This window comes from Pipistrellus hanaki (genome assembly GCF_964339955.1).
Source record: "Pipistrellus hanaki genome assembly, chromosome: 3".
Lineage (NCBI taxonomy): Eukaryota > Metazoa > Chordata > Mammalia > Chiroptera > Vespertilionidae > Pipistrellus > Pipistrellus hanaki.
The window spans coordinates 154,254,842-154,399,020 of NC_140505.1; the positions used below are offsets into that span (position 1 = coordinate 154,254,842).

The 144,179-nt window shown below is 40.7% G+C and overlaps 2 protein-coding genes across 7 annotated transcripts; both read left to right on the plus strand.

The window, feature by feature from the left end:
- The first annotated feature begins 12,604 nt into the window (after nucleotides 1-12,604).
- On the plus strand, nucleotides 12,605-55,148 carry CAPRIN2 (caprin family member 2). 5 transcript variants are annotated; one of them, XM_084877842.1, is made up of 19 exons: nucleotides 12,605-12,854; nucleotides 13,995-14,257; nucleotides 16,832-16,894; nucleotides 19,463-19,549; nucleotides 24,457-24,695; nucleotides 26,732-26,814; nucleotides 29,059-29,220; nucleotides 30,460-30,503; nucleotides 31,451-32,128; nucleotides 34,696-34,818; nucleotides 36,252-36,333; nucleotides 37,652-37,707; nucleotides 40,221-40,325; nucleotides 41,603-41,749; nucleotides 45,328-45,496; nucleotides 49,645-49,827; nucleotides 50,553-50,653; nucleotides 52,702-52,765; nucleotides 54,203-55,148. In XM_084877842.1, the coding sequence occupies exons 2-19, from the start codon at nucleotides 14,009-14,011 to the stop codon at nucleotides 54,787-54,789; spliced, it is 3,222 nt and encodes a 1,073-aa protein (XP_084733968.1). In that variant the 5' UTR covers nucleotides 12,605-12,854; nucleotides 13,995-14,008; the 3' UTR covers nucleotides 54,790-55,148. The 5 variants fall into 5 exon arrangements, with proteins under 5 accessions (XP_084733968.1, XP_084733970.1, XP_084733969.1 ...); XM_084877844.1 differs by having other exon boundaries at nucleotides 49,705-49,827; XM_084877843.1 differs by having other exon boundaries at nucleotides 12,606-12,854; nucleotides 49,648-49,827.
- A 5,034-nt stretch (nucleotides 55,149-60,182) lies between these two features.
- Nucleotides 60,183-118,667, plus strand: IPO8 (importin 8). Of its 2 annotated transcripts, XM_084877845.1 has the most exons (25): nucleotides 60,183-60,404; nucleotides 68,017-68,098; nucleotides 71,055-71,211; nucleotides 73,627-73,785; nucleotides 74,341-74,497; nucleotides 76,700-76,789; nucleotides 78,193-78,287; nucleotides 78,893-78,977; nucleotides 82,007-82,141; nucleotides 83,735-83,834; nucleotides 85,494-85,570; nucleotides 85,849-85,965; nucleotides 86,700-86,789; nucleotides 88,342-88,507; nucleotides 89,709-89,869; nucleotides 90,786-90,911; nucleotides 94,477-94,543; nucleotides 96,581-96,706; nucleotides 97,779-97,876; nucleotides 100,763-100,858; nucleotides 103,242-103,462; nucleotides 108,713-108,918; nucleotides 112,742-112,945; nucleotides 115,026-115,142; nucleotides 116,477-118,667. In XM_084877845.1, the coding sequence occupies exons 1-25, from the start codon at nucleotides 60,321-60,323 to the stop codon at nucleotides 116,572-116,574; spliced, it is 3,114 nt and encodes a 1,037-aa protein (XP_084733971.1). In that variant the 5' UTR covers nucleotides 60,183-60,320; the 3' UTR covers nucleotides 116,575-118,667. The 2 variants fall into 2 exon arrangements, with proteins under 2 accessions (XP_084733971.1, XP_084733972.1); XM_084877846.1 differs by lacking the exons at nucleotides 60,183-60,404; nucleotides 71,055-71,211.
- The last annotated feature ends 25,512 nt before the right edge of the window (nucleotides 118,668-144,179 follow it).

Below are 144,179 nucleotides of genomic sequence, written 5' to 3' on the forward strand. Positions count from 1 at the left end.
AAAAGAGAGGGAAAGACAGAGAGAAACATTGATGTGAGAGAAACACATCAATTGGTTGGCCTGGCCCAGGGAGGAGCCTGCAACCAAGATACATGCCCTTGACCAGAAGTGAACCCGGGACCCTTTGGCCTGCAAGCTGACACTCTACCCACTGAGCCAAACCAACTAGGGTAAAATTGCCCAATTTAAACCAACATTATCTAATCTCCATTTTATAGTTGGAGATAATTGAAGGGACAACCCTGCTTTTTACTTAATAAAAGACTTAAAAGCAATGGGAAAGTAATTGTGCTGCTTTCTGCTGAATATTTCAACTATTTCCAAGAAAAAATGTGTTTTAAAAACCAGCCGATGGTGAATATCAAGAAAGAACGAGCTATCTAGGAAAATTAATCTATTACAATTTTAATTTCAATATGAGCCACCAATTTTGTTCTACTGTGTCAATGCAAGAAAGATTCAAACCTGTAGAGAATTTCTGTGAGTTGATTTAAGCCAATGCTCCAGAGAATGGCAGTTTTGCACCTTATTTTGTACATTATAATAAAAAGAGAAGATGTAAGTGGGTTACAGGAAATCCATTGGTAATAGATTGATAGATTAGGGAGGTGAGAGAAAGCAAAGATGGGGATTGCATAGATAGAAAGCAAAATGATAGATGTTAGGGTTGCCTAAGGAGGAACACATGAGGCCAAAAGGAATGATAGATACATTTATTAGGTCATCTGGATACCAAAATGGCACCAGCACCCAGGGATGGAGAGTCGGGGATTTTAAAGGACTCTACGTGGGGTTTTTCTGGGTGGAGAGTTCTCTGGGCAGGTCTGGAAGGGAAAGATAATGGTCTCAGCAAGTGGAATGTGGTTTTAGCAAGTGGAATGTGGTCTAAGCAAAAGGGAATGCTGGTTGTGAAGTGGTCTAAAGGTGACTTCCCAGGGGAGGGGATGCTGATGCAATTATTTGATCAGATTTAACAATAGACATATACATCTTCCACATAGGTGGGTGGCAGGATAGTTAACAGTGAACAATGAGAGGGTTTGTGGTCTCTGCTCTGTTGTGGTGCCTGTGTTTTGAGGAGTCTGGAAAAAGAAAATTACTTTGACATTCCAACGGTATGTTATTCTAGATGCAAAAGGATAATAGACAGGCTTACGTGAGGTGAAAACTGACCTTTGTCAGGGAAGCTTCTAGCCTAGTACGTGACTACTCACCACAAACTGCTTTTCGTTAAAAAGTTTTTATTGCAGACAATTTTTTTCTGGTTATTTCAGGTCTCCGAGTTTGTAAAACAGCCTTGCAGGCCTGCCCTTATCAGGCTTAGAATGCGGTCTTTTTTTCATCCACAACGGTTAGGATTTCTGATTAAAAAACAGACACACAACTATTTCCAAGGGATAAATCTGAGAGAATCTCACAATAGCTCCATTTGGCCATTAAAAAAAAGTCATCATAATTGCAGCCATGGACATATTCTGGTGATTTACATGGCTAAATCTAAGAAATTTGTCGATTAGAATTGTAAAAACTTGCTTAACGAAAGTGCTCATTTTTATGTGGCTAAGAGTCCAACACAGATATTTTCCAAAGATTACCATCATCGCCAGTCAAGTAAAATCAGCATTCTAAAGGATTCCCTTAGCTGGGAACATTGCTCTCTGGGCCTCAGTCAGTCTACCGGTTAAGGCCTATGAAACACTGACTAGTTTTCAGCACGTTTGTGGGTGATGTGGGGCTGTGGACGGCGTACCTGCTGAACACCAAGATCTCGGGGAGTTTTATAAAATAAACCAACAAATTCCTTTGGTTCCTTTTCTGAAGATTCTTTTTGGTAGGTTCTGGCACAAGGCTCCCAGGAATCTGTTTTTGTTTTTTTTAAATATATTTTTATTGATTTTGTACAGAGAGGAAGGGAGAGAGATAGAAAGCTAGAAACATCGATGAGAGAGAGTCATCGATCAGCTGCCTCTTGCACACCCCCCACCGGGGATATGCCCACAACCAAGGTACATGCCCCGGACCGGAATCGAACCCGGGTCCCCTTAGTCTCCAAGCCGACGCTCTATCCATTGAGCCAAACCGATCTCGGCCTGTTTTTGTTTTTTAAAATATAATTTTATTGACTTCAGAGAGGAAGGGAGAGGGAGAGAGAGATAGAAACATCAATGATGAAAGATAATCATTGATCAGCTGCCTCCTGCACGCCCCACACTGGGGATCAAGCCTGCAACCTATGCATACCATATGCCCTGACCAGTAATTGAACCTTGACCTCCTGGTTCATAGGTCAATGCTCAACCTCTGAGCTATGCCAGCGGGTTTGTTTTACTTTTTAATGGTAAAAACCCCAACACAAACTTTGTTCAGCACATTCTGTTTTTTTCTTCATTAGTGTTATTAAAATGAACATTAACTGTTATATCTTAGAACAGACAATATCATGGACTATTGAAGTCTGAAGACTTGTTTGTCCATTAAATAATCTGGGATGTCTAGAATTTTTTTCTTGTATTTATTTACTTTTGTCTTTCTTCTTATCCTCTAACATATTCAAGCATCTTTTAAAAAATATTCTTACCTTGCTTTTAATTTTTTGTTTTAATTTGGGAAGGCTGGGAACACTGAAAACAAGTTTGTTAAAATATGTTCATAACAAATACAACAAATTTACAAATTTTATTTTTTACTGACAATCTCAATGTTAGTAAGGTTGTATTAAAGTGAACACTTCCTGCCGAAACTGGTTTGGCTCAGTGGATAGAGCCTCGGCGTGAGGACTGAAAGGTCCCAGGTTCGATTCTGGTCAAGGGCATGTACCTTGATTGTGGGCACATTCCATTGGGGGGTGTGCAGGAGGCAGCTGATCAATGTTCCTCTCTCATCAATGTTTCTAACTCTCTATCCCTCTCCCTTTCTCTCTGTAAAAAGTCAATAAAATATGTTAAAAAAAATAATGTGAACACTTCCTGATGTTGCTTATGCAAGTGTTAATGTAATTCTTTGATAAAGCAATTTGACAATACATTCTTAAAACACTCATATTCTTTTTTTTTTAATATATTTTATTGATTTTGTACAGAGAGAGATAGAGAGCTAGAAACATCGATGAGAGAGAGTCATCGATCAGCTGCCTCCTTCACCCCCCCCACTGGGGATATGCCCGCAACCAAGGTACATGCCCTTGACCAGAATCGAACCCCGGGTCCCTTCAGTCCCCAAGCTGACGCTCTATCCACTGAGCCAAACCAGTCTCGGCAAAACACTCATATTCTTTAGTGTAACATTTTTATTTCTAGACTAATATAAGGAAATAATTTATTACACAAATTATCTATAATAAAGTTTGTTTTATCATTTATATTAGCAGAAAATGAAAAATTATCTAAGTATTTAATAATACAGGACATTTTATTTTATTTATTTATTTATTTATTTATTTATTTTTTAAGGAACATTTTTTATTTATTTTTCAATTACAATATTATTCTAGCTTCAGATGCACAGTATAGTGGTTAGACATTTCTATAACTTACAAAGTTATCACCCTGATAAGGCTAGTACCCACCTGACACTATACATTGTTATTATAATACTAGAGGCCCAGTGCACGAAATTCGTGCATGGGGGAGAGGAGTGGGTGTCACTCAGCCCAGCCTGCACCCTCTCCAATCTGGGACCCCTCAAGGGATGTCTGACTGCCCATTTAGGCCTGATCCCATGGGCAGTTGGACATCCCTCTCACAATCCAGGACTACTGTCTCCCAACTGCTTGCCTGCCTGCTTTCATAATTGCCCCTAACTGCTTCTGCCTGCCAGCCTGATCACCCCGTAATCACTCCCCTGCCAGCCTTATTGATGCCTAACTGCTCCCCTGCCAGCCTATTTGCCTCTAACTGCCCTCCCCTGCAGGCCTGGTGGCCTCTAACTGCCCTCACTATAGGCCTGGTCACCCCTAACTGCCCCTCCCTTGCAGACCTGGTCCCTCCCAACTGCTCTTCCCTGCTGACCAGCTTGTGGTGGCCATCTTGTGTCCACCTGGAGGCAGGATCTTTGACCACATGGGGGCAGCCATCTTTTGTGTTGGAGAGATGGTCAATCTGCATATTACTCTTTTAATAGATAGGATAGAGGCCTAGTGCATGGGTCGGGGCCAGATCATTTGCCCTAAAGGGTGTCCCAGAATACAGGACATTTTAGGTAATTATAGAAACTTATCAATGAAATTATAGCCATTAAAACTGATAGCTACAGCCTAGCCAGTGTGGTTTAGTGGCTATGTACCAAGACGTCACTGGTTCAATTCCCAGTCAGGGCACATACAAGAATCAACCAATGAATGCACAGCTAAGCGAAATAAAGAGTAGGTGTTTCTCTCTTAAAAAAATCAATTGAAAAATTGAAAACACACACTGAAAGATACAAAGATGTTGAAATAATTTTACTACACATGCATAAAACATAACATTAAATGAAGATGGCAATACCTCTATCCATAGCAGAGGTTACAAATCCTATATAATAAAGTATAGTATGCAAATTGTTCCCTTGACCAGAAGTTCTTCCGGGAGTTCCACAAGTGAGTGGGGCCAGCTGGGGAAGGGAGGGAGGCCCTGACTGGCTGTCGCCAGCAGCTAGGGATCCTACCAGTGCACAAATTTCGTGTACTGGGCCTCAAGTAATACAATAATAAGTTAAGTATTCTATATAAGTTAACTAATTTAAACCTCACAAAACCCCAATAAAGTACTATTGTCATCTCCTTTGAATAGGTGAGGAAACTGTTACTAAGTAACACAAATAATTGTCAGAGCTGGTATTCAAATCTAAGCAAAGTGGATCTAAGAGCCTATGCTTCTAACCACCGGGGCTGTGAATAGGGACATCTCAGTTTATGCTGCTGTACCAACATAATGATTCATGGTGCCCCATCTCATTCTCAAGAGGTACAACTTAGATGAGAAACCATATGGTTACACTACTTTAGGTGCACAATGTCATGCTAAAAAAAATTAGAAAAGAAAAAGAAATTCTCAGTGGGTCAGACATTGAGGATTTTCTGAGACTGAACACATGTGGAATCTGATGGGAGAGGGAACTAGTAACCCAGAACATGACTGATGAAAGGAAGTGTGTGATCATAAAGAATCAGTAACCCAGGGGGCCTCATGCCTGGAGGGGGCCCAGGGGAAACGGCGTAGGGAGGACTGGGTGACGATGACAGGAACAGACTGCAGTTGTAATAGATTGCAAAAATGGTCACAACACTTCTCCACTAAGAAGAGGTAGTATCTCTTCCCATCCCCCTTGAATCTGGGCTGGTCTTAGGAGTTTCTGTGCTAAAAAGGACGTGATTGAAGTGATGCCAGGTGAGCTCTGAGCAGGCCTGGGCTAGCCTGGTGGAAGATGAGAGACGTTTGGAGAAGGATGGAGGCGCCCTAACCCACAGCCAGCTGCTACCTACAGACATGCAAGTGAGGCCACTGGGGACCAGCCAACCCCTGCAGACCAGCTGACAGCACATCCAGGAGCTGCCTGCCAACGCATGAGGAGGGCCATAGAGGAACTGCCCCCGAGCCCGAACTGCTGATCCACAGATTGTAAGCTAGATAACGGGTGTTATTTTAAGCCCCTGAGCTTTGGGGTTGTCTGCGATGCTGCAAAAGCTAATGAACACACCAGGAAACCCCTGCAAATGATTCCAACTTCCTCTCCTCAAAGGTTTCAGCAGAGTTGCTTTGGGGGTGTCTGTGCCAGACAGCAATGCTGGAAACGGAGGGGCAGTGGCTGGATCTAAAGTCACCTGGCGGAAAAAAGGCCGCTGAGCCCAGAAAATCGGTCCTGATGTATCTTACCCAGTGAGATGTGCAGGGTCTATTCTTCTGTAAGACAATTCATACATATTGAGATATGCAAAATGAGATAAGGACAAAGTAAACGTTGCCAAAAATCTAAGAGAAATGGTTCTTTATCTGGAAATTATTCTTTTTTTGTTATTTCATGTTGCTGTCAAAGAAAACCCCCCCATCAGGCCTATTCCTGTGTAACTCAAGTACTAGAATTACAACCGTGTTACCACAGCCATAACTTTTGTCCCAGGAGAGGTCATTAAAAGAATTAGAAACCTTTTCCCTTTTGAATCAGAAACTTGCTCATGCCAGGAGTTTGGCTGTGAATTGCATCCAAACCCCTGTTTCATTGCTAAGATTAGTAAATGAGATCCAAACTGCATACACATTTGCAAAAGTAACTGCTCTCCCAGAAGGCAAGATGTAGCATTGCTTTATGAATTTATTCTTTATCGAGGTGAAATTCACATATAACAGAATTAATCCCTGTAAAGTCTACAAGTCAGTGGCATTTCGTGTATTCACATGTTGTAAAACTACCACTTCTGTCTAGCTTCACTGCTTTTTTATCACCTCAGGAAAACACTCATCATTAATTATTCACCCACCCCCTCCTCTCATCCCCTGATAACCACTTCCTGTGCTTTTTGCCTCTGTGAGTGTGCTTATTCTGGATATAGCATAAAAAAAAAAAAAAAAAAAGGAATCCTTCACTCTGGCAGACCTATTGTGTCTGCTTTTTTCTTAGCATAATGTTTGCAAATTTCATCCCAGGTGTAGCATGCATCAGTACTCCCTGATTTAATATGACTACATTATATTCCATTGTATGTGTGTGCCACAGTATGTTTCAGCACATTTCCATCGATGAGCATTTGGATGGTATCCACCTGCAACAAACTCAGTACCATATAGGGTGATATTGTGTAACATTTGTTAGAATCAGTTTGGCTACTGAAAATGTGATCTCTGCTGAGGGAGAATTCTCCCTTCCTTCTTTAATCTAGGACAGTGGTCGGCAAACTCATTAGTCAACAGAGCCAAATATGAACAGTACAATTGAAATTTCTTTTGAGAGCCAATTTTTTTAAACTTAAATTTCTTCTAATGCCACTTCTTCAACATAGACTTGTCCAGGCTGTGATATTTTGTGGAAGAGCCACACTCAAGGGGCCAAAGACCTGCATGTGGCTCGCGAGCCTCAGTTTGCCAACCACGGATCTAGGGTAAAGAAAACATGGTTTTGTCCAATCTCTTCTCACACCTCTTCCATCCCCATTCCCCCTCTTACACCTATAGGTGAAGACAGTGGTGGGGGTAAGGGCGTGGGGTGGGGTGGGGTATCAGATGGAGGGGAGCTATGGGGGGGAAAAAGAGGAACACCTGTAATAATCTGAACAATATTTATTATATAAAAATAAAAAAATTAAAATAAAAAAACATGGTTGAAAATACAGTGTAGTAAAACAAACAAAAACCCCAAAACCTAGTCACTGTATTTTTGTGTTTTATTAATAAATATTTTTATTCATTCCAGAGAGGAAGGGAGAGGGAGAGAGAATTAGAAACATCAAGGATGAGAGAGAATCATTGATTGGCTGCCTCCTGCATGCCCCCCACTGGGGACTGAGCCTGCAACCTGGGCATGACCCCCTGACCAGAATCGAACCCAGGACCATTCAGTCCTTGGACCGACGCTCTATCCACTGAGCCAAACCAGCCAGGGCTAAAACCTAGTCATTGCTTAGGTTACACACTGTTAACCACGCAGAACCAAAAGTGGCAGGGAACATGCTTCTGCGAGCGGATACTCACATCCCTCATCTCTCAGGTACCCATAAATGTGGGCCGATGAGTGAATGCTGTATGACCCTGCTTTGCACCTTGGCACAAGGCTCCCGCGGGCAAACAGCCCAGGCCCTTTTATTTCAGGCGCAGTTGCTCTGGCACCTCCCCCATCTGCCCACTGGGTCTCCCCCAGGCACCAGACAGGTGGTAGTTGCTGAGCTCTGTCAAAGGAAGAGACCAGCACGCAATACTTGTACAAACAGCTGAGTTTAATACTTAGCCGGAGCATAGTCTCCCCCAGGAGAGCGAGGAGCTGGTTCATTAGGGCTTGGGAAGTGCGGGGCTGAGGGGGGCGGTTGGTGGACGCTCAGAGGCAGTAGTGGGTTGAGGTCAGCTGTGGAAACCGGGTTGTTTAGAAGGATGTGCATTGGCTGGCTGTTTTCCCCGCTGACTTTCAGAAGCGTGTTCCCTTGGGCAAGCTGTCATTGATCCATCAAACCAGTTTAGAACCGGTTCGGGTGGTTCCTTGTTGCCATAACTACAGAACATTTCATCTTTTCTGAGGCGTGTGGGAACCTTTTAATTCACCTTTCTTTTCCTAGGGGCGTGGGAAAATCATAATGTATGATTTGTGGAGGACAGGCATGCAGGCTTGCGCTCAGAGGCAGCTCAGCAGCGAGGCCGAAGCCCAGGCTTCTCACTCCATCCGGCAGGCTGGATACTTGCATTGAGCTCGGCTTTTTCTTGAGTCTCCACCCAGAGTCTTATTCGGGGATTAAACATGAAGCTCCGAGGAAGAAGAGAACAGGAGGGCAGACAACAGTAAGGAGTACGAGAGCGTGGAGAAGATGTCAATCAAAGTTTGGAAGCCAAGTAGCAGATGGGCAGTTGCTAAGGGACGGAGCAGACCGGGGAAAGCTGAAACCGTGCTGCTCGCTGAGGGAAGCCAAGAAGTGAAGCCTGCGTTGGAGCCCTGGGAGCTCTCAGGAATCGCTAAAGGCGTACCGCACCGGAAAGATGGGTTGAAATCCTGTAAGTGAAGAAGTTGGGCCCTGTATCGCTTTCAGCAAGAACCCACTCCAGAGGAACACGGGAGGGTGTTGAGTTGAGGAACTCCGAGGTCCGGCGCGGGGAGAAGGCAGGGAGCTCTGCAGAAAGTGGGGGATTAGTGGAAGTCGATATCTCGCCAAGTGAGATCCTGAGGCGCTTTCCCTCACGGGGCTCCCAGAATGCTGGCAACCGGGTTGCCACCCACCAAGGCAAAGAACCCGAGGCAGATCTCTCCGGGGGGGAGGGGGGGGGGACGGGAGGGCGGGGCAGGGGCAAGGACCATCCCAGGAAAACAGACCTGGAGATGTGGGAGGCGCCACCCAGGGAATGCATGGCTGGGCCTTGCCCAATCATTCTGCCATCAAGTCTACACACAGGGCTTCTTGCTAGGTTTTAGTGCCTCACTTTGCCAAACCGGTCCCGGCTAGTGCCTCACTCTTAAATGTAAATGAATAAGCAAGATTTGCCAGACATTTGGGGAAAGTCCTTGGCATAGAAAGAAGATAGATAGAAGGCTTTGAAGGAAACTGAGACAGAGGAATCAGAAAAATGAAGACCTGTAACTCTTGGCCTCAAAGTGATAAAAAGCTGTTGCATTTACAAAGAAAGAATGAGATGTTTTTTTAAAGCCATGTTTACAAAAAAAACAAAACAAAACAACAACCCAAAAAACAACAATCTGCCAAAGCCTGTTTGGCTCGGTGGATAGAGTGTCGGCCTACGGACTGAGGGGTCCCAGGTTCGATTCCGGTCAAGGGCATGTACCTTGGTTGCGGGCACATCCCCAGTACTGGGTGTGCAGGAGGCAGCTGATCTATGTTTCTAGCTCTCTACCCCTCTCCCTTCTTCTTCTCTGTAAAAAATCAATAAAAATATTAAAAAAACAAAACAAAACAAACAAAAAAGAACAAAACCATTAGGGATCATATAATAGCTATATGACTATAGGAATATTATTTAACCCCTGTGACTCTTAATTTATTTTCCTATAAAGTGGGGATAACAATAGTAACTAATACATAGTTGTCACCAGCATTAAGTAATTTAGTACATGAAATAAGTACATAGTTAGTGCTACTGTTTCACTTGCTATTTTATTGTATTTTATAGCAGGGCAGATGTCACCTTGTTATTGAGTTTTGGTAGGTCAATAAGTTTATTTGAATAATTGCTACTTTTATTTTTTATTTTTCTGATTTCAGAAAGGAAGGGAGAGGGAAAGGGGGGGAGAGAGAGAGAGAGAGAGGAGAGGAGAGGAGAGAGAGACATCAATGATGAGAGTTCCATTGATCTTCTGCCTCCTGCACACCCCACACTGGGGATTAAGCTCATGGCCCTAGCATATGCCCTGACCAGGGATTGAACCATGACCTCCTGGTTCATAGGTTGATGCTTAACTCCTGAGCCACACTGGCTGGGCAATAATTGCTACTTTTAAATTTATCAGATTCTTAGGAAGAAAATTTGGTCTACATAAGCAACATGAAAAAACATGTTATCTAACTCAAAAGTACTTTTAAAATTAAATGAGTAGTAATTATTTTTAAGAAAAAAGAGGATATTGTCAACTTTTTAAAAAAAGGTGTGTGTGTGTGTGTGTGTGTGTGTGTTTAATTCAGTGCAAAGCAACATGCCTGGCCCATCTCAACTCCTTCACTGCCTGTGGGGGGAAGGGAAGGGAGGGCGAGATGCGTCAGTTCCTCAACCTTCTCCTTATCTGAGATGACCAAGTTATAAAAGTATCTGCTGCAGTCAGCTTTAAACTTCACAATATTCTTATTTTTCTTAATGTCAACAGACTTGGCATCCTTTCGCTTGGCTATGAGCAGAAAGTCCTTGATTTCCTCAGTTTTGCGGGATGGCTACGAGGGGGAAGGAGAGCAACATGATCTACTGAGACACAATCTCCTACAAATGTTATGCTATGCTTAAACAGACTGCACCTTATTGAGCTTGAAATTTAATTATTTTCTGATTTTGCATTTTTTTTTTTTTTAAATACGCTTTTATTGATTTTTTAGAGAGAGAGGAAGGGAGAGAGAAGAGATAGAAATGTCAATGAGAGAGAAACATTGTTTGGCTGCCTCCTGCACGCCCACTAGTGGGGATCTAGCCCATAACCAGAGTATATGCCCTGATCAGAACATCCATCCATCATTTGGGGCTCCTCTTGGTTCAAGGGTGGATGCTCAATCACTGAGCCACACAGGCTGGTCTTTCGTGATTCCTTTTCTGAATCCATGTTTGGAAATAAATCTGTATAGATTTATTCAGAATTATTCTATGTAGTGGAATTATTAGGGTCTATGGTTAGATCTATATGAACCAAGATATAGTTTTTCTGGGTCAATGAGAAGGCAAACATTTCAGATTAATATGACTGAAATACATTCTTTAGAGTATGTCAACTCATTAGTCAACAGAGCCAAATATCAACAGTACAACGATTGAAATTTCTTTTGAGAGCCAAATTTTTTAAACTTAAATTATATAGGTAGGTACATTGTTATTAACTTAATTAGGGTACCCCTAAGCTGGCCTTTGCTAAAAACGTCCTCAGTCTGATTGAGGTACACCTAAGGGGCCAAAGAGCCACAGGTAGCTCGGCCACTGCTTTAGAGTCATTAAATCAGGCTACAATAGGTATAGCCTGTGCTGTGACTTTGTGCTTACTCATTGATGAGAAAGTTGTCCTTCACATTTAAAATTGTTTTTAAGCTATGCCCACTGTTTTGATTTTCCTGCCCTCCTTCTCATTATCTGCACTTCTTTCTCTGATTATAAACAATGAAACAAATCAACAATCTAATATTTGCCTGGCCCTCAAGGACACATACGGGATTCAGAGATTCAAAGCAAAAGTGCAACATTAAGGTACATTATATCACTAGGGGCTGAACAGAACATAGATAATAACTGGAAAAATACCGTATCAAGAAATGGTAAAAGTCATGATGATTTTTGTGTGGGCTCGGCCAGCACTTTTGAAACTTAGACCTTTGTTTCCTTGATTATAGTTCTGAGTTTTCTCTGTTCTCCTCTTGTTAGTCTAAATCATTTTTATCAGCCTCAGGGACAGAACCAAAACAATTCTCTTTGGTGTAATAGCTGGACACATATTGGGGCCCAAGTATTGCTGGGAGGTGCTTCCTCCCTCTCTTATTCATTAGGTATGAAAAACACCATCCCTTCCTTCAGAAACACTGATGTATTTCCACACTTTCTCTTAATTTTATGCAACCTTAACAAGATTTTTATCAGTGTGTTTTTTTCTCTTTTTTTCTGAGTGCCAATTCCTCTGTTTCAAAGAAGCAAATAAAACAGCCTCCCACTCCGTGTTTATGGCAACATTGGGGCCTTCTGATCTTCGAGGCAGATTCTTTTCTTGGGACACGTGGCTTTCCCCCACCCTACTGTCAAGGATGGACTGATGAGAGCCGGGAGCCGGGGTTGGAGTGGGGTCAGAGGCGGGGGCAAAGGCACCCTTGCGTTTCAAGAGTGCCCACCTACACCGCCAGAGGCTCCAGCTCGGTTTAACTGGCAGTTCCTCCAAGGGCCTGCGGCCTGAGCGATCGAGTGATCGAAATCACCTGTTCAAGGTCCGCACATGCAGTGATTCCTACTTGCAATCAGCGGGGCCCCACAGGACCCTGAGGGGTCTCTGGCGGGCCGGCTCTCGGCTGCCTGCCGGCTCTACCTCGCGCCCCGAAACCTGCGCAAACGCGGGGAGACCGCGCCCTCTCGCGGTCGCGGCCCCACCGGGGCTGGACCTGGAACCACCGCCTCCCACTCCCTCCCCCTCCCCCCCCGCCCCCCCAGGCTGCGGCTGCGGCCGCGGCGGAGGCGCCGGAGGAGGAGGAGGAGGAGGAGGAGGAGGAGGAGGAGGAGGAGGAGGAGAGGAGGAGGCCCGGAGCGCACGGGCTGCGCGGGCGTGTGGGGGGAGGAGGGGGACGCGCCTACATAAGCCCCGCGCGGCCCGGCGCGCCGGCCCGGGAGGAGCGCGGAGTCGGGAGCGCCCGGCGCCGCACACGCCGCGGCTGCCCGGGAGCCGAGGGGAGGGAGCCGGTGGGAGACGCCGGGCGGGTGGCGCCGGGCCACGTACAGAGCGCTCCTGGCTCCCGCCCGTCTGCGAAGCCGGCCCGGGCTGCGGCACCGCAGCGGCCTGCGGAGGTGAAGCCGGGCTGCGGCGGCCCGAGGGGGCGCTGGCCGGGCGGGTGGGCAGGGCTGGGCGCTCCGGCCGGGGAGGTCCGGGCGGCTCGGCTTCCCCGGTGGGGGGTGGGGGGACCCTCTCGGCGGTGGTCCTGGGCTTTTCTCCGGGCGCTCCCCTTGTGGGGCGCCTGCAGCAGTGGCCCGGGCTGGCGCCGGGCGTCCCGAGAGCTGCGGGGAGGGCGGGGGTCGGTGTCCCCGGGGCGCCCGGTGGCGGCGGCGGAGGCGCGTCTCACGCGGGCCCCGCGGGGGTTTGGGGTGGCGCTGACATGCCCGCGGCTGGTGATGCCCTCAGTTCGGGGATGCTGCTGGGCGTGGGGGTGGAGAGACACCTCCGATGCGCGGGATGAGGCGTGTGCGAAGGCCACGGACCGGGCCGTGGCAGGCTCCCCAGGATGACCCCGGAAAGCGGGGATTGGTGTAGTGATGGGTTAGTTTCAACAAAACAGAAAACCAACTTAGGGCACTCGTAGCCCGAGAGTCAGGACCTCCTACAGATGTGCGGCGGCGGCGGACTTGCCTTGCTGGCCCCAGAGCAAGCAAAGGGGAGTTAGCCTGGTTCCAGAAGCCACTTTTCAGTGAGGGAGTGAGAGCTCTAAAGAAATTGTGTGTTCTGTTTTATTGTTTTAATTTAATTTATTTTGTTTTATTGTGTGTGTGTGTGTGTGTGTGTGTGTGTGTGTGTTTTCTTTTTTAACGTTGTCAGTGATTGGGCTCCAGGCTGGTGGTGAGGATAAGGTGAGCAGGGAAAAGCCTAGCTGCTTTGTGCCATTGGAAAGTCTTCAGCATGCAGACTGCTGTCATGAGAAGAGGAGCTCTGCTTGAGCAGCAGTTCTTCCTCGTGTGTGGAGAACTGAGTTTCTGGAAACGTCCCCCATGCTGTCGATTTTGCTGGTAAAAAGGTGCCAGTCCTTGGCGCTGATTGCCTTCCGCGCAGGGAGAGGAGGCACGGCCTCGGAAGCAGCTCTGGGCATTGAGCGCGCTTCTGCGGAGGAGAATTTGGAGGGGGCGGGTCTAGATGTCTCCGGGAAAAGGAAGGTCCGTATGTACCCCTCTAGTCCTGATTTACGGCGATACTTAACTTTTCCCCCTTCCCTCCTCCAGGACCAGCTGTTTCAATGGTGCAGTTCTCTTCCTCGCCTTTTGGTTACCAGTCACCTTCGGGCCACTCGGAGGAGGGAAGGGAGGAGACTATGAAGTCAGCCAAGCCCCAAAGAAACCACAGCCTTGGGGACAGCCAGCGCGCTCTGAGCCCCTTGCAGTCTCCTCTCCGGTCCGTGGCCTCTCCTTCTCAAGCCTATGAGACCTACATTGATAATGGACTCATATGCCTTAAACACAAAATTAGAAACATCGAGAAAAAGAAGGTAATTTTTTTTTAAATCTTTCTTTCTTCCCCCTAACCAGGCATATGCACCATTTCAGGTAAGGGTTAAGGAACTGACATTTTGGCTTTTTAATCGGGGCTCATAGATTCCTTCCCAGAGGTTTAACCTTGGGATGTAGCTGGCTGAAAACATACAAGCAGACTAAATAATGGATATATTAAACATGTTCTATTTGATTTGTCAGCATGACTGAATACAAATATTCTTCATGGTAAAATTATGCATGCTACTGTTGAAATATTGGAAGAGCTAGCTACTTTAAGTCAGATTAACTCCTTGAGTAGTAATGTTTCTTTTCAGAGATTGCCTTATTATTAATGTTATTTTTTTTTTTTAGCTCGTTTCCTATCTGACTTTCTGCGGCAGTGGATAGTGCAGTATAGATGCTGCAGTCATTGGAAGCTTTAACGATGGTGGAGCCAGAAAATGTTTCAGCACTTATGTTTGTGTTGCTAGGTGATCCTTTAAGATTGGTAGGTGAGCCGAAACTGGTTTGGCTCAGTGGATAGAGCGTCGGCCCACGGACTGAAGGGTCCCAGGTTCGATTCTGGTCAAGGGCATGTGCCTTCATTGCGGGCACATCCCCAGTGGGGGGTGTGCAGAAGGCAGCTGATCGATGTTTCTCTCTCATCGATGTTTCTAACTCTCTCTCCCTCTTCTTTCCTCTCTGTAAAAAATCAATAAAATATATTTAAAAAAAAAGATTGTTAGGTGAAAGCATTGTAGAGAGCCTTGCAAACCGGCTCTGAGGTTATACTCAGCCTCACGTTACAATAGATGCTGATGTAAAGATCTCCACATCATTCCTCATTTCCTGAGTCATGTAGCCTGTGGAACAGTTGCTTTGTTGTGTCATGATTCTCTTTGCTCGTGATGATAAGGTGAGTCATTCGCTCTTTGACCTTGGCATCAATATTTTTATGCCAAGACCTACTTACACCTTAGGAGAGTTATTTGTAATGGAGGAGTGAGAAGAGACTTTTTTTTCTTTTAAAAAGAGTCTGACTCTGTTTCTTTTCCTTCTAAAAATGTTTTTTATTTTAAAAAAATATATACTCAGGAACATAGTGAAGAAGGGCCAGTTATGAGTAGCTTCTCTGTAGCCTCTGGCTCTTGCCAGTTGTCTTTTGAATGCATCGAGTTGATCCCCCAGTGTGATAAGGTGAGCATGCCTGTGTCAGCACAAGCACAAATTCCCTGCCACTGTTGGAAACTAGTCAAGGCAGGACCTACTCAAAGCAGGATCTACTGATGGAGATGCGTTAGTTCTTCTCCCAGGTGGAGGAACTGTGTGTGTAGGTAACTTATCCTCTCTGGCTTCATGATACCACCTCTTTGAATACCTATCTGACAGTACCAAAGCTTTTGTTTCAAGCTTCTGAGAAAACATTTTAAAGCTATCAAGCCAAATGGGAGGAGTCTAAATGTTGCCTTTCGAATACCATCATGGGCCATGTAATTTTTATGGGGACAATGAATGCAATTTATTTGTTGTGTGTTTACTGAAATATCATTTAATATAAAATAGCTTCAGTTTGAGGCTAACAAAATGCTTAAAAAGATATATTTTACATTTCTATACTTCCATTAGGAACTTTCTTATCCGACAAATGACACAAAACTCAACAGGTGACTAACGGTTTAAGCATGAGGTTCGAGCAGGGTTTCTCAGCCTCAGCACTGTTGACTTTAAAAAAAAATATTTTTTTATTGATTTCAGAGGGGAAGGGGAGGGAGAGAGAGATAGAAACATCAATTATGAGAGAGAATTATTCATCTGCTGCCTACTGTACACCCCACACTGGGGATTGAGCCCACAACCTGGGCATGTGCCCCTGACTGGAATCGAACCTGGAACCCTTCAGTTCTCAGGCCAATGCTCCATCCATCGAGCCAAACAAGCTAGGGCCAGCACTGCTGACTTTTGAGGTTGGGTAATTCTTTGTTGTGTGGGGCTGTCCTGTGCATTGTAGGATGTTTAGCAACATCTCTGGCGTCTACCCACAAAAATGCCAGTAGCATGCTCCACCTTTCTGCCATTCCCCAAGTTGTGATAACCAAAAGTATGGCATTCAAGGTGGTCTTCCTGGCCACATTGACTCTTCTTCACTGGCTTGAATTTTTGTGATGTAGTAGATTATGGCTTTGCTTAGGCACGAATTTGAATCGTGTGAGCTCTGACAATGATGTGCTCATATACTATGTCTAGACATTGCCAGATATGCCTGGGGGACATATTGTCCCTGATTGAGCGCCACTTGGTTAAGGGCATGTGATTGACTAGTTAAGTCTCTGTAGTCTAAATATGTAGAGAGGCTATTAAGAGAAAAACCTTTATTAACTTTTGTAATACCAGACAAATGTTCATTTGTGTGTGATATTTTTTCCCCTAACTAGAACTCATGTTCTCAATTGCTGCGTGCTTTGTAGTAAAATGATACTTTTGCAGATTGATGGATTACTTTAGTAACTGTTTTCATAAAAAACAAAGTCTATTTATTTTCTTGAGAATTTTATATCAGACTATAAAAGATGTAAGTTTCTCTTTTGTAGCTCAAATTGGAAGATTACAAGGATCGCCTGAAAAATGGAGAGCAACTTAATCCAGACCAATTGGTAAGCGATTTTATGATACTTTGGCCAGACTTGCTGGTTTCTTTTTCTAAATAAAACTGTAGATAGACTTCATGAGACTAAACATTTGATAGGCCAGAAAAAAATCAGTGAAATCTGGCTTTTTTTTTTTTTTTTTAAACCTAACTATATATATTCGATTATTTATAACTTTTTAAAATGTTGTTTAACTTGTCCATGGTATACCTGGTAATCTCAAGATTTATTAATTTAGAGGAGGAGACTTTTTGCAATATGGAAATTAAAAAACCCCGACAAAAAATGTTTCATTGATGTTTACCATTTTGACTTGATCACATCTCCTGGCTAAGAAGGGAAAAATTAATCTAAAAGTTATTTGATCTAGCTTGTACATCTATTGTCTTTTACCTTCTTAATGAAGGTTTTTGGTTGTGTGTCATAGATACTGGCATTCAAGGTGGTCTTCCTGGCCACATTGACTCTTCTTCACTGGCTTGAATTTTTGTGATGTAGTAGATTATGGCTTTGCTTAGGCACGAATTTGAATCGTGTGAGCTCTGACAATGATGTGCTCATATACTATAGCTGGTGAGAGGACTTAGCTGGACATCCAGCATCTCAACATGGGTTTGTTTAAGTAGTCATAGAATGATTCATAATGTTTAGAGTGATAAACTTTTTCTTTGTGTAAATGTCCGTAAAGAACGTGTTCTGATAAGGTAGGATTGTTGATTTTGGGGAAATGTTGGGGGTAAGGGCGGTGGTTCTCAGGATAGCTCTCTAAACAATATCAAGGACAAGGCTATATTTCAGAGCTCCAGCCAGACAAACTTGAATTGCAATAATTCTTACCATCTTTATAACCACTTATTGTTCTATAATACTAACTTTGACTTCTCTCTTGAGAAATATGCTGCCAACTGCCAATTTTATATTTGCCAATAGATTAGTTTTGTGAACTTGAGATTTCTTTGTCCAGTTGCCTATTTGTCATCGGATTTTACTCTGCCCGCCAAACCCATATCCCTTTTATCTTAGCTATGTCAGTTAATGGCTTGATGAACTAGAAGGATGGAGTTGCCAGAAAACCCTGGAGAATTTATCATCTTTCTCTTTATATTTTACATCTAGCTTATTAACAAGTCTGATTAGTTCTTCAAAATAAATTTAGGAACTGACCAGTTTTCATAAATCTTGCTTCTGTTATCCTGGTCCAAACCACACCATCTTCTATCTGCATCACTGTAATAGCTTCCTCACAGGTTTTTCTGTCCTGCCCTCTCTCTTCAAATCTCTTCTCAATATCGTAGCTTCAGTAATCCCGTTCACATGCAGGTCAAAGAGTCATTCCTCTGCTCAAGGTGCCCTTTGGTTCCCATCAGGATGGCAGCGTGTCCTTGCTGTGACCTACAAAGTCCTATAAAATAGGCTCCCTGCTTCCTTTTACATCTGTGGCATTTCCCTTCCCTCTCTCCCTTGTTACCTTCAACCCAGTTACACTGGCCTTCGTGCTGTTCCTCAAACATCGCAGGCACACATCTGCCTCAGGGTTTTTGCATGTGTTGTTCCTTCTGCCTGGGATACCTCCCCCTTCTCCCCCAGATGTCTAACTATTGGGGGTAAGAATGGGGAGCTCAGTTCCCACCCTCCTTCCATTTTTGGTTGGAAGGTCATCCAGTAAGCCTGTCTTGACAACACGTTACCTCTGTTTTCCCATTCACATTCCTTAGCTACTTTCTTAAATTTTCTTCATAGAAGCACTTCTCTGACAAGCTGTAAAGTTTTTTTTGTCCTTCCCTTACAGTATAATTTCCATTGGAAATTTTGTCTGTTCACTGCTGTTTTCCTAGTACTTAGGATAGTGTGTAGTATATAGTAGGCATGGAGGCATGTGGATTATTACATACTAGAGACCAGATGCACAAAAATTCATGCAGGAGTAAGCCTTCCTTCCCCCGGCTGCTGGCACCAGCTTCTCTCTGGCACCTGGGACCTGGGCTTCCATCCTCCAGCCACTGGCAGGTACCCGGGACCTGGGCTGGCTTCCCTGGGGCCCTGGCTTGGTCAGGAAGGACATCTGGAAGATGTCCAGCCTAATTATCATCTTTACTTATCTGTAAAATCTTTTAAAAAATTGTCTTTTAGTTTTAAGTATTTCTGTAACAATCTTACTTAATTTTGCTTGTCATAGGTAATTGTTTACAAGTCTCTTCTACCATAATATACATTCCTTGAAGTTGCTTATTTATCTGTATGATCCTAGTTTTGCTGCTTGTGTAGTATATTTGAGAAGTAAAATGTATATTGACAGGAAGCCTGTTGGCTCAGTGCTCTTAAAACCCCAAGGTCTCTCTGACTTTATAGATATCATCAACATTATTATTATGGCTCAGATTTCTAGTATAAAATTTGAATTTTTAAATTTAACTTTATATACCTTCTAAATACTCTTTCTACTTTTTCAATTAGATATAGTAAATGTCTAGTCCATAAAGTCTTAAATCTCCTCTTACGTTTTTAAGGAACACTTATTTTGACATTTGTACTCAGAAGTTCACAGAATTGGTGTTTTCTTCTCCTATTTGGTAGGAAGCAGTTGAGAAATATGAAGAAGTGCTGCATAACTTAGAATTTGCCAAGGAGCTTCAGAAAACCTTCTCAGGACTGAGCCAAGATGTGAGTATGTTTTACTTAAAACCAGTTCCACCACTAATCTGGAAGAAAATGTCAGGGTCTGCTGATGGTACTTTGTTATCATCCATCTCATTCCTACTGATACCTTATTGTGGATGTGGGTTGAGCATAGCTACTTCAGAAGTCATAGTTTTCAGATTTCTGGAGCTTCCATAGAACACAAATGATGTCTGAATGTGAGACACTGTGGATAAAGTATTAGTTATCTAATTAATGTGTATTGTTTCACTGTGAAACCATAGCAGTCACCGAGAAGGGAATAAAAACGATTTTTATGGGCACATTTATTAAATACTAGAGGCCCGGTGCATGAAATCCATGCACTCAGGGGTGGGGTGTCCTCAGCCTGGCCTGTGCCCTCTTGCATTCTGGGAGCCCTCAGGGGATGTCCGACTGACTGGTTAGGCCCGCTCCAAGCCAGCAGTCAGACATCCCTAGCACTGCCGCTGAGGCGGGAGAGGCTCTCACACCACCACTGTACTCAGCAGCCATGAGCCTGACTTCTGGTTGAGCAGCACTCTCCCTGTGGGAGCACACTGACAACCAGGGGGCAGTTCCAGCATTGAGTATCTGCCCCTTGGTGGTCAGTGTGCATCATAGCAACTGGTTGTTCAGCTATTTGGTTGATTTGCATATTAGCTTTTTATTATATAGGATATTTTAGAATATAGGCCTATACATTTATACATGATAGACGTCTAAGGTCAGCATTACTTAATGTATTAGGAAACTTGGATTGTTAGACTTTTCTGGAGACCATGGCAGTTATTACCAGGAAGATTGACGATTCATGTTAGAGTTAATCTGGTCTCACCTGTTAGGTTCTCTATTTTGATGATTCAAACTTTTATCTCTGGCAAATTGAATCATTAATTAATGTGAAATCTTAAGCATTAATTAACAGAGTATTCTTCACTGTTTTAGAATCTTAGTTAGAAGGCCCTTGTAAGATCATGTTCTAACAATTGAAATCTTTTTTGTAAATTCATTTCTGTATTGGGAGCATACCTCATAAGATAGTCTCTTCTACTTTTTGGTTATTTTGTTCTTGTTTGGTGAACTGAAATTCTCTTCTCCATTTCTCTGGCATCAACCACCAGCATACCCTGTGCCTCCAGAAAAAAATCCCACCAAAAACCCAAGGCATACTTTCTAGGCTGAAGACATCTACCATCTTAATCCTTGTAAAATAGTCCGGAGTTCTCTCTTCTGGATGTCTGCCTTCATTAAATCTCAGAGTTAGTGTCTAAGTCTAAAATAGCCTAGTGTAGAGCCACTAACTTCTGTTTTCTGGATATTTCTGTTAATGTAAGTCTAAGATGATATTAGCTCTTTTTGTCAACCAAAACATATTTTAACTCATTGCTATTCATGAGTCACTTCATTTTAGTACTTACTATTAATTCCACAGTTATTAAATATTTATAGTCTATTTTAGAGACAGTACTTTTAAGTCAATTTGTTTTCTTATGTGATCGATTCTATCAGCCTTCTGTTTGGATGGTTGGAAGTGTACTTTTAATACTTAAAAATTCTCCATTGACACTCTTTACTCAGAGTTACTCTATCAAATTTTAATTTTCCATACAGGAGTTTATTTTTTCAATATGTGGTTTTTTGGTTTTAGATATAAATCTTTTTTTTTAAATACTTTCCATGTGCCAGAAACCTACAAAAATCCACTTGTTTTTATAGCAACCCAGAAAGTAGATATAAGTTGTCTCCATTTTTCAGATAAGGAATCTGAGAATCAGAACCAAAGGAACTTCTTCCAAGTCATATCACCAGGAAGTGGTAGAATAAAAGTAGAGCTCTAATACTTTTCATTCTTAAAAACTGTGTTCTTGCCGAAACCGGTTTGGCTCAGTGGTAGAGCATGGGTCTGTGGACTGAAAGGTCCCTGGTTCGATTCCGGTCAAGGGCATGTACGTTGGTTGCAGACACATCTCCGGTGGGGGGTGTGCAGGAGGCGGCTGGTCGATGTTTCTCTCTCATCAACGTTTCTGGCTCTCTATCTCTCTCCCTTACTCTCTGTAAAAAATCAATAAAATATATTAAACACACACACACACACACACACACAAAAAAAAAAAAACAAAAACAAAAAAAACAAAACTATGTTCTTCCTTTTACTTTTATAGATATGGTACCTGTATACTCGTTTTTCCATTGCTATGGTGACTCTAGAGCTATCTTCCAAACCGCCAGATTTTGTTATGTGTGAGATTATTTTTCTTTGTTGAGGTGCTAAAAAGTATTTGGGAGTGTGCCTTAATGAATCACGATGCTAGAAGTATCTGTTAGTACCTTCCAGCCCAATAATTATTGGGCTCTTCTTTTACTAAAGTTTTTTTTAATTTTTTTTTTTTTTGGTCAAATCTCTTCTGTGATAGCCAGTTTTGCAGCTTGTGTTACGTTTTCTTCTTTCCCTTTAGCCCAGCCACACCTCTTTTAGTTTGCATGATAGGAGCTCTGTCCCTTGCTAGGTATTTTGCATCATGGTTCAGAAAATACAATAAATTTGATTATTCAGGACTGTTGGTTGATAGCCGTTTATACTTCTTATTTCCAACCAGTCCTCTATTGGAAGAAGAGAAGATGATGTAACATGACTTCTTAGCTTCTATATAAAGAGGGAGAAAGAGGCTGTTATCAGGGATGTTTGTGACAGGAGCATATGATTATAATCTAGGAGACAACATGCTTTCTTACTTGATACTTGATTGACTCAGCAAATCTATGAAGTCTGTCATGTGTCCAGCTCTGTCCTGGGCACTAGTGATATATTGGTGAACAGTGGACATATATTCTCTGTCATCATGGAGTTGAAGCCCAAGAGAGAGAGGGGGGATGTCAAATAAATAAAAAGATAACCATTTGATATAATGGATACTTGGATAGAGGAAGTTCAGGGTAGCATGAACCCATAAGAACACCTAATCGAACCCTGAGAGATGGCTAACTAGAGAGCTGAGGTTATCTTGTGATACTATCTTGAAGATGCCCTTGGCATCAGTTGCCTCTCCCTACATCATCATGAGACTGTGTCATTTTGAGACTTGGATAATTCAACTTGCATCTGCATATTTTTTCCTCCTCTCAAGCGGAAACGGAAACTACTGTAGTTGTTTGGTTAATTAGTACTGCAGTGAGTCCAAATTAAAGTCTCGGAAAAGATTTTCTGAGCCTTCGCCATCCTGAAGAAAATACCCTTATCCATTAATCCCAACCAGCCTGTGCCTCATTCTCACACTTTTATCTTCATTCCTTGTCTCCTGTCCCTGAGAGTAGCACAAGTCAAGTTTACTAAGTTTCTTTCATAACCTCTAGAAAGTTAGTTAAGAATGCCATCATGAATATTTTTGTTGAGTTTTTTCCTCAGTCTTTTTCTGTTAGGATGTATGAACATACACATCTCTATTGTAGAGTTTTAAATACTGATGCTATATCAAAATAATTTAAACCACCTATAGGAGTAAGTTTTTAGACTTTGTTGTTGTTCTCTTGATCTTTATATCTTGGAAAATACCCAACATGAAGTAAACATTACAACCAGAAAAATAACTATGGGGAGAAAAGAATGTTTAAGTTTCTTAGTGGAAATAGATAGTACTTTTTATTGTTTGTTGTGTTATTTTTTATTTTATTTTATTTTTTAATATATATTTAATTGATTTTACACAGAGAGGAATTGAGAGGGATAGAGAGTTAGAAACGTCAATGAGAGAGAAACATCGACCAGCTGCCTCCTGCACACCCCCCACCGGAGATGTGCCTGCAACCAACGTACATGCCCTTGACCGGAATCGAACCCGGGACCTTTCAGTCCGCAGGCCGACGCTCTATCCACTGAGCCAAACCGGTTTCGGCAGTGTTATTATTTTTTTTAATGAGAAGCCATGTATTATGTCAGACCTTAAGGTGTTGCAGTTCTGAGCTTTAGAGTAGACAATTTTCCATATGTGTTTTGTCAGCTAAATATTGGAAAATACAGGCTCCATCAAGACTGGCACACAATTCTGAAAATATCTCTTTACTTTTAAAACAAGCCTGTTGGCTGTGGCTGTGGCTGTTTCCCCCCCATTACATTAGTTAGGCATTTTATTTCTGTTTGGCTTTCCATTCCTCGTGCTGTAGCCAGTTGGTTGTCTTTAGTTGGTTTAAAACTATTATAGTTTAAATATTCTTCTCCTGGAACATGAGATTAAAAAAATAACCTAAAACAGAATGAAGCATTTTCTTAAAATATTTGGTCTAAGAAGGCTTGGTAATACCAAATATGGAAAAGTAAAACCTTGGATTGATGCGGATATCTGCGGTGGGTGCTTGCTTCTCATTATGGTGATATTGGAGGTACTAGATAGAGCCTGGAGCTGGAGGCGGACAATCTGAGCTCCCTGGGCTCTGGTTACCTGAAACAAACCAGTTTCTTACTCTGGGACTTCTTCTGCTGAAGGAGGAAGCAGGGTTAAATGAATGTATCAAATTTGTAATTTGTAATATACATAAATAATTCAATAATAAACTCTGTGTTTGGATACTCACAACTATAAACTTACTTTTGCCACTCTGTATGTGAGTTTTATCTTCTAATCTCAAGTCTCTGGGATTAGTCAATTTTATTTATTTTTTATTTTTAAAAATATATATTTTATTGATTTTTTTACAGAGAGGAAGGGAGAGAGATAGAGAGCTAGAAACATCGATGAGAGAGAAACATCGACCAGCTGCCTCTTGCACACCCCCTACCGGGGATGTGCCCACAACCAATGTACATGCCCTTGACCGGAATCGAACCTGGGACCTTTCAGTCTGCAGACCGACGATCTACCGCTGAGCCAACCGGCTTTGGCAGATTTGTCAATTTTAATTAGCCTTTGTTTTAACAGCTCCTTAAAGCTCAGAAGAAGGCCCAGCGAAGGGAGCACATGCTAAAACTTGAGGCTGAGAAGAAAAAACTCTGCACCGTCCTCCAGGTTCAGTATGTATTACAGAACTTGACACAGGAACATGTACAGAAGGACTTGAAGGAGGGCTTGAATGGTGCAGTGTATTTGCCTTTAAAAGAACTTGACTACCTCATTAAATTTTCGAAACTGACCTGCCCTGAAAGAAATGAAAGTCTGAGGTAAGCCAATGAAAATATTTTTCTGAAACAGAACACACAACACTTTAGCCTAACTTTTGTAAATATAAAAAAATAAATATATGTATGTAGTAATTAGGAAAACATTAATTTGATTCAACACGGGAAATGTTGGCCTGCCTAGACTCTGACAGGGTTGATAGGAGGAAAGTGAATATTAATGACCTCATAACCTACTTCTTTATTGTAACATGGATTTTAAAAAGTAATGACTGATCACCAAGTTTTAACCTTGTGTAAGTGTTAACCATAATACTAGTTATGCATATTCTTTAAAAAAATATATATATATTATTGATTTTTTATAGAGAGGAAGAGAGAGGGATAGAGAGTTAGAAACATTGATGAGAAACATCGATCAGCTGCCTCCTGCACACCCCCTACTGGGGATGACCAGAATCAAACCTGGGACCCTTCAATCCACAGACTGACGCTCTATCCACTGAGCCAAACTGGTCAGGGCAGTTCTGCATACTATTCTTAAAAAAAATTTTTTTAATGTAATTATCTCAGGCTGTTGTATTACCTGAGATTCTTTGCCTTTTGACTGCTTTACTTAAAGTGGAGGTAAATAAAATTTATCTTGACTAGTATCATTAACATTTTAAAGGGAGGTTATTTGGTGTTTTTGTGCTGCAAATAAATACTGAGAAACAAACCTGATAATTAAAAATATCAAACCAGCAAATGGAGGCTGCTCAGTCTCCACCCTTCCTACCCATGTCCCTACCCCCTCACAGTTATCCATTTTCTATTCTTGCTTTGAAGGAATAAATTAGCTAATGAACAGCTCTCTAAGCCTTTCTTTGTTAGATATAGGCTATTCCAATGTTGTGTCTGTTAGCCATGCTAGCTAGACACAACATTGGAATAGTCTGTATCTAAGAGTTAAATTTCAACTGCTATTGGAAATCAAACATTGTATCAGGAAACCTAATAAAACTCAATTACCTATAGACAGCTATATATATATATATATATATATATATATATATATATATATATATTTATTCCTATTCTGATAATCTATTCTATCATCATTCTCTGTTTGTTGTCTTCTTTCTCTTACTTCACTTTGGTGTGTTCAGGGAATGTAGCTTACTTTAATATGTGAAATGCAAGTGATTATAATTTGAAAAATAAGCTGCTCTCTTTAAAGTTAAATACAGCTCTTAATATTTTCATTTCAAAGTTCTTTTATGTAGAACATAGGCTTGATAATGAATGCTATGGCATTGACAATTTTAAGCTCTTTTTGGATTATTTCTTAATAGCTGTTTTTGGTAAAAATTCTTGTTTTGAGGAAAAATACTTACAGTAGAAAACCATAAATGGGCAGTTAGTCATCTTTTGTAAAGTTTCCATTTTCCAAAGAATAAAAAGATAAAATGCACATTGAATGTCTTGACTGTTTATGGGTTAATTGTATAACTTGCACTGCTCCATATATATATACACACACACACACACACACACACACACACACACACACATACTAGAATGCCAGTGCATGACATTCATGCACTTTTTTTTTTTTTTGGGGGGGGGGGGGGAGGTGTCCCTCAGCCCGGCCTGTGTCCTCTCACAGTTCAGGAGCCTTGGGGGATGTCCGCCTGCCAGCTTAGGCCTGCTCCTCGTGTGGAGTGGGCCTAAGCTGGCAGGTGGACATCCAATGAAGGGTCCTTAGTGCTGCCGTGGAGGTTGGAGAGGCTCCCGCTACTGCAGCTGTGCTCACCAGCTGTAAGCCCGGCTTCTGGCCGAGCAGCACTCCCCCTGTGGGAGCGCACTGACCATTTAAAGGCAGCTCCTGCATTGAGCGTCTGCCCCCTGGTGGTCAGTGCATGTCATAGTGAACAGTCATTCTGTAGTTTGGTTGATTTGCATATTAGCCTTTTATTATTTAGGATATATATATATATGTATGTATGTATATATGTATGTATGTATGTATGTATGTATGTATGTATGTGTATGTATTTCTAAAGCCACTTTGTTCTGCTGCTGCTTTTCCTTATCAGTGTTGAAGACCAGATGGAGAAGTCATCCTTGTACTTTTGGGACCTTTTGGAAGGTAGTGAGAAAGCAGTGGTAGGAACGACATGTGAGTTTTCTTTACTCTGGACTTTTACAGTCAATACCAAACTTTATGTCTATATGTTTAGAATGATATTGACGGCTGAAACTGCGTCAGTCCCTCAGAACTTACTTGTCTGCAATACTATTTATTTTCATGGGGAGAATGATCTCTTTGTTTAGTTCTGCTAAAAGCAGCTGTTGTATAATTGCACTCATTAAAACGAAACCTAGGGGGAGTTTTCAAGTGGAAAGTCGCTGTGATTTGGGAACAAGAGCTAGCTAGGGTCTAGTGCGAGCTTTAACACTAGCCTGACCCTTTTGGAGTTCGGTTCTCTATTCTGAATAGTTGTGCCTGTTCTATTTAAGAATTTTAAATCTACACATTATCAATATTAAGACTTATCTACCAGATTTGCCTAAGATATATATGAATGGTTTGGCTACATAGTCTACTGATGTATTGTTGTCTATTGATCTGGAAATGAGCTGGAGAGAAAGAGTTCTTTTGGCTTCTTAAGTAGATGTTGGCCCAATGCCCAAATACAAATGGCCAGACATGAAATCCTAGCTTAGAATAATGAAAATTCATTTGAAGCCAGCAAACGTTTTTGTTAATAGTGGTTGCTTCCTTTTTAAAAATACTCTTAAGTATGTATAACTGTCACAAACTTTCTAAGTCCTTTCAAGTTTCGATCATAGAAATTTATTTCTTGGTTAGAATGAAAAATGATACAAATACTTTGGAAAATCATTCGGCAGTTTTAAAAAATAAAATTAAGTGTACACTTACTATATAACAAAGCAGTTATATTTTTAATACCCAAGAGAACGGAAAACATGCTCACATAAGTATTTGTACATGAATGTTCATACCGGCTTTATTCATGATAGCTCCAAACTAAACATGGCCCAGATGTACATCAGTTGATAATTGATAAACAAAATGTGGCATATCCATACAGTGGAATCCATTCAGCAATAAAAAATGGAATGAAGTATTCATATATGCAACAGCATGGGTGAATCTAAAAATAATTATGTTGAGTAAAATAAGCCAGACAAAAAAATAAGCACATATTATATGATTCCATTTATATGAAATTCTAGAAAAGACATAACTAGAACGAGAGCAGGTCAGTGGTTCCAGGGAGAGGGGAAAGGGGGTTGATTAAAAGAGGGATATGAAGGAACTTTTTGAGTTGATAAAAATGTTCTGTATCATTGTTCTGGTGGAAATGCCAGAAATAACGTGACTTTCTGTGCACTTCAAGTGGATGAATTTTTTTGTTTGTAAATTATAGCTCATAGTTGATTTTGTTTTAAAGAAAGACAAAAATCTGTCATAGTACTCCTATGAAAGGAGTAATAGACTCAAATCAAGTATGAGAACTCAGCTTAATTTGGTAATTAGGGTTTTAATGGATATTAAAAATGAAGTAACTTTAACATCATTATAAGATTTTTTAATTTAAAAAATATATTTTATGGATTTTTTACAGAGAGGAAGAGAGAGGGATAGAGAGTTAGAAACATCGATGAGAAAGAAACATCAATCAGCTGCCTCTTGCACACCCCCTATTGGGGATGTGCCCACAACCAAGGTACATACCCTTGACTGGAATCGAACCTGGGACCTTTCAGTCCGCAGGCCGACGCTCTATCCATTAAGCAAGACGGGTTTTGACAAGATTTTTCTTGATCATCATAGGATGATGTGCTAGGAGTGACATAAAGCACAACTCGAGTAAAGTCTTAATCATGGAATTTAGAAGTTTAAAAATCTTTTAGAGATTGTCCAACATAGGGTTTTCTAATGGTTATGATTGAGGAGCTTTTACTTCTGTAAAGCCTTCATGACTTGGGGAAGATAGAGTAATTGCTAGTTATGATATCTTGGAAGCAGATGGGAGATATGACTTTTCCTTAAGCTCCGGGAATAATGTATATATTTTTGTAACATTTTTGAGATTTTGATAAGGATCTCTGATTTTTAGTCATTTCTCGCATAGTGGAAATGGAGACCCAGAGAAACTTAAGTAACTTGCTAAATTTTGGGATTCTGATTGTTAAAATTTATATTGATTCAGCCTGACATAAAGATGGGCTGCATATTTATTTTTCATGGTACTGACTAGTTCTCTGAATCCCCTCTAATGTAAAATGCTGTAGTGACATTATAGGATAAAATTATGTTAGGATTTTTATTCCAAATAATTTCCCTTGACCTTTTAGGTTATATGATAACTAAATCTTCATCACTTTTTCTTAGACAAACATGTGAAAGATCTACTGTCTAAATTGCTGAATTCAGGCTATTTTGAAAGTATCCCAGTTTCAAAAAATGCTCAGGAAAAAGAAGTATCACTGGAGGAAGAAATAAAATCAGAGAAGAGAAAACAGTTATTGAAGACTGAATCTGTCAGAGAGTCAGGTTTGTTGTGCTTTCTGAAATTTTGTATAGTGACTGCATCCTTAATGCCCAAATATGAGACAAATCACTGTGAAATGATTGCCATGTTTTAATTTGTTAGTGTGTAATGCATGAAAATCTTTACTTGTAGCAGGATTAACCTCACTTTAGGAAATATCACTAGGCTTTATTACCATGATTTGCCTTCTATTAAGAGTGAACCTTACTAGAAATGTTAAGTTACACTTTGTTATAAGAGCATGCACTGTTAAGATGAGACTCGATGGAGTTTGAACCGCTTTGTTAAACTAGTAGTAGGATAATTTCATTTGAAATTGATTAAAATGTAAATTATAGTACTATCCAATACTGGAGTAGATAAGAGTGTTAATAACCTAAAGTTAACATACTGTTTAAGGAAAAAAGTGCCCAAGTAAATATAATAATTCCAATCAAAGAAATATGCTTTTCAAAATTCCCACTTTACTTGGAAAAGAAATACTTTGAGCAAATGGCACTTTTGCTTTTGTTTGTTTAAGCTGGATTTATTTAAGAAATATCACTTCTGCCTGGCTGGCATGACTCAGAGGTTGAGCATCACCCTATGAACCTGAAGGTCCCGGTTTGATTCCTGGTCAGGGCACATGCTGGTGTTGTGGGCTCTATCCCCAGCGAGGGGCATGCAGGAGGCGATCACTCAGTGATTCTCTCTCATCATTATTGTTTCTCTCTTTCTCTTCCTCTCTAAAATCAATTAAAAATATATATAAGAAATATCACTTCTAAGGAGGTAGTTGAGGCAGGGTTCTGAAAGCCACTTCCTCTTAGTTTCTAATGCAAAATCCAGTGCTTAGTATCTTCACTCCCTCACCCTCCTCCCGATCTTAAACTAGCTTGTAGGAGGGCTTTATATTTCAAGCTGAGATGATTCATTATTACCCTATGGATCCCGGAACTGTAATTCCAGCTTGACATAAGCTGCGTTTGTGGATAAGAGGAGATAGTCTTATTTTCCATCAGAAATCCATTTTTAACTGTAACTTGACTTTAGAAAAGGACTTTCCATGAGGTGAGCTATTAGCTTCAGCTAGCCTTGGACCACAAGCTTTTGACTAACAAACAATAGAGTTACTCCTGATATAAATATACTTAATTTTACTATCTTTTTTTTATAACTCCTCTGAAATATGGTGCTAGAATGAACTAGTTGTAATCTGGCTGAAAACATGTAGTTTACTTATATTTCTTTCATCTTTCCAGAGTCTCCTATGGAATTTACACAGCCAGAGATACAACCACAAGAGGTAAGGTACTAAAAGGTAATTTGCTGATTTTGGTTTTTGAGCTTTTGTGTATGTTGTGATTGGAAATTCCTGGCCTGGAGGTGTACTACTTAAGCTTGAATCCTGGCTCTGCAGTTTACCATTCTAGTGACTTTGGGCAAGATATCTATGTCTGTTATCCTTATGCATAAGGTGCAGAATGATAGAAATGCCTGCCTCATGTGGTTATTGTGAGGATTACAGGAGTCAGTTTAACTTCTCCATTACTTAGAATTTGGCCTGCCACACAATAACTGCTTGTGTTAGCTGTTATTACTGTTGGCCCTTGTGTTAGAATTTAAAAATGGGTAGAATTTTGCGCTCTCCAAAATTTACTCAGGTTAGTAATAGAAGAGGGTATTTGTTCTTTTCGAAGTGACATTGAAATTCATAGGAACTAGAAAGAATGGAAGAGGCAACATCACAGTATTGATGGATACATAATGAAAATAAAGGAAAGTCTGGTAATTTAAGAAACATAAGGCTTAAGGTTAAACAATATAACTTTGTTTAGTTGGACTGTCCTCTGCCTTTATGTTTAAGGGTGTCAGGTGGGTAGTCAGAAATATAAACTTTGATGTTTCCAAAGTAGCAATATATATATTTGACTCACCTAAGACTGCCCAGAACTGCACACCGTGGTGCCACATTTACTTGATTCGGGCTCTTTTATCAAGGTTATTCTGACTCGGCCAGTCAAATATAGATTGTTTCTTTTCACATAGCAAAGTTTGTATTCCTGTTAATTGAGAGGAGAAAGGAATGGACAAAAAAGTAGGACAGTCTTTTCAAGTAGAATAAGAATAGAAATTTCCCATAAGGAGAGTGGTTCAGACCAATGGACATAGGGATTCTAAGGGAGTTCACTATTCCCCGCAAGGTCTTCTATACATTTAGTGACTCAGCACATTTTCCCCCCTCTGGTCTAGTTTCTTAACAGACGCTACAAAGCAGAAGTAGATTATTCAAGCAAGCAGCATGAAGAGCAATCTTGGGAAGCAGATTATGCTAGAAAACCAAATCTCCCCAAATGTTGGGATAAGCTTACTGAACCAGCTGGTGAGGAGAAGAAACAGGAATCCTTCCCATCCTGGGAGCCCTCTGTTAAGCAGCAGGAGCTGGCAAAGCCTGTGGTTTACTCCGGACAGAGGAAGCAAGAGATGGCCAAGCCCAGGCCCACTCTGCAGGAAGAACAGAAGAAGCAGGATGTCTCTAAACCCAAGCTAACCCCTAGCCAGTGGAAGCAAGAAACTCCCAAACCTAAAGCAGGAAACGTTCAAGAGGAACAAAAGAAGCAGGAGACACCAAAGCCCTGGCCAGTTCAACTGCAGAAAGAACAGGATCCAAAGAAGCAAACTGCGAAGTCCTGGACACCTTCCCTGCAGAGTGAACAGGACCTCAGCAAGTCATGGACCACACCCATGTGTGAAGAACAGGACGCAAGTCAGGCAGAGGCTCCCAAACCTTGGGAAAACAATGTGGAGCATCCAAAACACCCTCTAACACCACAACCACAGATTTCTCCCAAGTCCTGGGGGGCAGCTGCAGGAAGCCTCATGCCAAATGACCAGCTCCTGCCCGGGAAGTTTAATGCAGAACCCAAAGATGTGAGTTGATCTCTATCAGACCGTGGCTGGCAATGTAGACATAAATAAGGAGCTGTGGTAATGATAACTTTAGCTTTCTTAAAAAAAAAAAATCAACAAAACCCATGTTAAATTAATGTATACAGTATTTCACTTAACTCTTTAATGTGTAATTTATTGTTTTCCCTTGAAAATTGGAAGTAGACCTAGTCAGTCTGTTGAGCCTAACCTGAGATGAAATTTTCCCAATGAGGAAATACTGTTTTAATGCCAAAAGTGTAATGACGTGATATGACGTCAAAATAGTGGGTAGTTGAGACAAGAACAAGTGAGAGATGTAAATGCATGTCCGAGGTGGGAGATTTGTTACCTTTGACCTGGTCCATGGGTGACTTTTTCTGACAGAACTTATATTTTTCTGTGTTCTCTTGCTTCTCTTTCACTCATTTGTAGTCACTCAGATTAGCCTGTACTCTTTGAAGAAGGTCTATGGTGGTTGGAGATATCCTCTAGTTGGAGAAAGGAAAATAAGTCTTATGATGTATAATCCTTTCATACAGTGTTAGTGTTAAAATTATAATTATTAAATTATAATTTATTTTCCACTATTTAAATGCAAAATGGCCTCACCTTGTTTGCTAAGCAGTGTGAATGTTTTATCCTTCCAGTATTCTCCTCTTTAGTAGTGTGCCTTACACTTCGTGCCATTTTAGCCAAAAGTTTTCGGATAAGTCTTTGGTCCTCCAACGGCGTGAAAACCATTTTGCTTGGGGAAATCGAAGCATCGCATTTTATAAATAAATTATCCCTACCTCCATCCTACCTGTGAAGGGAATTTTAGAGTTTACTTGTCTCCTTTTGCTCTCCTCTCTTCCTCTTTCTTCAGGTGCTAATATTAATTTTCATGTTTTTCTGACCCTGCAGAAGATTGATAGTGTTATTTCACTAACCAGATATCACACATAGTAATTGTAATATGTCATTTTGAGAAACTTATATTTAAAAACCCAGTGTTTTTTTTTTTTTTTTTTTTTTTTTTTCCCCAGCCAGTGTGATTCAGTGGTTGAGCATCAACCTATGAACCAGGAGGTCCAGGTTTTATTCCTGGTCAAAGACACATGCCCTGGTTGCAAAGCTCCATCCCCACTGTGTGGTGTGCAGGAGGCAGCCAATCAATGTTCCTCTCTCATCATTTATGTTTCTGCCTCTCCCTCTCCTTTCCTCTCTGAAATCAATAAAAATATATTAAAATAAACCCCAGTTTTATGCCTCAATGTTGATTTAAAATACCCAACTTAAAATTCCACTGGATATAGCAGTGCTGAGCCTTTACCATACCAGAATATTGATGCCATGACATTTGCAGAATAATTTGAAATCAGAGGTGTTTAGTTATAAAGGTCAGAACTGATTTAATTTGCTTTTATGGCACAGCATTATACTAAAGTTGCAAGGTCTCTCAGTGGCTGTGTATAATTCAATATTTGTCTCTGTATCTGTCTTACAAGCTCAGCTGTCTAGAACATGAATAAGTACAGTCAAGGGCAAAATAATATTCAAAGGCAAAAGACTAAATAACATAAAATTAAACACTAACGCTCATACTTTTTTTCCTAAAGGAGCTTTTCATTCATTCACTTAGGATCTATTAACTCTTATTTTATGGGATACTTTGATCAGTTGAGCTGTGTGACTACCGAATACATTAAAAGTTGGAGAAGAGGTGCTGGAAGGGAGAGGCATGCTGACAGCTGTAAGAAATAACTATAAAGAGGTTTAATTCAGGGTGTGCAGCAATCTGAATCAATTTAGCATGAGGGTTAACCACCTTATAAACACCATTAGCCCCTCAAAATATACTTACTCTTTAACAAAACATGATAGTGTATTCCCTCAATTCCACGGTATATGTATATAATTTTACATATTCGTGTTTCTGAAATCAGATACATCTTTAAAATGGGGTGTATATTTCATATAGTAGTAGTAATTTTTTCCAGAAAAAAATCATTGGTGTGCCTTAGAGCTAGTGGTACGTTGGCATAGAAGACATACAATAACTGAAGTCTACAGTGAAATAACTTCCTATCAAGCCCTGCTATTTTGGATCTTCTATTTTAATTTTTATATTTTTATTGATTTCAGAGAGGAAGGGAGAGGGAGAGAGAAAGAGAAACATCAGTAATGAGAGAGAATCATTGATTGACTACCTCCTGCACGCCCCACACTGGGGATAGAACTAGAAACCCAGGCATGTGACTTGACCGGAATCAAATTGTGCCCTCCTAGCACACAGGTTGATGCTCAACCACTGAGCCACCTCAGCCAGGCCTTGGGCCTTTCTCTTTAAGAAGAGGATGTTTTAGAAAGATTTCCATTAAAGTTATTCTGAAGGGGGTGGTATTTAAAGTTTGATTAAATTATTTAGAAAATGCATTTAGGTGGAAATTCTTTACCTGAGATAAATATGATAAATGAGCATTGCTATGTGTTTTGATTTCATTTAGATGTAATGACAGGCCAAGATTCCTAAATTAGGTTATCGAAGTTGAATTTTACTCCTAATACTTTATGGGTTTGTCTTGTAGGTGCCTAAGCCCATGCATCAGCCTGTAGGTTCTTCCTCTCCTCTTCCAAAGGATCCACTATTGAGGAAAGAAAAACTGCAGGATCTGATGACCCAAATTCAAGGAACCTGTAACTTTATGCAAGTATGAGTCATTATTGAATGAATCTTAAATTATATTCATGGGGCAATTTACTTCTGACCCGCAGCATTATAACCAAGTTGTTAAGAGCATAGATTCTGGTGTTCGGGAATGAATATGAATCCTGGCTCTGCCACTTCCTAGCTCTGAGAGTTTAGGCAAGTTACTGCCTCAGTTTCCTTTAAAAATAAGGATAGCCCTAGCTGGTTTGGCTCAATGGATAGAGTTACAGCCTGCAGACTGAAAGGTCCTAGGTTCAATTCCGGCCAAGGGCACATGCCTGGGTTGCGGGCTTGATCCCCAGTGTGGGGCATGTAAGAGGCAGCCAATCAATGATTCTCTCATATTGTTGATGTTTCTATTTCTCTCTCCCTCTCCCTCTCTGAAATCAATAAAGTATATTAAAAATAAATAAGAATAAGGATAATAGTTTCCATTTCTGTTTCTTGTTACAAAATGAATTAAACATGTAAAAAGCCTACGGTGCTTTTTACAACTATAGATCACCAGTAGTTTCCACTGAGATTGTGAGAAACCTACTTTATGCTTGGTATTCTGACAAGAGCCCTTGTGTAGAGAAAATCATGAGACATTCATTGCCTTTAAAGAGTTTAGATCCCAGAAGTATAAGGTTGTGAACATGTGTTAAGCCAATAGTTAAATGTTAAATTGTGTCCTACAGATGCTTGCAGAATTTCAGAATAGTGTGATGTTACTGAGGGATGAAGTAGACAAATAAGATAGTCTTGTGTAGTAATAGGATCTTGCACTTGAAATTAGGTCTGTGTTTAAATCCCATTTCTACCAGTTTACCAGCTGTAGAATCAATGGCAAGTTATTTTGCTTCCGCCCCTCTACTTATTTGTACAATGGGGGAATTGCTTATCCTTCATAGTATCTAAAGGTAAATTAAAGAACTAAAATGATCACTACAGGTGTGTAGCTTAAGTATTCACAAGGTTGGAAACATTTCCTGGAGAACCAAGATAGGCAGATGGCAGGAGAGAATGGCTTCTCATCATGAAAGCATTTAATGCCATGAGCTAGTTCAGTGGTTGAGACAAAATAATCAGACCCTCTCATTGTTTGGGTATAATAAAAAATGAGGGTTCAGTCGCTACTAGGATTAATGCTTTTGTTTAAGAACTCAAGTCAGGAGTTTTTTTTGTTTGTTTTTTGTTTGTTCTTTTTTCCCCCATGGCAGGCCTTAGAATTACTATTGTAGTTTTAAAACTTGACACAGTTTTGAAGTTTGACAATTACTTTAGTTTTTCATTTCAACTCTTAATTTCTGCTTCTGGAAAGTCTTTTGAGATAGTTATTAGCTAGATTCCTATGCCTAATAAGCTATGGACAACATCATGAATCATTTAATGGCAATAGCTCTTAAATGAATAACCTTTGTTTCTATTCATTATTTAAAAACTTGGCTTTAGGAATCTGTTCTGGATTGTGACAAACCTTCAAGTGCAATTCCACCCTCACAGCCGCCTTCAGTTACGCCAGGCAGCCCAGCAGGTATGTGATCATTCTTGAGACTTGGAATAAGGAGCTGTAGGTCTAGCATTTATTTCTTTTACCAGCAATTTTATTCTAGATATCTTAAGGGTTAATCTCTGTCCATGTGTTAATTTATTCTAAGTATCCATATATTATCAGTTATATATGGGTAAATTCCCATAAGGATATTTGCATTTTAGAGAAAGTCTCCAGATGGGTGAATGGAAATGCACAGTAGCTGTTTTTGCAGGTTTGTTTTTTCTGTCTTGGAGTGAATTCTCACTAGAACTTGCTTGACTCCTTTCAACTGCATATATCGATATCTAGCATCGAGGCTCTTGGGTCCTGACTGTGAGTGAAGTTGCCTCAGTGATAATCGGTATACTGAGTAACGTAGTAATTAATGATGGAGCCTAAATTTGAATCTGGCCTGATGCTTCCAACTTGAGGCCTTTTGCTCTACACTAGTTTATTTCAGGGGAAGGGTGATGTAATCAAAGACATAGGCCAGCTGTAGTAAGATTAGACAGCAATTCCTGGCTGAAGTAAGGAAAAACTAGAGTAATTAACAAAACTGATGGACATTAACAAGGAAAAACCAAACTGAAGCCAGGTAAGTGAAAAGTATATTAATATGCATGGACAAAGAGGAAAGAAACAACAACCCTCAGGAGACATATGACCCAGCTAAGATTTACTTTGAAACTTGAAACTTACATGAACAAATTAATTACTATTCATGATAGCTCAGATTTTACCTTTTCAGATTACTACTTCCTGTTATTTTTATTTATTTTTATAAACATTCTTTTTGAAAAATATGTTCATTTCGGAGAGGAAGAGAAGGAGAGAGAGATGGAAACATCAGTGATGAGAGAGAATCCTGCATGCCCCACACTGGGGAGCAAGCCTGCAACCCGAGCATGTGCACTGACCCACAGGGAATCGAACCGTGACCTCCTGGTTCACAGGTCGACACTCAAACACTGAGCCATACTGGCTGGGCTTACTCTTTATTTTAAAAGTTGTATTTCTGTTCTTTTGGAGGCCTTGATATGCGCTGCTTTTGCCCATTTAACCTTGAAATATTATGTATCATAGATAGAAGTAGTATCCTCCTCCTCTACATTTTCTCTTTGTATCCTCCTCTACATTTTCTCTGACTCTTAGTAGTGCTCTAATAGAACACCCATGATGGACTTGAGACCTAGTCTCTTCAGCTACTGTTTTGTTTTTTATTTTTTTGTGTGAAATATAAACTTTAGTTTCCACCCAGTTGATATGCATAAACTTTTCTGCTCCCTCAGTGGTTTACTGTTGATTTCACTCTCTGCAGCAACTCCAGAACAAAGTCTGACCGGTCAAAATGGTTTTCTTCAAGAGCCATTACAGGTAACTTCTCCAAATTAATCTTTCATTTACTCTTCTTTGCTATTCAGGGGGAAAAAAAACCTTTTACTTTGGCAAGAATGAGCAGACTTAGTGATTCTAATATACATGTCTAGTTTTTAGATTAAGTACAACCAGTCGGTCCTCAAAAGATTCCCTAATGACCATGGGAAGACATCTATATGTATTTATAAAAAAGAAAAATATGCTAATTAACCTGGACGCCATAACGGGTCAACCAGACAGGAGGAGGTTGCCTGTGCAGCACCTGCGCCGGGGAAGGGCCTGATCGGCAGTGGCTATGGCTGCTCCAAGGGCTGGAGAGGGAGGCAGGGCCAGACCAGAGACTCGAGGGTGGGTGGTGCTGCGCAATTTTGAATCACGCACTGGGCTCCTAGTAAATTTTAATGGAGAAAGCTAGTTGACTTAGTAAGGAAGGAGCACACCTGAAGAGTCCAGAGGTACCTTGTCTGGGAAGTTTCCTTTGCTACTGAGCTACCTAAGTAACTTAATATAACAGCATAGTAAAGGGTCAAAAAATTTAAAAATTCTTAGTTAGCCATTGCTCCTTCCCCCAAATAGTTAATATTCTGAGAAACTAATTTTAACAGAACACACTTAGAGATATTAAGGGACCAGGTCATTGAGGTCTATAAATGCCACATTGCATTTCCATTAATGGTAAGCTCAAGTTTTCTGGTCATTATCTAAAAATATTTTCTTTGGATCCCTCTAAAAGCCTCATTGGCAATTTTCTTGATAGTAGCTACTTCGACAGTATGTTAAATATTTTTACCAGGTGGGTGAATAATTGTCTTTCTTCTCAAAAACTTCTGAGAAAATAATGTCATTTGCTTACAGTGTTACAGTGGTTTATATTTATTTTAATACGGTATGGCTCAGTTTTCAAAATGTGTTTGTTGGGCAAGGTCTCTCACCCCCGTCACTGCTGTAACTAACGAGCTCCATTTTTTCTCTCCAGCTGTTAAAGTTCAATTGACAATTTAATTACTTTTTTTTGGGAAAGCAGCTTGCCTGGTGTAATGGTTCTGGTCTGTAACATTATGTTTACTCATCAATACTTAAAACAACCTTCAGCTGGTATACTTAAAGATCAATAATTTGGAATTAAGAATTGCCATCATTTCTAAATAAATACTACCGGTAATACAAAAATGTTTCCTTATCTTTTTTGTTAAATGAACCTTTTAACTAAAATTCAAGTTTTTTAAATCTTACTATTCAATGGCCTAAGTTGCCTTCACTTAGCATCAGTGAATCTTTCTGTGGCTGGAGCCTCGTTATGTCTCCACTGTAGTCAGTCCCACTTACTCAGGGCAGTTTCTAGGAGAGGGCCAGAAGAGCGGCCCCGTTTTAGAAACTCTTCAGTCTCATAATAGTTCAGATCCAAATTGTACCTATTTATTTCGTTATATAAAATGTAAAGGGTATAAAAAATTTTTCTCCCCTGTAAGGCCTTTTGTAAACTTGGCCCCCATCTCCTTCCCAAGAAGTGTTATATCATGATGACTCCTTCTAGAAGACCACTGAACCATTACTGGTTTGATATTGGTTACCGTTAATTAGTTTCCAATTCACCCATTTTATTGCTTGGGCTTCTAAGAACTGTATCAATGCATTTAGATAAACGGAGTGGATTCACAGATACTTAAGACCTTGTGGGTCTCTCTCTGGTATATCTAATACCTGTTGTACCATAGAATTCCTAGCCACTCTATTAGTTTTTTATTGGTTACAGTTGTCACAGCCTTAGTTCCTACTATGCTTTTTTCCCCCTAATTTTTATTTTATAAGTATTATTAGCTTTAATTTTTTGTTAGAATTTTGATGCCATTGTGATTTATACACAGTTTATCCTTTCTATTTATATTCCTACCTACCTCTTTAAGACCCTGAGAGTACTCAGATTAAAAACATAGTTACTATGATCCCTGGCAGAGCTATGCCTAGAGTGTTAAATGCGCCCTGCACTCATCTTCCAGTGAGTTGCTATTGAGTGCCAGAGTGAAAATCTAGCCCCAAGTTTCCAGGGCCAAGAATCTTGATAAGTGAAGATGGGATTAGATGTGTCCTTTGGTGACCAGGTCTGGAAAAGGCAATGCAGCTGACTGCTTGGGTTTGAATCTCAGCTCTGCCACTTAATTTTGTGTGATCTTGGGTAAATGACTTAATCTTTTCTTTGCCTCTGCTTGATTGTCAATAAAATGAGGATAGTAGTGTTCAAAGTCCTCACACTATCCAAGAAGTGGGAAAAGTACTTATTCATATTGAAATTTTAATCAAGGATTCATGTTAAAAGTCTTGGGTGACCTCTAAAAGAATAGTAAACAAACAAAACCAAAAGCCTACTGTTGGATTAAATGTCAGAGAGTGTGAAGTATTTAGCATTAATGAGCTCTCAATAACAATAACGTATTAGAAAGCCCAAGGCCCAAGAAATATAATGTGAACAAAAAATGTGCCTTTTATAAAGTTTTATGTCTTCCTGTGCCCAGGCTGCTGTTTCTCCAGTTACCAGTAGCTCAAGTGCTTGCTTGGTTACTACCGATCAGGCTTCTTCGGGATCTGAAACAGAGTTTATGCCTTCAGAGACCCCTGAGGTAATGAGAGATAATGGTCTTGATTTCTTTTCTGTCTTGGAGAATAGCAGAACCAGCTTATTTTGTGAATTACACACATGACCCATTGAACAATGTAACATTTATACTGTACTACCGTACTGCTTTCTGTAGATGTTGTGGTCCTGAAACGTACACAGGTAATTTTATTGTGGCTTTGCTGTAAAGTAGGCTTACTAGAGTCTTGCTTTATCAGTTGCAATAAATTTGTCCAAATTGCTACTGTTAAAAAAGATGAAAAGTTTTAGGTCGGATTAGGTCGTTTCCTCGCCATATTTATATTGAATAAATTCTGAGAAGAAAAATCTTTTTATTTATATAACTATGAACACTCAATAACTTTATAGTGATGCTATTAGCATTTATTCATTTGGAATGGTTTACATTCTCTTTTTGCCTAATTTTGTCAAAAGTATTTTATAATATTTGTGCTTTCAATTCTAAAGTAAATTTTTTTTTTTTTTTTTTTTGCTAATAGTTTCAGTAAGTCCTTAAAATAGATATAGCAAGATAGGATGATTTTGTGGTTTTTTTTGGTATTAATATATCAACTCTTAGATTTCATTGTGTATGTGTGTTTTTTTTTTTCCTATTTATAAGAATATATATTTTTTACAGAATATAAGAAAATATAGATGAACTTTAGTTTTTATGATACTGACTTGGTCTAAATTGAAATTACTTGCTTCCTCGTTTTAAGAAGAGAAAGTATTTGTTACCAAGCGAGTCATAGCTCTCTTCTTCAGAACCTCATTGGGATTGAATTTTGCTAATTTTTTAAGCCTTACCTTAGATAAGAATTATTTTAAATTAGTTCAAGCTTGATTCTGTTAGGCAGCTGACTCAGAAGTCCACTAATAAGATTTTTAAACAGGAAAATGTTAACACTAACTCAGGAAGTAACCCAAGGTTTTCTAAAGCCTAATTCTACTGTATGAATTTGATATCATTTAACTTAATGGAAAATACCATTTCAGGGTTTGAAAAGGACTAGATACTCCTGAAATGCTCAGCCCTCATCTGTTAGACTGATTATTGGTGAGACTCTTTCGCTTCGTCAGCAAGCTGGGTAAAGCAGACGCTAGTGTGCACCCTCAGCAGATGAGGTTTGAAATTGTAAGCAGAAGCTATTCTTTTGCATTCCTGTGTCCAGTTGTCATCCTGTAGAACTTGCTGACTTACGCTCGTCTGGGTTTAGGGGATGTGAACTGCTTGCTATAGGGTAGGTGACTGGCTGATGCTGCATTTCTCCTCCCCAGGCAGCAGATTCCCCAAGCAAACAGCCATCTTCACTGGCTTCGCCAAACCCTCCCAGGTCAAAGGGCCCTGACCAGGGCTTCCTGTCACCTCCAGCAAGTAGTGGTTCAGTAACCATTGGCACAGCGCCCTTCCAAGCCATGCAGACAGTGAGTATGAACCGTGAACGATGACTGTAATTCATTATTCCTGTGAAAAAGCCATTGTTTCTCTTACATCTGTTATTGGTTACCACGTGAATAAATCTGCCATTGGGTTACTTTTATTCGGGCTGGTAGAATTCACATTTGTCTGGTGGGAACATTGTTTGTGCTGGTAGAGGAAAACCTCGAGAACTTTGATGCGTGTTTTATCGGAGCATTGCCCCGTGTGAAAATTAGTAGCAGGCAAAGCTGAGGACCCCTCGAAAACAAATGAACGGTGTGAGTGAGAAACATAATTTTGTATGAACATCTGAATAATACTAACCATTTCTTTTTTAAAAATATATTTTTATTTTTATTTAAAATGTTTTTATTGATTTCAGAGGGAGGAAGGGAGAGGGAGAGAGAGACAGAAACATCAATGATGAGAAAGAAACATTGATTGGCTGTCTCTTGCATGCCTTTTCCTAGGGATGGAACCCACACCCTGGTCATTGCCCTGACCGGGAATTGAACCATGACTTCCTGTTCATGGATGGATGCTCAACCACTGAGCTACACTGGCCAGGCCTATACTACCCATTTTTAATATCACACTAGTGATATTCCATTGCATCAAAACAAGACACAGAGAACACATACCTGGTTGTTCTCTCATTGTTGAAACTTTCATTTGATTTAATTTTGATCCCATGTGTAAGTTTTTAGAGAATTATTCAGATATGTGTGGTATTTTGGATCACAAATTGTATTCTAAAAATTTTTATAGTACTATTACAACTAGGTTTCTATGTTCTTTAAACACAGAGGAGTATAAAACAGTTTTAGAAAAAAAAAACAAAACCCCGCAAAAACACACACACAAAAAGTCTTAGGCAATAAGAACCTACCCTGATAATGCTTAATGTTCCATTCCAGGTACTTTGAGTGACAGTGGTGAGAGACCTGAATTCACTGCTCTTATTACTTCCTGTATGGCCATCCAGAACAGCTTAGTTTCTTTGCTTTCCCTCTTTCCCTGTCAGCCCATCTTGCATAGAATTGCCACATTGGTTTTACAAACTTTTTCCTATTCCTAATTAAAAGCAAACAGTGGTCCATTACAGAATGAAGTGGAAAGTCCTTTGTCCGACACTCAGTAACTTCCGAAGTCTGGTATAATCTGTCAGATAGTCCCTGTGCTTGCCTTGTACATTCTTGCCACAATACCTTTTTGTTCATGCCAATCTGTTTTCTCCACCTGTTTGAATTCTATCTGGTACAAATTGGTATTTATTTGTTCATTCATTCACTCACTCATTCATTAAAAAACAGGTATTTTATGGAGCCAGTTTCTGGGGTTATAACAATGAAAAAGAGACAGGTTTTTGTGGTCAAGAATCTTAACATTTTGTTTTGTTGTTTTTTTTAAGAAGGTGGGCACTGGAGAGAAAAAAAATATAAAATGCATCAGGTGCTATGTGTTGTGAGGAAAAATGGAGCAGGATAAGGAGGCTAGAAAGTAATAGAAGTGCTATTTTAAAGACAGTGATCAGAGTCTGGATAGGTCATGGCTTGCCACATGATAGAAATTCAGTACATGGCTTTTTTTTTTTTTTCATTCATCTTTCTAGTTTTTAAAAATGTATATTTTATTGATTTTTTTTACAGAGAGGAAGGGAGAGAGATAGTTAGAAACATCGATGAGAGAGAAACATCAATCAGCTGCCTCCTGCACACTCCTTACTGGGGATGTGCCCACAACCAAGGTACATGCCCTTGACTGGAATCAAACCTGGGACCTTTCAGTCCGCAGGCTGTCACTCTATCCACTGAGCCAAACCAATTTCAGCCATCTTTATAGTTTTTTTTTTTTTTTTTTTTTTTTTTTTTTTTTTTAATATGTATTTTATTGATTTTACCCAGAGAGGAATTGAGAGGGAGAGAGAGTTAGAAACGTCGATGAGAGAGAAACATCGACCAGCTGCCTCTTGCACACCCTCCACTGGGGATGTGCCTGCAACCAAGGTACATGCCCTTGACCAGAATCGAACCTGGGACCTTTCAGTCCGCAGGCCGACGCTCAACCACTGAGCCAAACCGGTCCCGGCCATCTTTATAGTTTTTGAAAGAGTAGCACTTTCCCCTATATAGCTTTCATTCTCAGTGAGTATTACATAGTAGCAGGAAGATTAACTTTTGTACTTGGGTTTAAATTCTGTCAGCCATCAAATAGAAGTTTTTGTTTTTACTGTGGTAAAATATGCATGACATAAAATTTACTGTTTTAACCATTTTTAAGTATATACTTTAATGGCAGTAAGTACATCCATCATATTGTACAACCATCATCACTGTCTAATTCTAGAATTTTTTCATTATCCAAACAGACTCAGTAATGCTTTATTTCTCCCTCTTCCAAGCCCCTGGTCACCTCTAGTCTACTTTCTATCTCTATGAATTTACATATTGTAGGCACCTCATATAAATGGAATCCAAATATTTGTCCTTTGTATCTTGCTTGTTTCACTTAGCATAATGTTTTCAAGGTTCATCCATGTTATAGCATGGATCAGAATTTCATTCATTTTTATGGCTAAATAATATTCCACTGTTTCTATATACCACATTTAGTTTACCAGTTCATCTGTTGATGGACACTCGGGTTGTTCCCACCTTTTGGCTAACCTTCCTATATAATAAAAGCCTAATATGCTAAGTGTCCAGTTGTCTTGTTGTCCATTCAACCAATCAAAGCATAATATGCTAATGATATGCTAAGGCCACTCAAAGGCTTGCTATGGCATGCACTGACCACCAGGGGGCAGACACTCCAACCAGTAGGTTAGTTTGCTGCTGGGGTCCAGCTGATCGGGACTGGAGGCCGAACACACCCTGGAGCCCTCCTGAGTTCCCTCCCCAGCTAGCCAACCTCCCATGTCACTCCCTGGCCCCGATCATGCACCAGTGGGGTCCTTCAGCCTGGCCTGTGTCCTCTTGCAATCTGGGACCCCTTGGGGATATCAGAGAGCTGGTTTCAGCCCCATCCTGCAGGCCAGGCTGAGGGATCCCACTGGTGCATGAATTCGTGCCCTGGGCCTCTAGTTATAAATAGCGGTACTATGAACATTGGTGTACGAATATCTACTTGAACCTCTGCTTTCCATTCTTTTGGGTATATGTCTAGAAGTAGAATTATTGGATGACATGATAATTCTATGTTTAGCTTTTTGAAGGACCACCATACTGCTTTCTACAGTGGCTGCCCCATTTTACATTCCTATTAGCAACACACAAGGATTTTAAACTTGACCACAACCTTGCTAACACTTGGATTTTCTATTTTTTAAAAGCAATAGCCATCCTAATGGGTATAATGAAGTAGTATCTCAGTGTAATTTTGATTTCTATTTCCCTAATAACTAATGATGTTGAGCATTTTTTAATGTGCTTATTGGTCATGACTCTTCTTTAGAGAAATGTTTATTCAAGCCCTTTGCCATTAATTAGAAGCTTTTGAATGTTGCTGCATTTTGCTGGATGCCACCCTAAATTATTTTTAATGAAACTTCACAAATGACTCAGCCTACCCCTTGTCTTTTAAGGTATTTAATGTTAACGCACCTCTGCCTCCACGGAAAGAACAAGAAATTAAAGAACCCCCCTATTCACCTGGCTACAATCAAAGTTTTACTACGGCAAGTACACAGACACCATTCCAGTGCCAACTGCCAGCCATCCACATGGAACAAACTGTTCTTTCTCAAGAGACTGGTAAGACCTTGGTGCATGGGTATTTGAAGACTTTGATGACAGCTAACTGGAAAGCAGCTCTGTAGTGATACTTTAGTGGTTCTTTCCTGAGTAGTAAGCATTATCTCTTTACATGTTCAAGTGTTGACAAATATTTGATGCTTTTTCCTCTGTTCACCATTTTAACTTTTGTAGAAGTGGAAATTAGATAGTTGACTTAGTTGAATATAGAGGCTCATATTTTTATTTATTTATTTTTTATTATTTTTTTTTAATAAGTTTTTATTTTTCATATTATTACAAATGTTCCTTCCCCCCCCCCCCCACCATTGCTCTCCTCCACCAGGTTCCCACCCCACCCTCTGCCCTTTCCCCTCTCCCCATTGTCCTCATCCATAGGTGCACAGTTTATGTTCAGTCTCTTCCCACGCCCCCCTCTCCCCTTTTCCCCAAGAATCTTCAGTTCACTCCCCTTCCATACCTCTGATTCTATTATATTCAACAGTTAATATTGTTCATCAGATTTTTTTAATTTCCTTGGTTTTTAGATTCACTTGTTGATAATTACGTATTTGTTGTTCATAATTTTTATCTTTGTTTACTTTCTCTTCTGAAAGAACCCCCTTCAGCAATTCATATAATTCTGGTTTGGTGGTGATGAACTCCTTTAGCTTTTTTTTATTAGTGAAGCTCTTTATCTGGCCTTCGATTCTGAGTGATAGCTTTGCTGGGTAGCTTATTTTTGGCTGTAGGTTCTTGCTATTCATCACCTTGAATATTTCTTGCCATTCCCTTCTGGCCTGCATGGTTTCTGTTGAGAAATCAGCTGACAATCGTATAGGTGCTCCTTTATAAGTTACTACCTTCTTTGCTCTTGCTTCTTTTAATATTCTCTCTTTATCTTTTGCTCTTGGAATTTTAATAATGATGTGTCTCGGTGTGGTCCTCTTTGGATTCCTTTTGTTTGGAGTTCTGTGCGCTTCCTGGACTTGTAAGTCAAATTCTTTCACCAGGTGGGGGAAGTTTTCTGTCACTATTTCTTTCAGTATGTTTTCGATATCTTGCTCTCTCTCTTCTTCTGGAACCCCCATAATTCTGATGTTGGTTCGCTTGAAGTTGTCCCAGAGGTTTCTTACATTATCTTCAATTTTCTGGATTCTCTTGCCTTCTAGCTTCTGTGGAGGAGTGTCTTCTGGCTCTTTATGTTCCAAATCTTTGACTTGATTCTTGCGATCTTCCCTTCTGTTTTTAGGACTCTGTAGAATATTTTTTATTTCAGACAATGTATTCTTTATTTCTTGTTGATCCCTTATCATTTCTTGTTGACTCCTTATTAATTCTAGTTGATCTCTTTTCATATCCTCATAGGCCTTATCCATCTTTTCTAGGAAATTCTTGAAAAACCTTATAAGCGTAGATTTGAACTCTATATCCAGACGCTCTTTGTCCTCCATTTCTTTCGTTTGTGATCTATTTTGTTGTCGCATTTCGCAGTTACAGACGGGACGGGGTTTCAGGGTGGAGCCTGCAGCTTTGGCTTCCGTCAGCCCCGCCCTATGCGGGTCCTTCAGTGCTCGCTGCCGGCGCCTCTGAGAGAAAGGTGCCCTCGATTTTCGCCTGCTGCCGAACAGTCTATGCTCTCCCACAATGAGCCCGGTATTGGGGTTCAGTTCAGTTGGAAGTGGAGTTGGAGGTGGCGTTCACAGCAGTCTGGAGCCCCAGTCTCCTTCCCGCCAGGGCAGTCCTACGGCACAGCCGGCCGGCCCTTCTCTGCGCGCTGTGTGCGCGCCTCCGGGACCTCCTTTCTCTGCTACCCCGGGGTTCCGACTTACAGCCCAGCTCCCTCTGGCTGAGCCTGAGTCCCCGGGGTCTGGCCCAGAACGGAGGTTCAGAGCAGTCAGGGGCCCAGCACAGTCGGAGTTTTATCTCCTTTCTGCTAGGGAACGCCCGCCAGGCACTCGGCCTCCCTCCTCTCCGGCTCCGTCCTCTCCGCGCGCGCCGCGTGTCTCCGTACCTTAGGCTTTTACAGCTCCTCCGTGCTTACTTCTGGTTTTCTCCTTGCTTCTTGTTGTAGGATTTCCAGTCAGTCGACTTTCCTGTAGTTCTGGGTAATGTCCATTTTATATTTTAGTTGTATTTTATTAAAATTGTTGTGTGCGGCTGCGGCTAGTTGCCTACCCGAGCAGCCATCTTGGATTCTCCGAGGCTCATATTTTTAAATCTGATTGCTTTGATTGCCGTAGACAGTGGTTGAGGTAGATAGGGCATTATCCAGTTTGATGAAGGGTTTGAAGCCATTCTATTAACTCTTTTAGCCCAGACAGATGGCTATTTGGCCCTTTCTCTCTCCTTTTGTCTTATAATAAAAGCATTGGTTAATCTGACAATATGACTTAGGATGCTTATTCTACTGTTTGCTTAGAGATGAGAGATAATTTTGATCTTTCATGCTATTGTAAATCATATAAGCAACTTTGTAGTTATTTCCTATTTTAAGAAGTACTTATAAATTTTTAGTGTTGGTATTTCAGACCCCTACTGAGTCTTCTAAAACTTAAACCTGAGCAGATGAACTGTGTTTTTTTTGGACCTGGTCACAGAAGTAATAAGTGTAAACCCTTGGACTAGCCACAAATGACCTCATTCTGTTCTCACCTGTACTGTGAAAACACAGGGCAGGTAATTTACTGAGAGGATATTTTTGTCATATGCCTTCTCAGTTACAATGGTGATGAACATTCAGTATCTTTTACTCCCTGATCTGGAATAGTTAGCTTCCCCCCCCCCCCCCCCCCTTTAATGGTGGTAAAATAGATATATAACATAACATTTATCATTTTAACCATTTTTATGTATTGAGTTCTGTGGCATTAAGTACATTCATATTGTTTTGCAGCCATTACCATCCTTCATATCTAGAACTTTCTGAAACTCTGTACTCATTTAACACTAACTCATCATTCCCCTTTCCTTCCAAATGCTGGTAACCACCATTCTACTCTGTTGTATGAATTTGACTATTCTGGGTACTTACCTTATATAAGTGCTATCACAGTACTTTTCTATTTTGCGATTGGCCTGTTTCACTCAGCATAATTCAAGGTTCTTCCAATGTTGTAGCATGTGTCAGAATTTCCTTCCTTTCTAAGGCTGAATACTGTTCTATTTAAATACTGGCGCCCTGGTGCACAGATTCACGCACATTGAAAGGAAATTAATTAGAAGGTGGCCGGAGGGGCGGGACGGGGCTAGATGGGCCAGACATGCCCTGGAGCCAACCTCCCACAGTCTCTCCCTGGTCCCTCCCATTCAGCTGCACCTGGGGCTGTGCTGCAGCACGAAGGGCTTCTATAGAGTGAGCAGGGTCCCTCTGGCAAGTGGGGTCCCTTGGCCTGGCCTGCGAGGATCAGGCCAAAACTGGCTGACATCCTCGTAGGGGTCCCTGATTGTGAGAGGGCGGTCCTTGGGTAATGTACCCGGACTACAGCTCCCTCCTTTCTGGTTCCAGGGTGTGTCTCCCAAGAACCACCACTGCCAAGTCACTGCAGCTCAGCTGCACGTCATAGCTACTGATTGGAGTGTCTGCCCCCTGATGGTCATTGCACATCACAGCTACCTGTGGTTGCTTAGCTTTATATATACATATATATATATATAAATATATATAAATATATTTTATATATTTGGTTGCTTAGCTTTATATATACATATATATAAATATATATATAAATATATATAAATATATAAAATATATAAATAAATATAAATATAAATATATATAAATATAAATATATATATAAATATAAATAAATAAATATATATATATGGTGGGGCAAAAGTAGGTTTACAGTTGTGAGTACATGAAACACAGAGTTTATTCTTGTATTATTATTTATTATATTTTCCATATGAGCAACTGTACACCTGCCTTTGCCTCATCCTGTATATATAGAGAGATTTTACTCATACATAGCCACTGCATTATTTATTTATCTATTTATTCATTTTTATTTTTTTGGAGGGGGCACCCGGATTCACCTGCATATTTTTTTTTTTTTAAAAAGGGAGAACATTGTATTAAAGGTCTTGATATATGGTGACTTTTTAGTATAAAGAATATTGATCCTTATTACAGTTTAACTCTTGGACTTTAAAACTGTTTCTTTAAGCAGCAAGTTATCCTGATGGAACTATTCAAGTAAGCAATGGTAGCCTTGCCTTTTACCCAGCACAGACGAATGTGTTCCCCAGGCCCTCCCAACCGTTCGTCACCAGCCGGGGATCTGTCAGAGGATGCACTCGCGGTGGGAGATTACTAACCAATACGTATCGCTCCCCAGGAGGTTTTAAAGGTATACTCTGGATAACATTGAATTATGCTGAATTATTTTGTCTTATGTTTTTACTTGACTCAAACTATTTTTTACTTTACCTGTTTCTTTTTGTAGTTGTTATTTATAATGTGGTGCTAGTAAATCAGTTCCTATTTCTGCAAAATACGGTATTTTACATCCCTAGTCTCTATAACAGAGAACTTTTTGTATGAAAGGCAGATTCATCCTGTTATCTACAGGTTGAGCATCTTTTTCCTCCCCAGGAATGAATTTTGATTTTTATACTTGAAAATTTTTTCTTTTGTTAATTGATTTGATTTTTCTAGTGATTTGTGTATCAGAGTATGCCACAGATAAAACATAAACTTTGGGACTGTAAAAGTGATATTCTTTTTAGTTGTAAATGTAGTTCCAAGTATTCCAGTCATGCTTGGTATTAGCAAAGTACTCTACACAGAAGCTTTAACTACCTACTTATCTTACCACTATCCTCCCCCCCCCCCCCCCCCCCCCCCCCCCCCGCATTCTAGCAATAATAAATGTCTGCAGTTGGCTCATTAGAAGTCAGCAATGTTTTATAAATGTGTGTCTTATTGTGGAGAGCAGTATTAATAGAGCTTGCTTAACGAAGGCATAAATTGAATGTTGGCATTATAGGATCAGCTTTACTTTTAAAATGATATACAATTAAAAGTTTAATGTAAGTTTTGCTCATAATTTTATGCAAGTTGTTTATTTACTAGGTTTTGATACTTATAGAGGACCTCCTTCAGTTTCCAATGGAAATTATAGCCAGCTACAATTCCAAGCTAGAGAGTATCCTGGAACACCTTATTCCCAAAGGGTAAGAATAGTTGTCATAGTTGAATAGTAGTACAGTTGTTGATGCTAAGCTGGTGATTAAATTATAGTGCAGTCATATATGTGTGTGTATATATATATATTTGTATAAGGCACACTTAGTTTTAACTTGTAAGTTCTGTGAAGAGTTAAGTTGGAAGCTTTCCTAATAACCCATAAATGTCAACTTAGAATGTTTGAAGGATTGTATTAATCGTGTTGTTTATATTAACTCATTTACTCTTCCACCCTATAAGAGAAACGGGGATTCAGAAACAAGTTAAATAACTCATCTAAGGTCACTCAGCAAGTAAACAGTAGAACTAAGATTAGAATGCAAATTTCTTAGCTCTGAAGCCCATGATTTTAACTTTACTACATGGTCTTAAATTTAACTTTTCTAGATATCAAATATAGCAAAGTCTTAAAAAAAATTGATTTCCGAGAGGAAGGGAGAGAGAGAAAGATAGAGAGAGATAGAAGTATCAATGATGAGAGAGAATCATTGATTGACTGGGATTGAGCCCGCAACCTGGGCATGTGTCCTGACTGGGAATCGAACCATGATCTCTTAGTTCATAGGATGCTCAACCACAGAGCCAAACTGGGTAGGGCATAAGTATTCTTTTTATGGTTGTATGGAGGCAGACTTTTATCATACTTGGGAGGTAGTTTGAAATGTTGCCTCTTGAACATTTTTTTTCTTGAAGATAATAGATTACATTTCCAGGGACTAATACATTTATACACTATAATTCGTATTAATCGCCTGTCAAGACAAAACAAAGCCCTAACATATCTTGTAAATACCTTTACAGTTTGGTTTATAAATAGAGCAAGATTTAAATAGTCTGTGTTATTTCTTTCTCTTCTTCTTCTTCTTCTTCTTCTTCTTCTTCTTCTTCTTCTTCTTTTTCTTCTTCTTCTTCTTTTGAGATGAGAGACAGAGGATCGTGCCATATATTTTTTTAAATAAAGGTTTTTTAGAGAGGAAGGGAGAGAGAGAGAAAAAACATTGATGTGAGAACAAAGCATCAATTGGATACCCCTGCATTGCTCCCAGCTGGGGATGGAGCCTGCCACCTGGGCATGTGCCCTGACCAGGACTTCAACCAGTAACCTTTTGGTGTACAGGACAATGCCCAACCAACTGAGCCACACCAGCCAGGGCAGACCATGCCATATTTTTAAAATTTTCCCACCTTGTACCTTTTAAATAGCATTCTCTAGATGCTTTATAGTTTTTGCAAGTATTAACCTATCTACACTGAATGGCCAGATTATTATGATCTCTGAATGCATAATAATATGGCCACTCAGTGTATATCCTGTATAATAAAAGGCTAATATGCAAATTGTTTCCTCGACCAGGAGTTCGACCAGCAGGCAGGCTGGCCAACTGCCCATGTCCCCTCCCCCTGGCCATGCTGGCTGGACCCCACTCATGCAAGTATTCATGCACTGGGCCTCTAATACTCTTTCTCTCTCTCTTTCTCTCTTTCTCTCTCTCTCTCTCTCTCTCTCTCTCTCTCTCTCTCTCTCTCTCTCTCTCTCTCTCTCTCTCTCGGCCAGATTATTATGCGTTCAGAGATCATAATAATCTGGCCACTCACTGTAGGTCCTGACTGGGTAGCTCAGTTGGTTAGCATGTTATTCCAATATGCCAAGGTTGTGGGTTCGATCTCTGATCAGGGCACATATAAGAATCAACCAATGAATGCATAAATAAGAGAAACAATAAATCGATGCTTCTCTCTTTCTCCTCCCTCCTCCCCTCAAATAAATATATATTTTTTAAAAGTAATAACTTATCCAATTGATCAGGTTCATTAACAGATGAAGTAAGTATTTCTTCCGTGGCCATTTTTATTTATTTATTTATTTATTTATTTATTTATTTATTTATTTATGTGAGTTTAGAGACATCTGAGCCTCTTCGGTTGCTGGAGAAGGCCAGATAAAGGGCTCAGAGGACTTTAATCTTAGAGAATGACCAGCCAGTCATCCTGGGTAATAACTAATCATTGTCTTACATTTTTGATGCCATTTTAGGAAAATTTCCAGCAGTGTTACAAGCGCGGAGGGCCATCTGGTGGTCCTCGGGCAAATTCAAGAGGTAAGGATGATGATGAACTGAGTAGTTTATTTGCCCTAACTACCTCATCATCCGTCACGTTCTCCCCAAATACACTGTTCTCAGCATTTATCTCGTCGTTTTCAGTTCGCTTATGTCGTGGTACTGGAGACCTGAGAGAGATATTAGACTATTAAGAAAGGCTGTGGAAATCAGTTTTCAATTTAATTAAAAGTGTAAGCGTGTGTGTGTTTCAGTTTTCTTGAGACCAGAGCATAATTTAACCTTAGATATACAGGGTGGAGCAAAAGCAGGTTTACAGTTGTGAGTATGCGAAACACAGATTTTTTTCTGGTATTTTATCGTATCATTTTCCATACAAACAACTGTAAACTTGACTTCTGCCCCATCCTGTGTATTCACACTGCCGACTTCAAATTGTTTCATGGAATGATTCAGGAAGATGGTTCTTGAAATAATGGGCACTTGCACATACTCTAGTTCCACTGCATTGATAGATAGGAGATAAGCAACTTAAAATTAAGACACACAATTAAGACTTGAAACAAAAGCGGAAATTTGTGATACTTTAAAAAAATGTGGACAGTATTATTTAAAGATTCAGTGTAACTGAGAAAATCAAGAGTTACTAAAGATTAACTGGCTTTGTCACAGGAAAACAGTTTTGTTTTTTTTTAAAAGAAAGTAGCCAGTATTTGCATTGCTTTTGCCTTTCACGTGAGCAGTGTTTGTACAGAGCTTAAAACATTTCACAATACCACATTAACTTGCAAATAAAGAACAAGCATTCATCATGGTACCATACCAAACTATCCTCGAATGGCTAGTGGTTCTAAAAGTTGGTTCTCTTCTGCAACCTCAGTTTTCTTGAATGTTTCTACCTCAGAAACTTTGAGTAGGTTTATCCCTGAGGAATTTAGAACAGTGAGAATTGTGAAAGATAAAGAAGCAAAGAGAATGTTCAAACCTAGGTTTTAAACTTTGCTAATAGTCTTTTTAAAAATATATATATATTTTATTCAATTTTTACAGAGAGGAAGAGAGAGGGATAGAGAGTTAGAAACATCGATGAGAGAGAATCATCGATCAGCTGCCTCTTGCACACCCCCTATTGGGGATGTGCCGGCAACCAAGGTACATGCCCTTGACTGGAATCGAACCTGGGACCCTTCAGTTCGCAGGCCAAACCGGTTTCAGGAGCTGCTAATAATCTTAACTAGGTAAATTATCCAAGCTTTTGGGAGCCTTATTATTTTTTTAAAAATCTCAGTGGTATAAAAGCCTCGTACAGGAAAAACCTTGAAAAGCATACTGTAGCTATCCTTCATTGCTCTTGTGTTTTTGGAGTTTACTATAAAATGTGTCCATCTCTGTGTTTCAGTAGCTGACTAATGTTAACCATTGCGTTCAAGCTAAACTGCTTCCTTATGAGAAAACTCACTGTCACTCATCCAACAGCAGGGTGGAGCGATTCCTCTCAGATGAGCAGCCCAGAGAGAGACAGCGAGACCTTTCACAGCGGCGACTCCGGACAAGGGGACTCGCGCAGCCTGACGCCCGTGGAGGTGCCCGTGCCCATGTCCATGCCCGCGCCCAGCCCCGCGGCCACCATCCTGCCGGTGCACGTCTACCCGCTGCCGCAGCAGATGCGCGTGGCCTTCTCCGCGGCCAGGACCTCCAACCTCGCCCCGGGGACCTTAGACCAGCCGATCGTGTTCGATCTCCTTCTGAACAACCTGGGGGAGACGTTCGATCTCCAGCTGGGCAGGTTCACCTGCCCGGTGAACGGCACGTACGTGTTCATCTTCCACATGCTGAAGCTGGCCGTGAACGTGCCCCTGTACGTGAACCTCATGAAGAACGAGGAGGTCCTGGTGTCCGCCTACGCCAACGACGGCGCCCCGGACCACGAGACCGCCAGCAACCACGCCATTCTCCAGCTCTTCCAGGGAGACCAGATATGGCTGCGTTTGCACCGGGGAGCCATTTATGGAAGTAGCTGGAAATACTCTACGTTTTCCGGCTACCTTCTCTATCAAGATTGAGAAAGTCCTTGCACAGTTGACAACGAAAGAAGGGTGTTCTGTATTAGTGGGGATAAAAGGAGAGGTAGTCCTTGACCTTGTGGCTAATGGGTGTAGGGAAATGTTTTCATTCCTAGAGGATGGGGGAGGCCCTTGTTTTTGTTTTCCTCCCCAAAGTGGAAACTTTCAAGCTGAATGACAATTAGCACTCATCTGGCACTTTATAAATTGTGATGTAGCCTTGCTAGACAAAGCTGTGAATGTATCTTGTTTGCACTTAACCCTTAACTGTATTAAAGTTCAGCTTACTAAACGGACTGCCTCAAGTTCAGGCAAGTTATAATGCCTTGTTGTGCCTCAATAAAAAAAAGTTACATGCACCCTCGGTGTTCTTATTTGATTAAACATTTGGTTGAGAGGTAAAATGTTTAATTTTTAGTATTTATCATTGGTAACTCTTGAATGAGGTTATTTATGAGCTCATAAATATTTATTTCTAGTCTGCAGATGCGGAATGAAGAGTCTTGAAAGGACTCAAACCCTTCAGGCAGCATTCAATTTTCAAGATTTATTAAGGAAAAGAAAAGGGGGAGATGCTGGAAGCTACCCATTGTCTTCACTATCAGAAAAGTGTAAACAAGGAGCCTGGAATGCTGGTGAACCTTGAGCTCTGTTAAGGGCCAAAGCTATACACCAATTATTGAGTCAAGACAATGGTGGCTCAAGCAATTTCTTGATCAAATAATCTCAAAATAAATCTTTACTAATATTTACTGACCTTTAAGATAGTCTGCTACCAGAATTGCCTGCCTAACTAAGGGCAATATGTGTATCTAAAATTGAATAAAAGGTAGACAGGGCCTGGGCACCAGTGAAGTCCTTCACCTAGAGTTGGACTCTCTGCCTGGCCCCCCATGATTTCCAAATTCATATTTCTTGTCTAGTCTTGTCATTTGCCCATGGCCCCTTTCCAGGTCCTAAACCCTAAAGCACACGGAATGTGGCTTTTCACAGCAGACACTTTGACCAGTAGGTTAGCTTGCTGATAGGGTCTGGCCAATCAGGACTTAGAGAGACAGGCCAGACATGCCATGGAGCCCTCCTGCAGTCCCTCCCTGGTTGGCCAACCTCCCACATCTCTCCACCACCCTGACTCTGCACCAGTGGGGTCCCTCAGCCTGGCCTGCACCCTCTTGCAATCCAGGACCCCTTGGGGGATGTCAGAGAGCGCGTTTCAGCCCAATCCCATAGGGAGAGCACCGCTAAGCCAGGAGCCAGGCTCACGGCTGGCAAGTATAGCAGTGGTGGCAGGACCCTCTCCTGTCTCCATGGCAGCACTAAGGATGTCTGACTTCCAGCTTAGGCCTGCTCTGCCCAAAGGCTCCTGGACTGTGAGAGGGTGCAGGCTGGGCTGAGGGGCCCCCCCGAGTGCCCGAATTTTGTGCACTGGGCCTTTGTGCACAGTCTATATATATATAGACTTTTGTGCATTGTCTCTATATATATAAGCCTAAGTGACCATTCGACCATTTGACCAGTAGCTATGATGCACACTGACCACCAGGGGGAAGATGCTCCAACTGGTAGGTTAGCTTATGGCTGGGATCTGAGTCTGTCATAAAGTATAGATCCTGAAGTTGAGATAGGATGACTCCCTTTCTAATGGGAAATGTGGAAAGCCCGAGGAAACGAGACAACATATGGAAAGGGACAAAACACACTAATTGGAAAGTAGGTATTTCTTTTTTAGTTCTAGTTAATGCTCCTATTTTTAGCTTCTATCCTGCCCACAACCACTACATTTTAGTCCCTTGGTGAAGGAAGTTACTGTTCAGAAACTTCCCAACCCTCTATTATTTTAGCTTTCCTAGCACTGGTTTGTTTGTTTCCTTTAAAATCCTTTAATTGCGAGGTCCATCTCATTCTATTCATAAATTTTAATCAGAGTTTTTGGTTACATGTGACGTCTTAAAGGAGAAAACTGTTGACTTCCACTAACAAAACACTAAAGATCTTACACCCATAAGATACCTGTCTACACTCTTGCGTATATTTCAGGTGCTATGATGTAGAACTCTGCCAATATAGATGCTTTCTGAGTAGAAGTATTTAATCACAAACCTTTTGGCATTCGCTTACAGTTGAGCATGATCTAAAGGACATACTGTTGAACTAAAGGGAGGGATTTTTGTGCATTTGCTCCCATTTTCCCTTTACCATGTGGACTAGATTCAGGCCTCAGGACAGAGACCAGCTGCTGCCCACAGATGGGGAGGCCAGCTGTGCTGTTCCATCGAGATAACTAAAATGTTAACTCTCAAAAAAGGCCACTGTGGCAGTGCTTGCAGTAAAAAATCACGTTCTGTCATGTGGAGCTGTAATCATGCCAGTTTTTCTCACTGTGCGCTGTATTTCTCGGGTAATGGCATCCACTTCTGTGGTGTCACCTAACCTGTGTGCACAAGTGACTCACGGTTTTCTAACTCCAGCCCTTTCTCCCTTCTCCCTCTGCCAGAGCTTCCTGCCTTCTCACCAAGCTCTTTTGTGAGGGCCAGATGTGGCTGTCCAGTGGTCACTGGAAATCGATAATTGTATGAACCACAAATAATTCTAGTTCAACATTTCCACAGATAAATTCATTGTTCCCTCAAATAATACTATTTCCATTTTCTTTGGCTAATGATTTCCATGGGCCATCAAAGCTTGAAACTTTAGCACCCATCTTGACTTCCCTTTGTTACTTTGTATACCTAGTCAGTCACAAATTACTATTTACTCAACCTGTGAAAGGTTTGATGTCTGTCTTTATTCCCACTGTAGATATCCTGTGTTAGACTCCTTATTTCTCTCACATGCTTGCACTTATTCATCCAACCAGTACTTATTGATTGCTTATTATGCGCCAGGCATAGTGTGAGACTATCTCACTATGCCACTTCCATCAAAGCCGTGTAAGGTTTCTTTTAACTAGAATACATTGATTATATTGTACCATGAACAATGTGCTTATCCCATTTAATCTTCAGAACCGGTCTTGGAAGCAGATGAGGAAACAGGCACAGAGAGGTAAGGCATATGCAAACCATGGTAATACAAGACAACATAGATGGCTAAAATTCTATCTTACAGTAAACAAGGTGAGGATATCATACATATAGACATCCTTTCATGTTATGCAAAGAAATAAGAGAAAAGGGAATTCGAAATCAATGGGCCAAAAATAAGCTAAACATAAGTTATAGTTTAGGGAAAACTACTTTAAAACACTTGCAAGGAAATCTGAGAGCAGAATCAGATGCTTTTTTCCTGTTGTCTTGGACAATAATTTGACAGCATTGTTTTTTAGTAAGTTCACTGAGTCTAAAGCCTATGATGTTTTCATGGGAGCGTCAACTCTCTTTAAAAAAAAAAATTTTTTTTTTTAATGATTTCAGAAGGAAGGGGGAGAGAGAGAGAAACATCAGTGATGAGAGAGAATCATTGACTGGCTACCTCCTGCATGTCCCATACTGGGGATTGAGCTTGCAACCCGGGCATGTGCCCTTGGTTGTGACCCCCTGGTTTATAGGTTGATGCCCAACCCCATGACGGCCAGGCAACTCTCTTTTAAATTATATAGTTTGGTAGTTAAAATTTTTATTTTGAGATAATAGTACATTCTCATCTATATATATGTAACAGAGAAATGTGCTAATTAACAGGGATGCCGTAGGGGTTGACCAGACAGGAGGAAGTTGTGCGTGCAGTGTTGGGGGCGGGGCATGTGCTGGGGGAGGGCCTGATCAGAAGCGGCCACAGTCGCTTCAGGGCTGGAGAGGGAGGCAGGGCCGGACCAGTGAGGGAGGGTGGGCAGCGCTGTGTGATTTTGAATTGCGCGCTGGGCTCCTAGTGTAGTTATAAGAAATAATACAGATGGATCCTGTGTACCCTTTATTCCATTTGCTCTAGTGGTAACATCTGAGAAAACCGGCTAGGACTAGAGGTCAAGGAGTTTTAGATTAATTAACATGAGGTCCAAGAGAGTGGGCTAAAGAAATAGTGTGGAGGTGAAAGGCACTGTTTTCTAAACTCCTGGAGTGCCAAGCAGTATGTATGTTTATATCTTGAAATTGATGAAAAATCATCAAGGAGGGGACATGACATTATTAACCTGTTTGAGACATGACTCTGGCCCTGGCTGGCGAGGCTCAGTTGGTTGGGCATTATCCTGTCCATGGAAAGGTTGCTGGTACGATTTCCAGTCAGGGCACATGCCCAGGTTGTGGTTCAATTGCTGGTAGGAGGCAGCCTATCCATATTTAGCTCTCACATCGTTGTTTCTCTCTCTCCCTTCTTCTCTATCTAAAAATCAATACAATGTTAAAAAAAAAAAAAAAGTAACATGACTCTGACAGCAGTGTGGAGAATGGACTAAAGAGGGGCATAACTGAAAGCAATCAGAGACACACTTCCTGGGCACTTTTGTGTCCACTACATATATTCTAGCCTAATTGAACCCAGTTAATTGAACCAATCTCTCTCAATTATCTGCTCCTGGAAAGACCATATCCCTGATGCATTTTGTCCACTATAAATACATAATCAGAGTTCTCCTTTCTGGTTAACCTCAGGAAAAACTATCTCCTTACTATTTGTATGAAATTGTGGGACCAGAGATGGCCATACTGCTTGGAACAGTATGACCCTTCAGTGCCTTTCTCTACTTTTCTGAGGAGGTCTGGACATTTCCCAGAAACTCAGGAGGCATGCAGTTCATCTCTCTGATCTCTGTATTTCCCACAGTTAATATATTTTTATCTGTTTACATTTGTCTCTTTTATCAGATGGCAAATTCCCTCAGCCGTAACCTGCATCAAATTCATGTTGTTACCATGTGTGACCTGAACATTTCAATCCTCTGGCTCAACCACCTGTTGAACAGACAGACGTTCAGGGACTGAAGGAATGGAGGCTCCCACAGATGGAGGGGACCCTGTCCTCCTGCGGGCTGATCACAGGGTCCCTGGAAACAGACTCCGTGGTGATGATGCCCGAACAGCTCTCTTGGACGAGCCCAAAGTGCCCGTCCAGCTATAGATAAGCTTGATTTGGAAGTCGCTGTAAAGAGACACCTCGCCAACTGGGAGGGAGAGGAGGGCGGGGCTTCCCCGGCGCAGCGGGCGGGGCGGCGGGGAGAGCCGAGTCCCTTCGGGCGGCGGCCGAGAGGCGGAGCCGCATCGCCGCACGCCGGCCGCCAGGGGGCGCCGCCCTTCGCCTCGCCGGGAGGAGGCCGCCGTAAAGCGCGCGCGGCTTCCTCTCCTCCCGCCTCCCGCGGGCTGTCGCAAAAGGGTGAATGGAGAGCGAGTTGCGGGGGGTAGGCAGGGAGGACCGGGGGCGCGGAGTCGGAGTGGCGCAGCAAGTGGCTGCAGGTGGCGGCGGGGGCGGGGGCCGGGGGGTGAGGTAGGGCCGGGGTCACGCGGGAGGCAGCCGAGGGGGGTCCGCAGGGGGACGAAAGTTGCAGTCCGGCCTACGGGCCCGGGGGCCGCGGAACCCCCGCCTGTCCCCCGGGGGAGATGGACCTCAACCGGATCATCCAGGCGCTGAAGGGCACCATCGACCCGAAGCTGCGGATCGCGGCGGAGAACGAGCTCAACCAGGTGAGGCCGGGCCCGCGGCGCCCCGGCGCCCACCCCCGCCCCCGCCGCGGGGAGCGGGCGGCGCCCCGGGACCTCCGGGCGGCCCGCACCTGTTGGCGGCCGCTGCCTCCTCCCCGCGCGGCGTGGGGGCGCCGGGGCCGCGGGAGGAGCCCGGGCACCTTAGCGGGCGGCTCCCGGTGGGACTGAAGCCGCGGGGACGCGGGTGGGAGGATTCACTTGCGGTTCGGCTCGGAGTCCAGCTCTTCTGCACCCTCGGCCCTCCCGGTGCTGCCGGGGAGCCCCGCCCGGCGCCGCTTCCGCGGGGCTGGCCGGTCCGCGGAGTTTGGGGGCGCCGGTCGGCAGAGTTTGGGGGCGCCGGGGGCCGCCGCGGGGAGGGCGCCCTGGGCGGCGGAGGCAGGACCTCGGGGCACCGCCTTCCACAGGGCAAGCGCGAGAGATGCGTGCGCGGAGGGCTGTCTTTTTAAAAAGGTGTGGGACTTTTCTTTTTACCCTTCCCATCCTCTAGTCTCACTCACCAGCCTTGAGCTCGTTCCAGCGTCACCACCGACGTTTCGGAATGTTACTGAACCCCAATTCTGGCGCCTGTTTCCCTCCGCACCTGCAGAGGGGGACCCCAGAGCTCCCGGGAAAGGCACGAGTTCAGGGCTGCCCCCAGGAGGCAATGCCAGCCGCTGGTCCCTTCGGTGCCTGAGCTACAATCCGTGAGCTACAATCACCCTAAAAAAGGGGGGTTCTCCGAGTGTCTGGGAGGTCCCAGCACCTGGGAACTTGCTGGAAATAATGCCAGTGACCGGGGTGCACTCCGCACTCAGCAGGGACCGGGGAGCAGGTTTTGTGTGAGTTCGCCGGCCAGGGGACCCGCGCTTCCCAAAGCGGGACAAGGCTTGGCCGGAGCACTCGTTTCGGTAGGAGATCGTGAGGGTTTTCCCCTGGTCGGAGGGGACGGGAAAGTGCTGGCGTGCCTGGTGGATCTTTGAGGTGGATTGCTTTCGTGGGAAATCTGGGCGGAGTTTGGAGTGAGTGTGAGTCCCGGATTCCCGGGAGATCAAAGGGAGGGTGATGGATAACACCGGCTGGCTCCGGAGGGAAGGTGGCGTTGAACTGAAGCCCAAAGGGAATGGATTAAAAAAAATAAAATAAAAATACAAGGACTACCACCTAGAATAGGAGAAAGTTAAAGCCAGCACCTGCCCCAGGCTGTAGGGACAGTACTCCGTGTTGATTGGTTAGAATAAAATAGCAATCCAGGGGCTGGTTAGGGGGCGCAGAGCTAGAGCTGGAAGGGGCTCTGCGGGCAGGAGCAGGAGAGTCTGCCTGTTTGTGACCCCCTCCCCCGCCCAGGGGGCAGGGTGTTACCGGGAGAATGCCCTCAGGGAGCCCCTCTTTGATGTCACCATAGCGCCCCTGCTTCTGTTAGCGTGCTCTCGCTTTGTTTCTGATTCATTCGTGCAGGGGTCTTGACAGACGTGGAAAAGGCAAGTGGGAGATCCTGTGGAACTAGTAGTGATATTTAGATTATTTTTTCCCCCCATGGTGTTTCAATCCAAATGCACTCCATCCTTGCCCTGTCCCGTATTCACCCAAGTCATCACAGGCCGCAATTTCCTCTGTAACCTCTAAAAGTTGCTAATGCCGTGCTGCTCTTTAGCATTTCTATGTCATATGGTGCTTTGGGTTGTGACATCCTCTAAGTGTTTTTTTTTTGAATGGTTTGTAAGTAGAAGACTAAGTTATGGCATATAACCTTACTAGACGCCCAGTGCATTGCATGAAATTTGTGCACGTGTGTGTGTGTGTGTGTGTGTGTGTGTGTGTGTGTGTGGGGACGGGGTGTCCCTCAGCCCAACCTGCACCCTCTTGCTATCGGGACCCCCCAAGGGATGTCCGACTGCTGGCTCCTAATCCCTGGCCAGCCTCATCACCCCTAACCCCTCTGATTAGGAAATGGTGGCAGCGTCTACAAAGTGCTGATTGATTGTCAATTGCCATGTAGAAGAGGAAAGCAGCTTTAAAACGTAATAGTATTCCAAAGGATAAATTCTTATTTGGAGCTATGTTTTCTGTGGCCAACACAGTATTTGTGGTACCAGTGACTGGTCCCTTGATTAGCTATCTATGGTATTGTTTGTATGGGCAGATGTATTTTTATTTTTATCTCAAGATATTGAGAATTCTTCCTGTACATATTCCTCTCCATCTCTAGACCCAGAAGTCCCTTGGAATGGGTAGATATGTTGCTTCAGTAACTCATTCAGAAAATTGTCTTCCTTTAGTAAATAATTCTCACCATGGTCTCAACAAGGAAATAAAAATGTGTGATTTTTTTTTGTAATTTTATATTTTTAATTTTTTTTAAATAAATCTTTATTGTTCATATTATTACAAATGTTCCTCTTTCCCTCCCCCCCCTCCATTGCTCCCCTCCACCAGGTTCCCACCCCACCCTCTGCCCTTTCCCCACCCCTCATTGTCCTCATCCATAGGTGCACAGATTATGTTCAGTCTCTTCCCACAACCCTCTCTCCCCTTTTCCCCCAAGAATCGTCAGATCATTCCCCTTCCATACCTCTGATTCTATTATATTCAACAGTTAATATTGTTCATCAGATTTAAAAAAATTTTTTTGTTTTGTTTTTAGATTCACTTGTTGATAGTTACGTGTTTGTTGTTCATAGTTTTTATCTTTATTTACTTTCTCTTCCAAAAGAACCCCCTTCAGCAATTCATATAATTCTGGTTTGGTGGTGATGAACTCCTTTAGCTTTTTTTTTTTTATTGGTGAAGCTCTTTATCTGGCCTTCGATTCTGAGTGATAGCTTTGCTGGGTAGATTATTTTTGGCTGTAGGTTCTTACTATTCATCACCTTGAATATTTCTTGCCATTCCCGTCTGGCCTGCATGGTTTCTGTTGAGAAATCAGCTGACAATTGTATAGGTGCTCCTTTATAGGTAACTACCTGCTTTGCTCTTGCTGCTTTTAATATTCTCTCTTTGTCTTTTGCTCTTGGAATTTTAATTATGATTTGTCTTGGTGTGGTCTTCTTTGGATTCCTTTTGTTTGGAGTTCTGTGCGCTTCCTGGACTTGTAAGTCAAATTCTTTCACCAGGTGGGGGAAGTTTTCTGTCACTATTTCTTTCAGTATGTTTTCGATATCTTGCTCTCTCTCATCTTCTGGGACCCCCATAATTCTGATGTTGGTTCGCTTGAAGGAAGTTGTCCCAGAGGTTTCTTAGATTATCTTCAACTTTCTGGATTCTCTTGCCTTCTTGCTTCTGTGGAGGAGTGTCTTCTGGCTCTTTATGTTCCAAATCTTTGACTTGATTCTTTCAATCCTCCATTCTGTTTTTAGGACTCTGTATATTATTTTTTATTTCAGACAATGTATTCTTTATTTCTTGTTGATCCCTTATTATTTCTTGTTGATCCCTTTTCATATCCTCATAGGTCTCATTTATTTTATCGGCCTTTTCTAGGAGATTCTTGAACAACCTTATAAGTGTGGTTTTGAACTCTATATCCAGACGCTTTTTGTCCTCCATTTCTTTTGTTTGTGATTTATTTCCTTGTCTCTGCATTTTCGCAGCTTCCCTGAGTTGGTAGCCTTAAAAGTCTCTGTGTTCTGCCCACCCGGATGCTGCGGAGTTTCAGGGTGGAGCCTACAGCCTTGGCTTCCGTCAGCCCCGCCCTATGCGGCTCCTGAGTCTCTCAGGGTCCTTCAGTACTCGCTGCAAGCACCTCTGAGGGTGAGGTGCCCTCGAGTTTCACCTGCTACCAAATAGTCTAGTCTCTCCCCCAATGAGCCTGGAACTGGGGTTCAGTTCAGTTGGAAGTGGGGTTCATAGCAGTCTGGAGCTTTTGTTTCCTTCCCGCAGGGGCAATATAGCATCAGAGTCAACAGTCCGTCCTTTGCTCGCAATGTACGCGACTCCGGGGGCTCTGCCTTTCGCCGCACCCCTGGGATTCCGCCTCACAGTCCAGGCTCCCCCTGTTTGAGCCTGGATCACCAGGGTCTGGCCTAGAACTGGGGTTCAGCACTGTTGGGTCTGGGGTTCAGCACAGTCGGAGCTTTTATCTCCTTCCTGCTAGGGAACGCTAGCCAGTCACTCAGCCGCCCCTCCTCTCCGGCTCCGTCCTCTCCACACACGCAACGTGTCTCCGTACCTTAGGCTTTTACAGCTCCTCCGCGCTTCCTTCTGGTTTTCTCCTTGCTTCTCGTTGTAGAATTTCCAGTCAGTCGGCTTTCCTGTAGTTCTGGGTAATGTCCATTTTATATTTTAGTTGTATTTTATTGATATTGTTGTGTGCGGCTGCAGTTAGGTGTTTACCTGTGCAGCCATCTTGGATCCTCAAGATGTGTGATATTATTGGCAAGCTTTTATTCCCTGCTTTTCTTGAATCTGTGGAATCCTTTTTATTGCCCTTTGAGGAGTTTGCTTGTCTATGAGTAACATTTATTGAGCTATATTGCAAATACTACCCTGTTTTCCTGAAAATAAGACAGTGTCTTATATTAATTTTTGCTCCCAAAGATGCGCTAGGTCTTATTTTCAGGGGATGTCTTATTTTTCCATGAAGAAGAATATGGTACACATTTATTGTTAAATGAAAATAAAGGAAATTTATTACCTGTATATGGTACGGTAGTACGGTAGTTGTCAACACAAACCAGACAAACTGTGAATCCTACAGTATCAAGAATTTACTCATTTATTCAATAACAATCATGTCATCATCTTCTGGAACATCATCATAACAATCCAATTCCTGAATTTCCTGGTGAATTTCTTGTGATTCCATTTCTTTCAGATTCAGTGGACCAAATCTCTTATGTTTAGCCTAGGGGGGCTTATTTTCAGGGGGGATGCCTTATATTTCACTCAGAAGGAAACCTGTAAGTAGGTCTTATTTTCGGGGAAACACGGTAGTACAAGACCGCGCCCTCAGAGAGTTGCGTTCTAGTGGAGAATACTGACAAGCAATATAATTTCAGGTCATAAGTGCTGTAGAGTGTAAAGCCCCAGAGTGTGTTGGGATGTGTAAAGAGGGTGGTCATTCTCTGAAGAAGACAATGAGCAGAGACCTAGATGTTAGGCGTGAACCAGGTGAACTGGGAGGGGAACAGAGAGGAAAAGGCAAGTTCAGTAGAAGCCTTCAACTTGTCATGCTGGAGGACTAGGATGGTTAATGTAGTTATGCTTTGCCATCATGCTTTGTTGGTGGCAGAGAGGCAGATGGGAAAGCATCAGGACTCTGCTTTGAATGAATTCTCATAAAATGCAGAGTTTAGCTAAGCGAATAAACTCTTTATTTTCAGAAAACTCCACAAAGTAAATATCCTCAAGAAGTCATTGAGAAATGCCTTCCCCTCACCCCCTTAGAAATGGGAAGCCCAGGTGGAAAAAGAAATTGGATAAATATTTTGTGAGGAAAGTAGTATGAGAATACATTGAATGTTTTAGCTGGCAAATTAACATAGATTGAATCAGGCAGAAAGGAAAAGATAAAAAGTTGCAGAAGTTCTTTGAAATGCAAACCGTTACAAAAAGAGGAGTTCTAGAATGTGTAAAATGGCAACAGTGTTGAAATAAAAGTAGTTTCCACAATAACTACTTTCAAATAAGTAGCATTAATCTAAGTATAAAGATTATTTTGTACTTATGTGTAATAAGATTTAAAAAATAAATACTACACTACATAGATTAGAATTAAACTATATAGATATTTGATTCACTATTAGATCTTCCAGTATTCAGAAGTTACAAACAGGAGTTATTTTATAATGTAAATGTAGAGGTGTAAACGATTGGGCTACATTTGTGTAAATTTTGGTTCCTATAAACTGCTGTTAAAAGAAATCTGTTTTCTTTAACAATACTTTAAAATTCTGGCAGCTTTAATTATGGATAAAACAGAATATACTTCATATACAATAGATTTTAAATTCTGAGGTTTATAAGGGTGAAAGGAAGAATAATCTTAAGATAATTCAAAATTTTACTGAAGGATTAGAAAGCATTATGCTCTTTTATGGAAAGGATTAATATTTTAAAGATGTCAGTTTTTTCTCTCTTTTTAGTCAAAAATTTATCTTAATAAATGCTATTTATAATAATAAAAGCGAAATATGCTAATTAGGCCAGATAGCTGAATGACCTTCCAGATGTCACTCTGGATGTCCTTCTGGATGAAGCCTCAGCAGCGGGGGCTGAGGTAGAGGAGGTTAGGGGCGATCAGGCAGGCTGGTGAGTGATTTGGGGCGATCAGGCAGGCAGGGAGGTGAGCAGTTAGGAACCAGCAGTTCTGGATTGTGAGAGGGATGTCTGACTGCCGGTTTAGGTCTGACCCCTCCTCCCCAATCCCCCCTTCTTCCCCGGGTCAGGCCTCAACCAGCAGTCAGACATCCCCTGAGGGGTCCCAGATTGCGAGAGGGTGGAGACCGGGCTGAGGGACTCCCCCGTGCATGAATTTCATACACTGGGCCTCTAGTTGTAAAGAAAGGGATAGGGGAAAAAACTGAGGGGTGTGCCATGGTAGATCCAGGCTCCTGGGAGAAGATAAACTGGACAGACTCTGCATTGTATGTCTGGCTTTAGCCTTCCTGAGAATTTAGGAGTCTTTTCTGGGGTTGTCAGTTGGCAAGGCCAGGCTGAAGCTCTGGGAATATGGCAGGGCTGTAATATGGTCGAGGCACCAGCCATCCAGGGGGAATATGGTCAGAAGGGATGGGCTTGCTCTTGATTTTTGTGTGCTTCTGGAGTCACCCTGACCACACTCAGGAGACAGTCAAGTTAGAACATGTCTGTGGGTGAAATGACCCAGGCGGCAGGCACTTGCTTCACGAGCACAGGCTCGCTTGGGCATTGATGACAGCTCCGTGCGGCGAGGCTCCTCCCTCTTGCCATCTGGACTGTGTCCTCTCCAGGGTTCACACACAGCTATTTAATGTGATCTTCTCCTTTTCCTGTGCTGGATCTCCTGTCTTTTTTAGCACATGCTTTTCCCCCCCTGTTTTCGGTTTGCCAAAAATACCGTAAACTAAATTAAAGCACCAATAAGCTGGGAAGAAACACTTGAAATGCATTGGTCCCCCCAAGAAGGTTGAGATTGTAAATCCATGAATAGCTCATAGAACTTATTAAGACTAAAACAAATATTCCACTTACAAAAGGATAAAGGGAATAAGGAACTTGTAGAAAAACAAACAGGCAACACACAGGAACAATTCAATGTAGAGGAAATGTAATTTAAAACAGGGATAAGGTTTTAGTTTTTGCAGGCATGATAATCCCTGCATTGGGCAGACAGACACACTCATTTACCGTTGTTTCTATGGTAAATGGTAAATTGCCGCTCCCGTTCTGGAAAGTATTCTGACCATATATTTGAAAAACAATAACAACAACAAACAAATAAGAATGTTCAGATTCTTTTATTCATCAGTTTATTCTAAGTTAATTTTTTTTTTTGACTTGAGAAGTATTTTAGTAATTTTCATTTTGGAGAATTTCATTCACTTTAAAAGTTTTATTTACAGTAGTGTATTTAGTAACAGTTAATAGTTATTCATTTATATTGCCTTATTTTATAAAATATTTTATTTTGTAATTTCAGTCCTACAAGATTATCAATTTTGCCCCCAGTTTACTTCGGATTATCGTCTCTGACCATGTGGAATTCCCAGTGCGTCAGGCAGGTGAGTTGCTTTTTTTTTTTTTTTTAATCTTTATAAATTTATGGTGAAAGTAACAGTAGAGTTTTATTTTAATTTTAAACATATTTGATTTTTTGAAAAAAACAAAAAACAAAAACAGGAAACGCACAAGAAGTGTTTCTAATGGCTTAGAAAAATCACTTTCCTTTAACCCGGAACTTTAGGTGTAGAGATTGAGTTCTTAAATCTCTTAGCTTTTCCTTCCTTTCTCTTCTGTTAGTCCTTTGCCTTGCCTCTGTAATATTGCCATTTCCCCCATTATCTTTCTCAATTTTAAGAGCATCATCTCCCTGATTTTTTTTTATGATTCCTGGAGGGATTGCCTTTGGGCCCCAGATTAATATCATGAATTTATCTATGTGAATTTATATACTCCATTTGTGTATTAGATCATGGAGTTGTAAAATATTGCACAGATGTTCCTAACCACAGATTAGGGAGCAGGACTTTTGTTTTAAACATGAAACTTACTTTAAGTCTCTGGGACCTATGGTAGATTGGGGGTGGGAGGTGGGAGAGGGTATAGGGGGAATAAATGGTGATGGGAAAAAATGAAATAAAATAAAGATTAAAAAAGATAAGCTGGCCGTTAGAGCCCAAATTGTTCAGCCTAAAAAAAGGAGAAAGCCTTGGAAAATCCTGAATCCTGAAAAGATTGTAACGTTAAGATAAAGGTGGTAAAATAATAATAGCTAATTAAAAAATAAATAGTTAAAAATGCTTTTAAAAATTATTGAAGTGACATATACTCATTATAAATTATTTGGGCATTATAGAAGAACTAGAGGCCCGTTGCATGAAAATTCATGCACTGAAGCGGGTGTGTGTGTGTGTGTGTGTGTGTGTCCCTTCAGTCCAGCCTGCTCCCTCTCACATTCTGATAGCCCTTGGATGGGAGGTGACCTGGCGATCAGGGGAAGGCGACACCCCATCACACTTCTGCTGCTGCCACTGCTGGCAGCGCAAGCCTCAGCTGGCCCTGGTTACCTGAACCTCAGGCAGCCCTGGGAGGCTGGGCAGTCGCCATCCGAGGCTTGCCTGAGCCTTGGGTCAGCTCTGAGCAGCTGGGGGGCTGGGAGCGGGTCTGGCCCCACTGTGCGCCTGCTGTCCCTCCCCCCCCTTCACCCCCTGTCTAGGCTGAAAGGACTGGGGGATTCCGGTGGAGCTGAGGGTACTGGGCGCCGCCATCTTGTGGCTATGGGTGCCCCCATATTTGTGATGGTGTGACAGTCAATTTGCACATTCCCTCTTTATTAGATAGGACACCAAGAAGAAAGTAAAAAAAGCTGCTTGACATTCATTATTTATAAAAGAGCATCATTAACACATGTGCATGTGTTTGGGTACAGCAATTGATGTTTTATAGAAATGGGGTTATACTCTACAAGCTGATAAAAGTATTTAATTTTACTTGAAATAATAATGAAAAAGTAAATAACCATTCAGCTTTGGGAAAATATAACAATATGTATGACTTCCTGAAAGATCCCTTTGTAGATTAGAAAAATCTATAAAAAACATTTGTATTGCAATTTTTACTTTAATAAGGTTTGTAAGACTTCTATATAAGGTTTTTGAAAGTATTACTCTCAGTTTTATTTCATTTTTGTTTTATAAAACAGGCTGTTCTGAAACCACATTTTGCTATTTTAAATAACCTAAGTATTTAAAGGGCCGTTCTGAAATTCCTATGAAAGCTTTGTGGAAGTAATATTTTTAAAGATTTTAAAGCAGTTTATTAAACTAATATGTCTTCATTATAGAAACACAGAGTTTATACATTAGATTGCTCTTAATCTCATCCCCAAAGGTAGCTGCCATCAATTTAGGGGTATGCTCTCCAAATCTATTTCCTCCCCATAGATATATTGGCTTTATTATTATTATTATTATTATTATTATTATTATTATTATTATTATTTTGTTAATCCTCATCCGAGGATATTTTTCCATTGATTTTTAGAGAGAGTAGAAGGGAGGAGGAGTAGAGAGAGAGAGAAACATCGATGTGAGAAAGACACATTGATTGGTTGCCTCTGGTACAGCCCCAGCCAGGACCGTCGATCCGACCTGTAACCGAGGTATGTACATGCATGCCCTTGACAGAAATTAAAACCTAGGACCCTTCATCCCAAGACTAATGCTCTATCCACTGAGCCAAACTGGCTAGGGCTATGCTGGCTTTAAAAAGTAACAAAGATCTGTTTATATTGCATATGCAATTTTATAATTTCCTTTTTTAAATTTAACCATGTATGCTTAGGGGATTGTTCCATGTCAGTGCATATGCATATACTTTATTTTTTTATGATAATTGTTCAGTATTTCTTTGTACAGAGCTATCATGCTTTATTTAAACAATTTGATGTTAATAGACATTTCTTTTATTGACCCTTATTGTTGTTGTTAAAGAGGCAATGCTCAAATGAGCATCCTTGGACATATATCTCTGGATACTTGTGGGAATATTTTCATAGAAAAAATGACAAAAAACGGATCTGCTAGGTCAATAGATTTTAATGATGTTAACATTTAGAATTTTGAATCTTATCACCAAGTTGCTTCTGCTACATTTTCTATCAACAGTGTATTAGAATGCCAGGTTCCCCATTAAAATGATCACAAAACCATTTTAATCCCGATAGAACTGGACTTGAAAATAAGAAGCAACCTTCAGACAACAAAGATACACATATGGTAAAATCATGGACTTACTTATAATTCAGTCATTAAATAGTATTAATTTTATAACTAGAAAATATTTTTTTATTTTGGGCACCATACAAGATGGCCTATGTAAAGAACACATTGCAAGATTTTTCATTTTTCATTGGCTATCATGTTTAACTTTGAAGGGGTTAAGCCTTTCATGCTCTGACAAGCTGAATAAAGTTATCTTTTTGGTACTGCTATATTGGCATTTTTCCCCCTAATTTAGCTGCCATTTACTTGAAGAACATGGTGACACAGTACTGGCCGGACCGAGAACCTCCCCCAGGAGAAGCAATATTTCCATTCAACATTCATGAAAATGATCGCCAGCAAATACGTGATAACATTGTGGAAGGAATAATTCGGTCTCCAGATTTAGTGAGGTACCTTAGACTGTATCTACATGGTTAGTAGTAGGAAGCACAAAATATATGTCTTGAGGGGGGAGATTGTGTTTAATCATTAGCCTCAAGTAGTTGTTATTTATTTATTTATTTATTTATTTTTAATATATTTTATTGATTTTTTACAGAGAGGAAGAGAGAGGGACAGAGAGTTAGAAACATCGATGAGAGAGAATCATCGATCAGCTGCCTCCTGCACACCTCCTACTGGGGATGTGCCCACAACCAAGGTTACATGCCCTTGACCGGAATCGAACCCAGGACCTTTCAGTCCGCAGGTTGACGCTCTATCCACTGAGCCAAACCAGTTTTGGCTGTTGTTGTTTTTAAAAAATATATATTTTATTGATTTTTTACAGAGAGGAAGGGAGAGGGATAGAGAGTTAGAAACATGGATGAGAGAAAAACATTGATCAGGAGCCTCATGCACACCCCCTACTGGGGATGTGCCCACAACCAAGGTACATGCCCTTGACTGGAATTGAACCCAGGATCCTTTAGTCTGTATGCCGATGCTCTATCCACTGAGCCAAGCCGGTTAGGGCACAAGTTTTTTTTTTTTTAAAGGTAAATTAATGAAGATGGGCACTTAGAGAATACTGTTTTGCTGATTTGTCTTTGCTTTTGTAATCCTCTGCAATAGTTTGGGAAAGATTCAGCTGCTTTAAATTGCCACAAAAAAAAAAGAGTTAAGGCAAAAATCACACTTAACTGAAATTGTTATATAAATCCCTGATATCGAAATAACTATGTTCTTAGTTATGATCTCTTGACTTTTTTCTGTCTGCTTTTCTTTTTCCCGACACAGAGAAATTGACTTCTGGGAGTTTTAACCTACCACTTTTCTTAACACTCGGCCTCTCTTTTCATTCATTTTTATGAACTGAGTACCTTTTCCGTGGAGGAGACAGGATAGCTAGAGTACGTACAAGGAGAAGAATTGCCTGTGGTTTTTCACATTCGGCTTAGGTGCTGTAGAGCAACGCTGTCCGGGAGAACGTACTGCTGTGATGGGAATCTCCTGTACCTGCGCTGTCCAGTGTTTAGCTGTGTGGCAATACACGGTATTGAGCCCTTGAAATGGGGCACATGTAGCTGAGGAGCTGAATTTTTAATTTAACTTGGATGAGTTCGGAGTGTGCACATGTAGCTAATGGCTGCCCCTGTCTGTTGGACAGCACCGCTGTAGGGTCATAAGGATTTTGCAGTCTTAAAATAGGAGAAACAAAACCTAATTACTGAGCTAGTAATTAGATTTCTTTTGAAAACGGGGGAGGGAGATAGATGGAACTGAGGTAGGGGAATGAAATTGTTTAATGTCAAGAGATTCGATCTAACTGTTCTCCTTGTGTCTAATGTCCATTATGACAGAAGCAGGAGAAAGGGAACAAAGTGTGAGGAGGAAACAGTGAGGAAGAAGAAACATTATACTGCTCTTTGTACAGGTACTTGGTTGAGAGGAGAAAGTAGATGTGCTGGTGAAAGAAAACCACCATTATTCTCATTAGCGGTCCAAGTACCAAGTTAGGCAATGGCTTCCCTATGGTGTAATCATGGATCTATTTCTTGTCAACATCTTGACGTTTTCAGATAGCTCTGAGTCTTGCGATGCTTCTACCTAGTAATGTATGAAAGGATGGCTGCTCATAGCCATCCTGTGCTTGGTTGCAGTGAGAAGAGGGTTGGGAGGGCCAGCCTGCAGATGACATCTTTAAGAAGGAAACGGTTCAGTTTTCTTGCATGCAGATTTGACGTATTGGTTGTTTGGGAGCAGCTGCTGATGGCACAAGGGGAGACCTTTATAACGAGACAGTTCTTTGTGGTTTTGCTTCTGTTATGTCCTAAAGCCTTGACTGTAATCACTTTGAAGAAATATTTCTAAGGTTTATTTTAGAGAGTTTTGCAAAGAAAAATTTTCAAATAGATTTGCAATGTATATAAGTAAAAGGCATTATTTTGTTTGTTTCAGTGAATCCACGTTGTTATTGGCTGTTTAACTCAACACACAGGTTTATTTTTTTTCCGCCGTGGAATCCTAAGTTAGCCAGGCTCACTTTCTGACCTTTTGCAAATGACCATGTAAGGACATATTGATAGTTTCAAGGAGAAAGATCACCCCCCGCCACCCCTCCCCTGTATTTAGGTTTAGACTGTTTGAAAGGCTTTTAAAATTTTTTTTTAGGAAATGACTTATTCTCTTTATTTTCAGGAAGTTGAGCTACTGAGGAGGTTTGTCTTTCTAATACTGTTCTTTGTCCTCCCTCCCAGATACATAACTATATCATGTAGATAAATAGGACTTAAAAGTGATTTTATGTAAATTATTAGGGCTCTTTGAAACCTGATGTTTATTAACTACTTAGATTTTGGACTTTCTCCCCCCCCACCTTATAGAGTCCAGTTAACAATGTGTCTCCGTGCCATCATTAAATGCGATTTCCCTGGTCACTGGCCAGCGGTAGTCGACAAGATAGACTATTATTTGCAGTCACAGAGCAGCGGAAGCTGGCTTGGCAGTTTATTATGTCTGTATCAACTGGTGAAGACATATGAGTAAGTTGATTTCCATTGGCTAAAAATACCAGCCTGTGGTATTTAGAAAGAATTAAATTGCACAAACGGGTTGCTCTGGGTGTTCTGGGGAATCAGGTTAATTCAGCAAATGGTGGATAAGCACAGTCAGACATGTTTATTTACTGCAGTTACTTAAAGAACCTTCAATCTGTGAATGTACATTGCTAATCTTTGAGGCAGTGATACGATATGATAATGCAGTGCTTTTCAAAAATTATTTTAATTTAATTAAAAACTAATTTAATTTAAGTAGTAGAACAGTTTATTTAAGAAAGTCACAAAATAGACTTAAACTAGTGTATTTATTTATAGTAAGATATTTGGTATGCTGCCTGTAAGAGAGATGTGTTCTTTTGAAGTTCTTCCAAGTTTTTTCTAACAATTCAAATAGATTATGTAAGCCAGTGGTTGGAATGTTTTTATTTGACTAGCTTTATATAGTTTTAAAAATATGTATATGTTTGTTCATTATTTATGGTTCTTTTGCAGGGGGTGGGCAATTACTTTTCTCTCTTTTTGTCTTTGCTCATGTAGATATAAGAAAGCAGAGGAAAGAGAGCCTCTTATAGCAGCAATGCAAATATTTCTGCCCCGTATTCAACATCAAATCATGCAGCTCCTTCCTGATTCCTCACATTATTCTGTGTTACTACAGAAACAGATATTGAAAATCTTTTATGCACTTGTTCAGGTAAGTGTTTATTGCAAAAGACAAATTGGGGGCCTTGCTTTTCTGCCTCACACATGGTAGATGCTGAATAAATGTCAGTTAAAGTTAACATTTCTTATGTATTCTCACATGTATTTCTTTAAAAAAATCCTTATCGGGGAACAGGGTCACAGAAATTAACTTGACTGTCCAAAGTTATCTGAGTGGAAGAGCTGAGAGTCAGTGTTCGTATGGCTTGTACTCCAATGTCTGAAGTGCTGCGTATGGGAGAACCAGGGGAGTTAACTGCCCTAGAACCTGATTACTTGACTAATCTGTCCATAGCATCTACCTACAAATTAGTTACGATTGTAGGATAAGAGGAAGGAAAAGAAGATATTTCCTTTTTATTGGGAAATCATACTGATGGTAATTTGTTTGCATTTAAACATTTGCACTGTTTCAGAATATTTCACTTCAATAAAGATTTATATTTTTAGCCTTTTAACCTTTTTTCTTTTAAAAATATATTTTTATTTGATTTTTTTAAAGAGAAGAAGGGAGAGGGATAGAAAGTTAGAAACTTTGATCAGCTCCTCATGCACACCCCCAACTGGGGATGTATCCACAACCAATGTACATGCCCTTGAATGGAATCGAACCTGGGACCCTTCAGTCCAGAGGCAGACACTCTATCACACTGACCCAAACCGGTCAGGACCTTTTAACCTTTTAATAGAGACAGTTTGAGGCAGCTTTTGTTTTCAGCTCAGCCTGTTTTGGGAGAGAGGGAAGGGAGAAGGAGGCAAATCAGAGGAGAGATAAGAAACTGGGATACTGGTATTCTCCACCCTCTTTTTTTCTTTTTTTAAAGTAACAGGGAAGGAAGATGTACGGTGCCTTTGCCTTTTTATTAAAGCACTGTTCAGAAACTTTCCTCAGGGGAATCACTTTACTCTGAGGTAGGGGTGTCGAACTCAATCAGAGAAGGGGCCAAAATCTAAAATCCAGCCTAAATCGCAGGCCGAATGGTTTACTGAACAGTCATAAACTGACAATGTCATAAACTGACAGCGGAGTGCAGTGATGACAGCGCGGTGTGGGCCACATTGCAAGGCCTGGCGGGCTGGATTTGGCCCGTGGGCCTTGTGTTTGACACATGTGCAGTCTGAGGCAAACATTCAGTGAGAATTTTGCCATTAGATATAGTAACATCCCATTTGTTCCCCTTTTCACTGGGAGAAGTATAGCCAGAAACCAGAAAGTAAGACAAAAGCTTATGAAATAATTGTCCCCAAACCAGTCCGGCAGAGGAGGGAAGTTGGGGTGACTGGGGCTGCAGGGAAGGGCAGTTGGGGGGGGATGTAGGCCTGCAGGGGAGGGCAGTTAGGGGCAAACAGGCTGGCAGGGGAGTGGTTAGGGGGTGATCAGGCTGGCAGGCAGAAGTGGTTAGGGGCAATCAGGAGGGCAAGCAGGTGAGCAGTTGGGAGCCAGCAGTCCTGGATTTTGAGAGGAATATCCAATCTGGGCCTACATGGGCAATTGGACATCCTTCAAGGGGTCCCAAATTGGAGAGGATGCAGGCTGGGCTGAGGGACACCCCCTGACTCTGTGCACGAATTTCATGCACTGGGCCTCTAGTGTAAATATATTTATATATATATATATATATATATATATATATATATATATATATATGGCTAAGTTGACTCATGCATGCATGATACATACAAAGCTCTCACTCGTGCAAATTTCACGTGTTTGTTTCAATCTATCATTGGTTGATCGTGAATTTGGTTGACACTTCTATTATAGAGAAAGGGCGAATAGTGATATTAACATATTTCTTCTAATTAATTTCCTTTCAGTGTGCATGAATCTGTGCACTGGGTCACTAGTATCTCAATAAAGTTGGGAAAAAAGTGAGTGGTTGAAGTGAAAAGTTTGACAAAGGGGTAAGTGGTAAAAATTACTTACCTGGAAAAATTACTTACTCACACTGAATAAATGAGACCTTACTGTATTAAATATTTTTTTTCATTTAAAAAAGTAGCTCAGAGGAAATAATTCATAGCTTATATACTTCTAGATTTTAAATTTAAATTTTAGTTTGAACCATATGAAATTACTGTTTTCATGGTCAAATGTTAGCCATTTCATGTATTTCAACCTTCCAATGTAGCTGAGATTGCTGACTTGTGGAGGGAGGAATGACTGCTGATGGTGATGTTCTTTTGTTTTCAGTATGCATTGCCTCTTCAACTGGTGAATAACCAAAACATGACAACGTGGATGGAGATCTTTCGAGCTATTATTGATAGGACAGTTCCCCCTGTAAGAAAGAGCTTCTGTTCCTAAGAAAAACTGTGAAAACATGGGTTTGGGATATTTGTGGTAGACTGATTTATGATCTTAGCCTATCTGGGGAAAAAATTACTACTGTAGTAAAAATAATAATAAAACATACTCATTTTGGGATTGTTCAGGTAAGTAAAACTAATAAAATAACTACCTTTTATCCTACTAAAATCCTAAAAAACACTTTTGAGAACTAGTATTTATTCCTCTAGCCTTTTTTTCCTCTTTGTGTCTATTACAACAATATTTTATTTATAAAAATGGTATATGTAGACACTGATTTGAAATTTTTTTTCACGTAAAATCTTTTATAAATATTTTTTATGATACAAATGTTTTTAAATTGTCATTTTTGTTGAATGCTTCATTTGCTAGGCATTTAGATTGTTTTAGTTTTTTAGCTATAAGGATGTAGTTAAAATTTTTATACACATACATGATTATTTTCTTTGGCTAGACTCCTGGAAGGTTTAAGACTTTGACAGATCTTGGAAAGTACTCTCCAGAAACATTGCCCTGGCTTACACTTCAATAAGCAGTGGCTGAGAATATTTTACACAAAAGTCTAAGTTGCCAGTTTGATGGTATCTCATTTTTATCTGCAGTAACTGTGATGCTATAGTTTACTTATCAAATTAACTGAGATAACTAATCCAGTTCAATTAAAAAATATAAAATATTTTAACATTTTTTAAAAAAAATATATTTTTATTGATTTTGTACAGAGAGGAAGGGAGAGAGATAGAGAGTTAGAAACATCGATGAGAGAGTCATCGATCAGCTGCCTCTTGCACACCCCCTACCGGGGATATGCCCACAACCAAGGTACATGCCCTTGACTGGAATCGAACCCGGGACCTTTCAGTCCTCAAGCTGACGCTCTATCCATTGAGCCAAACCGGTTTCGGCAAAATATTTTAACATTTAAGTTTGTCTTTAAATGCGCAGTACTTTTCTCTTATTCATATTTTGGGACAAATAATATTTAAGTTTAAGTTATATACATAAATGCACAGAACTTATTGAACAGTGCAGTGAATTATGGCAAACATACACTTGTGTTACTGTCACCCAGATCCAGATGACATGGTAGGACCTTTCTGTCATCCCAGAGTTTCCTCAAGTGACAGGGTATTTTTGTGTTTGTTTTCTACTTATTTGGACCTTTTGAAGATGGGAGACAAATGTGAACAACCTCATTGGTTAGTTGAAATTTGCTTCGCTTATTTAATTTTTACCTTGCCATCTCTAAGTTGCATTGTATGACAATCCAAATTGACAATTAATATGACTTGGTCCATAGCAAGACTTATTCTGCCTGTTAATTCACACGAACTTTGTTATGCAGAAATGTAATCTGGGTGTTTTTGTCCTTTTAGGAGACTATGCAAATTGATGAGGATGATCGACCAGAACTAGTCTGGTGGAAGTGTAAGAAGTGGGCGCTGCATATTGTAGCTCGTCTATTTGAACGGTAATTCTCTGTATTAGATACTGATCTTAGGTCAGCATCTCAGTATTGGATATAATAAAGTCGGATAGGTCTCCTGATGGCCCACAGTATATGGTTATTTGTCTTCAGTGCCATAGAGGGCAAAAAGTCACCCTCTGTGTTAATTGTGATCACTGACTTTGAGATCATAATGAGGTGCTCAGTCTTCTCTGAATCTTTGTTTTTCTGCAAAAAGAATGGAAAATGACATTGTTTAGCTTATTGGAAATATCCAGGAATTGTACAAGAATGTGCTTAGTAATTCAGCTCTGTAGGGAAGTTAGACAAATTTAATTATAGAAGAATTTATTGGAAAACATGTTAGATATCATTTTATTTGAAATAGTAAACACTTAGGGGATCATCATTAATTAAATAGGTAGAAGTTTCTGTCTGAAATTTTAAGTATGACCCAGAGTCATAGTATAGCTTATCATGATTTCCTTTTGGGACTTGTGAAAAGAAGGGAAAGTTCATTTTCTGCTCCAATAGAATGCATCTTTCAACAAGGGACTGTATTTAAACTAGTGAACGTGCTGGTTTAAAAAATTCACAGTATTTAAACATTTTTCTCTTTCTATTTTAAGATATGGAAGCCCAGGAAATGTCACAAAAGAATACTTTGAATTTTCTGAATTCTTTTTGAAAACCTATGCAGTGGGAATTCAGCAGGTAATAAACTTACGTTTTTAAAATAGAAGTGGTTAAGGCATTTCTATCTATTTAAATGTAGGTTACAGATATATTAACATGTTACATATGCTAGGGGATGAAATGGAAGCTCTGGGAGCTTAATGCACTGCAGTGAGCTTTAGAACCACGTGGCCTCGGCAGCTGCTACAAGAAGTGCCCTTCTAGACAGCGAGAGGCTGGACTCAAACCTTTTCAGTTTTTTGTTGATCGTGCTGTGGCAGTCACCAGTATTTGATTGGATTCTTCTGTTGACTTTCTGACTTCCTGTGAGTTTCCTGCCCTCTATTTCTTTGAGCCTCACTTCTTTGTTCCAAGCTTTTATATTGTAAGAGTTCATGGAATACAAATTGATCTATTTTAAGAGAAGCTGAGCTCAGAAGTTAAGAATTTCAGCTGAGAACTTGTACATTTTTTATGGAAGTTTGGGAAGCATTTCTATGCACTGAGAGTTGGGCATAATCTAGCTTGATATTAATATTAAAAAACTACGAAGGACAAGTGGACATGAAGATTGTTTGATCTGTATTGCCATTTGAATCATATTTTTGTTTTTATGTCAACAAATAAAATGTAATAACTATTGAGCACTGTCTGTCAGGACAATATTGAGGAAGAAAATATTAATCAGACATAGACATAGCAAAAGGCTCTTATGATGAGGTAGTGGATGTTTCTAGGTTTTTGTAAATTTATGCATATTAGTTTTCTTTATTGTAAATGATATAAAGTTAATGCTTCAAACCTGTCATCTGAGACGGAATATTTCCTTTGATAGATGATCATTTTGTCTAATATCATTTTATGGATTACCATTTCTAAAAAGTACCTTGCAACAGTTCAGGAAAGCTATGGCTGCAGTTTTTTCACAAAATATTTTGTTGGCCCTTAGGGAAAACTAGTGAATAATGAACAAAATGATCAGTTCAGCAATTCACTATGGATACTAGCATAATCAGGTCTTCTACTGTTTTCACTGTTGTTAAACTTACTAAGCTTCCTAAAGTTGAAGTGTGTTCAGTAAAGTTTTTCAGTTTCACATAAATGTGTGTGTTTGTGTGTGCACATGCGTGTATGCGCACATACATTTAAATTTCATACCGCTGTAGCCATGTCATAAACTATTTATACTTTAGCTATTCAGGGTATATATTCCCAGTATTTAAAAATAGTTTTCTTATAAAAAACTGTTCTCTTCTTTATTCTTATGTGTCATCTGCACTTGGTCTGAGCCACAGCTGTATCTGGAAGAACCAGTTCAGTAGCATCCATTTTTAGCCTGCATTGCTGAACACTGCAGAGATGACGGCAGAATTCTGACACTTTTATCAGCCTGGGTTTTGCACAGCTTGAACTGAATTTATAAGTTCTGTACTTGTTTTGAAAGAACCCTTTTTATTTATTCACCAGTGCATTTGATAAGCTTTCTATAGGGCAGAACTCTGGAGACCAGGTATTAGAAGCCTTGGACTTTGCTTTGTTACCTCTGACTGAGAATCCTCGGGATAGTCATGGCTGCTTTGGGCATGGTTCCTTCCAAATAAAAAATCTCTTTTTAATCAATCTTTAAAAAAATAACTTCTCAGTTTTGTGTTATGTTTATAAAGACTTTCTGTTGTCTGAGATTCTAAAAGAAATTAAAAAAAATTTTTATTGACTTTTTACAGAGAGGAAGAGAGAGGGATAGAGAGTTAGAAACATCGATGAGAAAGAATCATTGATCAGCTGCCTCTTGCACACCCCCACTGGGGATGTGTCCACAACCAAGATACAAGCCCTTGACTGGAATCAATCCGGGACCTTTCAGTCTGCAAGCTGATGCTCTATCCACTGAGCCAATTCTTCCATATTCTAAGAATTTTATGCTTTCTTTTTTTGTTCGTTTAAATATTTCCCCATCTAGAATTTATTTTGGTATAAAGTTTAGTTAGAGAATCAACTTCATTTTTTTAATTTTTATTTATTTATTTTTATTGATATTTTACAGAGAGGAGGAAGGGAGAGAGATAGAGAGCTAGAAACGTCGATGAGAGAGAAACATCGACCAGCTGCCTCTTGCACACCCCCTACCAGGGATGTGCCTGCAACCAATGTACATGCCCTTGACTGGAATCGAACCTGGAACCCTTCAGTCTGCAGGCCAATACTCTACCACTGAGCCAAACCGGTTTCAGCTCAACTTCATTTAAAAAAAAAAATAAAAAAAAAAAATATATATATATATATATATATATATATATATATATATATATATATATATATATATATAATTTATTTTTTACAGAGAGGAAGGGAGAGAGATAGAGATCTAGAAACATCAATGAGAGAGAGACTTCGACCAGCTGCCTTCTGCACATCCCCTACCGGGTAGTGGCGGCAACCAAGGTACATGCCCTTGACCGGAATTGAACCTGGGACCTTTTATTCCTCAGGCCAACGCTCTATCCACTGAGCCAAACCGGTTTTGGCAATCAACTTCATTTTTGTTCAGAGGGTTAGTAATATAGTTGTCCCAATACTATTTATTTGAGTCTATGGCCATACCACCCTGAACATACCTGATGTCTTCTATTTTTTTGATAACTTACTGTTTCTGTCCTGGTTTGAAATGCACCTTTATCAAATGTTAAAATCTGTTTGTGCTGTCTTTTGCTGTCTGGTTGTTTTCAGTGTTCATTTAGCCAAGTCTGTTGTTGTATTTTAACAGAAGTCTTAATGTATTTGAATAACTAGTATGTGGAATAGCGTGAAGACTTACTCTGAGTTGTTCCATAGGTTAGAAGTAGGACACATGGCTGGCAATTACAGTGAGACACTGTTCCATATAACATGACCCTGTCTAATAATTAAATACTGCCCCGGAGCTTTCTCACAAAATATTGATTCCCCTCAACATCTGTTAGTTTTTATCTTTATGCATTCTGGGTTTTAGGTCCTGCCTAAAATGCCCCTTCCCTTAACCTTAAAATTATACACGTTTTCCTATGTATTCTCTTCCTGTTTTCCTACAGGTACTACTAAAAATTTTAGACCAGTATAGGCAGAAAGAGTACGTCGCTCCGCGGGTTCTTCAGCAAGCGTTCAACTACCTCAACCAGGGGGTGGTTCACTCCGTCACGTGGAAGCAGATGAAGCCACACATACAGGTGAGCGTCAGGGAGCAGTTCTCTAAAAGTATTCTCTGGTTACATCCGGTTTTCTAGATAAAGTAAGTGTTACTAATTCCATATTGTATGCTGAGTATATTTTTATTTCCATTAGTAATTACAAACGAGTGCAGTCATATCTGATATGAAGGGCTTGGAAATTTGAGAACTGACAAGAGTGTAAACGTCCAAGTTTTATGAGTTGGAGGACTTGGATTCAGTTGACCTTGCTTAATTGTTTACTTAAAGATAGAGTTCCATATTGTTATTTAATCAAAGGACAAATGAGAATGAAAAATTGCAGGCCATTAATAAATTCTTATTTGCATGCAGACAATTTTGGGTATTTCAACATTGTCAGGAACTGAATTTTTTCCCCTCTTAAAACTGTAAATTCTTGAATTCTAATCTCTAAGATGGTATCTAAAAAGAAAAAGAAATTCCTTTTCTTTGCTTTTGGTATCCAGGTTAGAATTCATTTAGTGTTATCTTATTATAGGTGTTAACACAATATTTTTTTGCATTGTTTTCTATGGACATCTTAATAATATTTGCTTAAGCTCCTTATCAATAATTTCTTTGCAATTAATAGATAATAGTTTCATTTTATTTTCTGTGTTTCTGTAAAGTAAGGATTAATTGCGATAGTATTTTTTCTACTGGATGCCTTTGATCTTAATTTTACATGACTGTAATGTAGGAATATGAAATGGATCGTTAGGCTGAATTTTTTTCTCTTAGAAATATTTAATTTATTTAAGAAATGGCTCTGTGTTTTTTTTTTTTTTAATCCTCACCTGAGGACATGCTTGTTAATTTTAGAGGAAGAGGAAGGGAGAGAGAGAGACAGACAGAGACAGGGAGAGACATTGATCTGAGAGGGAAACATTGATCGGTTGCCTTCCTTCCCATGTGCCCTGACCCGGGGTCAAACCCTGCACCTTTGTTGTATGGAATCATCTGATCCACACTGGCCAGGGTGAGATGGTTCTGTTTTTACATATTTAATTGCTGGAGCACAAAAGAGCTTAGTAGAGCATTAGCAGCAGTGCACATACAGATGTGGTTTTTTCTTTTCCCCCTGAAACCTGCATTTGTAGAGTAGGAAATTAGGTTTTTGTAAATGGAAGAAGAAAAGAAACTTTTGATATTGTTGACATGTTGACATTTAGAACCAAAATGAAAATGTAAAAATGCGCACAAAAAGAAATATAATAGTAAATATAACCTTTTCTTGATACTTATTTCTTCTTAAAGAGTCAAAATATGCTTACTACTGATATGTTAGTAAAACTTTATTATCCTTTCTATTGCTTCAAAGAGTAGCATTTACATTCATTTTTCTCTGTATCTTTAATCAATTGTTGTTTAAAAACAAACTTATGTTTAACCCACTCCCTCCTTCCCTCCCTCATCCCCTCAACTTCAGCCCTTGCTTTCCTGCTCCCACCTTAGCTGCTGCAAGCTTAATAGGAAGATTAATAGAACAGCTTTGAAAACTAACATCATAAAAGCAGTCAGTAAATCCATTATTAGTGTTCCCCAAATTAGAATAGCTATACCTAGTTGCTGTTTTGTTTTTTCCTTTGTTAGAATATCTCTGAAGATGTGATTTTTTCTGTGATGTGTTATAAAGATGAGGATGAAGAACTGTGGCAAGAAGATCCCTATGAGTACATAAGGATGAAATTTGGTAATTGAGATTTTTTTTTTCTTGTTAGTTCCTGGATACATAAAGTAATATACCTAAACTGGTATTTTAAGGAGATTTTATGACTTTGTTAAATTCCAAAAGTTCTGCTTTGCACGATAATCTTTGAACTCCTGAGAGTTTGATGATTGGTTCTTCGAGTAGAGGGGCTGGGGACTGAGAAATAAAAGAAAGAGACAAGACACAGAGATAGAAGGAAAAAGCTGGGACTGGGTGGACCACTGCCCTCTTCTGATGGAGAGACAGTGACCCAGAACTGAGGCAGTATGTTTGTTTTATACCCCCAAATATCAGGAAGTTTCACCAAAAGTCAAGGCAAAGGAGATTATTGGCATTCTTGAGTAGGCCTGAGCATTCCTAGTGCTAGACTGGATTTACATATCAAAACCCACTTCCCTACACCTGGGCAAAGGTAAGTCAGTGCTGATAACACATCTATCTTTTTGGTAAGATGTGTAATCAAGACCGGCTTTGCCTGTCATCTTGGGTTAAGGAAGAACGCTCCTGTGCCTTCTCAGGCGCTCTCTACAGCAGCCCTGCTCCTGCCGTTGCCACACGCTAATGGCACTGGCCCCACTTGCACCTGCTGATTGTGTGGAGCAGTAGGGGCCTGTACAAGTAGTGGGTGTGAGCAGCAGCTGCTGCCCCAATTGCCCCTTAGGAGCACGGGGAGGTGGAGAAGCCCTGGGGGGTGATTGGGGGCCTGCAGCCACCTCTTGCATTTGCTGACGGGTGTAGAGCGATTGGGTGTGAATGGGGCCATTGTAGGCAGTGGGTATGAGAGGCAGCTGGCCCCGATCTCCCTTCAGGAGCAGGGGGAAGTGGAGAAGCCCTGAGGGGCAATCAGGGCTGGTAGCCACCACTTACACTTGCTGACAGTGCCAAGTGATTGGGGCCAGCGCTGGGCGCCGGCAGTGGGTATGAGCAGTGGCTCCAGTGCCAGCAGCAGGTGTGAGTGCCAGGTGGGGCCTCAGTATGTGGAAGCAAAGAATTTCCAGTAACCGCCATAGGCCCTGATGACAGTGACCTGTGCCCCACCTTGGTTTGGTGCCCCTATTTACCTGCTCCACCATTCCGTCACAGCTAATGCCTGCCATGTTCCACGTGTGCCCCCTGGTGGTCAGCACATGCCATAGTGACCAGTTGTTTGGTTGTTTGGTTATTCTGCCATTTGGTCTATTTGCATATTAGGATTTTATATATATATAGATGATTGTTTAAAAAGATGGACCCTGTAGAGTTTGATATATACTTTTGTGCATGAAAACATTTGATGATATATCCTTAGAGCACATGTGTCAAACACAAGGCCCGCGGGCCAAATCCAGCCCGCCAGGCCTTGCAATGTGGCCCGCACCACGCTGTCATCACTGCACTCTGCTGTCAGTTTATGACATTGTCAGTGTATGACTGTTCAGTAAACCATTCGGCCCGCGATTTAGGCTGGATTTTAGATTTTGGCCCCTTCTCTGATTGAGTTCGACACCCCTACCTTAGAGAAAACATTGACAATATATCTTCTAGCTTTTTTTATTGTGTAAACCATTGTCCCCTTGATTTGGAATAGTGATTAACCAGATTTAAAATCTGTAGTAAGTAATTGTATTTTTACTAAAATGATTTAATCTTTTAAAATCTTAGACATTTTTGAAGATTATGCTTCTCCTACCACAGCAGCCCAGACTCTCTTATATACTGCTGCAAAGAAAAGAAAAGAGGTACATGGTTATTCTTTTTAAATCCTGTGTTGATTTGGTACTCTAATGTAACCCTAGTATTTGAAAAATTGTCTTATTAGTTATAATCTGTCACTTTAAGAATATTTTATTATCCTAGTAAGGGCAAAGGTTTATTTTGTTTTCTTAATTATAAATACTTTATGAAACAGTAAAATGGCTTAATTTTGAAAATTAGTACTTTGTACCTAGTATATAAATAATACTATAGTTACAAAGAAAGCTAATGTAGAATGAAATTGATTCTTCTATTTCTTTAGGTCTTGCCAAAAATGATGGCTTTCTGTTATCAAATCCTAACAGACCCGAACTTTGACCCAAGGAAGAAAGATGGAGCTCTGCATGTGATTGGTTCCCTAGCTGATATTTTATTGAAGGTCAAGTTACTTATAATTTAATTTACTTGAAACTGTGAAGCACTGGTAAATGTGAGAATATGAAAGTTATGGATAATTTGAAATTGGTGCCTGCTTCTGCATAGTTGAGTTGACTGTAAATATTCTTTTTGTCACCTGTTTCTTGAGTTAAAAAGAACTTCTGACTTTGTTCTTACAAAAATCAATCGGTATCAAATTATATTTAGGTACTGTTTTTGTATCTTTTTAAAAATTATATATTTTTATTTATTTCAAAAAGGAAGAGAAAGGGAGAGGGAGAGAGAAATATCAATGATGAGAGAGAATCATTGTTTGGCTGCCTCCTGCACATCCCCCACTGGAGATTGAGCCTGCAATGTGGTCATGTGCCCAGATCAGAAATTGAATTGTGACCTCCTAGTTAAATGGTTGACACTCAAGAAGAAGGGAGGGAGAGAGAGAGAAACATTGGTTGGCTCTCTCCTGCATACCCCCTCACCTGGGATCAAGCCCAAAATATGATCAAACCAGTGACCTCTTGGCGCATGGATTGATGCTCAACCAACTGAGCCACACAGCCCAAATGCTGTTTTTGTCTTGTTTTAAAACATGCAATATAACAGTGAAATAGTTTTACAAAATTGGAAATAGAAGTATGGTAAGTGTAAGTCATAATAAACATACTTTATTAGGATGTAATTTTTACATACGCAAAAAAATTGATAATTTGAAATTTAATTTCTATATCCTAACAGAAGAGTTTATTCAAGGACCAAATGGAGTTGTTGCTGCAGAATCATGTATTTCCATTATTATTGTCTAATCTGGGATATCTTCGAGCTAGAGTAAGTTTTCCATATTTCTATTATATAAAAATCTTCATGAATTTCGAAGAACTTAATGTTTTTGGATAAATTGACACATATTGAGGCAAACTGACTAAAGAACAAACTAGTAGATAGGGATTTATGGTTTTTAATTCCACCTGTTTCATTTTTTATCCTACTCTCACTTCCTGAATATTCAAAACATGTAATGAGAGTGATGATGTTACTGCAATGGTACAATGGAAATTCAGAAACTGATTAATTTTCAGTATCCAAACAAAGCATGAAATTTTAGTTAAGCTAAAAACTTGATTATGATTTCTAGTATGTTAGGTAGATATACTTTAGTAGAGTGAAGAAATTAATAACCCATGTAAACTTATTTGTGTTCTAAGTGTGTATTACTTCTAGAATCAATATATTTTATGGAGAAAGAAATAAAAATAGAACTTTTATTTAAGAGCCTAGTATTTATAACTACATCAACACACAAACAAATTTCTTGCTCAGCACAACACATGTTAATAGTACCTTATGCATTTCAAAGCATTATATAAACAGAAGATAACCATTACTAGAGAAATATTTGGACAAATGTAGATTAGAGATGTTAAGGCCACACAAATATTTTTATAGGTAGGCTTCTATCTTTATAGAGGATGTTTAAATTGTAATTCTCTTGATAAAAGTCTTTAGTAATTCAACTGTTGATTGTGTTTTATGCACATAGAGAATTTAAGAAAATAATAATTCTGTGGTCTAATAGTTTAAAATTCAGTAATCTATATAAGGTTTAAATTCTTTGTACCTTATGTGAATGAAAACAGGAAATTTGCTGTAGTGTAAGGGAAAATAATATTTCATTTGTTTGCTGTAAAGGTTAGCAAATAAATGTCAAACATTGATTTGTAGTAGCTTTTACATGTAAACAATAAATTAGTTATGAATCATAATACTTATTAGAAGCATAAACAGGACTTTTTTTTTTTTTTCCAGGGCAAGTTCTCTGAATTCAATACATTACTAGTATTTATAACTACGTCAACACACAAACAAATTTCTTGCTCAGCACAACACATGTTAATAGTACCTTATGCATTTCAAAGCATTATATAAACAGAAGATAACCATCACTGGAGAATTACTAAAGACTTTTATCAGGACAATTACAATTTAAACATCCTCTCAAAAGATAGGTTCAGAATAGGTTCACAAACTTGAAGGCAATTCAAGCATAGGGGCTAGGATTTATATATGAAAAAGGGTGGACATTTTTTTCCTCAGAGACACTTAAATTTGGCTCTGTTTTCTTTTACCTGTGAAAAATGTTATTGCATATAAGTAATTTAGAAGTAATCAAACTGCCTTTTTAAAAAATAAAAATAAAAATAAAAATAAAACAACAGAGAAATCCAGAAATTAGCAACTAAGGCTTATATGCTATCCTTTAAAAAACAAATAATAATTGGCAGAATTAATGACATTTTAATTATTAAGAAGTTATGCATGACATTATTACAGAATGCCATAATTCTAATCGTTCCCTATTTACTTTCTCCATGTAACATAGTCTTGTTGGGTACTTCATGCATTTAGTTCTTTGAAGTTTCATAATGAGCTCAATCTAAGAAATGCACTTGAACTAGCAAAGAAGAGCTTGATTGAAGATAAGGAGATGCCTGTCAAAGTTGAAGCTGCCCTTGCTCTTCAGTCATTAATTTCTAACCAGACACAAGGTAAAGCCAAAAACACCTTTTAGAATATTTGTTTGTTTGTTTATTTTTGGATGTGGCCTTCTCAAATAGTTTAATTCATATTCTTTCCTACTAAGAATAATTCTTTAAGTCTTAGAGGTTTAGATTTCTGAACTTTTGTCCCTCACAGTTTTATAGAATTTTACTTTTGACCTTTTTTTGGGAATTCCTTTTGACTGTGGTTTCCAGAAAATTTTTAGATCAGGGAACAAGATGATAATTATTGGGCATTAGGTGGACTGGGAATTAAGAGAACTGGTGTCTAATTTTGATTGTGCTACTAGTCTATATATATAAAAGCCTAATATGCAAATTGTCCCTTCAAGAGTTCTACTGGGAGACTGGGAGTTTGATTGCTCATTATGACATGCAATCAAACTAACCACCAGGGGGTGGCATGGAATGCAGGAAGGCCCCGGCTGGCAGCTGGCAGCCAGAAGGAAGGCAGCTGGAAGGCCCCGATTGGCTCTGATCTCCTGCCAGGATTAGGGAACCTATCCATGCATGAATTTCGTGCACTGGGTCTCTAGTTTGCATATAAAGCTGGGCAAGGCACATGACTCATCACGACTTGGATATCTAACACATTTAAATTCAGGGGGTTGGAGTAGATGGTTTAAAGATTTCTTTCAACTCTAGGATCTTGTGGTTCTGCTACTTCTGAAAGTAGCAAGTAGTATTTCTAGTGAGTGATAACTCAGATATCTCATTTGTTTTTTTAGAAGAATATTCTGTCCAAAGTTCAAATAAACCTTTGAAAGTAAACATGCAACTAGTTTACCTCTAGTCAACAGTATTTTAATAGGGGTCTGAATATTGCATAAGAATATGGGAGAGGAGGGTGAGCAGAGATGGGGTGGGGGCAGGGGATGGGCACCATCAGTAGTGTACATAGTTTTATACACATCATTTTTTATACTTGTATTCTGATATCATATCCATGTGGTATAGTCATGGCGGACTGTTGGCATTTTTGTCAGGACATTTCTCCTGTGCAGGACTGATTCTCTCTATATTACTTTGGGGAATATTGATATATTGATGAAGATTGTTTTGGTACTGCTTTGTGCAGAGCAAGTATCTATATAGAACCTATTACCCTGTGTCACTTACCTTTGTTGATTTCTTTTATCATTTGTGAATGGCTGATTTTTCAGTGATTGTGTTTATTTTATTGCATTAGCAAAGGAATATATGAAGCCACACGTGAGACCTATTATGCAGGAGCTGTTGCACATTGTTAGAGAGACAGAGAATGATGATGTGACGAATGTTATCCAGAAGATGATATGTGAATACAGTCAAGAAATAGCCTCCATTGCTGTCGATATGACCCAACATTTGGTAAGACTGGGAGGGCAGTTTGGTATAAAAGCCTTAAATAATCTAAATAAATTAAACTCCAAAATTTATATGTAATTGTAATCCTATATAATAAAAGGCTAATATGCAAATTGACCAAATGGCAGAACAACTGTTTGCTATGACCCACACATACTACCAAGGGGCGGATGCTCAATGCAGGAGCTACCCCCCGGTGGTCAGTGCGAGTGTCAGGGGGAGTGTTGCTCAGCCAGAAGCCAGGCTCACGGCTGGCGAGTGCAGAGGCAGTGGCGGGAACCTCTCCTGCCTCTGAGGCAGTCGGACATCCGCTGAGGGCTACTGGACTGCAAGAGAGTGCAGGCTGGGCTGAGGGACCCCCCAGAGTGCACGAATTTTTGTGTACTGGGCATCTAGTGCTAATATAAAAATGTTTGCTCTTCTAATTTTGACAGTTAACTTCTTTCTTTTTTCTTCACTTTTAGGCAATTTCTTGTGTTACTTCTTTGATGAATTTTTCTCTGCTCTTTTTTGTATTCTGTAGTTCTGATGTGGAATATTGGACCAAGACTGAGTTTCTGATTTCCTTACCTCTCTCTCCTGTCTTCCATATCTGCTCTTTTCATTTCATTTTCTAGATGATTCCTTAACTTTGTCTTCTAAACCTTCTATAGAATTTTTAATTTGAGTATTTAAATTTCCCCAAATTTTGGATTTATTTGTTTAATGACAACCAGAGTTAAGTATTAGCTATTTGATTGTAATAGCTAATGTATATATTTCACTCTAGTGACCAGATAAGGAAAAAATGACTAATTTTAAAACATAGCAACAAAATGTGTAATGTTGCTGACATTTACATGTGTGATGCTGCTCTTTTGCTAACAAATAGTGAGGGGTGGGTATAACTACTAATTGTTGAATATGTTTATTTTTATAGGCAGAGATATTTGGTAAAGTTCTTCAAAGTGATGAATATGAAGAAGTTGAAGACAAAACAGTAATGGCTATGGGAATTTTACATACCATTGATACTATCTTGACAGTTGTTGAAGATCATAAAGAGGTGGAATTTCTTTGTGTTTTATTTGGTCATTATAGTAACTTTAACTGAAATTTTTATGATCAATGGGCACAATTTTAAAGTTATGACTTTTAAATTGCTATATAGTTATGTTGCTAGATTTTATAAATTATCCTCGAATTTTAAAAACGGATATTAAAATAATTGATGGGAAATATTACATGTGGTTATGAAGTGTACTAGTATACTATATCCCTTATTTCTGAACTGAATGAACTAAGTTCAGTACATCACATCTGCCAGGCTAGGTTTTTAGGGAATACTAAATTGGGAGCTCTGCCTTCCCAATCTATAGTCTAGTCTTCTCAATGGAGAGTGATAGCCGTCAGTCAGAGTGGCAAATATTAAGTAATGGAACAAAATTCTGAGTAACAAATATTGTGAGGATGGAAGAGAAGAAGAGTTTAAAACCTCATTTTCCCTGAACTGAATTCCAGAATAATATTGGGATAAGAACTGTGTAGACAGTCATCAAGTGCTTTCACACCCATTAGATCAGTGATGGGGAACACAGCCTGTGGGCCATATAAGGCCCCTGAAGTCATTTGTTCTGGCCCTACCAAAGCATTAGAGGTGAGCTCATTAAATGTTTGACCGAATATGGCAGGCTAAATTTTAACTTGATCATTTTGTTTGGCCTGCAATTGATGTTATAAATATGCTAATGGCCCTTGGCAGTAAAAAGGTGCTTTGCTCCTGCATTAGCTGATATAATGTTACCCACGTCACTATCAGTTAGATGGAGCATGTAATGGTAGTGCCATTTTGCAGAAGTAGAAAAAAGTGACTTGTTCATGGTCACCAGGTTTTGGATTTGCAGTCAAATCATCCTGATGATATGTCAGTTTATATCCACCTAAAACCAGATGCTCTCCTCCCCAACTGTTATATAACCTTTCCTTAATTCAAATTAGATTGTGTTTTCTGTGAGCTCAAGTTGACTTATTTGGCAATGATGGCAACTTTTGTTTTATACAGTGAGGATTTTGGAAAGGAGATGGTGCCAGTTCTTTAAATAGCATCATTAAACCCTGTGGCTTCGTGTTTACCACATATCAATACACGATTCCCAGATTCTTAAAAATGGTTTGATCTTCTTTTCCTGGGCAGGCCTTCTTTCACCTAAAAGGCTCAATGCGAATTTTAATTTACATATTCATTATTGTAGTTTGTATCCTTTTGAAACTATATGGAACTTTTAGAAACCATGAGGTGTTCCAAATTAAGTCACAGCAAGTATTCTTGAAGATAATTCTTTTACCTCAAAGACCTGAGAAATAGTCAGGTATTGCGTGTATTTTTTAAAATTCTTCTTTTTAATCCTCACCTGAGGATATGCTTTTACTGGTGTTTTTTTTTTAGAGAGGGAGGAAGGGAGAGGGAGAGACAGAGAAACATCTAAGTGAGAGTGAAACATCAGTTGATTGTAACCTGGGTATGTGCCCTTTTCAGGAATCTAACCTGCCACCTTTTGGTGTACAGGATGATGCCCAACCAACTGAGCCACACCAGCCAGGGCAGGTATTGCATGTTTCAAAAATTCTTGGGGCACACCAGTTTGCCTCTTGTGGCATGCACACTGGTTGAAAATCAATGTCATCCATAATTCGGGACAAAACAAGAACCAGAATCTTGTTTCCTGATTGCCTGTCCTATGACTTTAAATTTTAGCTTGTTAAAACATTTTTGAAAACATTATTTTTGAAAGAGAAAATCACATGCAAATGAATATGTGTACAAATACCTCCTGTGTGAAGAGTTCAAGTGAAAGTCTAAAACATCTTAAGCATATGCAGTTTTTCTTAGTTTAAATATACTGACAAATTTTTAGATGGAAAAATTTGAATCATTTGAATTTTAAGACTGCAGTTTAAGTTGAATATAAAGAATAATTTCGAAAGTTGGAATAGGGTACTTAGATGAAAAAATGTAACCCATAATGGATTTTAATTTTTTCTTATTTAAAAAATATTTAGTACAGCTGAAACCGGGTTGGCTCAGTGGCTAGAGCATCGGCCTGTGGACTGAAAGGTCCCGGGTTTGATTCTGGTCAAAAACATGTACCTTGGTTTCGGGCACATCCCCGATTGGGGGTGTGCAAGAGGCAGCTGATCAATGACTCTCTCTCATTGATGTTTCTAATTCTCGATCCCTCTCTCTTCCTCTCTGTAAAAAAATCAATAAAATATATTTTTTAAAAAATATTTAGTACAAATATGTTGAAAATTCAAAACGTATGAACAGGAGGATGAGAACTCATCTCCCCAGACATCTCATCCTCCTCTCAAGGAGGTAGCTCCTTTACCAGGTTTTCTGTATCTTTCCAGAGACTTTCCTAGACTATATCCAGGCAGAAAGTGAGTATGTGTATTTTTCTTTAATGAAAATGATAGCATGTATTTTCATCTGCCATTTTTTACTTAATATTTCTTGATGGGTCTTCCATATTAGTCAATAAGTTTACATATTTTTAATAGTTGCGTGATATCTCTTTGTATGCAATACCAAATTTACTTAGCCAGTCCTTGTTGATGGATATAATTTAACTATCTCTTGGTAAGTGGACATTTGGTTGATACTAATCACAAATGTTGCTGCAATGGAAAACCTTTTACATGTCATTTTGCAGATCCCAAATTTCTTTAATTCAAAATGCTGGATCAAAAAATACACATATGAGTAAATTTGAAGGATATTGCTAAGGTGTCCTTCATGCTCCCTACTTTTTGATCATCACCAGTGTAAAGTCCCTACTTAAAAAAAAAAAAAAATGTATTTTATTGATTTTTTTACAGAGAGGAAGAGAGAGGGATAGAGAGTTAGAAACATTGATGAGAGAGAATCATTGATCAGCTGCCTCTTGCACACCCCCTACTGGGAATGTGCTCGCAACCAATGTATAATATATGCCCTTGACCAAAATTGAACCTGGGACCTTTTACTCCACAGGCCAATGCTCTATCCACTGAGCCAAACCAGTTTTGGCAAGTCCATACTTTTTGATCAACATCAGTCTGATAGGTGAAAAGTATTAATCTTGTGCTTAGAATTTTTACTCTCATTACGTATTAGAGTAAACTTTTTATAAGGTCAAGGTCATTTATATCTCTTTTGTTGTAATCTTTGCCTTTCTTTCTGTTACTATAATTTCATGTGAGGGGAATTATATCTTTGAAAATATTTCCTTTAATTTTTCTTCTATCTTTGATTTCTTATTGCTCTATGCAGATATTTTTAATTTTTGATGCCAAATGACTCCATATATTTATTTATAATTTCTGGGTTTTGAGTCATTTTCCTTCTTTAGGATTACACACAATTCTTTTGATATCTTCTAGTATTTTTCATGTCTGAGGTATTAACATTGAAATCTGATTTATTAGGACTTTATTTTGGTATAAAATATTAGATAAGGAATTTATTTAATTCATAATTTTAATATGGCTGTAATTCTCATTTCTATTATTGGTTTACTTTTCATAATTTTTTGGTATTCTTGCATGTTTAATTTTTCACACACAGTTTAACTGTTTAAACTTTTCTTTAGGTTACTCAGCAATTAGAGAATATCTGTCTACGGATCATTGATCTTGTTTTACAGAAACATATAATTGGTAAGTTTGAAGGTTGAGTAAGAATGTAAATTGAAAATGAAAAAAATTGATGAACTTTCAGTGTATTGTTAGTCTTTTAGATTCAAGAAGATGGACAATTTTGAGAAAGAAAAGATGGCATTCTCTTCAGTTTTTGGATATACTTTCTAATATCTGTATTTTCATTTAGGAAGAAACTTTAATGCATCCAGTTAAGAACTTTTGGTCTTAAAATTTTTAAGTTTGACATTTCTAGAAAGAAAGAACTGGGATGAGCTGGGGTTACTTTAGTCTGGGATTGAAAAATGTGAAGTGATGGGCATGCCTTATCAGAAGTGTGAGTTAATTGTTCTGCTCTCTATTATGGTGCTTCTGAATAGAATCAGTAATGCTGGCTATTATAAACCAAAGGGAATTTGTAAAGGAGGGAGGCTACTTTTCCATGGTATCCAAGCAATTTGAAGATGCTAGACCCCAAGGCATCAGGGAGGTACAATCTGTACAGTACACAGATAGGAATATACAAGAAAAGCATGTTACTGCTTAAGAGCAGTTGTCCCCAAACTTTTTATTACTTAGTAAAAATTAGTGAGAATTGCGCATGCACTTCTAATATATATGAATATATTTACACACATAAAAATGGAAATGCGGAAGGTTAAGATTAAAAGTGTTCTAGTACATTCTTCCATCTGGTGGATCATCTTGCACACTGCCTAGGGCATTAGTTGGCAAACTGTGGCTTGCGAGCCACATGCGGCTCTTTGGCCCCTTGAGTGTTCTAACGCCACTTTTCAGAATAAACTCGCCCAGGCCGAAAACCGACTTCTGCGCATGGGCCACGAAGTTTCAATTCGCACTGTACGTGCGCGCCTGTATGTGGTATTTTGTGGAATTGCCACACTTAAGGGGCCAAAGAGCCGCATGTGGCTCGCCAGCCGTGGTTTGCTGACCACTGGCCTAGGGCATATCCTCCTTATTTTTGAAGTCATTGCTGTAAAGCAGTCAAGCAGTAGTTCTTTTTTCTTTTCTTTTCTTTTTTTTTTTTTTTTTAAATCCTCACCTGAGGATATTTTTTTTCCATTGATTGTTTTTAGAGAAAGTGGGAAGGAGAGGAAGACAGAGAGAAACACCATTGTGAGAGAGACACACAGATTGGTTGCCTCCTGTATGCCCATGACCAGAGCTGGGAGCCTGCAACCAGGGTACAAGTCATTGACGGGAATTGAACCCTTCAGTTCACAGGCCGGTGCTCTATCCACTGAGCCAAACTGGCTTGGCTAGAGCCGTAGTTGTTAAACTTTGGTATGCGTAAGAACCACTAAGGAGCTAGTTAACGTGAAGATTCCTGGATTGTATCCCAGAGGTTCTGATTCTTAGTTTGATGCAGCGCCCAGGAATCTGCATTTTCATTGATTATTCCAAGTGATTCTCATGCAGGTGAAATAGTAATTAGAGGTGTTTTTTGTTAATAGGATCTCTGGATACAAGTGCCTTTCTTTGCTTTCTTATTAGAGCAAATGCAAAACAGGTAACATAATCTAGTAGCCAGAAAAGATTAGTCACTGGTAAATGCAGGAAATTAGGTGACTAATTTTAAAACAAAAGGAATTCTTAAAGTGTTATACTAATAAACACAATGATTTATGTGACATGAGTAGAGTCTAATTTAACATCTTATTGCCCCCAAGGTCAACTTTTATAGCAAAGTATGAATTTGTATAAAGATTAGCTGAATAAGGGTATTACTATAGACCCCCCTTATCCCTCGGGTATATGTTCTAAGACCCTCATGGGCACCTGAAACTGTGGATAATCCAAACCCTATATATATATATATAATCTGATTTTTTTTTCTATACATGCACACCTATGATAAAGTTTAGTTTATAAATTGGGTGCAGTAAGAGATTAACAACAACAGTAATAAAACAGGACAATTATAATAATATACTGTAATAAAAGCTGTGTGAACGGCTTTATTAAATGAAATATGGGTTATAAAACACCAGCACTGTGAAACTATGCCTCCTAACTAGACTATTTTTTTCTTTCCAGAATTCTATGAAGAGATTCTTTCCCTGGCATACAGTTTAACCTGCCGTGGCATTTCCCCTCAAATGTGGCAGCTTCTAGCTATATTGTATGAGGTTTTTCAGCAGGATTGTTTTGAATATTTCACAGGTATGGTTTTGACCATGTAACATTTTTGCTTTTCTGTGTCTAGATTAGGGGTGTCGAACTCAATTAGAGAAGGGGCCAAAATCTAAAATCCAGCCTAAATCGCGGGCCGAATGGTTTACTGAACAGTCATAAACTGACAATGTCATAAACTGACAGCGGAGTGCAGTGATGACAGCGCGGTGCGGGCCACATTGCAAGGCCTGGCGGGCTGGATTTGGCCCGCGGGCCTTGTGTTTGACACATGTGGTCTAGATAGTATTTCCTTTAATACTTGAAAGAAAGACATAGGTGATTTCAATATCAATCAGAAAATAATTATTCTTATTTCCCTGTCAAGGTTGGGGCTATTGTAGCAGTGATTTCCAGCTTCAGGAATATAGGCCATGGGGGGGGGGGGGGGGCTGTGTATCCATGTATCTTAAATTAGTTTGTGATCAGAGAATATTTTCTGTACATTAATTCAATTAATAGTTTCTGAATGCTGACTATATTCTAAGCACTATTCTAAGCTCAGTAATACTGCAGTGAACAAAATAGCCTTTGCTTTTTAAAAACATGTATTTGAGAGAGGGAGACAGAGAAACATCCATGTGAGAGGGAAACATGGATTGGCTGACTCCTGCATGCCCTGTGTCTGGGTTTGAGCCAGCAGCCCGGGCATGTGCCCGCACCAGGAATCACACCGGCAGCCTTTCAGTGGGTGGGAGGACATCCAGCAAACTCAGCCACACTGAGCAGGCACCCTTGCTTTTTTGATGTTTTCATTCTAGTATGGGGAGAAGGGAAGGCATGGAAATGCACAGTCAAGGAAGAAAGTCAGATGGTGATGAGTGCTGTGGAGAATAATAATAATATTTAGAACAACCACTACATCAAATGAGCAATTTAATCTTTCTGGTCCACATTTTACTCATCTATAAATAGGGTAGATTTATCACTTTTGTTTCTAGCCTTTTGTAGTAGCAAGGAAGGATAGTAATGTGTTTGTCCAACAGAAATGTGGTTTCAGGGGGAATAATTTATTTCTCCTTCTATTAGTCAAGTCTTACTGGGATTTTGAATTTTTTTCCAGACATGATGCCACTCCTGCATAATTATGTGACAATTGATACAAATACTTTACTGTCAAACCCAAAGCACTTAGAGATACTTTTCACCATGTGTAGAAAGGTAAGCGGTGTAGTGTTGACTCTTTCAATTTGTTTCTTATACATTTAGTTCTTTTGTATTGCCTTCATCGACATATATTTGTCATTTTGTTTTTTTAAATGGAGGTTGGAATTGTAATTTGAAAATTTCATATTGTCTGTTGTGCTGAAGAATGTTTGCCACTTTCCTAGCTGTGTGCTTTATAATGTTCAGAGGTAAATGATTTTCTTTGTGTTTTGATTTTTCTCTCAAAATTACAAACTTACTACCCGATTAAATAAACATGCTAGGAAAATAACCACCCAGTTTGTTCTCAGTGATTTTTCTTTTAATTGAATGTATATATTGGAAGTCACTAGATGTAGGATGTAAGACAAAAGATTAAAATTGTTGGAAAAACAGCATCATTTAGGTCAGTCCAGGATAATTTATAAGCTACATAATAGTAACTGTTATATTTGTGCACTAACATGATTGTCTACTGTGTTATCTTTGGCCTTCTATTAGTTTTTACTGGAATCATTAATGGCTAAATAATGTTTTCCGTCCATAGTAGAATATATGTATATGCATAAATATAAAACTGTATTGCATATAGTTGGCAGAGTTTATAAAGCTCAAATAGCCAGACCTAAAAGTTTGGCCTTGAAGTGGGAAGTAAAATACTGTGTACAATCTATTTTCCTCACTTGGACAGGATGTGTTTTGGGATCTGCTAAGAGTGCTTAACCAATAATCAGTATCTGATTTAGGTCTCATTGAGCTAAAAAGAGCCTGGGAGATATGGGGAAGTCACTAAGTTTCATTGCATATAAACTGAAGGAATAGAATCATAATTTTTAAAGATGCCTTTCGTCTATAGTTCAGTTGTTGAATCCTAATCACTTGGCATTCTTCAATTTTTCTTAAGTTACAGAAACAACTACTAGTGAAGAAAAGAGGAAGAGAAAGCAACAAGTAGAAAACATTAACAGTTCTACATGTTCCATTAGTAATATAGCAGGTAGAATAAAAGTGATATTCACTATCACGTACTTATACTTGCCAAGTAATGAAAATGTTTCATATTCTTGGATTTAATAATAATTAATACTTATTGAACTCTTCCTGTATACCAGGTATTTCCTAAGCACTTTATATTTATAAATGTATTTAATCTTTACAACATTATGAGGAAGGTAACACTTTTTGTCAAAGAGGAGTCAGAACCACCATTTGTTGCGCTGTGCCTGAAGTTTAAGAAACTGTCCTAAGTCACAGTGTGCTGCAGCCAGATTTGTTCCCAGAAAGTCTGGTTCCAGAGCTGGATTTAATTTAAGTTTTAAGTCACTGATATATATTTTGTTTTTTCTCCTTTTGAGAGAGTGGGAGCAAGAAAACAAAACCAACCAACAAGAACAACAACAACAAAAAAACCCAAGTAAATGCAATTTTGGGAAAAGGGGATGATTTTTTTTCTTTCTTTCTGTATCATACAGCCCCATGAGGTATATATATATATATCACCCTCCTTTTACAGATAGGAACAGTAAGACAGAGAGAGGTTAAGTAGCTTTTTCCAAAACACAGCTACTTATGGCAGAGCTGGAATTTAAACCCAGGTCTTCTGATTCCAGAGCCCATTCACATTTAGATTATTGATTTTAAACATATTGCCCTAGAGGTGGAATTTTAGATTTATGTAAATAGAGTTGATTCTTGGCTTTGGCTTACCTGCTTACTATTCAATTTACTGTTCCATCTGTTTTCTAGCTTCCAAATATTTATAGCTGTCTCTTTCTTCTTTTTCTCCATCTTTGTGAATGTATGCCTCTAAAATGTCTTTATTATCATTTTAATGGCTTTTGGGGAAGGAATAAAATTAAATGGAAGTATTCAATCCGTTATTTTTACCTGGAATTTTCTTTTAATTCAGTTTTCTTAAATTGTATTTGTCCAGGAAATTATCCCGTTCATCTAAATTTTCAAATATAAAAGGAATAAAGAGCATTCCCCATACTATTCTCTTACTTTTAATCTCTCCTTTATTTGTATTTATATCTTTCATTCCTAATATTTTATTACTTGGTTTTCTTTAAAAAAATTAAAAAAAAGTTGTCTAATTAAATCTTTTTTTCAGTGAATCTGTTATCTCTTTTTGTCTATATATTTAATTTCTGTATCAACTTCATTCTTTGGGTTAGGCTTGTTTTTTATGTGTCATGTTTGAATTCATTAATTTTTCCATCTTTTTAAATTTCTAACATAAGCATGCCTCTACAAATTCTCTTCAGGAAACCTTTAAAAGTGTACAATATTGAATTATGATGATTATTATGGAAAAAAATGGGTGCATGTGGACAAGAATTCAAAAAGATTGGAAAAATTCAGGGTTTGTTTTATTGTTTAAAATTAGGAAGGCATTTAAAAAAAATTATTTTATTGTTTTAGTGCCTTTAAAGAGAAGCTTCATTTATCTAGATCAGTGGTCAGCAAACTGCGGCTCGCGAGCCACATGCGACTCTTTGGCCCCTTGAGTGTGGCTCTTCCACAAAATATCACGTTCAGGCGCGCACATACAGTGCGATTGAAACTTCATGGCCCATGCACAGAATTTTTTTTTTGTCTCTCAAATCTCAGTCATTACTGTTGATATTTGGCTCTGTTGACTAATGAGTTTGCCGACCACTGATCTAGATAATTAACTCGTACATCCCACTTTATTAATCCGAAGTTAAGTAAGTGAATTTTTACTCATTATGCAGAATTAGAGTAGATAAAGAAGGCAGATGGACTTTAACCTTTCCTTTTTGAGTTGATAAGATAAACTTAAAAAGCAAGCACAGCTTTGAGTTTAATGGCTGAATTTTTATGGTCTGTTGGCTTCATGTGGACTCGATGAGGCTGAGGTAATTGTAATTGCGGCAGGTACTCTATGGAGACGCAGGAGAAGATGCAGAATGCCACGCAGCCAAACTGCTCGAGGTCATCATTCTTCAGTGCAAAGGAAGGGGGATCGACCAGGTAGCGTCTGTGTGCAAAGCCCCTTGATGTTTACATTTAAAATTTACATTGCCGACTGACTTGTTTACCTTACGATGAAAATTTTAAAATTTTGGAAATTTTATCTTGTATTTTGCTTCGAAGGAGATACACAGAAAAATATGTAATAATTTAAAGGGCTATCAGGCAAATTGTAAAGGAGATAAATGTGTAAATGTTACACAATTGGATTTCCAGAGATTTATTTATTTATTTATTTAAAAATATATTTTATTTATTTTTTACAGAGAGGAAGGGAGAGAGATAGAGAGCTAGAAACGTCGACAAGAGAGAAACATTGACCAGCTGCCTCTTGCACACTCCCTACCTGGGATGTGCCTGCAACCAATGTACATGCCCTTGACTGGAATTGAACCTGGGACCTTTCAGTCTGCAGACTGAGGCTCTACCACTGAGCCAAACCGGTTTCAGCTGGATTCCCAGAGATTTAAACTTTCCTGTTTCTGTGTGTGTTATTCCCAGATTATTTTTTTAAAAACAGAAATGAATATTCTGTGTAAAAAAGAAAAGTTTTTTGTTTACTGATTTTGAAAAGTATTATAAATTTTAAACAAGTTTAACTTTTGATGCTATTGTGGTGTGATAATCAATTACTGAGAAAAAAGTGTTTAGGTTAAAACTATGGAGTCATCTCTTCTTTCAGGCCTATAACTTTTTATAACACCTTTACTGAGATAAAATTCACATACCATACAACTTACCTATTGAATGTGTATAGATTTACCTATTCTAGACCTTTCACATAAATGCAATTGCATGTGGTCCTTTGTGAATGACCTCTTTCTCTTAGCATAATTTTTTTTTTTTAAGCATTGGCTTTATATATATTTCAGAGAAGAAGGGAGAGGGAGAGAGATAGAAACATCAATGATGAGAGAGAATCATTGATTAGCTGCTTCCCGCATGACCCCCACTGGGTATCGAGCCCCCAATCTGGGCATCGAGCCCCCAATCTGGGCATGTGCCCTTGACTGTAATTGAATCCTGGACACTTCAGTCCATAGGCTGATGCTCTATCCACTGGGTCAAACTGGCTAGGGCAAGCATGTTACAATTCATGAACCTACATTGACATGTCATAATCACTCGAAGTCCATAGTTTACATTAGGGTTCACTCTCTCTTTTTTTTTTTTTTTTAATATATATATTTTATTGATTTTTCACAGAGAGGAAGAGAGAGGGATAGAGAGTTAGAAACATCGATGAGAGAGAATCATCGATCAGCTGCCTCTTGCACACCCCCTACTGGGGATGTGCCCACAACCAAGGTACATGCCCTTGACTGGAATTGAACCCGGGACCTTTCAATCCGTAGGCCGACGCTCTATCCACTGAGCCAAACCGGTCCTGGCTCACTATCTTTTTTAAAATAAATAATTCTTTATTGTTAAAAGAATTACATATGTTCCTTTCCCCCCCCCACTGACCCCCTCCAGCCCCACTCCCACCTTCCCACATTCCCACTCTAGGCCTTTAGCACTCTATTGTCTGTGTCCATGGGTTATGCATATACACATACAAGGTCTTTGAAGGTTCACTCTTGATGTACGTTCTAGAGTTTGGACACATTTATAATGACATATATCCATCCTTATAGTAGCATATACAGTAGTTTCACTGCCCTAAAATTCCTCTGTTCTGCCTGTTCATCCATTCTCCTCTGAAACTTTGATTTTTAAAATTTGCTTTTAAAATGAGCTTATTTTAAAACCTCAGAATTTTATATTATGCAAATGATTTCAGTCCATCCATTGTTACCAAAAATAATGATTGGAAAATATTTCTAATAAAATTAGTTCATCAATATGCATTTTTGAATTGGGGTCAGATTTTGCTTTATTGTACCAAGTCCACCCTGTTTTTCTTTTCTTTCTTTCTTTCTTTTTTTTTTTTTTTACTTATATAAATAGGAATTTTCTTTCTCAAGAGAAATCCTAATCACATAATGCTTATTCTCAGCCCTATTCACTTATCTCCCCAATTTGGTTTATTACCATAGTCCTTTTACCTTAAACATGGAAGGCTGAGTCCATGTTTGGATTACTGCCACAACTTGGGTGTGGACTCTTTAGGACAGTCTCCAGCTAACTGGACTCTGCTCTGAAAAGGGAAGGAGACTTCTGTCACTGCTCCAGCATCTCTCTTTGGCCCTTTCATCACTCTGTTTTTTGAGAATATAAATTAAGTATCTCTCAAAATGATTTAAATAAGCAAAGGTTTTATTGCCATTAAGGGTATCTTATTTATTGATTATACTTTTTTTTTTTAAACCAATATTCAGCTTTCTATAAGTTACTTGGTTTCTTTGTGTATGTTGATTCTCTGTTTGTGTTTTTCCTCTAGTGCATCCCACTCTTTGTTCAGCTTGTTTTGGAGAGATTAACCCGAGGGGTCAAAACCAGTGAGCTCCGGACTATGTGTCTTCAGGTTGCGATTGCTGCCTTGTACTACAACCCTGATTTGCTGCTACATACCCTAGAGAGAATTCAGTTGCCTCACAACCCTGGACCTATAACTGTACAGTTTATAAATCAGTGGATGAATGATACAGATTGTTTTCTTGGGTAAGTGTTTTCTTAATTTAATACTGCATTTCTTTTTCTGGAAAGTTGAATTTTTAAAAAGTACACATAATATTATATAAAAAGATAATTTTCATATCTTGAGAATTTTTACTGTATTGTTGACATATTTAATTTATAGAGGGTTAGGAATGTGTTTCACCAGTATAATCTAGTGGAATGAGTGCTGGCTTTGAAACTTAGGTATAGCTCTTCCCTATTGTTTTTGACTTGTCTATATTGTTACTAGGGACCTGTAGCAGGAAGATTCCTTCAAGAACAGGGCTTCTGGTGGGCTTCCCTCCCACCACCCCCACCTCATGCTTTTCCTCCCTCCGCCACAGGCCCCACCTGCCCCTCCCACGCTTTCCCTCTAGAAGCCGCCTTGCTATCCACTTTCCCTCCCTCTTCCTTCTATGCTGTCTTCAGTCTTCACTCCTCCCTCCCTCAGCTTATGCAAATCAACCTCCATCTTTGTTGGGCTAATTTGCATACTCGCTCTGATGGGCTGTGGGCGTAGGGAAGGTACGGTCAATTAGCATTTTTTCTCTTTTATTAGTGTAGATATCTCCATGTAACAAAAATTAAGTGTTCATCCTGATTCCATGACTATTAAATGTCTGTGGGTAAAAACATTATCAATGCAATCAAGTGTTAAGGAAGTTACCAGTTTGGGATATTGAACACCTTGCAGATCTCCAGGGAGCCTGTTCTCCAAGGTGAGATCAGGATTGCTAGTTGTAGGCCAGGTGCTGCCCTGGTATGAAAGTCTGTACTTGCTAGAGGCTTGGTGCATGAAATTTGTGCATGGGGGTGTGTGTCCCTCAGCCCAGCCTGCACCCTCTCCAATCTGGGACTCCTTCAGGGATGTCCGACTGCCCATTTAGGATTGGGCCTAAACGGGCAGTTGGGCATCCCTCTCATAATCTAGAACTGCTGGCTCCAAACTGCTCGCCTGCTTGCCTTTCTGATTGCCCCTAATCGCTTCTGCCTGCCAGCCTGATCACCTCCAAACTACTCTCCTGCCAGCATGATTGATGCCTAACTGTTCCCCTGCCAGCCTGATTGCCCCTAACTGCCCTTCCCTGCAGGCCTGGTCACCCCTAACTGCACTTTTTTGCTGGCCTGATCGCCTACAACTGCCCTCCCTTGCAGGCCTGGTCCCTCCCAATTACCCTGCCCTGCTGGCCATCTTGTCACAGCCATCGTGTCCACATGGAGGCAGCCATCTTTGACCACATGGGGGCAGCCATCTTTTGTGTTGGCGTGATGGTCAATTTGCATATTACTCTTTTATTAGATAGGATAGAGGCCTGGTACATGGGGGTGGGGGAAGGGGTTGGATGGTTTGTCCTGCAGGGTGTCCCGGATAAGGGTGGGGATTCTCTTGGGGTGTGGGGTGGCTTCGGCAAGGGGCCTGTGATGGTTTTCAGGCGGGCCACACCCCCTGGCGACCGAAGTGGAGGCCCTGGTATCTGAAATTTATTTATCTTCTATAATTGAAACTTTGTAGCCTTGAGCGGAGGTCAAGGCAGCCCAGGGCTATGGAAACTTGGCTTCCTTCATTACTGGGGGCAGCTCAAGCCTCCTGTTCTCTCCAGCTCCATGGCTGCCACCATTTTTGTTCGGATTTATTTATCTTCTATAATTGAAACTTTGTAACCTTGGAGTCCAGGGCAGGCCGAGGTATGTGGAAAGCTTGGCTTCTTCCATTGCCAGGGAAACCCAAGCCTCCTACTCATTCTGTGGCTGCAGCCATCTTGGTTGGGTTAATTTGCATACTTGCTCCTGATTGGCTGGTGGGTGTAGTGGATGTATGGTCAATTTGCATATTACTCTTTTATTAGCTAGGATGTGGAGCACTCACCTAGTTTTCTGATAGGAAAAGTCAGATTCCACCTCCAGTGACCCAACACATAGTAGTGACTGTGTTACCTTAGAATTGGAGCTAATTTGTTTAAAGCATTAGAAATAACGAATGTTCTTTTTAAGCTTTGTAAGATATCATTTGGAAAAGTGTGCTGGTGGGCAAAGACTTCCAGCAGGAAAAATAGTTGGGAGACTGCAAAGTGGTGGAGAAATAACGGAGGCCCAAATTACGATGGTAGAATATCTTTATAAACTGCTGTGTTTATTCCAAGTTATTCATTTTGGTAGGAAACTAGAATGTGGCTCTGCTTTAGATTTCTTATTAAATCCTAGAAGGGACGAACATATTTGAAAAAGAAATTGTGCTTCAAGTCGTCTCTAACAAAGATTTAGAGCGCAGGGATTTGGTCATTCACAATGATGCAGGTGGTACTCCTATCTCTTTATTAGCAGCCATAAACAGTTTTCCAAAGATAGAAAAGCTGGCTCAGCTATTGCATGGTCTGGGCATGCTTGGATTGTGCTTCCTTAGGTTCTTTAGAGCCCTACTTGATAATCATCTTTCCTGCTGTGATCCCCTTGACACCTGGTATGCACTACTACTGTGTTTCCCCGAAAATAAGACATCCTCCGAAAATAAGACCTACTTACAGGTTTCCTTCTGAGTGAAATATAAGGCATCTCCCCCCCCCCCCCCGAAAATAAGCCCCCCTAGGCTAAACATGAGAGATTTGGTCCACTGATTCTGAAAGAAATGGAATCACAAGAAATTCACCAGGAAATTCAGGAATTGGATTGTTATAATGATGTTCCAGAAGATGATGACATGATTGTCATTGAATAAATGAGTAAATTCTTGATACTGTAGGATTCACAGTTTGTCTGGTTTGTGTTGACAACTACCGTACTACCGTACCATATACAGGTAATAAATTTCCTTTATTTTCATTTAACAATAAATGTGTACCGTATTCTTCTTCATGGAAAAATAAGACATCCCCTGAAAATAAGACCTAGCGCATCTTTGGGAGCAAAAATTAATATAAGACACTGTCTTATTTTCGGGGAAACAGGGTAGTTAGGACTACATGAGTGAGAAAGCCCTCAGGGAAGTATGCTCCTGTTAGAGCATACTACTTTGGCAGTAGTGACTTGAATGGATCAAGCAATGCAAATAATGAAGAATAACAGAAGCTTGAAATATATCCATCATTGAGTTTGTTGTATATTATTCTCATTTTAAACAAATTGAATTACTGCAAATGAATTTTTTGTTCATGAAGAGTTTTAAATGTTATACCATACTAGGGGCCCAGGGCATGAATTCATGCACCTTGAAAGGAACTGCGGGCCATGAGGCTGTGGTGGGCAGAGGGGCGGGTCTCAGCCTATCCTCCGCGCCCCCTCCCGGCTCCTCTGGCCACGGCCTCCGATCCTCTCTCTGCTGGCAGCCCCACTCCCATCGCTGCTGCTCCCACGTGCTGATGGTGCCGGCCCCTCTTACACCCACTGATGGCGTGGAGCGATTAGGGCCGGCGCCAGCAGTGGGTGTGAGTGGGGCCGGTGCCTTCAATGGGTGTGAGCAGTGGCTGCTGCCCCAATCGCCCCTCAGGAGCAGGGGGAGGTGGAGAAGCCCTGAGGAGCGATCAGGGCTGGCAGCCACCACTCGCACCTGCTGACGGTACTGAGCAATTGGGGACAGTGCCAGGCGCCAGCAGCAGATGTGAGTGGTGGCTCTAGCACTGGCAGCGGATACGAGTAGGGCCGACTCCAGCAGCAGGTGTGAGTGCCCAGTGGGACTGTGGTTTGCAGGAGGAAAGAATTTTCAGTAACCACCAGAGGCTCTCCTAAGGGCAGTTAGGGGTGACCAGCGACTGGCACCCCACCTTGATCTGGCACCCCATCTCACCTGCTCCACCATTCTGCCATGGCCTATACCTGCCATGTTCCACACTCTGCCTCCTGCTGCCAATGCCTGCTGTGTTCCATGTACACCCCTGGTGGTCAGCGACTGGATGTTTGGCTGTTTGGTCAATTTGCATATTAGGGTTTCATATATATATATATATATATATATATATATATATATATACATATATAGTAGTCTTTTTATTCTTAATATTTTTAGTTTCAAACAACTTAGAGGAAACATTTAGTAGAAAAAGTATGTAGTGTACATTGGTAAAACTTCTTTCCTTCATAATTTAATTTTCCTTGTCTTCTGTTATAGTAGTAGACATTTAATTGATTTACTTACAGATGTTAAGTTCAGTGTATTAGATACTGAGTTTTTGAAATAAGTTTTGGCACTTGGGATTAGTGTAGAGTTTATCTGACAAAAAAGACCAATATAATAAAGACAAAATTTAAGGGACTCTTCCATTTTTCTCATGGGATAAGAATTTTATGCTGTCAGATATAGGTATTCCTGCTTTACCAGGTCAGCAGAGGAGGGCAGTTGGGGGCAACTAGGCCAGCAGGAAAGGCAGTTAGGGGGGGACCAGATCTTCAGGGGAAGGCAGTTAGGGGGTACCAGGTCTGCAGGGAGGGTAATTGGGGCGGACCAGGCCTGTAGGGGAAGGCAGTTAAGAGTGACCAGGCAAGCAGGGAAGGGCAGTTAGGAGTGATCAGGCCAGCAGGTGAGAGTAGTTGGGGTGGGGGGGAGAGGGACCAAGCCTTTGAGGGAGGGCAGTTAGGGTGCCTGGGCCAGCAGGGGATGGCTGTTGGGGGCGACCAGGTCGGCAGATGAGGGTAGTTAGGGTTAACAGTCCAGCAGAGGAGGGCAGTTTGGAGCGACCAGGCCAGTAGGGGAGGGCAGTTAGGGGTGACCAGGCCAGCAAGGGAGCAGTTAGGCATTGATCAGGCTGGTAGGGGAGTGGTTAGGGGGTGATCAGGCTGGCAGGCAGAGCAGTTAGAGGCAGTCAGGCAGGTGAGCAGTTGGGAGCCAGCAGTCATTGATTGTGAGAGGGATGTCCATCTGATTGTTTAGGCCCGATCCTGGTGGGATCGGGCCTAAACGGCAGTAGAATATCCCTCGAAGGGTCCCAGATTGGAGAGGATGCAGGCTGGGTTGAGGGATACACCTCCCCCATCCCCACCCCCCTTGCACAAATTTCGTGCACCGGGTCTCTAGTTTATAATAAACATAAATTGATAATACAGTAAGATTCACTATATGAATTGCTGACTCCCATAGACCTTTGATGATAATTAGTTTACAAAACTTAACTTTTACATAGGATTTCATAGAATATAAATTGGGGGATATCTCTATTAATTTCAGTGACTGCACTTAGAAAACACCTTAGACATTCCTTTTTTAATTTCTTCAGCATTTGTCCTCATTCCTCACATGCACATTTATTTTTCCTTCATAATTTGTAGGCATCATGACCGGAAGATGTGTATAATAGGACTGAGTATCCTCTTGGAATTGCAGAATCGACCTCCTGCAGTAGATGCTGTGGTGGCACAGATTGTGCCCTCAGTTCTCTTCCTTTTCCTTGGCCTGAAGCAGGTCTGTGCAACCAGACAACTGGGAAACCAAGGAGATCGCTTAAAAGCAAAGAAAACTGATATAGAAGAAAATGGTAAAGCCTTCTAATTGCAGTGAATGCTACAATTGAATTTTGTTTGAGCTTGTATTTTCTTTGAATCTTAGTCTTTTTAAGTTATTAAACAGATTTGTATTCTTTGGCCTATTGCACATTTAACAGATAGTTTGGATTTGGTTGACTTAAATTATATCATGTGATATAAATTTATATTTGTTCACTTTTGACACATGATTTATTATTGAACCTTGTGAATGTTGTTACACCCTGGGAAATACATTTATAACAAGCTTAAATGATCTTGACAACAAGTTAACAACCCAGTATTTATTTATCCATCCCAATAATCTCAGTGAAGGCAGCAGTTATGAGTTAAATGAACTATTAGACTTAGAAGTGTCAGTTTAGCAGATTCATACAGAGTGCCTGGTTTTTGAAAAATGACTCTCAGGTAACTCGTCATCAAAAATTATAATTGGGAGAGATTTGTGATTTACATATTATATCTATAATAATAAAAGCATAATATGCTAATTAGACTGGATAGCCGAATGACCTTCCCTATGACCTTCTGGACAAAGCCGCGGCTGTGAGGGTTGAGGCAAGCTGCTATGGCTGCCAGGGCTGAGCCCCTTGCACGAATTTTGTGCATCGGACTTCTAATATTTAGAATAAAATGTATAATGAAGGTGATTTACTTACTTGAGTCAGAATAAAATTGTTAAGTCAGGAAAATTAGATCTTGGCCTGTTTGATGCTCAAATGATTAGAGCTTGGATGGGAGGGTTTTGGGTTTGATTTAAGGGCACATACTTGGTTTCAGGTTCAATTCCTGGCCCTGGTCAGACTGTGTGTGGGAGACAACCAATCGATGTATGATATTTCTCTTTCTCTCCCTATCTTTCTCTTCCACTCTCTCAAAAAATTAATGGAAAAGATATCCTCTGGTGAGGATTAACAACAACAAAAAAGAAAAAGAATATTTTAGTTAATGTTTTTTAATTTTTATTTTTTAAAATATATTTTTATTGATTTTTTATAGAGAGGAAGGGAGAGAGATAGAGAGCTAGAAACGTCGATGAGAGAGAAACACCGACCAGCCGCCTCTTGCACACCCCCCACCAGGGATGTGCCCGCAACCAACCTGACCGGAATCGAATCTGGGACCTTTCAGTCCACAGACCGACGCTCTACCACTGAGCCAAACTAGTTTTGGCAAATTTTAGTTAATGTTTTTGTAAGACTTCTTACAAGGGCCCAGGAAGTACTATTATCTAACTCCAAATGGAATTTTTCCTCTTCTGGTTAAAAACAAAAAATTTTATGGAAAAAATACAATTTTATTTTTGATGCTAAATTCTATGGAACTTCTTTTGCAGTAATGTTCCTTTACTAGAAGTTCCCTCCCCCTCCCCCCCAGCTAAGTATATGCCAACAATATACTTAGAACAATATATAGTAGAATTTTTTTTACAATTTTTTACTATGTTATGATGCTCTCTTTCTAATTTCTTGTATTGCCCACTTTTTATTGGCTTATAATTGACTAGAGGTCTGGTGCATGAAATTCATGCATGGAGAAGGGGGAGTGTCCCTCAGCCCAGCCTACACCCTCTCCAATCTGGGACCCCTCAGGGATGTCTGACTGCCCTCTCACAACCCAGGACTGCTGGCTTCCAACTGCTCACCTGCCTGCCTTACTGATTGCCCCTAACTGCTTCTGCCTGCCAGCCTGATCACCCCTTAACCACTCCCATGCCAGACTGATTGATGTTTAACTGCTCCCCTGACAGCCTGTTTGCCCCCAACTTCCCTTCTCTGCGGCCTAGTGCCTCCCAACTGCCCTCCCCTGCTTGCCTGAACACTCACAACTGCCCTCCCTTGCAGGCCTGGTCAGTCCCAACTGCCCAACCCTGCTGGCCATCTTATAGTGGCCATCTTGTGTGTTGGAGTGATGGTTAATCTGCATATTACTCTTTTATTAGATAAGATAGAGTCTTGGTGCATGGGTGGGGGTCAGCTGGTTTGCCCTGAAGGGTGTCCTGGATCAGGGTGGGGGTTCCCTTTGGGTGTGGGGTGGCCTGGGCAAGGGGCCTGTGGTGGTTTGCAGGCTAGCCACGGCTCACAGCAACCCAAGTGGAGGCCCTGGTATCTGTTTTTTTTTTTTTTTTTTTTATCTTCTATAATTGAAACTTTGTAGCCTGGAGCAGAGCCAAGCCTTCTGCTTGTTCCGTGGCGGCAGCCATTTCTGTTGGGATTTATGTATCTTCTATAATTGAAACCTTGTAGCCTGGAGTGAAGGCCTGAGCTGGCCAGGGCTTCAGAAGGTTGGCTTTCTCCATCTCCGGGGGCAACCCTAGCCTCCTGCTCTTCCAGCTCAGTGGCTGCTGCCGTTTCTGTTGGAATTTATCTTCTATAATTGAAACTTTGTACCCTTGAATGGAGGCCTGGGCCCACCAGGGTGTGTGGAAAGCTTGGCTTCTTCCATTGCAAGGAAGCCCAAGCCTCCCTCCTGTTCTCTGTGGCCGCAGCCATTTTGGTTGGGGTTAATTTGCATACTCACTCTGATTGACTGGTGGGTGTAGCAAGTGATGGTTAATTTGCATATTACTCTTTTTAATATAGGATATGACTTGAGGGAAATTTTTCTGCAGTACTCCAGACTTTCTTGTTGAATTTCTTACTAAAGTATAGAATGATTAACTGTCAAAAGTATTTCTTGCTATCTTTGTAATTACACTTTTGCCATATATACACATGGGGTCAAAACTGTGATTTCTTGCATTATTTCTAAAACTACCATGCAGTTTAATCTTGACATTTACTATCTATTGCTGATCTAACTGATTGGAATAGATCAACACTGAAAACAGAAATAGAGTCCATAGTGATAAACAATTCATCTTCTGACTTTTCAACCCAAAAGTAGCTAACTACCTATTTTATTTTTCCTTCACATTTCTATATTTTTTCTGTTGCTATTAGCATAAATGACCTCTTCACTCAAACATTTCTGAGCAATTCATAATCAACTTAGTTAATTGTTGAGATTCTCAGTGGGAGCGCATTGTTATTTAAAACAAAACCAGTGTGGCTCAATGGATAGAGCATTGGCCTGCAGACCAAAAGGTCCCAGGTTCGATTCTGGTCAAGGGCATGTACCTTGGTTGCAGGCACATCTCCAGTAGGGCGTGTGCAGCAGGCAGCTGATCAATGCTTCTCTTTCATCGATGGTTCTGACTCTTTCTCCCTCTCCGTTACTCTCTGTAAAAAAATCAATAAAATATATTTAAAAAAACAAAAACAAAAACAAACAAAAACATACCAAAACACATTATATACTTAGTCAAGTAATTACATATATCTGTAGAATCACTAGCGGTGTGAAATCTGAATTTTTAATGATACAGGTGTTACTCTGTTGTGTTCAGGGACCATCAGCAGCATTGCCATTGGTGACATCATAAAAGTTAAAGTTTCAGATTAAAAAAAAATAAAACACATGTACTGAATGCACATTCATTTTACATCTTTTTTGACAAAAAGTTTATTTGTGTATCTGTAATTAAGTAATATTTTATATTAATGAACATGAGGCTGCCATAACCAAATGGTAGTAATGTTCAGCTGGACCACAGATTTAGGCATAGCTGGAAATTGTTTTCATTGAGGAGGATAAAATCATTTTCAAGTTAGCAAGCTACAATTAAGATAAGGTTTATTTTTATAATTTTATGTGAAATTATGTGGTAGTTTTTCTATTTCCAGAATGTCTCTTTATAATTTATTTTCTTCTTTGGAATTTTATATTTTGTTTTTATATGCTTTGATTCCTTTTCAATAATGAATGGATTCACAGAGGAGATTTCAAGTGATGAAGAGGAAGCAAATATAACTGCGCAAGCCATGCAGTCTAAGAATGGGCGAGGTGAAGAAGAGGAGGAAGATGATGATGACTGGGATGAAGAGGTCTTAGAGGAAACTGCCCTTGAGGGATTCAGCACTCCACTTGACCTTGACAATAGTGTGGATGAATATCAATTTTTTACCCAAGCTCTGCTGGGTATGTCTTTATTTCCTAAATCTTAAGATATTTTTTCTCAATTATTTCTTCATTCCCCTTTGTTAGAAGTTTTGGGGTTGTTTTTTTTTTACTATGTAAGCAATTTATCAATTTTGTACAGCAAGGGACACTATGCTAGTAAATACATTTAAGGACTTATAAAAGATTGGGATAAAATATTTAGCATATACATATATTATGCTTAAAATCCACACTTAACTATAACCTTCTACAAATGAATGAGACCAAAAACCCAGTATAAAAATGGGATATGAAAATGGAAAATTTATACAATGTAAATAATAAATCAATGAAAATGTTTAGAAAATTATAAAATCATAATGAAAAATTTTTATTATTATAGATCTTTTTTTTTTTACTTTTTACATTTTTTAAAATTAAATTATTATTTTTGTACATATACCAATGCTATTTAAAAAAAATATATATTTTATTGATTTTTTACAGAGAGGAAGGGAGAGAGATAGTTAGAAACATCAATGAGAGAGAGTCATCGATCAGCTGCCTCTTGCACGTCCTCTAGTGGGGATATGCCCACAACCAAGGTACATGCCCTTGACCGGAATCGAACCCGGGACCTTTCAGTCCGCAGGCCGACACTCCGTCCACTGAGCCAAACCGGTTTCGGCTAGATCTTTTCGTTTTATAGTTACACTAGAGGCCTGGTGCATGGATTTGTGCACTGGTGGGGTCCCTCAACCAGGCTGAAACCGGCTCTTCAACATCCCCTGAGGGGTCCCTGGTTGCAAGAGGGCGGTTCTTGGGTGACACAGCCTGGAATCTGGCTCCCTCCTCTCTGGTTCTGGGTGCATCACCTGAGAAACACAGCTGCTAAGTCACTGCAGCTTGACAGCTCCTGCCTTGAGCATCTGCCCCCTAGTGGTCAATGTGCAACATAGCTACCAGTTGGCCGGTTGAATGGTTGGCCGGTCGCTTATGCTTTTATATATTTAGATAGTATTCCTATGATTATGTCATAATTTATTTCCATTGATAAACATATGAATATTTCTAGTTTTTTTTTTTTTTTTTTTTTTTTTCTATTATAAAGCAGTATTACAGTGGGCACTCTTCTGTATAAAATATTATGACCAACAAGGTAATGCTAGCATATGATAAACTGATAAACTGGCATTATTTAGTGTTGCTACAATACTGTATGCTTTGTTGAAATTTAGCAGGAACAAGAGGTAGAGAGTCTAGGGAAGGACATTCCGAAGCACAGGGAAAATAAGGGCGTAAGTGTGGAGATAGGAATAGGGCGGGGATGCTCTGAGGGAGTCGCTTCCACACATGAGTGGGCATCATTATGAGCAGAAGCTTTTAGGTCTTGGGTGGGATCTTGGGATATGTATTTTAAAATGCCCCTCAAGTCATCTTTGGATCAGTATGCGATGGAAAGAAGCGCATAGGTGAAAGACGAATAAAGCAGCAGAGAGGATTGGGTGTGAAGAGGACATGGTTAAAGATATTGGGGATTTATAGTGTTTGACTAGGAGAATCTTGGAATTCTGATGGAAATAGGGGAGTGAAGAGAGGTTGGGAGGTAAAATGTTAAATTTGTTTTCAGTTGTACTGAATTTGAGGCAAGTTATCCAAATGGGAAGGTCCAGGATGCTTAGGGAATGATTTTGCTTAAAGGTACAAGTTTGAGTTCTTGGTATAGGCTTGATGCTGAAGCTGCAGGTAGTTTGAGAATTCTGGAGGACAGTGGTAACCAGAGGGTACAGGTGTTTCCCAAGATTTGGATTTTAGGGAGCATTCATAGTTGGTAAAACCCTACGAAGAAGAGGAGATGGTGAAGGAGGCAGAGAACTAGGCAAAACAGGATTTTTGATGTTTGATAACCTTCACATAGTTGTCTACTGAAAGGGTCCTCAGAAATAATCCATTGTTGGAATAAGTTACATTACCTTGTGTTTGTCTGTACACTTCCCGTCTCTCCCTGTCTGCGGTCAGTTCATTATAATTAGATCTGTCATTATTGTCTGAAATAATAGTCACGGGGCTCCCTTATCTTTTCCCCCTCCACCTACCACCTTCCCTCCAAATGCAACAGCTGTGCAGAATCGGGACGCTGCCTGGTACCAACTGCTGATGGCCCCGCTCAGTGAGGACCAGAGGAGAACGCTGCAGGAGGTGTACACCCTGGCAGAGCACCGGAGGACGGTGGCAGGTAGGCCAGTGTGGTTCTCAGATGAGTGTGCATGGGTTAGAGTGCACCTACAATCAGCTTTTAAATGGTTAGAGGCCAGCCTTTCAGGACAATGAGTTATTATTGTATGGTCTTTTTAAACTCATGGTATCTTAACTTTATAGAACACTGTGCATTAATATGTGTCTCTTTTTATATTTTATTGATTTTTTTCAGAGAGGAAGAGAGAGGGATAGAGAGTTAGAAACATCGAGGAGAGAGAGACATCAATCGGCTGCCTCTTGCACACCCCCTACTGGGAATGTGCCCGCAACCAAGGTACATGCCCTTGACCGGAATCGAACTCGGGACCTTTCAGTCCACAGGCCAACGATCTATCCACTGAGCCAAACCGGTTTCGGCTAATATGTGTCTTCTAATGGTAGAGTCATTCATATCCTCATCCTGTTTTGGAACTAAAGGTAAGACGTGAGGGTTGGAATGAGTCTTGCTGAGGAGAGTGCATTGGCTGGATCACCCTCCTAAATGTCTTAGGCACAGATGACGAGAGGCGCTTTTTGAGTTCTTGCAAGGAGCTTGTATTCGTAGAAATGAAACTATTCATTTCTGTTTGTTGGACTTTACATGTTGGTGATTCTTGTTGATTTTCAGTTTTTGAGCTGGAGACATTTTATGTAGATATTATTATGGTCACTACTAGGAAATCAATGGAAAAGATTTTGTAATTACAAAAATATTTTTCTAAGAAACATCATGGAATAGGCATCTAGAGTTTAGAACCCAGGTTTTATTTATTTATTTTTTAAAAATATGTTTTTATTGATTTTGAGAGAGAGGAAGGGAGAGGGATAGAGAGATAAAACATCCATCGATCGGCTGCCTCCTGCACTCCCCCTACTGGGGATTGAGCCAGCAATCTGGGCATGTGCCCTGACCGGGGAATCAAATCTGAGACTTCCTGGTTCATGGGTTGAAACTCAACCATTGAGCCACACTAGCTGGGCAGGTACCCAGGTTCTCTTCATTGACTTAGATTTTCAGTGCTGCACAGATCCTCTTCCTGGCAGGAGAGGTCTGGGGGTCCTTTCAGCAGCAGAGATCATAGAGCTGGCAGAACTCAACTTTGAGACTTGTTTTCATTTTGCTCATTGTTAGCAAACAGTTTTTCCATGATGGTAAACATAATTACTTACTGCCCTGGGTCTGATAAAGCTAATCTCTAGTAGGACACTTAATGCTGTGAGTGACATTGCTTCACAGTGCTAAATATACAGAATCTGGCTCCTTTGAGGTGAATTCCAACTTTGCACTTTAAATACTCTTCTTCTTTCCCCCTTTCTCTTGGCAAATGCTAGAGGCGAAGAAGAAGATTGAACAACAGGGAGGCTTCACCTTTGAAAATAAAGGCGTCCTCTCCGCATTTAACTTTGGGACTATGCCCAGCAACAACTGAAAGATGGAACAGCCACCGACAAAGACCACGTGTCATCGGGAAATTTCACTTCACCAGGGGAATGCGGAATCAAGGGGAGGAAGGGGTGGGAGCTGCTGTTGGCACCATCCTGCTGTGCCAGTTACTGCCTGGCATAGGGCAGTACTTTTATCCACTTTCCCCTTTGACCTTTCTCACCCTGAAATATGTATTTTAAGCAGCTACTGTAATGTATGAAATTAAAGGAAAACAAAATCATTGGACTGAAAAGGACAAATCATATGCTCCAAAGGATGAATGACCAACGTGCGTTTAGAGGATTGGATCAATTGCACGTCTCAGGTTTTTGCCACGCAGAATCAGTGGATTTATGCAGATAACAGTGCCTTCTGTTGTACATGAATTATCTGAAAACATTTTTTGGAGTGCATTGCAATTTTTTTAAAGCATAAAACATATTTCTAGATATAATGTAAACTTTTTGGCGCTATGTTGACTTATTCTGCATTTTACTATGTGAAGTTACTGTTAGGCAGTTAGCTCCAACTCACTCTGGTTTCAAAAACGTCACTGCTCCCCTCGCTTACCCAGTGGCAGGGCTTTCTTCAGGGGCTGTCACGTATGCACTTGCTCTGGGTTTTCATAAGATATTTTGTGACTGTTCTAAGCAGCGTCTTATTCCCTCTCCCATCATGCGTTTCAGCCCTGAAAGGGTGGTATTTCTTTTAGAGGCAGCAAATATGAATATCAGTTTTATTTATAACCTGATCAGTTCAGGACTGAAAAATTTCTTGGTGGCAAGTGGTAGGGACTCTTCAGTCAGTGGAATAAATAAGTCCAAGTATATTCTGAATCATGTACTTAATGATGGAACGAATTGATAGTCATCCTAAAGCACATTGGACTTGTAGAGAAAAGGAGCATGCTATGTTTCAGGATGGGGCTTGCATTTTTAATAACTCATCATTCCAGCTGTGTTCAACCCGGGTCCAAAGCATTTTGTAACAATGTTTTTTATCTAGGAAAAAAAAGAGACCCAAATCTAACTTGTTGCTTTCTCACACATCTGTATTTTCTCCTGCCTAATTCATTCTAGTCTTTATTATAGCTCAGTTTGGCTTCTTATATTTTTCAAGGGTCAGGGCTGTTGGTCAGCTGCACTCTTAGATGGTAATGATGTAAGAAAGCCCATTGAAAATATTGCAGATGAAAATGACAGCTGTTTTTCTGAGCTGATTCAAGACCAGAACATGGGTCATAGTGTTTTCATTCAGTAAAGTTAAAGTGTTTCTTTCAGAACTTAATATATTACTGTATATGACACAGTTTTCCTGTTTTGTGAAAAGTCTGCAGCTGATATTTGCCATCAGCAACTGGAGGAATTTCTCCAGGTGCTTCTCATTGTACCGTCTCTTATTAACTCTTTTTAGAATTTCAGATTATTTAAGTAGTTTTTATAGAATTGGCCCAAGAAGCCATGCGTTTTGGAGCTAAATGATCTCCTTTTATCCTCTGTCCCTCTCTTCCCCAGACGTTGACGGTGAATATGCCAGCTGATGGCTATAAGAGAAGGATGGCGTTGGGGGGTGAGGAGGGGAGGAGAAACCCTTATTCTTCTCATGCCCCAAATCTGTGGTCGGCAAACTACAGCTCGCGAGCCACATGCGGCTCTTTGGCCCCTTGAGTGTGGGCTCTTCCACAAAATACCACAGCCTGGGCCAGTTTATTTTGAAGAAGTGGCAGAAGAAGTTTAAGTCTAAAAAATTAGGCTCTCAAAAGAAATTTCAATCATTGTACTGTTGATATTTGGCTCTGTTGACCAATGATTTTGCCGACCACTGCCCCAAATCATTTAATTTTAACATAAATAATATGCCTTCGCACTGGACTATCAAAGGCATGTGATTGCATTTTTGTAATGTGTTGTCTCCTGCAGTATTAAAGGGAAGTACTTGTGAATGTGTATCATCCCATCCTGTTTTTGAAGCCAGGGTAGTTGTATAATTTTGTTACCAGCAGTGCTAACCTGAATGTGATCTGGCTCTCTCGGACATGCAGGAACTTATATGAATGTACTGTAAAGTAAAATGCGGGCTGATCCCCAGGATCCTGAACTTTTCTGTGCGTGATGTTTGCTGAAATGTGGCAGGTCATTCAAACCCCATAGTGTTTCCCTGACTCCTGGGGGACCTGGCGCAAGGCGGCTCTCGGTCTGGGAGGTAATCAGGGCCCATCAGGAGCGGCTAACGGGAGGGGGGGGGAGGGGCCATCTCCTAACCCAGGATGCATGCCTGAGTGTGACAGAAGCTCTGGCAAAGCCAAGGTCTCTTCCAGGGCAGGACCTGGAGGGAAAGGAGGTGCTCGAACTGGAGCCATTTTCTAATGGGCCGCCATCAAATTGGGAGCCATCGCAACCGAGTGAAATGGTACATGTGGCCCTTTAATTCTAAAATCCTTACCTAGCATGGCCTTGAAAGCGTGGTATTATAGTTCGTTCGGCTCCTTCCCACTTACCTTTTCTGTTAAGACCACACAGAACTAGTAAGTTATTAAGCAGGAAATTTTTTTTTTTTTTACAGAGAGGAAGGGAGAGAGATAGAGAACTAGAAACGTCGATGAGAGAGAAACATCGACCAGCTGCCTCTTGCACATCCCCTACCAGGGATGTGCCCGCAACCCAGGTACATGCCCTTGACCGGAATCAAACCTGGGACCTTTCAGTCCGCAGACCGACGCTCTACAACTGAGCCAAACCGGTTTCTGCAAGCAGGGAAAATTCTTAAGCTAGAAAAACAGTTATTTTAAATTCTGTCATTTAAGTAATATAGTGAATTACAGATCCATTTTCTCTTCAGCAGTTGAGACTGAAAACTGTAATAAGTTCATGGAAGAAATCAGGGGGAAATTGGTCTTATGGTCAGGGACCACCGGAGTGTGTGTGTGTGTTTTCCAACCTTACAGGGTAGGTAATCCAGTCTCTGATGCACTTCATTGAGATGAGTGTGCAAGTGCTGATGGGTGGGTTGGAAGCCAGGCAGACCACTAGTGAATGAGGCCACATTGTCCATGAACAAAGGGTTGGACGAGGCTTTAGGAAGAACACCAACATGAGGGCAACTGTGACCAGGAGAGAGAGGGCTGTTTGCAACAGAAAGCAAGTGGCTGGGCTGTGTTGTGGAGAAAAGGGAGTGCGAGGCTCTGCCATTGGGGGCGGGCGAGGGAGGTGAGTGAATGCACCTGCTCCCTGGAGGGCACCGAGAGGACCTTCACTTTGGATATATCACCCAACATGAAAACTGCACAGGGAGACGGGTGCCTCAAAAGCCTAGAAACTGGAGGCTCCCAAAAGGCTTTAGAATTTGCAGGGGGCCAAGAGCAACTCACGGAGGAGTGACCTTATGGAGACTTTTCCCCAAAGGACCTCCTTGGGCATGACGGGAAAAGCCAAGGAGGATGAGAACCTCACAGCAAGGCCTCAGCTGTGGCCCGGTGTCCCACACCAAGCTCTTGTGAGTTAGAGTGGCCCACCATTCCCACCACCCGGCGAGAGGGGGTAGTGCCCTAATTTCTCTTTCTTGGCAGCCATTCTCCTGGGGGCTTGTGCAGCTTGACCTTCACCCGCTGGCCTCCAGACAGTCTGACTCCGCTGGGCCCTCTCCTTAAGCATGCCAGTGGACTGGAACGCCTTCAAAGTGGTTAACCTCTGGCTTTGGCATAAGCTGCTGCTGCTGCTGCTGTTCCTCCTCCCCTCCTCCTCCTCTTCCTCTTCCTCTTCCTTTACTTCCTCCTCCTCCTTCTCCCTCTTCTTCCTCCCTCTCTTTCTCCGCTCCCCCTCCCCTTTTTCCTTTTTAATTGATTTTATAGAGGAAGAAAGAGAGAGAAGGAGAGGAACATGGATGTGAGAGAGATACATCGATTGGTTGTCTCCTGTGTGCACCCCTGTGCAACCTAGTTATGTGCCCTGACCGGGAACCTGAGACCTTCCACTGCGAGGGACAACGCTCCAACCACCTGAGCCACACGGGCCAGGGCTCCTTCTCTTTCACGGCATGTGTGTGTTTGTTGTTTCACCTTGAGCTGCTCATACCATTGATCATAAGTTTGAGGGCGGAGACTGCTTTACACAGTATGTTATACACCTTTTGTTTACATGCCCTGCTTCTGGTGGTTAAGTATAATTAATATGAACAAATGAATGTGTTTGTGAAGTTCTGCCAATGAACTTGGAATTTGGAGGCATCTCGGAGGCCACAGATGGGATCTCAGAATCAGGTAGGTTCCTGTGGAGGCACCTGGCTTTTAGGAGAAAACAAATTGGCAGCAGCAGCAGTAGCAGCAGCTGGATGGTGAAGTAGATAAGATGCCACTGAAGGTAAGATGTGATCTGTGGATCACTGTGGTCCCGCTGATCCATTTCTAAACCCAGTGCCTAGGCCTTATGTTTAGCTGCATCCTGAGCAGTGAGGTCCTCTCTTTTCAGACCTCTGGTTTCCATGACAAAGAACCCCTTTTTCTAACACTGGCTGTTTCTTTCCTCTCCCCTATGGGTTCATTAGCCTCTACTTAGTTTTTAAGAACCTATTTATTTATTAATCAGTTAATTACTTTGTAGGAAGCTCTTCTGAGACTGATCCTAGGCGCCCTCCGACAGTTTTGACCTCTTCTCAGGCATTCAGACTTTTAGAACCAATTGCCATCTTTTGAGAGACACATACCGGTATATCTCAAACTCCACATGTCTACATAAAAAAAAAAATAAAAAAAAAAATCATCGTTTTTACTCTTTATCTCCAATTCCACCCTCTCCCAGTGTCCCAGTTCTTGTTAGAAGGTTGGGTGTCAATGTTGATGACTCCCACTTACTCTTCATACTGATTATCTCTTCAAAAAATATTCGATTTCCAATTATCTTACTGTAGCCCACCCCCATTCCTTGCTGAAATATTCTAGTGTCCTCCAATCTGAGATCTCGCACCTGCTCCTGCCCCTCCTCACTGCCTTTGCCTATTCCCTAACGAGGCAGAATGACTTTCAAGATGCAGGTTTTGTTTAAGAGAGGACGATCTCTCATTGGCTTTTAGGGTATAGATAAAATCATTAACCTGGCCAACACACCCTGAGGGGTTGGGCCCTATTTCAACTATCTGTCCTGTGCTCCTTCCTTAGCACCTTCCAGCTGCCTTTTCTTTGCCACCTCTGATTCTCTGGTTTCTTCTCCCTCCTGGAGGTTCACAGATACGATTTTCTTTTCCTCCCCTCTGCTCTTTACTGGTAAATTCCTCATCACTTCAGGACAGAAATATTTCCTTAGAGAAGCTTTCTGCTCTTAGGACCCCTATGTCAAACATGTATCCCACTTAAAATCAAATAATTGTGTGATATGAGCTTCTTGAGAGCCAAATCAGTATCCTACTTACTGCTGAAACCCAGCACCTAGCGTAGTGCTTTGCTGGGGGTGGTTTTGTCATTGGTAGCCTGCATGATCCAAACCCTGTCACAGGAAGACTTCCTGGTAATAGCCAAGTTGGAGAAGTCAGTGAGGCTGAAAATATCCCACTTGAAATGGAATTACTTGCCCAATTTCAGTCAGACATGTAAAGAAGATTAATAATTTGGTTTTCCCTTTGATCTAGTGATATTTAAACATTTCTTCAACATTTATTTGGTGAGATTAAGGAGAAATTGATTTATTACTAATAAAACGTGAAAACTTCAATTTTCAGAATAGGGAATTTATAGTATGTGCTTATTACACACAGTTTTTCAAACCACATAACCCAGTTTGGGTCATTCCCAATAACTAACACTGCAAATTCAATGTCATAATTTTTTTTTTAGTTCCCTGCTGCTGCTGATGTCAGACAATGCTCAGCTGGGTGGTATCGAGATTGGTAGCATTTTTACATAAAACAAAATGTCTGACATTGGTAGACACCAGCAAGAAGTGTGAATTTCTTCTTGAAGGCATTGTCTACTTTGGTGGGAGCAAGAGCAGTTTTCATTTCACCAGCTGCATGAGGAGTTGTATTTGGAAACCTCTACTACCTGGGGTCATGTTTCCAGTGAATTCCATGAGGTCTGTGCACTCCTTACAGTTGGTATGCAGGCTCCTCACCAGGTGAACAGCCCTTAATGGGGCTGTGGTTGAGCCGTAGAGCCAGAGACTCCCTGAAGGCAGCAACAAACAAGCAGGTTGTTCACTCTCTCAACGTGCCTACAACTGATGGTGTTCAGCCTCTTTCAACCCAAGTATGAAGACTATGCTATGACCCAAACCAGCTGCAACTGCCAGGTGATGCTATTCCCCACCTCCTCCATCTCCCCCCTTCTTCCCTTCACTCCCCAACACAATCCTGTTGCCTTATATTGATCTTCACCAATGGTGTCCTTTGCTCGGCTGCTGTATCACAGGCTGTGATAATGACACACCACCCCCACCTGCATCCCCACCCCCAAGATGTGGAAATCCTAATCCCCATCCCCAGAATTTGTGAATGTAGCCTTACAAGGCAAAGGGGAATGAGGTTGCAGATAGAATTCAGTTTAATAATCAGCTGACCTTAGAATAAGGGAGGGTGTTGTGGGTTTCCAGGTGTGCCCAATGTACAATAATACAAGGTTTCTTAAATGTGGAAGGGGGAGGCGGAAGAGAAGGTTCGGGTGGTGAAGTGACGGAAGTCGGCATTGCTGGCTTTGAAGGTGGAGGAAGAGGGCCCTGAGCCAACAGAACCCCTGGAAGCTGGAAAGGACTGGGAAATGGATTCTTTCCTGGAGCTTCCAGAATGGAATGCGGCCCTGCCAGCGCCTTGGTTTAGCCCCGTGAGACCTGCCTGGGACTTCTGATCTTCCAAACTGTAAGATAACAAGTTTGTGACTTAAGCCTGATGTTTGTGGTGATTTGTTACAGCAGCAATAGAAAACTAATACGCAGGCGCTGGTGGGGGGCAGGTGCAGGAGGCTCAGCTCTGAACACTGAAATACACTGATTAATATTTTGGGCTGGACATATTAACTTCTAAATCAAGATCATGTTGTGCAGTACAACGTGATTATGGGGCTTATTACCTAAGTGTGATCAGAAAATTATTGGGCCTGCTGGGTGCTTTCATCTAAAATCAGGGAGAAACTTTCTGCAGTAAATAGAATTTAGAGCCAGTGGGAGGTAAAAATAAGTGTGCATTTTGCTTGTATCCCATAGGTTGTGATTGTTTCACGTCCCTCTTATAATAGTACAGCATCTAAACTAGTATAAAACATTATAGTTTGTGATTAATTATAGTCAAACTAGTGGCCTGGTGCACAAAATTTGTGCATGGGGTGGGGTGTTCCTCAGCCTGGCCTGCACTCTCTCCAATCTGGGACCCCTTGAAGGATGTCCTATTGCCAGTTTACTGGGATCAGGCCTAAACTGGCAGTTGGACATCCCTCTCACAATCCGGGACTGCTGGCTGCCGGCCTGCTTGCCCCCAAATGCTCCCCCCCACTTGCCAGCCTGATCATCCCCAACTGCCCACCATGCCAGTGTACTCACCCCCAACTGACCCCCTGCTGGCCTGCTCACTCTGAACTGCCCCCAAACCCCCAACCAGCCTGATCACCCACAACTGCCCTCCTCTCTTGCCTTCTAACCGCCTCTACCTTATCCCTGGCACCATGGCTTTATCCAGAAGAACATCTGGAAGGTCTCCCAGTCTAATTAGCATATTACCCTTTTATTAGTAAAGATACCTCTCGGTTCCCCACATTTTCTGAGGGAGCCTCCTTTGTGAGCTTTCCTTTTGGTTCTGTGAGAAACTAAGGTTTTTCCATTAAATGCCTTTCCTACTTAAGTTAGTGAGGCTGGCTGCTGTTGCAACTAAGAAGGCTAAGTGTTTAGGAAACAAAAGAGCACATTTTACCGGGAGTGCTGTGTGACCACAGATGGAATGTGCTTTGCTGGTGGTAGCCAGCCTCCAAGATGGGCTGCATGGTCCTTGCTGTCCTTTGGGTTGTTCACCTCCCGCCAATGGACACATGAGCACATTAAGAAGTAGATGCTTCCACCCTTATCAAGCCTTCAGAGACTGCAGGCCTGGCTGACAGCTTGAAAAACCTCATGAAGTGCCCGAAGTCACATTACCCAACGAAGCCACTCCTGGAATTCTGACTCTCAGACACTGTGGAGCTAATAAATGATGGTTGTTTTCAGCTGTTACATTTGGGGACAATTTGCCACTATATGTACATGCCTAATTCAGAGTTCATTAAAACTCTCCTACACTTTGCAATTTGAATAAAAGCAATACACCCTGAACTGCTAGGAACACAATTAGTTATTTCTCATGCAGGAGCCCTGGAGAGAGGGTGCTGGAATCTGATATGAGGCAGGACTAGGGAATCACCAACTCAGGATCCCACAAAAGGCTGAAACTGAAAAGTGAATATGATAACTGAATTTTTCTAAATGAGTCTTATTGTCTACTTTCAAACTAAGCTTTATCTAAAGACAGATATGACAAAATCTGTAGGCTCAGTTTACATCTACTTTCAAATGGTAGGCATTTTTTTCTTAGGGACTATCATTTATTTTTATGTTAAGTCAGTTTTATTTTTAATGTGCAAATGTTTAAATGTGCAAACGAAAAGGCATGGTCTAATTTATAGGCTATCTTTATATGGACATAAAACTCATTTTGCAGCCATGGCTGAATTAACTGTTCGCATATCCAGGCATTATCTCTGTTACACTGAGATAATGCTCTTCTAACCCATGCAATTGGGACGGTTCTTCAATAGAATGGTTTAACGTGCTTGAAGAGCTTGCATTGCTGTAGAGCTATTCCTGTCTCTTCCAAAAGCATTCACATGGACATGCCTCTCTGCCCCTGGCTGTATTTTTTACCATCTCATGTTTATATTCAACTTGGAAATCTGATTTTCAGACATGTCTGGGTGTAGAAGGTACTGTGGGGTTTGAATAGCGAACATGATTGCTTGTGTAATATAATAACTCGGGCATTGGCCTCCCCAGGCCTTTGTTGGGCTGTCACTTGGCGATGGTTATTTGGAGATGCTGTTAATTTTATTCTGCCGTGCGGGGAACCACTAAATTAGAGGAATGGATTATGCTGTCAATCAGGTTTGACAGAACCTCCAAAGATTTGTGATGGAGTGAAATCAACACGGTCCAGTGGTACTAACTATGATAAGCAGTAGACCTTAATAATTAAATGGCTGAAATGTAAAAATGCTATATATAAAGTGCATTTCTCTATGGGGGAGCTATTTTCCCACTGCATGCTTTTATCAGATTGTAAATGTGGTCCTCAGGTACGCATGCTCCTACACTTCCAATTTGAATGAAGGCAATAAAGTTAGCTTATGACACTTTCAAAGCAAAGTTTAAGTGTGAAGTTTAAAAGCATTTTATGATATATATGTATGTATGTGTATGTATCTATATATGTATGTTTGTGTATATATGTGTTTGAATATATCCATTTATACATCCATGCATGCACACATGCACACAGTTCAATGAGGGGGTGCTTGAGAATTAAACTAATGATAATTAACAGGAGAAAAGGGACAATTTTTAATACTCAGGTACATGGGAGTTTACAAAAAAGAAGTGAAAAATTCAAAAAAGGAGTTAGATGTAGGGGATTATGTACCATTTTAATAAAGAAAAGCAGATTTGGGCTTCAAGCAATGATGAAGTCGTGCGAGAGTGACTAGGACATATATGCAGGAAACTAGTGGAAGATGAAAGGTGCTTAGTGAAGCCTGGTTATGCAAACTTATGTACATGTTGACTGTTCATCTCCGGTGATAAGTTGCTTTCCCTCTGGTGGTGGGCGTGGCTTCACAGAGGGAAATGTATGCCTGGCCTTCAGGTGGATCTCCTTGTCCTCAAAATAATTCTTATGACCACGTGGCATATTCTGCAGAGACATATCCTGGTCCCCTTCAAGTGAATGCACCTTTGCATATTCTGCTATTTTGAAAGCTGTAGACGTCTTCAGATGTCACAAGAAATGGAGAAAGAAACTTCATCTCAAGGAAAAATGTCTAAAAGTAAAAAAATAAGACTATGAGCTGGGCTGGACCTTGGCCAGCTTCTGCCTTTCCCCACGCACAGTGGGAAGCTAGGAGGAGCTGGCTGGCTGTTCACCCAACCCCGAGGCTGCCTCCATTCCCTGTTCCTATACCAGGCACAAACACGCCTTTCCTTGCCCTCAGAATTTCAAAAGGTACTTTGCCCACACAAGTGTCTTGGTGGTCTGTAAAACATTCTAAAATTCTTAATGCTCTGTGTGTCTTTTCTTGCTTTGGTAGAGAACATTTAGGGGCCAACATGACTTTAAAAGTTCATTGACACCAGTTTTTGTGAGTTTTTATATTCATTTCCTCATTTATTTTCTCCTTCAGTTTCTAATTTTTCTTGAGATTTCTCCTTATTCTACTCTTATCTGAAAACTTAGTTTATATTAGAAACATGCCAACCTCATTAAATACCTGCTAGAATTTTAGAGATGGAATGATTGTTAGTATGGTTCACTGAATATTTTGACCACTTAGTAAAGAGGAAGGAAAAGAGGAAGGGAAGAGAGAAGATGTGACAACAAAGTGGATAATGGTATAAATCATGCTGCCATCTTTTGGAGAGCTAGGAACAAAGCCAATTCCTTCCAATGAAAATGTCACTTCACCTGCACAGCTCCCGAGGCCCTGACATCAGAGCAAGCCATGTGCTGTGTGTGTCTATGGTGGTGGCGGTGGTGGAGGGATGCTGGAGCGGATGCCAAAGCTGCCATGGAGAAGCACATTGAAGATGTTCATCTCTCTGCCCCACCCCTTTCTCAGGGGCCTGCTCTGTGCTGGTTGCACAGTATTATTGTCAGCACTTATAGTCAGTACTTATTATTTTCTTACTTGATACTCTGCCATTTTTTCCTCTGTAACAATAGAACATAGCCAATAAGAGATCATTCCTACAGCCCTCAAAATAGAAAATAGAATATGACTTCATGATCTTGTATTATTTCTATCTCTCTATCTCTATCTCTATCTCTATCTCTATCTCTATCTCTATCTCTATCTCTGTCTCTATCTCTATACCTATATTTATCTAAATCTAGTATCTATCTATCCATCTATCAATCAATCATCTATCTATCATCATCATCATCATCATCATCTATCTAGAGAAGTGGTAGATTTTATAAGAAACTGACTCACAGGATTATGAGGGTGATATGCAGTTTGAAAGCCGAAGTCTCAGGGGAGCCAATGGTGTAAGTTCCAGTCTGAGCAGGAAAAGACCAAAGTCCCAGTGCTAAAATGGCAGAGAGCACAAATGATTCCTTCTTCCACCTTTTTGTTCTGCTCAGGCTCTCAATGGATTGGATGATACCCACCCACATATAGGAGGGCCATCTGCTTTTTTCGGTCTACAGATTCAAATACTAATCTCATCTAGAAGCATCCTCACAGACACACCCAGAAATAGTGTGTAACCAAATACCTGGGCACCTCATGACCCTGTCTAGTTGATACAGGAGATTAACAATGACTCATCTGTTTGTGAATGCAGCTCCCTGTTATGGATTTAGCATGAAGTGGAGAGAAAAAGTATGGGAGAATTATGTCCATGGTGAGCATGCCAGATGAACTTCTGCAGGATGACTTGAATTTTAATATTTTAGACTTAAAAAATGTTGGAAAGTTTTCTTCCTTTGGAAGCTAATGGCTGTAATCAATTTGACAGCAGTTCATGAAACAACTTGAAAATAGCAATCATTGGGTTATCTTTATTTTTTATTTCCAAAATTGCAGATGAGTTTTGTGGCTTGAGACTCTTAAAAAACCCCTGCCAGTTTCTGTTTTGATTTTTATGAAAATCAAAATCAAGGGACAAAAGGTAAATGACCATGTTTTTGTTCTTAGAAATTAAGCCAAAGTATCATAGTATTATCTTATGATGGGGTACTTTCACATTCCCTATTTAGGACATTAGCCAAGAACTAAATGATTCTCTGTTTTATATAACTTTATAATTTTTAATAGTGTTATTGTTATATATTACTAATGAATTATTAGCCAAAGTTGTTCAGGCAGGAGAAGGGTAATTTTTCACAAACAGTTTAGGAAATCTGAGTCTCTCTATTTTGACACTGGCTTGTTTAGAGTTTCTTTATCTGAAGACTAGAAATTGGGCCGGCTGCCTTGGGGAATTGTACCCTCATAACACCATAATTCTGACATGTCTTTATTTTTAGTTTCATTTTTTTTAACTTTGAAATTTAGAATTAAAAGCAGGGAGAAAGGAAGAAGAGATATTATGCAAAATTATTTTACACTTTATTAATTATTATTAAACTTTATCTTTATTGTTGAAAGTATTACAGATGTCCCCCTTGCTCCTCCAGTGGCCCTCCTCTATTCCTCACCCATCCCCACCCACCCCACCCCTGCTAGGCCTTCACTGCACTGTTGTCTGTGTCCATAGGTTATGCATATATGAATATAAGTTCTTCGGCTAATCTTCATTTTTAAAACCAAGTTATGTTGTTCTATATTTAAAAAATGCTCTATTTTTTCAAAAGAAAAATGGTTCTTAAAAAATAGTGCAGCTGTGCCTCAGATCATGCTATAAAAATTTCAGAAAACTATGTTCATAAAGGAAACACCTAGCACATTTATAGGAGCGAAAGCAAGTTGGAAATTTGAAACTAGTTGCCTGGGAAACTGCTGACTGGGTCTAGGGAGAAGGTGGCCATTTCTGGGATTTCTGATGAGGTTATTATAAACCTCCATTACCTCCTATTGCGGATATAATCTCCCCCTCTCCCCCTTATGCTAGGCTATGACGAGAGAAATGAATTTTGAAGGGCAAAGTAGTCCTTGTCACTGAGAGATGGGAAGCTGAAAGTTGCCAGCACTCTGGGTAATTCACAGCGGTGCTGGATGGTAGCTGGAAGGTTGGGATGGCTGAGCTTGGCTTCTTCCTCTGCCCCAACTTCTACAATGTATTTTGCATATGTCTCCATCTTTAAAATATAAATATATATTTATGGATTTCAGAGAGGAAGTGAGAGAGAGATAGAGATAGAGATAGAGATAGAGATAGAGATAGAGATAGAGATAGAGATAGAGAGAGAGAGAGAGAGGGAGAGAAACATCAGTGATGAGAGAAGTACCGATCGTCTGCTTCCTGCACACCCCACACTGGAGATTAAGCCCACAACCAGGGCATGTGTCCTAACCATTGAACTGTGGCCTCCTGGTTCATAGTTCATCACTCTACCATTGAGCCACACGGGCCGGGCTAGAACTTCTTACTAAGCCTCTCTACATATTTGTTTGTTTCTGTTGATTATTAGCATATGGCTCTTATCTTTGCATGCTTAGTAATTTTTAATTAGGTGCTGGAAATTGTGTAAAACAATAGAGGTTCCAGTGATGACACCTTTCAATGGAGAAAGTTCAAACTTTTCCTCTGCTAAGAACATAGAGTGGGAGAGAAAGAGAAAAACTCATTTTAATCCAGTCAAGGGCTCAGTTGGATTGGAGCTATGTTGCAGTTCTAGGAAGATTCATTCCACTAGTTTGCCCATCCCTACGGCGTGTCCCTTCAGATTTTTAGTCAAGAGATGGGATGGTCTTTGTTTCTTAGCAACAATGAACTATGGGAGTGCTGCTGACTTGCTTTTCTGCCCCGCTTTGTTGAGGTTTCAGTTTAATTCTTTAATTTCCCACCATTCTTATCTTTGGAATTAATTGAATGACTTGAAGGGAGAGACCAGCTCTCAGGTTTCCAATTTTGTCATTTTAGTCCTGAATGCTCACTAAAAGCACCATTAGTTTCTCTGCCCCCCTAGCAGAAACCCTTCTGTCTGGACCAAGCCCAGATCCTAAGCGTTTAGCCTTTTCAATAGGTAGATGCATATCATATTTCAGGAATATTTTCTATGATTATATTTTCAAATATATGTCCTGTTCCACTGTTTTGACCTTCTTTTATGCATATGCAGGCAATCCTTTGCCTGTCTTCTGTAACTATAATTTTGTTTCTAACCCCTTTGATCACTTTCTGTTTTGGTTTCATTTTGCTTGCTTTCCCCATTTTTTCTCCTACCTTTCACTGTGCTTTTCATAATATCTACTAGAAGCCCAGTGCACAAAATTGCGCAGCCATGCCCACTTGCATGCGCCACGCCGTGCTGCGGCCTCTTGGTGACCGGTCTTTGGTCATTATGGCGGCACTGGGTTTTTATTATATAGATTGTCCTTTGTGTTTTTAGGTAATTTAATATTTGTTTTGTTTGTTTTATTTCCTGAGTCCTGCCAGTTTCTCTTTCTCTTCTTCCTATTATCTAGCAACCTACAATCCATTTTCTCTTCCTTTTTTCTCTAGTTCTTCCATTTTGCTTTGCTGCCTTCTTTCATTATTGTGATCTTATTTAAATACAGTTCTTATCTGATCTGTGACAACTCTTTCTGGTAGATTTTCTTTTTTATAGGACACATTTGCTGTGCCTTCCTATATTTTTCTTATTGTATAGAATTTAAAAATGGATAAGGTATCATTTATTTTTGTAATTCATATTTGAATGCATTTCAGGTTCCCAAACCAGGTACTGGCAGGTGATAAGGAAAGTGTATGTGAGTAGGGGCAGGGGTGACCTCCTCAGCTGGCGTAGTAAGACACTTGTCTTTAAAACCTCATGTCTGTTTTTGTATCTCCTTTATTATCTTCATTTATATTAAATAGATATATTCTGGTACACCTTTTAATTCCTTTCTTTGTACTTTTTACTATATATTTTTTGAATTATTTTCTTAGTGGTTGCTCTGGGGATTACAATATGCATTTTAATATTAAACAATCTAGTTTAGAATAATGCTAATTTATTTACAGTAGCATATACACATTTTGCTTCAATAAAGCTCCTGCCTTGTGGTGAATTGTTTTTCTCTTGCTATGTTAAAAAGATTTATTTTTTTTCTCATGGCATTTTGAACATGATGTGTATAGCTGTGGGTCTGTTGGAATTTATCTGCTTAGAATGTGTTGCCCTTCGTGGCTGTGTAGATCAAGCATGTCAAACTCGTTGCCCATGGGCCGCGTGCCTCATTTATTTGGCCTGTGTAACCTTTGAGTTTGACATGCTTGGTGTAGATTCATGTTTTTCATCAAATGTGGGAAGTTTTCAGTCATTACTACTTCAAATCGCTGCCCCTCTTTTGTTTGTTCTTTAAATATGGCGCCTCCGTGTACACTCCTCTGTGCTTTACCCTGTTCACTATGGTACCTACAGTCTGTTACATCACTCTGCTTGCTTCACCAAATACTATTCCTACCTAGGAAGGTGACCCTTCACTTTTAGAGTGTGTGTTGTAGGTGCTGCTTTTTACTACTCTGGGTACCCCTGGCACCTGCCACCATTCTCTCTATTCTCCTGCCCTTTGGGACCCCAGACCTGTCACAGTAGGTCTCAGTCAGGATGAGGTCCTCCCCTTCTGGGAGAATTCTTTTGCTGGTGATTTTGGAGGCCTGTTGCCACCATATCCATCTATACGCTCCTTTTATTCTCTTTTTAAAAATATATTTTTACTGACTCCAGAGAGGAAGGGAGAGGGAGAGAGGGTAGAGACATCAATGATGAGAGAGAATCACAGATTGGCTGCCTCCTGCATGCCCCCTTTTAGGGATCGAGCCTGTAACCTAAGCATGTGTCACAACAGGGAATCGAACCATAACCTTCTGGTTCATAGGTAGAAGCTCAACCACTGAGCCACTGCAGCCAAGCTCATGTAATTCTTTTAAATCTTGCTATGCATTATACTGTACTTAGCTAGCATTCAGTTATACAAAAAAGGCATAAATGGCTGGTGTGTGAACTCCATTATATACCAGTTATCTATTCCAAACTCACTGCATTACTAGTACTCCATGCATCACCCTCCCCCAGGTGGCAGGGACACTCTGCCAGACTTGTGTGTTGGAGAAAGAACCAACCAGCCTCATAAGCAAGAAAACGTCAGGAAGTCTGAAGTGCCTTCTAGACCTGGATTTCAGATACCCTATAAAAAAATAGAGGAGATATATTTGTAAAAGATGGATCATTTCTATATTTCTCCAAACCAGTGTAGATGGATGACTGCTAATTTTTGACCCCTCAGTCTAGTCCTAACAAACCCTGATAAGATGGGCAGGCCTACCCCACAATGCTGAGATGAGATGAGAGTGACAGCAACGCCTGCTGCTGTAGTGTGATCTCTTCAGAAGGATTCTTTCATCTTAGGCACAAGGTCAGTCTTAAGATCTCCTGCTTTTGCAAACATTACAATGCTTGACTACAGTATAGGACTTAGGTCTCTGATTTAAGTGATGTAATGTTGGCAATCCTTTTGTAATTGATGTTGATGCAACGACTGCTCTGTATATGCTTTGACTTAGTTAAATGTGCTGGTGTAGCTTGTAGATCCTTGATTTCCAACAATAGCAATTGCTCTATGTACAGTGCAGCTGTTGAGCTGTTAATGCTTCCTCATGGTGGAGTTATAGAACTGACTGATACTGAGATACTCTGAACACACAGGTATGGCTTCATTTGTCTGTACAATATTAAAAAATATATTAAAATATGTATTTAAAAAAGTCATGTCTTTCTTATTTTGAAAACACTCAAATCTTGAGTTACACACCAGTTTGTTTCATGATTTTTCATGAAACTTTAAAATATCCTATAAATAAAAGGGTAATATGGAATGACCGGTTGCTATGATGTGCACTCACCACCAGGAGGCAGATGCTCAATGCAGGAGCTGCCCCCTGGTGGTCAATGCATTTTCCACAAGGGGAGCACCACTCAGCCAGAAGCAGGGCTGGCGGCTGGCAAGCCTAGTGGCAGCGGCGGGAGCCTCTCCCATCTCTGTGGCAGCGCTAAGGATGTTTGACTGCCGGTTTAGGCCCGCTCCCTACAGCTCAGGCCCACTCCTCTCCCGGAGCGTGGGCCTAAGCCATCTGTCGGACATCTCCGAGGACTCCCAAGCTGCAAAAGGGCGCAGGCTGGGCTGAGGGACCCCCCCACTCCTCTGAGTGCACGAATGTTGTGCACTGGGCCTCAAGTAGTAAATAATATAACCTACTGATAATTTGTATTAGTTTTTACAAGTGATATTTCAGGGACTTTTTTAATCCATTCATGGTAAGTGATACCTACATTTGAATGCTGCTTTTGAATTGGGCTCAAAACAAGCCCTAGCTGGTCTTGTTCAGTGGTTAGAGTGTCAGCTCACAGACTGAAGGGTCACAGGTTTTGATTCTGATTAAGGGCGCATACCTTGGTTGCAGGCTTGACCCCTAGCCCTGAGTTGGGGTGCATGGGAGAAGCAACCAATCAATGTGTTTCTCTCACATTGATATTTCTCTTTCTGTGTCTCTCCCACTCCCTTCCACTCTGTCTAAAAAAAAATCAATGGGAAAAGTATCCTCGGGTGAGGATTAACAATAACAACAAAATAGCGTGGTTGTTTCTCTTCCCTTACTGGCTAAATTCTGGATCAACACACTCTTGAGGGGCAAAGCTGAGAGAATGTAGTGGAGAAATAGTGTGTGGGTAGGGAGAATTAAAAATAAGTGCTCTCAAGTTCTGAGATGCCTGAAAGGATTTAAAACAAAAATGGAAGAGTCCTAAGGTAGCCAAACAACAATGAACAGTAATAGCAGCAACAACAAAAAGCCCCAAACCAAAAAAAACCATAGGCCTGGAGATTGACTATCCAGGAAAGACAGCCCCAGAGCAGAGTTACTAGTATTGTAACCCTCCCCCATTGGCACTGCCTACCTCACTCACAGCTCTCTTCTGAAGACAATGAGGGAGGCCAGATGACTTTGTGGGAATTAGGCAAAACTGTTCTAGAAAGAAACTCCAAAGGGAGGGTGACAAAGGGATCAATTTGATGCTTTCATTATGATAAATATGGATCCCAGGAGATATGCAGACATGGATGTTTTACCCCAATGTTTGCTGAGTCTGTGCTGGTGGTCCCGGAGGCCTGCTGTGTAGTTTTGTCTTTGGGACCAAGAGTGACTGCCCAGCCAAGGGGAAGATGGTAACCTGGTAGACCACTGCTTCTGGATCTTCGTGTGAGACACTCGTCACTGATGGTACCAGGCATCTCGTCATCCTGAAAAGCCACTGCACACCGGAACCTACATGGCAACTTGCTTCCCAGACCAGAGAGAGCAAGAGGTTGTGGGAGGAAAAAGAGGACAAGTTCTCAAGTCCCTGGGTTCAGATTCTTGCCACTGAGCCGAATCACTTAATTCAGACAGTACAATTACAGCCTGCCCTGTTTACCCAATAGAGTTCTTACAAAGAGCCTATCAAATAGGCTAAGATTGTAAAAGGGAATAACAATTGTACAAGTGTTCTTATCATCTCTCAGCTAATCAAATGTCTTTAACATTGTATTTTATATACTTTGCCTCCCCTGGGCTGCAAGTAAGACATGAGATCTCTAGAGGGTGTTTAGTAAATGTCTGTTCTGTGTATGATCGTCTGGAAAACACGACCCTCAGGGTTCATTCAGAAGTAGAGCCACATTCAAAGAACAGAACAAATGGGAATTCAAATCACATGCAAATCGAACTCGAAGGCAGTTCTTACTAAAACCCCCTTTCCCTCCTATTCTCTAGCACCCTGTCACTCTGGGGCCTGTTACTGTCCCCCCACAGAAGGACCTGGTCCCCCACCCTTCCTGGCCCACCTCATGCTCTCTAACCCATCCTTCTCATTTCTCCCAGCCCTGCTCTGGGCCCTCCCCACAGGTGAGATCCTAGGATCTGGGGCTTCTTACTCTCACTGCTAATATCATGAGAATAGACCTTTCCCCCTCAGCTTCTTTTCCAAATGCTGCCTCCCACGAACTCAAATCCTGATTTTTCCTGCTCAGAGAAAGAGGGAAGAACTCAGCAGTGGGAAGAACTGGAACCTGATGGATTTGGCAGGAAGAAGGGCTGGTGATGTGGGTAGCAATCAAGTTTTTATTAGAATAAAGAAGTTCTGCATTTTTTCCTGGCCAACGGAGAAAAGACAATTTCATCTTTGTGTGAATTAATTTCATTAAACTGAGAAGTCATAAAAGTTTGGCATCTGTCTCACTATAATTTATTGGATTACAAATAAATTTTTGGGGGGACCAGAAGCAGCAGTTTGCTGATTCATCATTCTGTTGTTCCATTTGCTGCTGCTTCCTAGGTGGTGTCCAAATCGCAGGTTTTGGAATCAGGTGGAAAGTGCTGAGCTGGGCATTTGGTAGCTGGGACGGACGGCGAGGCTTGCAGTGGATTTTGCGTAGAGGAGTAGAGGCCCTGGCTGAATGATGTCTCAGGCCTCAGCAGTGTTTGGCTGCCATCCTTTATTCAATCAGTCTTCTTGAAGACGGTAGAAATCAGGGAATTCAACTAGGAAAAAGTAATAAAAAGGAGGGATCACTTGCCCTTTTGGGACAGCATGGATGGACCTGGAAAATATTATGTACTGATTGTTTTCTCCAAAGAAATTCACTGCTGGTCCGCTCTGTGTCAACACACTCTTTCTTTCTTTCTTTCTTTCTTTCTTTCTTTCTTTTTTTTTTTTTAAATATATTTTATTGATTTTTTACAGAAAGAGAGAGGGATAGAGAGTTAGAAACATCTATGAGAGAGAATCATCAATCAGCTGCCTCCTGCACCCCCCCCCCCCCCCCCCCACCGGGGATGTGCCCGCAACCAAGGTACATGCCCTTGACCAGAATTGAACCTGGGACCTTTCAGTCTGCAGGCTGACGCTCTATCCATTGAGCCAAACCAGTTTCGGCACATTCTAACTTTTTGAAATTGCCTCACTAGGGCGGCCTGTCTTATGAACTCTTAGCATCTGGTGTTCACTATATCTGGGTGCCTCTATTGAAACTTCTAATACAAGCTTATACTCACTTACCTTTTTGTGTGCCTGCGTTGCATCTAAAGCATTTCCCTGTCCACCACAAAACTCACTTCCCTCAACAAATGCCATTATTACTCCACCCCATCCCAGTTGCTTTTGAGGTAGAACCTGTAAAAAAAAAATCTAAATTGTTATTGCACAGTATTTAAGTTCTCTTGCACAGTATCCGGCATTGGTGAGTACTCAATGCATGTTAGTTTCTGGTTTCCTTTGATACGAATCAGCACTGGACAGAGGGGTGGGTGGGGAGAGGGGAAGTGTATTTCTGAAAGGTTAGCTGCAATGTGGAATCTGACACTATAGATAAACCTTTCATACTCGGTTACATTAACATCCACCGGTCTGTCTTGCATTGTGAATGAAGCTTTTATCCAGGGATGGTTTGTTAGCATCATCATGTATTGTTCACTTAGAAAATGTGATTCACAGAGTTATGCAGATCTCCCAATGCACATTTCACTATTCCATATGAAAAAACATCACCTACATTGATGTCACCACCAATCTCCCCCAAAAAGCCTTTGACCATTGGGAGGCTGATGATGAATACAAATAAATGCAGTGATAAACACAAATTTTCCAAAATCCCAATTTTTGCTTGGAAGTTGGAATTTTATCTTTGTCAACAAACCTCATTAGCGATTTCCTTGATGGGCTCACAGTTTATCTTTTGAGAAGCTGTCTGCCAGACACCCCCATGTGAGAAGCCACGAGCCTGTCAGTGTTGAGTCAGGTTACAGTTGTCTGTGAGTAAAGGGACCAGGGCGCCTGCAGACAGAGGCGCAGGGCCTTCCCGGGTCAGCCGTGGCTCTTCGGATTACAGAATGGCGTTTAGTGTCCTTTCCATGTTGCCACACAGAATATTAAAACGATGTGTACTCAAGAGCCGGAGTTTTATAAAATTAACAATTTGGACCGTTTCAAGGACATTCTTAAGTGAAACTGACATTTATTATTTATTTATTTTTCAAGAATATATGTTTTATTGATTTCAGAGAAGAAGGGAGGGGGCAAGAGAGATAGAAACATCAATGATGAGAGAAAATCATTGATTGGCTGCCTCCTGCACGCCCCACAATGGGGATCAAGCCTGCAATCCGGGCATGGGCCCTGACTGGGAATCGAACCCTGACCTCCTGGCTCGTTGGTCGACACTCAACCACTGAGCCACACAGGCCAGGCCTGGCATTTATTTTTTAATTGGGAGTGCCTGGTGGTAAAGAATGTGACTCCTAGTACAATTTGCTGCCATGTTTGATTCATGGTAAGGTGTCAGCAGCTTCAGCCACCATTGTTTTTGTACCATCGCTATAAATCTCAACACACAAAAAAGGCAAAAAATCTATTAATATTATTTTGAAAATAGACTTCCTAGTCTCACAGCCTCCTCCCCTGCCCCCCCTCTCCCCCTGCCCCGCACAAGCATCCTCAGACCACACTGAGAATTGCTGATATAGAACATTCTCTCAATCCCAAAAAATCTTTTATGAGATTGACATTTTGACAAATTCAGGTCAACTCTGTAAAGAATGTCTTACAATTTGGATTTTCTGATTTTTCCTTCATGCTTAGAATTCAGGTTAAATATTTTTGGCATGGATGCTGTACAAGTGATGTGTGCTTCCTATTCTATTTCATCAAGAAGCACTTACCGTGAGTTTGTCCAATTATTGATGATTCTACACTTTTTGTTTTTTATAATTCAGTGAATTAATTGGGTGAGAACACTTTGTAAAGTGGCCCCTGTCTCCTTTTAACATGTTTCCATCAATCTTTAAGTAATTCCTTGTTTTTTGCATTCAATATTGAAGATTCACTGTCCCTGAAGTCAGCCATTTGTCCAAGGAGCTTTGGTTCCTTTTAGTGGGAATGGTATTTAGAAATCAAGATTGGAGTACTATTTGCACTTACTGCTAGGTGGGCATCATTGCTTTTAGGCTCTTTCAGTAGACAGAGCTAGAATCTATCTACCTATCTATCTATATACCTATTTACCTATCTATCTAGTTAAAATTGATCAATTTAGAATTACCTCATATATGCAACTTCAAATATATTACATTAAGTAAACAAAGCCCCCAAAATATGCTCTACAGCACATATGTCAAACACAAGGCCCGCGGGCCAAATCCAGCCCGCCAGGCCTTGCAATGTGGCCTGCACCGCGCTGTCATCACTGCACTCCGCTGTCAATTTATGACATTGTCAGTTTATGACTGTTCAGTAAACCATTCGGCCCGCGATTTAGGCTGGATTTTAGATTTTGGCCCCTTCTCTGATTGAGTTCGACACCCCTACTCTACAGAGCAGAACCAGAGTCCTGGAGTCCCACTTGGCCCAGCTGAGCCCGACCTAGATCAGCTGAGCCATACCCCACCTTCAAATGTGTGAGTGAAAAACGCAATGGTGGTTTTTGCAAGCCCCTAAGACAGTGGTTGGCAAACTCATTAGTCAACAGAACCAAATATCAACAATACAACGATTGAAATATCTTTTGAGAGCCAACATTTTTAAACTTAAACTTCTTCTAATGCTACTTCTTCGAAATAGACTCGTCCAGGCTGTGGTATTTTGTGGAAGAGCGACACTCAAGGGGCCAAAGAGCCAGATGTGGCTGGAGAGCCGCAGTTTGCTAACCACGGCCTAAGATTTGGGGATTGGTTGCTGTGCAATTATTTATTTATTATTGCAGCCAGAAAATGAGGAATGAGAAAAAAAAAAGAGCACATGATCTTGGAAGTTAAAAAGTGCTTCCAGGAGGGGTAGCAAAGAACTGTCTCAAACACCTCTGTTAAACCTATGACATTGCAGACTAGAAACGGACAACGAATTTAGCAGCACGAAGTTATCAGTGAACCTAATAAGAACAGTATCACAGCACTGGGGATGGATGGATGGAAAGTCCAATTGGAATAGGTCCAAGAGAGAATGGGAAAAGAGGAATTGGAGACAGTGAGCTAGAAATATCTTTTTAAGTTTTGGTGAAAAGAATAGAGTAGTAAGGAAGTGGGGTCCTAAGATTTTTGTGTTGCTTTAAATTTAGGAAGGTAGAAATAACAGTGTGTTTGCATCCTGATGGGCAATCCGGCAGAGAGCAATAAGTGATGGTGTGACGACGTCAGGGGTGATGGGGAGTTACTGGAGGGATGTCTGGGGCAGCAGGGGTGCATGGAATCTAGTGCTCCAAGGGCTTCTTTTTTTAAAATATATATATTTTTATTGATTTTTTACAGAGAGGAAGAGAGAGGGATAGAGAGTTAGAAACATCGATGAGAGAGAATCATCTATCAGCTGCCTCTTGCACACCCCTCACTGGGGATGTGGCCGCAACCAAGTTACATGCCCTTGACCGGAATCGAACCTGGGGCCTTTCAGTCCGCAGGCCGACCCTCTATCCACCGAGCCAAACCGGTTTCAGCTACAAGGGCTTCTTAAGGGCAGACTCTAACAAGTGTCCACCCCCATGTGGCCACAGTGCTAATTTCTCTATAACCTATAGTTGAATTTACTGGGTTGAATATATTTCCAAAAAGACTGGTCAACAGCAGTGTGGTATCAACATTTTTGGGGCTGAAAACCAGTTCAGGAGATGGCCTCTCCTCAGGCGGATGCAGGCCTCATCAGAGCTTGGATACCACCTCTGACGAAGTGGCAGACTTCATTCAAATGAGTGGGTGGGGAGGAGAAAATGATAGATCAGCAATTGTAGCTTCTAATCCATTAACTGCTGTGGGACACATGCCAAACTGTTATGGTTCTTTAGTTCAGTCTGACAGAAAAACAAGTCATTTCCCTCAAATGGAATTCTTATCTCTGCAGAATATCTTTCTTCCAATGAAAACCACCACCACCATCGCCCAGCCCTCTAAAGACAATCTGAAATCACTGTGACCTCTCACTGTGGTTCCCTACACCCCTTGTGGTAGCGATCTTATGAACGCCTCACAAGTATCGCTCACGCCCCAAGCACCTGCAGAGATTTCTGGAATGCTCACTCTGCATGAGATACTGGGAATCCTCTGGGAACCCAGGTCTTCAAGGATGGGTGATGCTTCTTTCATATCAGCCCTCGAGCCAGACTCCCAGTGGAAATGCAACACATGCTGACTTGACTATTCTCCATCCAATCGTTCCATGGCATGGGGCAGAATGACAAACACAGGTGAGTGTTCCGAGCCAGAGGAGGATCGCCAGATTCACAACAAACAAACACGCAGCAGGACACCCCATTCAATTTGAATTTTGGACAAAGAATACTTGCGTTTTAGAATGGGACATTTCTGGATGATCACATGAGCCTCCTCTTGGTAGCATTCCCCAACTGGCTTACCCCTGGGGGATCTGCCCACTTTGAAACATCTCACTCCTTCAAGTATGTGTGCTTTTTTAAAAAATTGTGGACATTCAAGGCTGAATTAGAAATGGAATAAGATCCCCAGGTTGCAATGATAGGGAAAGGTATAAAGGAAGCCCGAAGCGAAACCAAGCATAAACGAATAAAACATTAGGGTTTTCTCCATTCCCTCTTCCTAGTTACCCTTCTTCCTAGTTGCCACCGAAATGCAAATTGCTCAGCACCCCGGGCTGGCAGCATGTGTCCCTGGATGCGCCACCCGGATTGGGAGTGAGAGGAAAGCTTCACCGGTGGCGCCCTCGCTGATGGGAAGACCAGACCCCCATCACCTCTTTCTCACCCGGAGGCACAGCGTGGCCCGCGAGAGGCCCCCCCACTGCAATTGCTGTCTAGGTGGGGAGACTGACTCCTGGTGCTGCCCACGCACCCTCTTCCCAGAATCCCCGGCCCCACCCGCTTTGCTTCATTCCCAAGAGCTCCGCTGAGCTGGAGAGAGCTGTGCTGTGAGGTACTGGAATAGCTGACGCAGATGACAAGCCAAGAGGAAAGAACAGCCAAGCCTTCACACACAGACACTGCGGTAGTGCGGCCAGGAGGCTGAGCCAGAGCCAGCGCCAGCTCTCCCTTGCTGCTGTTCCCTGTGGAAGGCTGGCTGGTCCAGGGTCGGTGGGCCAGTGGCAGCATCACGGCTAAGGAAGCCCCCAACAAAAGTCTCTGGCCCTTTAATGGGGTGGGGGTAGGGGAAGGCTAGGAGTGGGCAGGGATGGAGTACTGAGTCAGAGTGGAGAAAAATGGACAAAAGATAGCTTTTATTAGATAGAGCCAAGAGTAATTTTCAGCATTCTTGTCTGGAAGAGTCATCAAGTGCAGTTCTTCTCTCCAAAAAAACAAGAGGTTGGGGGGGGGGGGGGGGGAGGAAGAAGCAAGATTATTTACTAGTAAAAGGTCAGAAAGAAAAGAGAAAAGACAAATCTAAGAATTAGAAAATGATATTTAAAGTGAACCTTTAGCATTGGCATTTGAGTAGAACAGAAACAGAAAAATAAGTCAATTAAATTCTGGCAGGTATGTAGTTCACACCAGCTAGTTTGTGCTGGCTGTGTACTAACTACTTCCTGGTCCATATGGTTCTATTTGTGAAGAGTCAAATCAGGGTGCCTCTTATTATTACATCTTTTATTTATAGAAAAACAAGGGATTCCGGATAGGCAACATCCAGATACAGAAAGCAGACCACAGACTGCTAATTTCACTTTTAAACATCCATGCCATGGTCTTCAAAGAGTCCGATGAAAATAAAGGTTTTTAATCATTTTGGAGAGAAGAAATACAGAAAGAGAAAGCACAACGGGGACCCTAGTCCTCATGGAAGTGGGTTATTTCTTCCATCCTGATGGGCTGGGTTTCACCCCCGTTCACACAGGCCTTGCTTTGACCTGGATTTAGTTCCACGGTGGCTTTATAGCTCTACATACATAAGAAATATCATCAGATGAGGAAATGAGAGTCTTTAACACTAGAGAGAGGGCTGTGCAAACCACTCTCTTCACAAACAAGCATTTAAATGGCTAATACAATAATTATCAGTATTATTTTCTACTATTTAAATAGTAGAAAACCAGTCACTATTATTTCCCCAAATGCCATGCCCAGCACAAGTTTTTGATTCTACAGTGAAGGAAGCTGTAATGTGTAATTTCCCTGCAGAGCTAATCTTGTGGATTCAAAGAGACTGAGACGCCTGCAGGGCATGCTGGGCATTTCTATTATAGGGCATCATTTCCCGCTGGCCTTGACCTGTAAGAAAACTGTGGTTTTCAGCTGTTCTAAAAACTGCTTATAATAGAGTTGGTAACAAAAACTTTTCCTCCCAATTTTTTTATTGTGATAAAATACACTTAACATAAAATTTACCAAATTAACCATTTTAAGCATACAGTTCAGTAGTATTAAATGCTTTTATATTGTTGTACTATCATTTCTCACCTCTTCCCATCCCCTCACAACTACCGTTTTACTTTATGTACCTATGAATTTGACTAATCGGGGCGCCTCATGAAAGTGGCATTTCAGTATCTGTCCTTTTGTGATTGGCTTATTTCACTTAGCATAATGCTCTCAAGGTTTATTCATGTCATTAGCCTGTGTCAGAATTAAACTTCCCGCTTAAGGTTGAGTAATATTCCGTTGTATGTATATACACATTTTGCTTATCCATTCATCCACTGATGAACACTTGAGTTGCTTCTACCTCTTAGTGATTATAAATAATGCTGCTATGAATATGGATATGCAAATTCTCTTTGTGACTCTGCTTTCTATTTTTTTGAAGCAATTCCAGAAGTAGAGTTGCTTGAGGATATTATAATTTTATTTTCATTTTTTTTGAGGGACTGCTATACTATTTTCCATAGCAGCTACAATATTTTATGCACAAAGTTTCCAGTCTCCCCATATCCTCACCAACACTTGTGTTTTTTATCTTTTTATTTTTTATTTTATTTTTTATAGTAGCCATCCTAACATGGGTGAGGAGGTATACATATATTTAAAATATATTTTATTGAGTTTTTACAGAGAGGAAGAGAGAGGGATAGAAAGCTAGAAACATCAATGAGAGAGAAACATTGATCAGCTGCCTCCTGCACACCTCCCACTGGGGATGTGCCTGCAACCAAGGCACATGTCCTTTACCAGAATCGAACCCGGGACCCTTCAATCTGCAGGCTGACGCTCCATCCAGTAAGCCAAACTGGTTTCGGCAGGAGGTATATTCTTGTAGTTTTGTTTTCATTTTCCTAATGAGTAGTGATGTTGAGCATCTTTTTATGTGCTTATTGGCCATTTGTATATTTTCTTTAAAGAAGTATCTATTTAAGTTCTTTGCCAGTTTTTGAATTGAATTGCTTCTCTTGTTGAATTCTAGGAGTTCTCTATCTCTTCTAGATATTAACCCCTTATTAGATAGAGGCCCGGTGCACGAGATTTGTGCACACGGGTGTGGGGGTTCCTTCAGCCTGGCCTGCGCCCTCTCGTAGTCTGGGAGCCCTGTGGGGAGTGGGCCCAAGACATTAGTTGGACATCCTTAGCACCTCTGTGGAGGTGGGAGAGGCTCAGGGCTTCTGGCTGAGCAGCACTCCCCTGTGGGAGCGCAATGATCAACAGGGGGCAGCTCCTGCATTGAGGGTCTGACCTTGGTGGTCAGTGCATGTCATAATGACTGGTTGTTCTGCTGTTTGGTCGATTTGCATATTAGCCTTTTATTATATAAGAAGATTTGCAAATATTGTCTC

Excerpts from the sequence above, each read along its gene's own strand:
- CAPRIN2 (XM_084877842.1), top strand. The coding sequence starts at position 14,009 with ATGGTGCAGTTCTCTTCCTCGCCTTTTGGTTACCAGTCACCTTCGGGC. Across the intron at positions 41,750-45,327 it reads CCTTCCAAGCCATGCAGACA|GTATTTAATGTTAACGCACC; the intron begins GTGAGTATGAAC and ends TTGTCTTTTAAG. Across the intron at positions 49,828-50,552 it reads CTCCCCAGGAGGTTTTAAAG|GTTTTGATACTTATAGAGGA; the intron begins GTATACTCTGGA and ends TTTATTTACTAG.
- IPO8 (XM_084877845.1), top strand. The coding sequence starts at position 60,321 with ATGGACCTCAACCGGATCATCCAGGCGCTGAAGGGCACCATCGACCCG. Across the intron at positions 73,786-74,340 it reads CAACTGGTGAAGACATATGA|ATATAAGAAAGCAGAGGAAA; the intron begins GTAAGTTGATTT and ends TTGCTCATGTAG. Across the intron at positions 85,966-86,699 it reads TAGCTGATATTTTATTGAAG|AAGAGTTTATTCAAGGACCA; the intron begins GTCAAGTTACTT and ends ATATCCTAACAG.